Below are 144,179 nucleotides of genomic sequence, written 5' to 3' on the forward strand. Positions count from 1 at the left end.
AATCCTCTCATTTACATGTATCTTAAAACCATTTAAGATATTGAATGACCATAAGATATTATAACTCGCTATGCTAACTTAAAAATCACTATTTAGAAAAAAAAAAAATATATATATATATTCCAAAACACCGTAACCTCAATTACAACATTAAAAAATAGTTTAGAAACAGCAAGAAGCTGTTTAAATCACAAATGCAGGAGTTAATTAAAATCATTAAAAAGACAAATGTTTATTTGGAATTATAAGAAAAGCTGAAAAGCATTTTAATCATCAATCTCAAATCCTTTAAAACGGATAGTGTGTCATTTCCCCCAACAGAAAAGCTGAATTTGTGAGATGTAGTTGCCTTTAGTTAGAGCTGCCATTGTGTGCAATGTTCTCCACTGTACCATGTCACTGCTCTTATCTGAGCTCTTATTCACATGAGCAGAAAAACATGAAACAGGTCTTATATCAATTTCAGTTCAACGGCAACAATTTTTATTACTTCATTAGTTTCTTTTAAATAATCTGACTGCACAATTTATGTGCATTGAATTGTATTTATAGGAACTGCAGATCTTTCCTATTTCTGTACCTATATTTGAGAAGGGTTTCTTTGCAAAATAATCACTAAATACGCACTACAACCACATTTTTAACCACACAGTTAAGAACTTATTTGATAAAGTAAGTGTAGCCTGCTTTTTAGTAGATGATCTGGTCTTTCTGGAAGTAGCAGAAATGGTTCAGAATTTCAATGACTGAGTGTGTTGCTCCAAAATTTAGTGTAATTTATGCTATTTTTAAGTATCTAGCTGTATTCCAGAACTTTCTAATTAATGGTCTTCTGCTTTGAGTATTGTATCACATTTTGGTATAACGTGGTATTTACTCATTTCTGCTTTTTTTTTTTTTTTTTTTTTTTAACTCTTTTGCCACCCTCAATATACATTTTGCCTGTTTTCTCAGTACACTTATTGCAAAATTAATGAATTTAATACTACTTTTCTGTGCTGCTAAACATTTAATGCCTCTGTACTGCACATATACATTATGATTTATTTTAAAGAAGAACATTTCTCTAATTTTAGGATTAACTTTAGGATTAAAAAATAGCAAAAAAAAAAAAAAAAAAAAAAAAAAAGATACAAATACCAGTAGATTTCATAGTCTATAATTGTATAACTTGCAGCTTCTGACTGTATTATTATTTATCTTTAAATTTTAAATTTTCAAAATAAAATTAGCATCCTGAATATTTATTGTAGGGTTAGAATATAAAATATTAAATCACTGGAAACTCACCAGCACCTTAAAAGAAAAAAAGGTGAAATCTTTGCTTTTAAATAAAAGTCAGTGTGGCTAACAGTCTTCATACAATGGGTTTCAAACCACTGCTTCTGCAGAAATACTAGTTCCCAGGCTCTGCCTTTCTTTGCAAGTCTAATGCTTTTCATAATAAGGCTTTGTTCAAAGGGCGTGGTGGAGGCAGCAGATGCTGTTGCTGCTGCCTGTAGTTAACCATTTAATAGCAAAAGAGATTTCATTGCTGCTAGTAATTTTTGAGATTTTTTTTCCTTTATGAAACTGAAATTATCATGAGTACAGAATAGGGTCTTTTCAGATCTCACAGAAGCTTAACACTGGAGGAAATATATGAGAATTAAAAAACAACAACAACAAAACTGGGAAATAAATCTTGAGAAATGATTGGAGAATGTTAATACACAAAGCCCAGTGCAGCTGGGTTTCTTAAACCCAACTGTGATTATTTGGAGTCATGTGTTACAGCCAGTAATTCCTATATAGTTCCTTCTCTGTGTGCCTCAAACCTTATAATTATTACAAGCATATTCTAATGCATGCTTCTTGGGCTAAGATACTTCACGTCTATGCAAAACACCCTCACAAATTATGATGAGTCAGCTTCTATGGGAGATGGCAGTTTGTAGGTGAATGATAGTACTGACCAAGACTATTGATCTGAATTCAGGCTTCTTGCAAATCCCTAGGCATCTTCTGGGAATTAATGTAGGCCTTTCTCTCTCTCTTCAACACCAGCTTCATGGAATATCACAAGAGCAGATATGGATGGATGGGGTGAGTTAAATATGCTCAGGACCCATCCACACAGGAAGTCAACTTACCATTTCATGTCACCTAGACTTAACTCATTTTCAGTAATTCTTTCTGTGGGTACACCAGATGGCTCACCCCACCACCAGCTTCCTGGTTGCTGCACAGGGAAGCTGCACAAGCAGAAAGCAAATCTGACCTTTAGCCTTGGATTTAGTATTGCTTCAGTAAAAAAATCAAGATGTAATCACAGGATGACAATTGGCACGTTAGTGAAAGGGAGATGACCAAGAAAATTCATTCTGGTAAGTGGGATGATAACTAAACAGCAGATTAGTGGATGGATTTTAATGAGCTGATGGCAATGACCAGGTGGTCTCCTGATGCAGGAGCTGGGAGTAATAAAACCAAAGGTTTATTTATTACCTGGCCATTTTGAGAAAAGCTGTGTGCAAGAGAGAGAGCTTGAATGAGTCAGGCCAAAGTGCAAAATTTAAGCTAAGAGTCAGTAAGAAATTCAGAGAGATAGCAGTGGAGGTCTGTTTTACTTTTTCTATTTTTGTTTTTCTCTTGTTTACTCTCTTCAGAGTAAAGCATAATGGTATTAATGACTTCTGCAAAGTCTCCGTGTCTCTTGCTTTGAATGCTGTTTTTTTCTGAATCACATGGTTCAGCTGCTGTTTTCCCGAGTGAGCTGCACACCAGTGTCAGAAGTATGGTGTTTTGGGATGAATCTGTTAAGACACAAGTGAGTGTGGGAATAAGCACTGGTGCTGGGATTTTATGAGGCCTGTTGAAACATAGGTGCCATTTGTAGTAAAGGAAGCAGACAGGCTTTGTCTAGAAGGTGTGCCAGAGGGACTTATCAAGGAAATGCGTAGCCTGGAGGGAGTACATCATATCAATTGCAACACAAAGTTGAGCTACAGAAACCAGCTCTAAACGTGTACAATTGCTTGTGTACTAGCTGCAATAATTCATAGTTGTTAGTGTAAATAATTTATTTAATATTCACTAGGGTAGATTAACTGCACAGTTATACTGCTTCTAGGGCACAGGATGGTAGGGCTTGAGTGATGTCAGGTCTTAAGACTACTGACCTGTGTAGGGGTGCCTGGACATAAGACTGAGACATAGTGGTCTGATGAATGTCCGTTTGATGGGAGCTTGTGCAAAATGGCATTAGACTAGCACTGTTAACTCAAATTCTATTGGAAAACTATTCAAAACTAATCAGAAAACAGGTGAGATTTTCTTACTTTTTTATCTTTGACCTAGCCTACGTACTGAAAAAAGTTTGTTTCTTTTTTTTAAAGTCACAATGATGAGATAATTTTTTATTAATTGTAAGAAATTTTCAGAGATGCAAATCATCTGAAAAAAAAAGGAAACTGTGACATTTATATAACTTGTACTGCATAGCCTACATTGCTTTGTTTATTTATTTTTTTAACCAAAGAAAGGCACTATTATGTTTGCTACGATAAATGGAGGAAAACATTTCATACATTGCTTGAGAAAATTATTATTAAAATGGTGATGTTGATTCTCAATATGAGGGGGTCCCTTTACTGATCAAATGAAAAAAAGCAGAAAGGCCGCTTCTCTGCACTCTGTACTGCAGCTATTTGTTGCACAAGGTACACTGCAGGAACAAAATACACATGGAATTCATTCAGCTTGGTAGCACTCCAGTAGTTCTAAACTATTAAATGTATTTGCTCTGATGGAGTAGTAATCCAGATGCCCTGTGATTTGTCCCTTTAATTATTTTTTTCTTTCTATGGAACTGCATAACCAATTTTTTTCAGCTTTCTAAAATAGAAATGACTCTGTTGCAGTTAATGGAATTAAGCTATCAAAGCAGAAAGCAGAAGCAAGCTCTTTATTTTTAATCTAAAGCAAAGCACAGTAGCTATAGAGATACATTGCTTAAATTTAAAAATGTAATGAGAAGTCCAATGGCAATCAAACCAATGCATACACGTATATAAAATTAACAGTGATGAACAAAATGCTGTGTCCACATCATGTGGTCATTTGATTTACTCTAAATGACAAACATGGATAAGGACTAACAATATACATGTTTGAGGGGAGGTAGGAGTGGAGGAGTGAAAACTGCAACTAAACCCTCTTTTCTATTAGATATTCTTAATTTTTTTCTCAACTATTATTCTCACCTCCAGCAATATTAAACCAATTTCTCAAGTGAATTTATTGGATGCAATAGGGAAATAGCTTTGGGAGCAGGGATCAGAAGCCATGACTGCCTTCCCAAATGAAGGCTTACCATTAAGTTGCCAAGTTCATGTTTTCTTGAGGGCTTCCTTTCCATACCAGTAAATCTTGATTTCATCCTGCATAGTGATGGCACTATGAGTACTGCAAAGACAGATCAGATGGTCTGCTGCCTGTGGTAGTGTAAGTGTTTTGCTGATTGGTGGAAAATCGTGGCTCTGAATTCTGAGAGCTGATGGGGGAGTTAAATATAAATACTCATGTAATGAGATGTAAACTAAGCAATTATACAAAAGTGTGGATATCACAGACATTAACTGCATTTCCTCTCTTTGTCTTCTGCTTTCTGGCTGTTGGGCAGTCTAGACTGAGGCACTAAACTGCCTTCCTAAATCACATAGCTACCCTTAATTATTTGCAACTCTGTGGCAAATAGTGATCCACTCTGCTCATTGCTCCCCTTCTATGTTTCTTTTCCTGTGCCAGTATCTTTGCTGGGTATCAGCTTATATAATGGAAATACCTAGCTGCAAAGCACAGATGTTTGCTTGAGCAAATATATGTTATTTTATTGCTTTCAGTATTTCAGATAATTCGCTTATTTGTCAATGCATAAGTATGTGCCTTGTTCTGATACTATTCTACTTCTGATACTATACTAGAATACTATTATCAGACTGATAATATGCATGTTTCCTTTATAAATCTGTTCATTAGAATTGAATTTAATTTTATATATGAGCTACAGGGAGTCATAAAAAATTGTGCAGTCTTAAGAACCTAATCTGATTTCTGTTCTTCTGCTAAGTGTGTTGCTTTGGATAAGCTACCTAATTTCAGAGCTACCTGTAGTAGCCCTAAAATGGAGATAAACAGGCCAGATATAGGCTCGTCTTCTGTGAAGACAGGAAGAAGGTCTACTCCTCAGCTCTACTCCTCGCATATAAAGCCATAATAGTTGGCAACACGTCCCCACTTCTCCTCCCAAAAATCTACACTTTGCGGAAGGTTATTCAATTTTATTCTGTGTTCTGAAGGCATGAATCATAATGACTAGTTGATAATTCAGAAATACAGAGAAACTCTGCCAATAAACAATAAGAAGCAAAGTTCCATAGAGATTTGTGCTGTGTGAATTCACATGTAGATTCACTTATCTACCTTGATTTGTAGTAGCTGTGATTTGTTATGTTGTGCCTTGAATCAGCCGGGTGACAATACCTGTGCATATCACTGATAACCTTACTAATATACTGATAGTTGAAATGAAAGTGAAGTTACCAATGTCATCTTATTGCAATTCAAAGTATTAATGCTAGTCTTTATGATGATGCTTTTTTTTTTTTTTTTTATAGTAAAATGTATGATTTTTTTAAAAAATTGATTTGTTAGTTTATGCCAAAAGCAAAAACATAATGTATGTCACAAGGCAAGGGCAAAGTGAATGGCAAACATTAAATTCTGCTTAGTCTAGCAGAATGCTCTTGTCTGTTTTCCCTTAGCAATCAGTTTCACAGTACTGGATAGTATGAGGAAACAGCAGTGTGTACAGACATTTAAGGGTAGCTTTCTGAAATTCAAAGGAAGGTTAACCAGACAATGAAACAGTCCAGTTTCATTTGCTAATCACTTAATGTTTCATTTGATGCTATTTTTATTTTCTATTAGTGGTGATAGATTACTTGTTTCTTACATCACTAAGTGTAAAAAATCTTATTTTGGGGTGTATATAATGAAGAGTCCTGTGAGTCATTAATTCTGCAAGTAACAGTGCAAAAGAGTATGTGATGCATTTGTTGAAAGACCCAAGTACCTTTCCTTTTGCACTCATCTTTCCGCTTCATCTTGGAAATACATTCACCCATGATGAACTAGAGCTGCACCATCTCATATTGCACTGTGGAAGGGTACAAATCTAGTCTCACCATCAGTTCACCCAAACTGAGAAACTGGAGAATACAGCTGAATATAGTAGGGTGGGGGAGGCAGAGGTATTAATCCACTGGTACTTCAGATGCATGCAATGTTTTACCCCCAAAAGGTACATAAGTTATTCTCTAATTCATGCTTGCTGCATGTTCCGTTGTGCCTGACATGGCTATGTCAACTGAAAAACAAAAATACCATTCTTGTCTGTTCACCGTGTCTACACACCTGCAGCATTAACCATGGGAGAAAGTTAATATCTATGTAGTTCTAGATATGTATGTAGATAAGCATGGCACACAGCACATTGCTATACAGTAAATCTGAGAAGCTACAGCTTTTTTAAAGTTAATCATACTTCTATGCTTATTGAGTAAAATTAATGCTAACTAATACTAAAAGTTATATTGCTGAGAATTTTGGCACCTCAAAGGGTGGGAGAAGCAGGAAGAGTTTTTGTTTGTTTTTTTTAGAGGTTAGGTTTCATCTCAGCATTCTGACAGAAAAGTGATCGTGGAAGACTTTATGTAGGTGTTTCTGTAGGTGAAAGTATGAATGAAACCTGTTGTATCATAAGTGTTGTTTAAACTCGTCTGTTACGATCAAAATCCTACATTTCTATCACATAGGGTCCACTGGAACTTCAACGTCTCAACATTCATTAAATTATATGGCAAATGGATGATGAATTTAAATGTAGGAGTGTCGTCACAGAAGATCAAATATAGAAGCACACTATTATGGCTCATAAATCAATTACAGAAATAAATTAGCTTACTAAAGTTCAGGTATTTGCAGTATTGCAGTATGCCAAGATCATCCTGAGCAAATTCTCTGGAAACTTTTGTTACTGTTAGTTATTATGGCAATGAAGATCATGAAAGCAGCTAATGGCAAACAGCTAATGTTTTTCAGATTAGGAAAAAAACCTTGTCAAAACCTGCCTCTTTTTCAGAGAGTTAAGTATAGTCTAATTGACTTCCACATAGGCCAGCATGCAACTGTTTTGGCATCACTTTTAGATGAGACACCATTTCTCCATCTATCTGCTTACAAGTCCCTTCATTTTGCCTAGTAAATTTACCTAGGTGAAACTTAAAGACTAGATTTTTTTAAAGCTCTGTGGATATTTGATCTGGAGTTATTCCATAAGCATGCATAGATTTATGACTATGTAAGGTGTACAGTAAATCAGATCCATCATGGAAGTGCTGAATTAATTGCATGTATATTGCCCAGATGGTCGTTGTGTGAGTAGCTAATCCAGTGTAGCTCTAGATGCTTCAGACTTAATATGCATGGGCAGATCAACATTGTGCAATAGCACAGATGCAACCGAACAACTTCAGACTTCTGAATGTGGTTTACAGATGGTCTGTGCACAGAGTATATTGAGTGTGCTCTGGAATTAACTGTCTTAAAACAATCCATACACTGCAAAGTATATACAAATATATGTCACCGGGGAAAATTCAGAAGAAACACAATGATTCTATTCTATAAAAATTCCAAGTACCTTATTTTACAGAATTTGAAATGTTTTGCCTACCAATACATTGCACATCAGAAAGTCAATGAAACACAAATGAAGATGTAGAAGAGAAAAAAAAAATCTCTGATACATCATTCACTCCAGAGGGAGAGAAGTTGGTAAGAAATCCGTCCCTTTGTCCCTTCCTTTTTAAAATAAACTGAGAAGAGAAAAGCCTGATTGTAGGTTTTTATGTTTCTTTCTCAATAGCAACAGTGTATTTCTGAATATTAGAAACTAATGACAGAGCATGCAAACTGTATGTCTGTAATTGTTCAGTAATTAGGGGCTTGAATTTTTGATTCCCAGAAGTAAACCTAACCATAAAACGGGGAGCTGAGGAATATCTGGAGAATGGCTGGAGAATGCTATATATGTAGAGGAAGAGAAGGTTTTAAATCCTTATTGCTTCAGGTACACTTGTATCCATTTTACCCTTAATGGAGAAAGAAGAAGGAAGATGCTGATTCCTTCTAGGATTAGAAATGAGGTTCAGAGGTTTAAAGAGGTTAGGTCTTTTAGGTTTAGAGAACTGATTCTGGATACAGTCTGCATGGGTTAATACCTTGGGTTCGAGTAGATCAGCACCTTTTTAATTTTTTTACAAAGACAAATCTTATTTCTTTAGAATCTCTTCCTCTGATTGTGGCTAATGATTGTATACACCTCGGTAAAATATGGGTTGCAGATTCCATAACTATTTTGACCCCTCTTTCATAATTTATCTACTGCGTTCCACTGCTGAATACATCTGTTCTGTGTGTTTAAGATGGTTGTGCTCACCCTGGCATTAATGATCTACAGGATTTGGGGGCTTATTACTTACTACTTGACAATTTTTCTTTGTTTTCATCTCTACATTTTTTTTATACTTATAATCTTCCATTCTCCCTAATTTTTCCATTGCACATTCTTCACTCTCCTAATTCTTTCTACACTGATATGCTGTCTCCTCTTTTTTCCATTTATGTCCTATTTTCTTTTTTTTTTTCAGCTTCTTTCTCTAACTTCTGTTTTTATTTATCTTGTTTTTATCTGTGTCAATATGAACCCCTCCCAGCCACATCTTTTATTCTTACTTCTCTGTCATTCTACATCCCTTGCTTATTTTGAAGTGTACTGACCTGCATTGATCCTTCACTCTCCTGAAAGGTTGACTAATCATTTTTCAAACACCCCAGCAATGGGTAGAGAGTGAAGTCACCTCATGAAATTCAGGCATGAGAAATATACTCCATTGTGTGCCCAAATACGCATTTCATCTCTATGTCTGATGTCATCAGAAAATTTTCAGCAGCATGAAAGATGTTGGATCTGTAATTTTTAACAGGATTTTTTTTTCTCTCATCAGGTTTATTCTTTTCAGCTGCAATGTATTTCAGCTGCAATGTACACATCACCCTCTGAGTAAAGAATTTCTCCTTAATATCTAATCTAAGCCTCCCTTTTTTTAGTTTAAAACCATTCTCCCTTACAGGCCCAGCTTTCCTGTAGGGCCCCTTTAGGTGTGCTGGAAGGCCACTGTAAAGTCTTCCCAGAGTCTTCCCTTTTCCAGGCTGAACAGCCCCAACTCACTCAGCCTGTTTCCACAGGATAGATGCTCCAGCCCTCCAATCATCTTTGTGGCTTCATTGGCCACGTTCAAACACATTCTGGACTCATTCAAACTGGTTCATGTCATTCTTTTACTGGGGGGTTCATGAGAGTGAAGTAGAGAGGGAGAAACACCTCTCTCACCCTGCTGGCCGTGCTTCTTTTGGTGCAGCCCCAAATACAGTCAGCTTTCTGGGCTACAAGCACACATTGCATAAACAAAAGCATTTCAAAATAAATGTAATATCTTTCTTACTCAGTGATTGTAACATGTTTGTTTAAATTTTATTTTCTGCCTTCTTTTAGAATTTTCCTATGCAGAAGAGTGAATGCTAATTAAAATGTGCAGGATGAAAAGATGGAGCAGCCAGTGCTTGTACCACCAGGACCAGACAGCTTCCAATACTTCACTAGAGAGTCTCTTGCAGCTATTGAACAACGTATTGCTGCAGAAAAAGCTAAGAATTCCAAACAAGATCGTAAAGACAATGATGATGAAAATGGGCCAAAGCCAAACAGTGATTTGGAAGCAGGAAAAACACTTCCATTTATATATGGCGACATACCTCCAGGAATGGTGTCAGAGCCCTTGGAAGACATGGACCCATATTATATCAATAAAAAAGTGAGTCTAATATCAATCCTGTTCATATGACAATGTTTGGAATGCTTCATCATGTTTATTTCATTTACTTACAGTGGATAATACAGTTTGTTTCTTCATCTGTTAACTGACAACCATGTAGGAAAATGCCATTCTAATAATGCAGAAACAGCTGAGCATTGTTAAAAGGGCTAGATATACAATAGCAGAAAGTGTTAGATGCCAGTGGCATATACACGTTCCACCTTCCAGAAAGGTGGTAATAAATATTTAATATCTTGTTATACAAAGTTGTTTTAGCTAATGCATGCTTTAGAACAAATTTAGCCTCATGTGCCCTTCATGCATGAGTCCTCTACAGAAGGATGCATTTTAAAAAGTATGATTTTTAACGTCGAATTTATCAAATGGCACTAAATGTAACATGATGACTGACTGCATAATTTGGTTAAACAATAGGGTATAAATAAATAGAATTTAAATCTATTCTCCTGTACACTGATCTCTAAATCAGTAGCAAAGTGCCCACTGTCCCCTATGGCACAGGACACAACCCATCTCCTTAGTGGTTATTAACCATTCATTGTTTTCTTTTAGTTTACATCAAAATTTATACAGATTTATATCCTTTGATATAATTGAATTAATATGAACATCAAAACTGAAACATACTAAATAGTCTTTGGTTTTGAATAAATGTAAGGATTCTAAGTGTAATAATATAGTATGTACAAAAAAGTGCATATATTATAAATGAAATACTTTGCAAACTTAAAAAAAAAAAAAGTAAGGAGTTATTTAAACTAAGTACAGGGTTACACACTTTCTCTGAGGTTCTTTATATTTAAAAATGACAGCATGAACCAATCTATAATACAATTTGGTCCCAGGATTCTGCTTTGGTAGCAAATTCTAGGGAAATATATGGAATCAGAGAAGTGCAAGGATAAGTGGGAAATATCATAAGGAGAATGTAAAGCTGCTTTTAAAGTTTCTGTTGTAACTGGCCTTGAACAACTCTGCAGTCCTTCCAGGATGATTCTGTTACAGTCTGTGTACAGCAGAAAAGCTTTACAGCTCATAGTGATAGCTAGCTTGGGTGATAGTTTAATTATTAGATACTGTGGTTATGAAAACTCTATAAATATCAAGACAGGAGTTATTTTGATTTGCACAGTGTGCTGTATTCTAAGTGTCTTTTAGTGTGCTAAATTTTATGTGATTTATGAGTCCTGTTTTGACAAGAGAGAAAATACTATGTGAAAGAACAATATTTTTATCTTTATTATTTGATGCCTCTGAAAGTGCCTTTATCTGCCATTCACAGTGTACGAAGTTTTATCTTTAAATCACAGCTCTACTTTTACAAAGATAAAAGATCTGTTTCTGTAAAAGCAGGCCTTGTGGAGTTCCATACTAATTGTGTCTGACTGTTTATGATACAAAAATCATGCATCATTATATCCCTACCTGCCCACAGTGCATCCTGGACCTTTACAGTCAAATCAACCAGTCCTCTGTGTCTTACACAGGGGAAGACATGCTTGGTATGACCAACAGGTATGTCTCTTGAGCCCTTAGAAACTGAAGACCTGTTCAGTCCTTTCATGGATGGAGGTGAAAAGCTACTGTATTAGGCAGGTCTGACAGGGTGCAAGAAATGAAGCAAAACTATCTGAACATATTCAATCAAGTTTCTAGATCTTGCCTATGTGGAATGAAGAATCTTTTAATTTGCACACTAAATAAATTTTGTCAGCAAATAACACATACAGTAATTCCTGCTGGGATTCTCTCATTCTGGTCTGCACATCCACTTCCACTAGGCACATTCCACTATGTGCTTCAGTCTTCTATCGTATAGGAAAAGAAACAGATCTTTCATTCAAAGACATGAAAAAACTTTCTCACCCACTAGAAATTCCTCCCTTCCTCCTTCCTTCAATAGGAGGAAAATAGATTTTCCTAACAAAAATTCCAACAGCTATTTCAATTTTACATCAATAATTTGATTTTAAAATATCTACTTCCTGTATTTTCTTACATAGTTATATGTGAATTCTGGAAAGACTTTTGTCTTGCTTCACTTGTCTTTTGAGAGTCTTGGTAGCAGCTGATGCTCCTCCAAGCCTCAGAAGGAGAAATAGTTTGAGAAAAGCCTGAAGCAGTAGGGAACATCTCCATGAAGAATCAAAAGACTCTTAATGCACAGTGCATTCACCTTCATACCATTTTACAGATTTCTTTTTACCCCTCTCTGAATTCCATCTTCTAAAGCCAAGGAGTCAGTCAGCACAAAGTATGCCAATGTAACAGTCTGACAGCTGCTGCCTGATGATTAGAGATTAGAAACTGCTGCCTGGGGAAGCTATCTGAAATTATAATGGTCTAAAGAGAAACTAGAGAATGAAGGAAATAAGTATTTGCAAGAAATATTTAAGACAAGTGTATGGATTAGCAGATGCCACTGTTGCTTCACAACTCTGTTAACATATATCATATACAATATCTGATTTATCTGCAGAACCTATATAAGTTTGGCTTCCAAACTTGCAAATAGGGTATAAAAATGGTTAACTACAGCGGGGGAGGGGGGTTGGTTTCTTGTTTGCTTTTGTTTATTTGTTTCTTGGGTTTTGGGTTGTTGGTTGTTTTTTGCTTGTTTGTTTGTTGTTTTTTTCCTGTTTTCAGGATATCATGGGCCAGCAGAGCTGAGCTGTTGCCAAAAGCTCTAAGTTCTGTGGAATCACCGCTTTTTTTCCAATGTCAGTGGAATGTTTTTTTTTTTTTTTTTTCAAAAATGAGTGTCCCTCCTTACTTAATATTGAAAGCTGCCATTTGAAAATGCATTCTTCCAGATCACCTCCTTACACTGTAAGAGTAGTGAGGTTCAAATGTGTCAACAGCAATTTTCAATTTTGTAGCAAGATTGAACGAATTCACTATTATTTTTTTCATGCATTGGAATTTGAAGCATCTAGAATGTTTCACATTTCATCTTTGGGACTCTTTTCTTAAGCAATAGGTTTGTACATGTCATGATTTTATATAAGCTAATCCACAATTAGACAGGAATAAATAACTGTGTTGAGCTGGTATGAGAGCCTTAATTTTTGGATAAGGTAGTCTTTGATTAGAAATGGGAAAACCTGTTAATAGAAATAAACAGATAGGTGTGCTAGCATTCTGTTTGGGTATGTAAAACCTACAACCAAAGAGGATGTATTCATGCCCAATATTAATTTGAAGTTGAAAGGCAAAAACAAAAAATCTGTCAAAACAGACAACCTCTGTTTGACAACAGAACAGCCTATTATAGCAATGTCACACACCTGATAGTAGTATAGATTTACACTGTATTCCAGATAGCCTGAATGTCAGCAACTGTACCCTGGGAACATAATTCTTCTATTATAATATAATATCTGTTCTTATATTCTTATGATTTTACTATAATTAAGCGCTATTGACCATGGTGCTCAGTAATGCCTATTGTTAGAACTGTTAAGTTTAGCATTCTAAGTCATTGCAATACTCTTTATTTTGTCTAAAATAGAGCAAAAATGAACCTGAGTTTTACCTGCTTTTTACATTCCTCTTCTGTTTAAGAGCAAATCTGTGTGTTCCTGGTACAATGGTGACTGCCTGTCCATGCTCAAGCTGCCATCACAAAGGATCAAGGAGGTTCACACTGCTATCTATAGAGAAAAGATCAGCTGGAATCCCTGAAGATCTGACCAACAGGCATGCATCAAAATCTGGTCCACTTAGTTCCCTACTTTAAGGGCAGGCTATTTTGTCTTTAAGCTAGGCTGACACATCAAAGAGGAGGGAAATGATAGTTGGAATTAAATGGGAATTACTTCACTTTCTTCCTTCTGTAATGTAGATTTAGCATTGCTGCTGATTGCCACTGCATGCCCTGCCTCTTGCCGGAAGGATGTTGATTGATATCTGTCAGAAGAGGTGTCGCCTTTTGTCCTGGCACTTGGTGATATCAGTCACCTAATCTGATCAAACCACTAGCTCCTGGGAGTCCCAGACTTGTCTTGACTTGCAGAATCAAAGAACCTGTAAAACCACTTAACTTCATTACGTCAGAAAATGTGAAAGCACTAATGATTTTAGATATTGTAGATGGCTTTAAGTGAAATAATTTTGAATTGAAAAGTTCTAGCAAAGCAAAAAATAAAAATAAAATAAGGTCTATATAGAATAAAATTGTTTGAAAAGATAAAAACAAAACAAGAAAATGCCAATTTCAAATATGCCATGAGTCTTTTGTTCTAGATGTCCCTAGGGCTTTCCCCAGGAAACCATTTGCTGTGAATCTAAGTTACCAGCACAACAATATGTCACCACTTGCCTTTCAGAAGGTGCTATGAGTTTTTAGATGGTGTTTATCTAACCGTGGGAAGTGGAAATGCAATGCATTAGCACTCAGCCTTTCAGAAACTACTTTTGAAGTCAACCAGGGGGAAGGAAAGGAGAAATAAGGTTTAAAGAACTCTCTGTCCTGAAAGGTTCTCAGAGTCTATGTTTTTGTTCAGTGTGGATTCTTCCCTCTTAGCTGTATCTTGTCAAAATACTCTTCCTCTTTCTTTGCCCTGCAAAGAATGCAGTGTCTGGGTTCAGATCAAATATGACAGAAGTTACAGAGCTGGGGCCCAGGTTACAGACACAAAAGCTGCATATTGGACACTTCTCTTTAGGGATTTCACTGAATTAATATCCACACTGGCATACTTTGAGTGTGAGCAGGCTCTCTGCCTTTATAAAATCATTAAAGCACTTTATAAAACCTAAGCCCTAGAAAGTATACATAATCCTTAATGTACGGATCTTAATCTTATAATTTATTTAGAATTTATTTAGCTTTTCTCGGTATATGCCTGCTTTGTATTGGCAGCTTTGGGTGCAATGCTTCATGTTCATCCACAATGCCTACACACTGGCTTGCATCTGGGCTGGGACTGGGGTGCCATATCACAGACTCACTAGGGAAGCTTACACAGGGATTGGATGTTAGCTGTTACCTGCATGTTTTAGGAAAATTCTCCATCAGAGATGAGATACAATTTTAGTTCGTGTTTAAGGCTACAAATCAGAGGACCAACAGAATCATTCTCAAGGGTCCCATCACAGAGATGTTTTGGGTGAAGAATCAGAACTGAGATAAGAAATTTAAGGCTTGTTGGTTCTGCTTATGCAGGGCAGCAGAAAGTAGAACAGCTAAAATAGCAGCAGCTTCCGACTGAAACTGGAGCAGTGCCAGCATGCTGTTATTTTCCATAAGGCATGTTAGAAAAGAGATGTATGTTTAATATGCTTGTGTTCAAAGATTTTTAAAAAGATGTAGGTTGACTAAATGTAGGTGGTGTAGTTTTAGATGCAAAGTTGGTAGGGTGTGTGATTTTTAGTGCTTTTTGTCAACTACCTCATAGCTATGGAAGCTGGGAGCATGAGCTGTGAGGTCTGGGGGCCGGAGACAGACCTGAGAGGGGAAATTTGCCTCCCCTCAGAATATTGTACCAAAGAACATCATTCATCTGCTTGGTTATTTCAATATTTAAAATGAAATCTTCAGTTAAGGTCAAACCCTGTTACCCTTGAAAGGTCGTTGTTATCTGTAACTGGAAATATAATTTAGGAACATCAGCTCGAGCTTTATCCCATTGCTGTCAGTTTCATATGCAAATTCTCCATTTCTGTGCAGAAGCAGAGAAAACAAATACACCTCTTAATCTTTCCTACAGATTTTTAGCTTGTACTTGTGAAGATTAAGGACCCTTACTATTAAGGGATTTGGTCTTTATTGGAAGGTGTGCTGTGCAGACCCAGGACAGAGAATCAGCTCAGGGAAGAAGCCAGCAAGTTGGGCTAACTTTTCCTCAGGGATTATCCCTGATTTCTCTGCTTTCAGTACTTGGTACCCACCACAGACTGTTAGAAACCCCTATCTCCCTCCATCTTCTGGATGCTCCTAGAGATTGGTATCCATACTTCACGGTCCATAAATACTAAATTTCCCAAATATAAGCAGACTAAAGAATCATCCTTCTTGAACCTCCTTGGTATATTTTCTCGGTGTAATGGCCTTCCCAGAAATAGTTTTGTAATCCACTTGCCTATGGTCTTGAAGTGGAACTTGACCTCACAGATACCAAAAAAGATCAAAATATCCTTTCCCACATTTCCACTGGCATCCTAGTTTACAGCTCACTTCTTCAGCAACGTAATGATAAAAAGGAGGCTTTATCATAGCTGATCCAAGAAACGTACAACTCTGACAAAACATAAAAAGCAATTTTAGACTTTTTTTCTTTGTCAGATTCTTCAATACCTGAATTTAGGCCATAATCCTTGCATCATCCCTTCCACAGCATGCAGATCTCTTCCAACTTACTGATCCTTCCCTCTGCAGTGTTTTTCATTCTCTTTTGATTGATCATGCAACTGAAGAGCACTTGAGCATCAAAAAGAAACCTGACAGTCCACATTTCCAGTGCTGTATTGTTAATGTTGTTGCGGCCATGATGGACTGCAGTGTAAGCAAAGCAATGTCTGTAGGGTTTGCCTTCAAGTATTTCATATTTGGATCATGGATTTATTTGAGAAAAACATACAAGCTTTTAGGCCCACAAAGTCATCATCAGTTCTTTGAAGCAAGGCTTGCATGCTTTCATGTTTCTCTAAATTTGATAGGCTCTTTAGCTGTTAAAATTAAATTTAACAAGTTCTGTGTGTTCTGGGGAAGATTCACACCTTCAAACCACAATTTTGCAGAGAGGTCATCTGGGATGTGTCTCTTGTTCTCCTCTGGTAAGGTGCATTCAGATGTCCACAGTCCTCAGAGCTCTGCCTAGTCATGGCTAGATGTCTTATTGCTATTTCCCTCTTTAGCACAAAGACCAAGAAACAGAATAGAATTAAAAAAAAAAAAAAAAAAAGAGAGAGAGAGAGAGAGAGAGAGAGAAGGAATGGGCAGTCTACTAAACCAGTTTGTATAAAGAATTCTCTTATTAACACCTCATTGATATCCACAGGTAAAGTTTCCCTGTTTATGGTATTTTGAACAGGAAGAGAGAGGTTTTGATGGGAAACCAAAACCCAAAACTACAATTATAATTTTAGTTAATTGTTTCTGCATCTTTTTTACAAGAAACAGATCATGTAAATATATCATATACTGAGGATGTTAAACAAAGCAGTATTACAGAAATGTTAATGAATTAAATATTTTGTATTTAAAATTATATTTTTGTACATCAGGTAAGTACAGGAAATAAGCCTTATTTTGAAAATGACTCATTTTTGGTGTACTGGCTATTCAAAAAATTATAATTTTGGTGATTGTCACTAGGAAAGGTTTTTAAATGAGCATTTACATTGAATATAAAATGTCTTATAAAATGTCTTTTCTTCCTCTTTTTCAGACCTTTATAGTATTGAATAAAGGGAAGGCAATCTTCCGATTCAGTGCCACCTCTGCCCTGTACATTTTAACTCCCTTCAATCCTCTTAGAAAAATAGCTATTAAAATTTTGGTACATTCATATCCTTTTCAATAGTGGTTCAAAATGTTACACAAAAAGAAAAAAACATATCTCTTTCTATTTCATTGTAAATAAAAGTTTTCCATAAGCTTTTAATTTTAATTTTATTTTACAGTGTAAGTCTTATGTTAAGTTTCTATAAATACTAGGAAATTTCCATATATCATGTAGATATACTTTAGCTATCCTGTAGAATTTCAATACTTCTGCTGTTGAAATTTACAGGTGGATTTGAGATACCACTGATCTTTTAATTTTCAAATCTTTTTCATTTTTTTTAAACATTCTTGTCATAGACGATTTGAATTTACAAGAATTTTTCAGAAAAGTTTCTTCAGATTAACTTTAATATTAAATGCTTCTGACTCTTTTTTGTGCTATGAAGCTTATCCATAATATATGTATATATATGTGTATTAAAAAACTATTTGTGCTCACAAATTCCAGAAAAGCTTTTGCAGGAAAATAGGTAAATAAATAGCTTCTCAGGAATAGCTATCTCAGGTCTAAGTTTTTCCTACCTTTTAAGGGTCTTTCTAAGGCCATCTGGATAAACAGCTTTAATCTCTGTTGCAGTAGCATGCCTGGAAGCCTGGTTCTCACCAGGCTTCTCACACTTACAAACTTGCCCAGTTGCACTATATGCTTCTGCCAAATTTCATACACTGCCAGAAAGCATAGGTAGCTATCCAGCAAGCAGTTTGCAGTGCATTTGTATGTGCAGCTGGTGGACAGATTGGGGGACCATAACTGATGGGACAGTGCACAAGATTAGGTTTTAGTCTGGCATGTGAGATTGGTGCCTGATGTTTATAACAGTTGATACATGTTTCTAGAGAGTGATGTTTTGCTGAAACTTTCTTGCAAAACTCTAGGACTGGGAAAAGTAGCCACCAAATGAAAACTTCAATATGATAGTAAAACTTTTAACAGCGAGCGCTTAGTCAAAGGCAGAAGTCTTGTTCTAGAGACTGCTGGTGGAGTCTTGTAGGTATTTGGGAAAGAGTAAGAAACAAGGCTGACTGCTCATGAGACCTTTACCTCTGAGCTCTCTGGAAGTTAAAGCAGTGAGAGGAGGAGAGGAGTGAGGGAGCAGCTGGGGACAGTAAGGGACCTGACAGACCTGAGGACACAGTGGCGGTGATGGTGAGAAAATGCAGCCAAACACTATCAAATTGAAGGTATTTTTATTTTAATTAGAGAAATAGATTTTTTTTTTCTCTTAAATAGAAGGATGGATGCATAGTTTTTTTCCTTTTTATTTATTTATTTATTTATTTATTTATTTATTTATTTTAGTTCAGTGTAGTGCAAACACTGCAACTATTAATGTGTTTAACCACTTAATATGTTCTATGATAAAGTTTGAATTTCAGATGTTCATATTTTGTCAAGGTTAGTTTATAAGAAAAAGATTAGAGGGTAGCGTGGGTTACTATTTTTAATAATCTTGTGAGGTTTATCAATAATAATCCCCCTGCCCTGATGTTTTGAGGAAGAGGCTAGGCATTGTGGCCTCTGTAAAAGATCTGTGCCTTTTGCTTTCAACAAGAAAGATGTTTTGAGCATAGTGAAATGGGCACATCTTGGAGAACCTCCATCTGCATGTCCTCCAAATTCTCTGAACCTCTGTGTATGGTGCTCTGATGACATGTGCCCACACACGTGGCCAGATGTTGCTGTCCCAGCGCAGAAGCACAGTGTGTCTCTCCCCAGTGTTCAGAGACTTCTGCAATTGTTCTTCTTCACTGTTGGTATTCATTGTAACACAGGAAGTGGTAACAGCATGAATTTCTCTGCTGACTCACCTCCTGGTATGTCACCTTTTTTATTCTTCTCTTCTTGCCTGCCTGACTCAAGTCAAGGTAGAGTGTGCAACTGAGAGGGCAATGCAAGAGTGATGGAGGATGGCCAGACTTTTGCAATGAATAGGAAAGGATGAAAAGGTTAGAATGGGGGGGGGGGGGGGGGGAGGTGGTGGTTGTTGCAGACAAAGAAGGCAGGCAGCAGTGGCTGGAACTGCAGAGTGCAAGGAGTGTTAGAAAGGAACAAGGAGATGCTCAAGTGAAAAAGTGGTACCTTGCTAAGTACTCCTATGATAGCCTCTGCAACATGAAATTACTGTGTTACTCAGCATTTCATGACTGCCAGCAGCTGTCTGTGAAACCAATGGGTAATATCTTTTTTTTCCAATCTCCATCTCCCAAAAAGTCCACACAGCTGATAGGAGACTTCAGCTGCTGCAGTAACTGATTAGCGCAAGGCTGTGCAGTGGTTTTAACACTAATCCTTGCTTATATAAGACGAGTGTGAAAAATATATTTCCATGAAGAAGCCACCATAAATCAGAATTGTTTACATATGTGTATTGGTAAATTCTTACATAATTTTTACATATACAACGTAAAATATTAAATTAATGGAAGGTTGAGGTAATAAGTCAAATATTCCAAATGTAGGAGAAAAGGGAAGAGTGGCACAGACATTGAATGTACCAGTTACTTTGGAGATTCAAATGTGGGAAAGCCTGGTAAGAGTTAGGATTTCAAAGTATGTTTGTTTTGAGAGAGAATAGCACTTTGACCATGCAGCAGACACACATGGTGAGTTATGTACAGAGAGTGAGCGACATGCAAAAACCTGCCTGTGGCCTTCGTTATGAATGATAGATAGCTGTAAACATACAATACACTACACAGGGCTAGAATTGCGGCTCTCCTAAGAGGACATTCAAATGCTTTAACTGCTAAGATTATCTCCCAACCTTGTTCTTGGAATTCATAAGGATTCGGTGAATAATTTTTGAAGGTACTTCATTTGCTACATACCTGGAGGATATAGGATGAAGAAGGAAGAGATCCTACGGACAAATCTAATATGTTGCGTGTTTCTGGTTTGTTCAGAGAGCATTGTCCACCCTGTCCACTAAATGAGTTGTATAGGCCCTCTTTAGTCTAGACTTCTGAATGCCGGCCATTTGTGACTTAACATTATTTTAAATTAGTTTTTGTGGTATGTGATATATATGGTGGTAGAGTTTTTTTGTCTAGCCCTGTAAGAATCATGATATCCTTCTTTTTAGTTCAGCATCAAACATATATGTTTATCACCAAAAATATAACCTGAATGGATAGTATTTATTCCACCAATTCGTTTTGAGGTTTCTGTTATTTTTTTCACATAGTAATTACTGATACATTATTCTTAAGAACATCCCAAAAGTGAGAATACTGTTTTTTATTTACCAGAGTGTAATATATCAAATTGCATTTTATGTATTTTGTTTTATGAGACAACAGAAGCGACAGACAGGCATCTTCAAGTTTTTCCACTACCAAAATGAACTCTCTTTCTATAATGGAATTTCCCAACTATCTTAATTCAGAATCTTGAATGCTGTCTGTGGACTGTGTGGACAGGCACTTCAGGGCATTGTAATTAATTATTCTAAGCCACAGAACAGTGATTTTTACTATTCAGAGCTTGTATGGCAACATGTTCTTCAACATGAGTTAAGTCACTTAAATAAAGATATCACAGTGTTCACTGCTTGTTCAGCAATTTAGACAAAGGTCACCAGCATATCTATGTGAATCAGGAAGGTGAATCCTTCCCTGTGATTTCAATGTTGAGTCAAAATATATGTTCTATTTGGAATCTTTCAGCAGCTTTAAGCAATGATCTTAATGGTAGCACCACTTTTCTGTAAAATTTAGGCTGAGCTCTTACTTCTCCTATTCCTCTTTCACCTATAGTGAAGCTTGTGTGGTTTGTTTTTAGTTTTTGTTGTTGCTGTTTTTTGGGTTTTGTCCAAAGTATGAAAAAGTATGAAAATATACCTCAAACCACAAAATACTATCTACTTAATTTTGTAAAAGATATTTTAAAATTCTGGGCTTTTATATACAACTTATGTATCTGTAAACTGCTTTCTTTAGTTTAAACTATCTTCTGTTGCTACTGTTTTTAAAGAACACATCATTTAGAGAGATGCCTAAAAGAAAAATTAATCGTTTGGCAAAAATGAGTTGTATTACTTAGTTTTTGCTGCCCTCATGTGGCTATTTTGAGTCAGTTTTTGACCTACGCAGGCTAGCATAAATGGCAATATTTTGCTGTACTTAAAATGGATGATGGCTGATATGATATTGCACATATTACTATTGTGTTTTCCTTAACTATTACCTACATTATTCAGCATGCTTATCATGTGCACTATTTTGACCAACTGCGTATTTATGACCATGAGTAACCCTCCGGACTGGACAAAGAATGTAGAGTAAGTTGCATATATTATTTAAAGATAGCCATATCTCTGTTCCTCAGGGACACGATATACCAATAACTGCAGCCATGTGTGCTGGCTGGAAATATCATGAGGTACTGTTTCATTTCTCAGCTACGTAGTAATGTTGAATAATTATTCAAAACTCCATCTGGAGAACATTTGGGTAGAAAAAAAAAAAAAAAAAAAAAAAAAAAGAAGAAGAAAAATGATAGTTATTTACAGATACTGTTGTACTTGGATTCCACTAGTTCTCTCATGTTTTAGCATCTTCTCTTCATCTCTTCATCATGTTCTCTTCATGCTTTAGCATCTACCCCACATTTTTACACCACTGCATTAATAACAGAACCATGTCTGTCTATTTGTAGATGTCAGTTAAGGACAGCATTTAAGCAAAAGTATTCCTAAAGTAAGACTTCAGTGCATGATTGTATTCTTCCTTTTCTAGACTTACTACTAGATGGTTTAGACGTTAGTGATTCTGATAGTATCCAGTATCTTATGTTCAAAACATTCTTGGGTTACAGTAACATATCTAGCATTGTATAATTTTAAACCATGTCACAGATAAATTTTTAATATATGTCATTTATTTGGTAGTTTTATTTCTTTTGATTTATGCACAAGATCAGGACCACTGTCCTGAACATGTCAACATGTCACAAATAATCCATATAAATACAGAAATATGTACAATGAATATAATGTATTTTTGAAGAAACTGCTTATTTACTGCTTTCTTTTCCAGTTTTGAAACTAAAAAAAAAATAAAAAAAAAATTCATTTGATTTTAATATTTCTAGCAGAATGCGAATATAAAATGCTGTTACTTAAATTAAATTTTCTAATATTTTCCAGGTACACGTTCACTGGAATATATACATTTGAGTCACTCATAAAAATCATTGCAAGGGGCTTTTGCTTAGAAGATTTTACTTTTCTTCGAGATCCATGGAACTGGCTTGATTTCACTGTCATTACCTTTGCGTAAGTGTTTGTTTTTTGCTTTTTTTCTGAAAATTAAGGCCAAAAAGGGCATGAAATTAGTATCAATACATATCAATTTTGTCAAATGGAAATTCTTGTACAGATTTACTTTATCTAAAACAATTTTAACATTCTGATATGCATATTTTGATGTAAACATAAATACTGCAGAAGCCATTAGTCCAGTTAGTATTAGAGAGGCTAATTTCATGTCCTGCATTTTTTCCTGAGCAGAAAAGGATCATCCCTTTGTCTTCATTCTACAAATTTACCAATCTAGTTTAGATAAAATTTAGGCTTTCAAAGTTAAATCACTGTGATTCACTTCAGAGACATTTAACTTAACTGAAGGCTCTGAAAGCATATTAATGAAAGGCAAACTGCAGTGAAAGGTAAACCTCTGACTGTTGCTATTTAATTTTTTGCTAAAAACGCCAAAACGGTCTTGATGAAAGACCCAAGTAAGTAGCATAAACTTTGCCTAAATTCTGAATAACTGTGATTTAATCCTACAGGTATGTAACAGAATTTGTAAACCTAGGCAATGTTTCAGCTCTTCGAACTTTCAGAGTATTGAGAGCTTTGAAAACTATTTCTGTAATCCCAGGTAAGAAGTAACTGGTGTAAGGTGTTAGGCCCCTTGTACCTCCCAACTGTTCCTTTTTATCCTGTCATTGTGTTTGTGTGTGAACTCCCCTATTACAGATATGTGACAGAGTTTGTGGACCTGGGCAATGTCTCAGCGTTGAGAACATTCAGAGTTCTCCGAGCTTTGAAAACAATATCAGTCATTCCAGGTGAGAGCTAGGTTAAACACTGAGGCTGAATTTAATTCACTGAATTCATATTTTCTAAACATAAGCCTTATTTCCACAAAAAAAAAAAAAAAAAAAAAAAAAAAAAAAAAAGCAGGAATCAGAAGATATTGGAATTCACTGAGATCTCTGATTCATTGCTTTTTAACATGAGCTCTTTCCTTTTGAAATCAGCCTTTGAGTTTAACAGATTCTTGCATGAGACATTGCAGTACACAGCGTGTGTGGTTTGCATCTTACGATGTCAAGCTTTCTTCTCCACATTCAACGAATATCAGTTACCCTGAAGTTTTCTTACCCATGTGTATTTTACCTACATGATGTTATGTGGTACTTGTTGTGAATCTTTGTGTGTATAAAATAGAACTGTTTTAAATGTTGATTTAGTAATGAAGAGAAAGGAATAAGATAATAAAGAATAGCATGGGCATTGCATGGGGGATTTATTATCTTAAAATTCTGCAATTTTCCAAACCATCTCCAGTTTTATAGCATTAAATTTTTGATAGTATTTCTTGATAAACAGGATCTTTAGTACTGTATTCTAAATCTAGTATGTTATAAAACTGTTAATAGCAAAGGTTTGGGGCAAGAGGTATTGACAAAAAAAAAAAAAAAAAAAAAAGACTTCTATGTGAGATTCACATACAGCATGAATAACAAAGTCACTTGTTTTAGTATTAAAACAAGTATTTTGAAATATATGCAACTCATTCCATTCACAGTTTCAAATGAACATGAACTTCAGCTATTTATTCATCTTCACGAGTGAAAAAGCTCTTCACAAAAGTGTTATTTCACAGACATTACAGTCATTTACTTGGGCTTCTGCATGAAATCTATAACTTTACTAGGAGATGTCATTTTTATGCTTTAAAAATGTTGTGAATATCAGAATAAAAATTCCTTTACATTTACAGGTTTGAAGACTATCGTGGGAGCCCTAATTCAGTCTGTGAAGAAGCTCTCGGATGTTATGATCCTGACTGTGTTTTGTCTGAGTGTATTTGCACTAATAGGGCTGCAGCTGTTCATGGGCAACTTGAGGAATAAATGCCTGCAGTGGCCTCCAGAAAATTTTACTCTGGAAACAAATATTACTTCCCAGCTCAACAACACCATTGGTGAAAATGGGACATTGGTTAATTCAACAGTGGCTCCATTTGACTGGAAGGGATACATTGAGGATGAAAGTAAGTATTGTCAACATAATTCTTATTCAAATGTTCTGTGGCTGACTCAGTTCTTAGAAGGAGAAGGAAGGATGATACCTTTAGTTAGAAAGGATTTAGTTAGAAGTATTTTCTCTTTCTCATCAACCTGCTCCAGTGGCTGGCAGGGAAGTGGAAAGGAAGAGCACGGTCTCTCTCGTTGATACAGCTTTTTCTCAGATCTCTCTGCTAAATCTACACTTTCCCTGGGAGAGACAGAGGTCCCAATGAGTTCCTGAAAGAAGAGTCTTAAGCATTTTATATACCCCAAAACAAGTTCAGCATGTGTCATTTCTGACAGATGTCAGAGAGTACTGACATCCAGTGAGGAATCCAGAAGAGGAGTCTTCAGTATTACCACCATATATCCATTCTTGTGCTTCTCTATCCTCATTATTAAAAAAATTGTTTAAGGTCTAACATAAATCTTTCTGCTACAATCTAAGCTAATTGTTCTTATGAACTTCACCACAGGCCTGAAAAACAAATTATTCTCCATCATTAATCGATGTCTCAAAGGTATTTAGAGACTATTTGCATGTTCCCATTCCCTGTTCTCTCCTCTTTCAGTCTTTTTTCTATCACCCTTTTCTCCTAGGATTTATTTCCTAGACCTAGATCTCTCTTCTGGATCCTTCTTGTTTGTAAACATTCTTTATAAAAGTGCAGTACCCACATCCAGGCTTTTCACCTCCACATGAGGCCTGCTAAGTGGATTAGATTGCTAAAAGGAGAAGGATTGCACATAGGAATACAACTTTTGCTTTGTATATCCTAGGCTAGTGCTTGTCTTTGTTTACAATTGCAACATCATTAAATCATGTTTAGTCTGTGGCCTACCTGTCTCCTGAATCTTTTACAGGCATTAACCTCATTAGGTTCCCACTTTGTATTTGCACAGATCATTGTTCCAGCCTGACTAGCACCCTAATTTTACTCACCATCTCTCCAACTGTCCTGAATCTTTTAAATGTTGCCATCTTCCTCAAACTCACCTGCCACCCTTATGAGATCAGTATCATGCACAAGCAGACTTCCATCCTCTAGATTAGTTAAAATCTTCAGTAGTGGAAGACTCAGAGAAACCTCCTCAGTAGTCATTCTGATGCATTTTTCCATTTTGACAAATTCCCATCACACAATTTTCTAAACAGTTCTGCTGATACAGAGCCGCTTGGCAAACTGAGAATAGACAAACAAATGTACTTCAACACAGTTAAATGTGAGGTGGCAAACCTAAGTTCCCTGTCCTAAGTCAGTGCTGGACAATTCATGCCGAGACAGGTTCACATGCACCAGACTGTAGCTGGTGGCATACATCGTCTCTTAACAGTGAAAGAACTGAATGGGAGAGAGAAAAAGAAAAGGGAGAGGGAAAAGGAAAACTGAAAACAGTGAAGAGAAGTGTTGGGGTTCCCAGGTGAGTCTCTTCCCCTGGGTGTCCTTTCTAGTGCAGCAGGTGATTGCCACATAATACTTTTACCATAGTAACCATATATATATTTATATTTTTTTTTATCAGGATTTGCTCTAACTCCCTAGATATTTTTCCTGCTTATGGAGCTATTAGCACTAATTGGAACATGCTTTTGATAAGGGCAGGTGCTGCATGGCTGGTTCATTTTCATGCTCATACATGCATGTTATTAGGTCACCTAATATAAACCAAAAGCTACAAGCAAGAATAGGCTGGGGAGAAGAGGGGTGGTTCTCACACAGGGGCAATTGCTTCCCATGAGTACATGCTGTAGCAACAGTGTTAACAGGTACTAACCATAAGAATAAAAACACGTTAAAAAATAAATAAATAAATAAATAAATAAATAATAATAATAATAAAAAAAAAAACAACAGGAGAACAAAGAAAACTGTAAAACACTGTCAAAGCAGCTTGCATGAAGTGTTGCAGAGCTGCAATGAAGGCAAGATAGAAATGCAGTTGGAAGGCCTTCAGCAAAGCACCTAAGATGCTTTGGAGCAGCCAGGACTCTGAAAAATTAAAACTAAAACTCTACAGCCAAAAAGCTAAATAGTATCCTGTTTGCATAAATAAATTATTGACTAGGAGGCAGTGTTACTCCTGTATTTAGCACCACTGGAATACTATAAAAAGTTCAATTTAGATGGCATGTTAAAAAAATTGAGAATGTGCAGAAAAGAGTAGAATGATTAAAGGGTTGGAAAACATGCTTTATGCCAAGATAGACCAGGAGCTCAACCTACTTAACATATCAAAGAGAAGGTTTAAGGGGTGATTTGATTACAGTTGAAAAAAACCTCATGGGGATCAGAAATTTCATCATAGACATACCTTTGATCTAGTAGGCAAAGATATAATGGGTTCAATACCTGTAAGTCAAAGGCAGAAAAATTTCAAATAGAAGTAATTCTAACCATGATCACACACCTGATCAATGACTGTGATTGATTTCTATCTTAATTTCTGAAGTCAAGATGTAATCTTTTTGTGGAATCCACTTTACTTAAACGCTTGAATTTGGAGAGATCTCATAACACGGTGTACAACAAAGGTTAAGCAAGGTCTTCAGGGTCAAACTTCATTTTCTGTGTTTTGGTTTTGTTTGTTTGTTTGTCTGTTTTTTAACAATCTATAACTCAATCTCTGATTTCAGTTGACTTCAAGGAGACCTGTAGAACCTGAAAAATCATGCTGCATTAGTTACAGAATATACTCTAATGAATGGATGCTTCAACCTTTTGTATATTTATACACAAGTTATATACATCTATTATGAAGTTACGAGTCTTACTATGACGTTAATAAGCCTGTCCTTGCTTACAGGCATTTTCACAAAGAAAAATGATCTTCTCAGAGCTTCCTGTTCTCTTTTTCTGGGTGGGCTCCTACTTTCATTTGTGCTGGGTTTCACAGAGGTTTCATCTTTGTCCTATGTACTGGGTCTTGCTCATAACTATTCACTTAGGAAGCACTCAGTGTGAAACATCTCAGTGTCTGTTTCATGTAATAACAATTATGCTCAGTCATTACCCTAAGCTTATGCAGCCAACTGTAAATTCCCTTAAAGTGAAGTACTTGCCCATCAGGGATTTTTTCATATTTCCGAGTCGAAGAAAATGAAGCCAACCACATGTCTTGAATTTAGTAATAAACTCCTCACATTACATTGGCAAAATACCTTTCTGAATTTTGCATCTATTAGGGGCTTATGCCATTCAGATTGAGTTGTTTTAAAAAATTTCCTGTTGTGCTATTTTGAACATTTGTATCTGCCATCCTGCTAAACATGGTTGTACTAGAGTATTCAGAGAAAGCCTGTGTGGCTATTGCCTGTGGAGCTGGCAAGACCACCATGCTCCATGCCGTATCTTGGATAAACCTCAGAACTTTAACACAAGCCCTATTTCAGCAGTTCAGCTCAGCTGCAGCAGTGCTGATTGTGACTGACTGCCCCACGTATAATGCAGTCAGGTTTGCATTATTCCCAACCAGCTGTTACGTTCCAGCATGTTTTAATCATGATTAGCTGACATCATGCAGAATAAGGTTTCTTTCATATGGGTCAGCTGTGGACAGCATCAAGTCAGCTAACTTTGCTGTTTATAGCTGGGTTTCAGCACAGTGCAGTTCTGCATACCAGCCCAGCATGACAGCAGCAGCACACAGGGTTTTGCACTTTGCGCAGCACAGAAGATTGTACCCTGTATGCATGATTGGATACTGAAACTGAGTCCTTCACAGACTGTCAAACAAAATCTATGTGCAGCTGAAAAACCTAACTTGTCCAAATGGCAAATTTTGCTAACAGGATGAGAAAGATAAGAGATGCAGCTGGCCTGGGTATGGTGTACCTCTTGCAGCAAACCACCATGCTGAGCCAGTGACTTCTGACACCTCTTCACACCCAGAACTCATTAGCTTCTGTAGTGACCATGCTTCAGCAGCACAGCATGTGCAGCCACATGCAAATCAAAGCTCAGCTACACCAACAGCATTTCAGATGAGATCAGTTTAAGGGAGACTAGCAGGCCAGTTCAATGGAGCAGAAATCCAATAGGCGTTTAAAATTTCCTCACAAAGCAAAAAAGGAAACGCCCGAACTCTGAAGCAGCCATGTTTCAGAAGCACTGGAAGGAAGCTTTGAGGGTACTCAGGGGAGTAGCACTATGTCTCTGGCCTGTGATTGCAGACTTCCTCAGGCAGCACTTCTGGTCTGTGCTGGAAATGGGACACTGGGCTGTGTGGTCTGACTGTACAAATTGTGTCCTGCCTGTGGCTAAATGGGAAGCTTTGCTACAGGAGGAAGTTCCTTCTGTGATGAGTATTTTGAAATAAAGAGCTTAGCTACTGTGGAAGTCTGCTTTGAGAGGAAAAGGACAAATTCAAGGATACAGTGAAAGTACATATTAATATATACAACTTTTTTTCCTACCATCTCTTTATTCTTCTAAAAATGGACAGGTTGATGTTGTTGCCTAAACCATCCAAAAAGTCTCTTAAAAAAATACAGGATTACTATACAGTTTATGGGCTGGTTAGCTACTGGGTGATTTGGTAGAATATATCCAGTTTCTCTTTCCTAAAGTGATCAATAATCATCATATCATATACTCCTAAAACCCTTCTTGCACAAGTCAGTGACTGTTGCTATTACTCAGTTTAGATGTGTACCAGAGCCCTCATACCAGTCAGCAAGCTAATTGCAGTGTGTAAGCACCTGTAACAGTTGGAGCCATTGGCAGCCATGTGGTTTTTTACAGAACTACAGAACTCACATAACTGTCACAAGCATTTGTAAGTGGCAAACTGGAACCCTTGGCAATGTTGATCAGAAAGTTTCCCTCCTTAAAATAAATTATCAGTAACTTTTTTTTTTCAAGTACAATTTAATTATTGTAATAAATAAGTGTAAAGTATGATTTCACAAAGTGTGACTTAGTTCAGTGATCAGTCTGAAAGGAAAACAGTGCGTATCACCTTCACAAAGCAGCACTTGTCAGGATTTTTAGTACATTTTGGCATTTTAACAGAAGGCTTTGAGAGATGGCACTTACTACAATTCATAGTGGCATTTACTCTGAAGTTACAATCCTGCTGAAAAAAATAATACGAGATGTTTAAAATTGCATCTGAAATCACCTTAATGCTTTTAGATCTGGATTATTTATTTCAGGGAGCTGTAGTTAAAAATAATAATAATAATTTTTTTTTGAAATTCTTTTCTAAACAGGTCATTTTTATTTTCTGGAAGGGCAAAATGATGCTCTGCTTTGTGGAAATAGCTCTGATGCTGGGTAAGACCATATTTCACAGTATTATTTCACAGTGTTCAAGTTAAATCTGTCTTCAGATGTGCATGGTGGGATGCGGGAGCGTTATATTTTGAGTTATTACATTCTTTCACATAAGAAGTAATATATGATTTTTACACCAGACTGTGGATTTGGATCTCCAATTGCAATGGAATCAGTGGATTTCATTGACCTCGCTGGATTAGTTAATGATGTTAGTATTTGCATGGCTGAATTAGAAATCTGATATTAGTGTATCTCCTGCCAGTATGTAAAGTAACAGATACCACAGCTAGAAAACGTGCTATTTTCCAGCTCCAGTTGCACATAGGAGTACTAACAGGTTCAAGAACAGTAGAAAGTAGTGACATTAGTTACAACATTAAGAATTAATTATTTGGACTATGTTTTAGAAGCTTGAACTTTTCGCAGTAGGGTTTTGCTTTGATTTGGTTTTATGTGCTTCTCCCACTTAATTTTTCTAGTATCCTTTAAAATAATTTTCTATTAAAAGTTACAAATTCTATGATATATATAGTCTGATCCACTATACAAGAACAATTCACTTTTTAATCCTAATCTTCTTCTGGACATTCCAAATGATAATACGAAAATACCTATGTAAGGTAACACCCAGTTTGTCTTTGCAGGCAGTGCCCAGAAGGGTATACATGCGTGAAAGCTGGTAGAAACCCCAATTATGGCTACACAAGTTTTGACACCTTCAGCTGGGCTTTCTTGTCACTGTTTCGCCTGATGACCCAAGACTTCTGGGAAAATCTTTATCAACTGGTGAGAATTTTTTTATGGATAATAGACTAAATATGTTTGCAGCAGTAATGCAAGAAAATCAAGTATCTTATATTAGCTTAATTTTCACAGTATGAAGAACAGAACTGTTGTTATCTTGTTCTTGCTTATAAATGTATTCTTACTTCCAGACTCTACGTGCTGCTGGGAAAACATACATGATATTTTTTGTTCTGGTGATTTTTCTGGGCTCATTCTACCTGATTAATTTGATTCTGGCTGTGGTTGCCATGGCCTATGAAGAGCAGAATCAAGCAACCATGGAAGAAGCAGAACAGAAAGAGGCAGAATTTCAACAGATGCTGGAACAGCTGAAGAAGCAACAAGAAGCGGCTCAGGTATACCTTATGGTGCAATACAAAAGAATATCAAAGAAAATTTTCTAGAGATATTGAACCCCTGTTTTCTGAATTTGGAGACAGAAACTGCCCTGCTGGGTATTCAACATCAGAGTTAGCTCCGAGATTTTCTCTTCCGAAATAAAGGCTTTTTACTGAAAACAGGTGAGGCATAATCAAGAAGACATATTCAAAACTAGGAATACATTGTTCATTATGTTTTTATTTAGTCTGACATCATCAATACAGTGTATTAGACTTCTGCATTTTAAAGCTATTCACAAAAGGTGGAGGAAGGCTAGCACCAAAGGCTATGACCATATTTTTAGAATATTATATGAAAAGACTTAAGGGAGTTGGACTAAAAATTCCATATAAGTAAAATTTTAAAGACTGTCTTGATTTGCTTAATGACACAAATTAATTCTGCAATGTGGCAGGCAGCAGCAGTGGCAGCAGCAGCAGTAACAGCATCTGCCGAGTCCAGGGAGCCCAGTGCTGCAGAAGGAGCTGGTGGGCTCTCAGAAAGTTCCTCAGAGGCATCCAAATTGAGCTCAAAGAGTGCAAAAGAGAGAAGAAATAGAAGGAAAAAAAGAAAACAGAAAGAACAATCTGGAGGAGAAGAAAAAGAAGAAGATGAATTTCACAAGTCTGAATCGGAAGACAGCATAAGAAGGAAAGGTTTCCGATTATCTATTGAAGGCAATAGACTGACATATGAAAAGAAATACTCTTCTCCACATCAGGTACTGCATATAGATATTTTTAGTAGCAGCATATCTTTAAAGTGTCACAGGCTGTTACACAACTACTTTAGTTTTTCTGGTATAGTAATATGACCCCACTGCTTAAAGAAGGGAAACATTGAGATTTTCATTAAATTTTAGTATCGTTTTCAGTGTCTGACTGAAAGTGCAGTAGCTGCTAGGCCAACCTAAAAAAAAAAAAAGAATGAAATGTAACTTCATCACTTCATCTTCATATCCCTACTCTTGTAAAAGCATTATTCAAAAATCATATTAAAAGTATTCTCTAGTTGATTCTGTGGGGTTTTTTTTTTTTGAGTGATTATACCTCATCTATACTTATTAAACGTTAACAGTGTTTTTTTATTATGATAGCCTCACCTTTTCCTCGTGCTTTAATGATGTTCGAGTTTGGTTTAAAATGTGAAGGTTGCTGCATATAAAGAAGCATGTTCATATTTTTACTTTTTGCTTGATGGGTATTGTGCAACTACTCAGTAACTTTAATGATATTAATAACATTAAGAGGAAGGAGTGATCAAAACTGTTTTTGTCTTAACAATCCATGAGCAGAGAGGTATATAAAATATAATGAAAATTATATAATGAAATACATACAGATGTTTCACAGCAGCATTTATCTTATGGAAAACATTTTAAATAAAACAAAAAACCTATGTGATACTAATAACAATGCTAAGTTTGAAGATTTCAGCTGATAATTACAAATTTTGTTTGCCTGCAGTCTTTGCTGAGCATCCGCGGCTCCCTGTTTTCTCCAAGGCGCAACAGCAGAACAAGTCTTTTCAGTTTCAGAGGTAGAGCAAAGGATATAGGATCAGAAAATGACTTTGCTGATGATGAGCACAGCACTTTTGAAGACAACGATAGCAGAAGAGATTCTCTCTTTGTGCCGCGCAGACACGGTGAACGGCGCAACAGTAACATTAGTCAGGCCAGTAGGTCATCCAGGATGCTGGCAGTGTTTCCAGTGAATGGGAAGATGCACAGCACTGTGGATTGCAATGGGGTGGTTTCCCTGGTTGGTGGACCATCTGTTCCTACATCGCCTGTTGGACAGCTTCTGCCAGAGGTGATAATAGATAAACCAGCTACTGATGACAATGTAAGAAAGTTTTAAATAGCTTAGGCATCATGGCTTTTTCTTACTGCACCAGCCAGTGTTATCTACAGAATGGAATCCTTGGCAATGCTTCCTGGTTGGTCAAGCTGTGAATGCTCCTGCATCTTGTAAAATCTTTAATAAGTAAAACAGATAAGATAGGTTTGCAACTCAAGCTTTTTTCTTTTTTTTTTTTTTTTTTTCTTACTAAAATTCTCATAACTAACAAATGCTATTTGCAGTTTCCACACACTGAAATATTAACTTCTACATTCACAAAAGCACTATACTACATTACTGTGCTATACTTTATTTTTGCTGCTATAAAGGTCTATGGCTGTAGTCCACAAAATCAAAGTTACTATACAATTGAAAATTGTACACAAAAATGCTATCATACGTCTACAAAAAATATGACACTGCTACCACCACTTTATCAAAATTAGCATTATCAGTTAATTTTGATAACACGCTTCTGTATCAGCCCACTAAAATATAAGAAAGTAGTCAATTCTTTACTATCATTCATTCTTTTATATTTCCATCCTTTGCTGGTGGAGTTCAGTAGTTTAGACAACAAGTAGCTCATTGGAAAATCACATTTCTACACACACCACAAAAAAAAAAAAAGTGTCTGTGTGAACATATGAGCAGCACATATTGCTGTCACTGTGTATATACATGCAGGTAAGAGAAGAGGTCTCTAAAATAAGTGTCTTGCTTAGTTCAAAATTGTCTACTAACATTAATTAGAAATATAATAGCATGAGGAAGCATGAGGAAGTCATACTTTTCTTGCTACAGTTTGTCTAATGTGAAAGACTAATATGTTATAGGAAGCTGAATTCTGTCAGCAAGAGTAAGGAAAAAATACAGTTTGCAAAGATTTTATACAATCTTTTGAATTCAGTCCTTTTCCATTTGTTTAAACAATTTTTCAAAGCTCAAAGGAAAGAAATGCAAAAGTTAAGTGAATAAACTCTTGCTAACTCTTGAGCAGTAGGTAACTATTGCCTAATATATATTTTTAATTATTTTTAACATACTAAAAAGTAAGAAAAGTCTGACATTATAAAAATTGAAGTGCACGAAGCACGCATACATGCATATTAATGATAGGGTTTTATACAATATGTACTTATTTTATTACTGAAATATGGTCTGACTTATTTTTTTTTATTTGTAGGGCACCACTACAGAAACTGAAATAAGGAAAAGAATATCAAGCTCTTTCCATGTTTCTATGGACTTTCTGGAAGATCCAGCTTTAAGAGAAAGAGCAATGAGCATTGCTAGCATTCTTACAAACACAGTGGAAGGTGTGTGCTACTCATAGCTTAATACCTGTTTTTTTCAATAAACATCTGAAAATATGAGTTGAAACATTAAAAATTATTTAAAATATCTCAATGAATAGATACTGTTCCACAAACCAACAAATATTTATCAAAGCTCTACATACATTGAGTTTATTACACAAATAAGCATTTATAGTTCACTGTTTTGCCATCAAATACCTTGTGGTCATTAGGACTACAGCGTTGTGACTGATGGTCATAACTAAGAGGATGCTTACTCATATTAATTAAAGAATTGTTGGACACAAAAAGACCACTGAACATTATTCATATATATGTTACCATTGCTAAACTATATGCATATTTTAGCATTTATATTTATTCAATTACTCTTTAAAGAAGTGCTACTACAGGTGATAAAGTTTTCGGTTTTGTTTTTTTTTCTTGAACTAGGAATGAAAATTATGTTGAAAAATTTTACCTTACTACCACAGTTTTGAAAGTAAAATATTTACATAATAGAACGGCAAGTTTGATGAACAGTCTGAATCAAGAAACAATAAAATACATAATATATAAATTGCTACTGATGTGAATAGTGATTGAAATATAAAGAATTTGTGCTTATAGGGGGTTAATTGATAACATTACAGATGGTAATTAACTTGACGGATACAAGTAATATAGGCTTGAGATGTAGATTAGAGCAGTCACATACTTACTGCTGTGAACTTTGAATTTTTTTGTGAACTTTGATTTCCCACAGAACTTGAAGAATCAAGGCAGAAATGCCCACCATGTTGGTATAAATTTGCAAATATTTTCTTGATCTGGGACTGCAGTCCGCATTGGTTAAAAGTAAAGCATATCGTCAACTTAGTGGTAATGGATCCATTTGTTGACTTGGCGATTACTATTTGCATTGTTTTAAATACACTTTTTATGGCCATGGAACATTATCCGATGACTGATGAATTCAATAACGTACTTTCAGTTGGAAATCTGGTAAGTCTTTTTATGTTTATAATTTTAAAGAAAGTATGTCTGAAATAACTGAAAGGAGTTTAAGTTTGTTGTGTTATTGCTGTTGTTGTTTTTTACTTCTTTAGAAAGTGAATTTAATGTCCATCTATTGCTCTCCAGATAAAATACAACATTTTTGTAAATTTCACTGTCAACCCTGGGTCATGTAACTTAGGATTCTGTAAAATCAATATTTTCCAGCGTTCCACAAAACCAGATTAAATATTTAAAAAGGGGCCCCAATGCTACATTAAGTAAAGTCTATATTAAATAGAAGTTGATTTATCTAACTACTAAACCAGGAAATGCATTACTTCCATGAAAAGGACACCATGGAAATAAATGTAGTGTTTCATTTTCAATCAATACAATACAAAAGTGTAAATTATGAATGTGTTTTTAATTGCTTTCCTCTTGTTACTCTGTTTCCTGAGTACAGGTCTACAATCATTAGAAGAGCCATTTAAAGGCATTTCTAGAATTTTCCAGGCTAAATGACTTTTTATGTGGGTATGCGGATTGGTTTCTTTATATGTTTTATGCAAAACTATGAAAAATATCCCACAGCACTTTTTCCTCTCATAGTCTTTACATTTTTTAGAATCAGATAATTAGTAAGGTACCTTTTTGTCATGTTGTCAACTATATTTTCTCCCTTCTACTTCAAAAAGATAAATTATTAAAGAATTCAGGAGTTAATTTTCTGTAGCTCTGATGTTTTTGAACTGACAGGTTTGATCACAGCAAAGCATCTGCAGCTGTAGTCCTACTTATTCTCTTATTTTAAGAATGGATTTCTTACAATGTGATTTTTAATATTCCTTGTTTTGTAATGAAGAAAAAATAACTCAGATCATGTAAATAACTACAGGATTCAGATAGGAGAATTAACAGACAAATATAGCTGGTTTTCCTGTATTTAAAATAAGGGATATGAGCGCCCTAGTAAAATGAAAAATCTTGTGTTGAAGCAAGTTATAGTCTTTTTCCAAACAAACAAATATATATATATATATAAATTTTGGTGAATATCAGACTACAAAGAGAGTTTCCTATCAATACATGCCCTGAAAAATAGTCCCTCCCCAGCTTTCCTGTAGTGCCCTTTTAGGTGTACTTGAAGGCCACTATAAAAACCTTTCCAGTACCTTCTCTTCTTGAGGCTGAACAACCACAGCCCCCTCAGCCTGTCTCCTCAGGAGAGGTGCTACAAACCTCCGGTCATTCTTGTGCTCCTCCTATGGACTTGCTCCAACAGGTTCATGTTCTTCATAGACTGGCGGCCCCAGAGCTGAATGCAGTACTCCAGGTGGGGAGTATTCCTCAAGAACCTCACCATCCTGATGGTTAAGAACCTTATTCATATTTTCATGCAGTATTTATTCATTCCCACCTTTTACATGTTTGTTTTAATCCTCTTTCTTAAAAACTAGTAACTTTTCCCTCTTTAGTGTTTGTATCTGTGATGTGTATCTGTATTTAAAAGCAGTAGTAAAATCTATCTTGAGCATTGATGTTCCTAGGCAGAGCAAGTCAGAATCTGGTCCATCTCATGATTATCCCAGTTAGATTATATTCTATTTAACTGCTCCACTTTCTATTCAGCCTTCCTGAAAATGGATTATCAAAAACAAGAGGAGAGGAGAAAGAAGCATTTCAGACCAGGGTTCAGCCAGCCTTTAAAAGTGGCTTCAGTACTTTCCTTTTCTATAGGATTTTTTTTTTCTAATACTCAGAATCACAACAGCTCTCTCTCAAAGCTGCTCAGAGTTGCTACTTTAGCAACACCTAAATATGATTTCTGCTTCATTCAGAATATTTCATTTCACAATAAGATACAATTACCAGGAATATCATGTTTAAAATGTACTCTTAAATGTTATTTTATTTCTGACATTAAAGTGATTGAACCAACGAGCTTCACTAAACTTACTGGCAACACCTATGTAGAAGTTTCTCAGCTTTTTCAAGTTGTATCTCAGCTGATTCCCAGCTGTTATTAATAACCTTATCTGTATTGAACTGAATGGGATTCTTGCAGGCTGGAGGAGCAGTGGAGCTCTGTCAGGAGTCAGATTTGGCCTCATTCATGCTGCTGTATAATGTAATTAGTATACTAAAAATGATGTTATGCCATGTAATTTCTTGGAAAGCATTCTGGTTTATGTCGTGAAAATCAAATTAGGGATATTGTTTGTGCAGTACAAACGATATCCTTGAGAAAGTCCATATCCTGACAGAGTTGAAATTGGATTCTAAATGTTATAAAACAGAAGTTTATGTAATTTCTTCAGTGTCTAATTCAATTAATTGAAAAAAAAAAATTACTTGGTTTGTATGGCCTTGTTTAAGGTAAGGTGGTCATAATAAATCACATAGGGAACCATTTTTAAGTATCAGTTTTGGATGAGGCTAATTGCAGTTAGGTAGCTCAAACATCAGCTAAACCTGTAATATTATATTTCACAAAAAAAATAACCAACTGCATTCTGAATTCAGGTCTTCACTGGAATCTTCACAGCAGAAATGTTTCTCAAGATAATTGCAATGGATCCTTACTATTATTTCCAGGAAGGCTGGAATATTTTTGATGGTTTTATTGTAACCCTTAGCTTGGTTGAACTTGGTCTTGCAGATGTGGAAGGACTCTCAGTTCTTCGATCATTCAGATTGGTAAATATACATCAATTGCACTGATGTTTCAATGGGGTTTCATCCGTATTAGTCGTAGTATCTTACTGTCCTCAGTGGGAATTTATAGACATCAAGACAAACAGATAGCAATGGGTGTCTAAGCCTAATTCCAATTTATTTATTATATATACATATTTTAAATATCCTGCTATGCAGAAACAAATAGATTCACTAGATAGATGTGTTGTGCTCTGATTAACATCATGGGAAAAGATCTACTCTGCAAATACTTGTAGAAAAATAGCCTAGTCGATTTTAGGAGATAAGCAACAGATTTTAAATTCACTTTGGTTGGTAATTTCTTGAGCCTTGGATAAAAACTATGCTTTGAGGATATCCAGCTCTAACTTTGCAAAATTTGTGACTGACCCTTCACACATTTAGGAAAGAGGATAACCTATCAACAGTCATACTCAAGGCATATTTTGCAGTAATATCTTTCCGTAAACTATCTCTTAATATCTTTGTGTCTTTCTTACTCATCCTAACATTCTTTTTTTTTTCTTTTTCTTTTTTTTTTTTTTTCCTTCCAGTTACGAGTTTTCAAATTAGCAAAATCTTGGCCAACACTAAATATGCTAATAAAAATTATTGGTAACTCTGTGGGAGCTCTGGGAAATTTGACGCTGGTGCTGGCTATCATTGTGTTCATTTTTGCTGTGGTTGGGATGCAGCTGTTTGGGAAAAACTACAAGGAATGTGTCTGTAAAATCGCAAGTGACTGTGTACTTCCACGCTGGCACATGCAAGATTTTTTTCACTCTTTTTTGATTGTATTTCGAGTACTGTGTGGAGAATGGATAGAAACAATGTGGGACTGCATGGAGGTCGCTGGCCAAGCCATGTGCCTTACTGTCTTCATGATGGTCATGGTTATTGGAAACCTAGTGGTACGTAATCAAAACATTAACAAAAAATTATTCAGCAACAGTATGTTCAATTCTGAAGTGAACTAAGTGCTCTGGCTCTGCTTCAACAAAACACTTAAGGAGGTGGTTTCAAGTGATGCTTAAAGTTAATTTTAAGAGCTTTTCTGGATTGAGAACAAAGTATTCTGCACCTTACAACATCAAAAGTCTAAGATGTAATATTAGAGTGAGCACTTAGTCACCTCTTAATCTGTCTTTTGGCTTTTTTGTAAATATTTTCTGCTTCAAATAAATTTAGATTATGGTCTCTTTATAAACCATTTTCTGTATTTTATTATTATTATTATTATTATTTATCACATATGATTAGTCACCTAAATCTAATTACTGCTGTGTGATGGAAGTGATGGAATAAGTTAATTAAAAAAAAATACATATTATATATATATATATATATATATATGTATACATATATATATATATATATATATACATGCTGAATAGCAAATTTGTTATCTCCACTTTTGGGTTGTAAGGGTTTTCCACCAAAATGTTTTTTTACTATCTGGATTTAAAGACACATTTATAGATATTAGTCAGTTGTAGTAATATTTTTGAATAGTGAACAGAACCCAAACAAAAAAACAAACAAACAAAACACTTAGTTTTCCACAGAGAATATAAATAGTTTTGAAGGTGCTTTTATTTGGTTATGGGGAATTATTGTGACATCAGTCTTCAATGTCACTAATATGAGCCTTTTTATTTCTTTTTAATAAAGTACATGTTCTTTGTTGGGATAAACTCTAGAATGTCCTTTCTTATTTTTCTGCAGGTGCTGAACCTATTTTTGGCCTTGCTATTGAGCTCTTTTAGTGCAGACAACCTTGCTGTGACAGATGATGATAATGAAATGAATAATCTCCAAATTGCTGTTGCAAGAATGCAGAAGGGCATGGATTATGTGAAAAGAAAAGCACGTGAATTCATCCAAAAAGCTTTTGTTAAAAAGCAAAAAGCTTTAGATGAAATCAAACCACTTGAAGATTTGAACAACAAAAATAGTTGTATTTCCAACCATACAACTGTCGAACTAAGCAAGGACCATGACTATATTAAAGATGCAAATGGAACAACTAGTGGCATAGGCACAGGCAGCAGTGTGGAAAAATACATAATTGACGAAAGTGATTACATGTCGTTCATAAACAACCCAAGCCTGACTGTGACAGTGCCCATTGCTGTGGGTGAATCTGACTTTGAAAATTTAAATACAGAGGAATTTAGTAGTGAATCAGACCTGGAAGAAAGCAAAGAGGTATGTAGATACTTTGTGCATTTCTCTGTGATATTTTGCATGTTTTTATTTTTTTCAGAGAAAAAAAAAAAAAAAGTGTATTCATCATTTGTTATTTTGTCGCTTCTTTGTACAAAAGCAGAAGCAAAGGAGGGTTTAATTCTTGATGAATGAGAGGGTTAAAAAATTACAGTAGTTCCAAAAGAAGATAGGATGTCAGGGAATGAGGGACCAAAATAATCCATAAAGACTCCTTATGGCCCGTATTTTGTAATTGCAACAACTGGTGGATCAGGGTATTGCCTTAGCTACATGCTTATTCCACCAGAAACTTTTGTTTGCACCCTGTAACAAGGATCCCATTAGAAGTAACACGCACATTCTCTCTGCCACTCAAAGAAAATGCTCCTCTACGTGTTTGTGTTTTTTTGTTTGTTTGTTTGTTTGTTTTGTGAGCAGGAATAAACCAGAAAACAGAAAAATAGCTAGACTACTGTTTCCTTTAGACAATGGAATTTAGATTTTAAAATTGTCAACTCTTTAGACCAATAAAAAGATTGCAATAAAAGATTCAACCAGACGTTTCAATATACTTCAAATGATCTTGAGGTCTCTTTCAACCTAGAGATTCTGTGATTCTGTGAAATCCCCTTAGTTGTTAAGACTGAAAAATGGTATCAGCAGACTAAAACATCTTATGTTCCTAATGGAATGTCAAAGCAGGCTAGAGATATAAAATTTTGTTGAGATCTGTATTTAAAAAACAAACAAACAAACAAAAAAAACATATTACAGATGTAACCATTCTTTTACATAACTTCTTTGTGGCTATTTTAACAAAATCATTTCCATTGATATACTAACATAACTTGCAAAACAACTACACCCTCAGCAAATTCAAGTGCTGATATTTTAGTCAAAACAGAAAATTATCTTTCCAGACATTTAAGAAGAATAACTTTCTTACTTAAGGAACTTTAAACTAACTTCCTTAAGGAACCTTAAGCTAACTTTCATTCAGTTAGCAATCCTGTTTTTTTGGGGGGATACCAGACACTGTTGTATTGCTTCAACATTGTAGTACTTCAGACACTCAGTTTTAGGCTAGCTGAGTTTTATGCTGCTGTCACTTTGGTGTACCTAACCCCTCTAGTGTTCTCTACAAAAATCTATTGCTAAACTAAGAGCTATCCTTAGATCCTCTCTAAGAAAGCAGACTAGCACAAAACCACCTCTTCCCTTGGGAACCTATTTCAGAGCATTGTTCCAATTTCCCATTGAATATCTGAAGCATTAATATTTCTTTTCCTATTAAATATTTCCTAAAATGTCCTATAGGGCATAATAGACTTTGATTCAAGCTTCTGAATTGCTGCCACAATAGATGTTATAAAAATTCCTTTGAGCACACTATCCAGAACTTGCCCCAGCTGAAAGAATTTCTAAATAGAACAAAATTTAAGCAAAGACTCATTGGAGAAAAACGACTACTGGTCATCTACTCTCCCCATAACTGCCTTAATGCTGGCTTGTCCAGTCTTCCAAACCATCAGAGGGCAGATGGTCAAATGAAGGAACACAAGCTGTTTTATGACTGATCAATGGTGAATACACTCAGGTCAGGAAAGCTTTAGGTAAGTGTACTACCTAATCATCCCCTTGCAAGATAGAAAGAGAAGTAGAGGGAATGCTGCCTGTAGGACCAGCCTTATCTTTCATTCCTTTGAGAAAGCACCATGACATTTCTGATTTTTCCCACAGAAAATTATGAAAGAACAACTCTGTTACGTAGTCTTCTATGGGAAGAACATTCAGCATTGCTGTTTTGGATTTGAGTCCAACTCCTTATTTTATATTGACTGTTAGTAAAAAAGAACTGTAAAAGAGATGAACACTAGAACAGCTTTCTTTGGCAGCCTTTGAATTAGCTGAGTTTTAGATGAGAACCCACTTAGAAAAGACTATATGCACTTCCAGGGCCAGTGGGAACAATCAGAGGAGTTCCAACTGGCTTCAGAACATATTGAGCTCTTCAGCACCATTCCTGGAGTTTTAGAGTGCTGGCCAGGATCCCTTTTTCCTGACTGAATTAGCTCTAAAAGCTTGTCTCTTCCTTCCCTCCTTCCTTCCCTCCTTCCTTTTCCCTCCAGCTGTGTAACCTCTTTTTCTTTAGCAAACTAACAACTTAATTATCTTAAAAGTATAAATCACACCATTAATTTCAAAGAGCTTAGTTTTTAAACTGGAGTGAGTTTGTAAGGTAAGGACAGTAAATCTACTGTTACCCTGCTTTGCAGGATTAAGTCAATGTCTTAATTTTTACATCTTGTACTGTTTTTCATCCCCATTTTAGACCTCCTCTTTCCTTGTCCCAGTTTCAATTCAGTCAACTGATCAGGCCTCCTAAATTTGCATCAGCATATTTCATTTCCTCCAAAGATGCCACAAGTCAGCGGGGAAAAAAATTAACGTTAACCCCAATTCATCTGTGAGGAACTTTGTCATTAACTTTCCCCCATCTTAATAGTTCCCTTTTTCCAATTTTCTATTAATTTTATACGTTTTATACAAATGTGCATCACCTCAGCTTGAACTAAGAATTTCAAATGTAGCAGTTTTGCCATGTTTTATTGAAATTCACATTGATTTCTTTGCCTAGGAAAAAAAAGACTTTTAATCTGGACTTGCACTAAAATACAACTTTTTCTGTGTTTTTTTCCCTCATTCCTTTGAGCTCCAACCTTATTTAGATAGTTATATTTAAGCTCTTACCTGCTTTTCAGTAGAGACTGCAGATTGCTGCAGATATATTTAAGCTTTATTAAATCTATCCAACAGATCATTGCCACTTATGGTTAGCTGTGGTCATACATGTAAGTCCTTGAAGGCTTAGAGCCATCATTCATACTTTTTAGTTTGAAACTTAATTTTCTTTGAATATTATTTATCAGTGATACAGTTTCTATTTAACATATCCATACAAAGCAAGAGGAAAATTTTTTCAAGTACAAAGTTAACATGAGATGATCAGCAATATACTTACATTGAATACCATAACAAAAGCAGAACTATTTATTTTTTCTGAGGACTACTCATATTTGTGTTAAAAACACTTACTGTGCATTTGTGATCCTTTTTCTTTTTTCTTTACAGAAGCTAAATATGTCCAGTTCATCTGAAGGTAGCACAGTTGACATTGGACTCCCTGCAGAAGAGCAACCAGAAGCTGAACCTGAGGAAGCTATGGAGCCAGAGGCTTGCTTCACTGAAGGTGTTTGGGATGAAAAAATATAATAATAATAAAAATAATAATAATAACAAAAAAACACTAATTCATGAATAATTAATTGTTTTAACTAATTATTAATATTTGTTTTTAATTATTTACTCTTTTGTCATTGTTTAAACAATGATTAGAAGCAGTAATACTTTTAGACCAAAATTTAACATATGGATAGTGAATTTAATATCCCAAGCAATAGAAAGTACAATGTAATAACACTCGCCCATATGCTACTACATAAACTTACCTTAAACTTGAATGAATTAATATATTTTCATCTCTTACATTGCATTCTGTAATGTGGCTTCATGTTGAATGGACTTTTATCTTTATGTGCATAGTGTATTGAGCACTTAGTTCTTGATAAATGATAAATACTTTTTTCTTATCTGTTCATTGATTTGTAAATTTCAGTAATCTCAGTAATAAATTTACTTGTTTTGGAGAGGAAAGAGATCATCTAGGTGAAACTCTATTGAGTTTTTACTAAATAACACATCTTCTAGAAATATAGTGCTGTGCCACTGTGCAGTCAAAATTAATGAAATTCAACAAAATTTCTCATTTTCTCAATACATACATTGTTTTAAAGGTTGTGTACGGCGTTTCAAGTGCTGTCAAGTAAGTGTAGAAGAAGGGAGAGGAAAGCAGTGGTGGAACCTTAGAAAGACCTGCTTCAGGATTGTTGAGCACAACTGGTTTGAGACTTTCATTGTCTTTATGATTCTCCTCAGTAGTGGAGCTTTGGTGAGTAAAACATGAAGAGAGTGTCATAACTGTGTCAGAAAACATTGTTTTATTTAGTTGTCTCTTCCAGAAAAATTCCATGACTTCAAAGGATCACCAAATTTTAGTCAGGACTTGAAAAAAAAAATGCTGAAAATGGCTCTTCTCAATAATGTCCAAAAAAGAACAGACAAAATCGATTAGAGAGGGCTTAACTCCATTGCTGAAAGTGATATGTCTGAACGTGGGAGAGGGAGAACATGTGAAGAAAACACATTTAACTTCATTATTTGGGTTTGTCTCTAGTTTTACTGGTGTTTACTGATATATCTCAGGAAAAGAACTGCCCTCTCTTTGAATAAGAATGTATTGTTTATGCTTCTAGTTCAGCCTCTTACAGATTTATGTCTGGGATATCTTTAAAAAGATAAATTTTCCAATCACCATGCTGTAAGTTTAACAAGCATATGGGGACAAAATAAAGAGAAGCCAACCATCATGTAAGTCTATAACAAAAAAGAAAAAAGAAACAAAACCATTACAAAAAACAACATCAACAAAACAAAATAATATATCATTTTACAAATATAAATAATGATGAATAATATAGAAATTTGAAATTAGCTATTAAATAAAGCTGAACCTGGATTAGTTGAGCCTGAACTGAAGTTTCTTAGGCAAACTGTTTGCCCCGAGATTTCCTAGAGCATATCTGGCATCTGTGCAGGTAAATGTAATTACCATTCAGTAAATTACCTAAGTTTCTGCATCATTAAACAAAATTACTTTGCAAAAGTCTATTAGAAACTCTTTAGGCCACTCCCAAATCTTTAAAATACACTTAATGGCTAGCAGTTTACCATTATGCCTATCATGAGTCTTGGTTAAATCTGTAAGTATTCTGGTTGTCTTTGGTCTAATATCAAAACAACAATCAAATAAGCAACTTTTACACAACACAATGTGACAAGTTTCCTGTGTCACAGGAAAAAAAAACTCATAGACTCATATCTACAGTATTGATGATACTGATTGGGGAAAACCCTTAGCAACATGAATTTAAATGAAAGAAAAGTAGTGGCAGGAGACTGCTTAAAAGTCAATTTCCATCATTGTGTTTAGAGGAAGTTTTGGATGAAATGCAACTTAGCACCTCATGCTCCTGAAACTCAGGTGTATGTCATCCACAGAACATTTACCTTGGGAGAATGCCACACAGATCAGGGCATTAGCTTAATACCCTAGAGATGTGAGACAGCTCTTTGTGACAGCGAAAAGTTCCCCTCAGACCTGCCAACACTGTATTCTAATGTTTATCCCAAGGTCACACTTGAGACAAGTCTCGCTGTCATTACAGATGGAAAATCAGGCAGGCATAAGCTCCAGGATGCTTGCAAAGCCCAGCTGCAGGCACATGCAGGCAGGGAGAAGCTTAGCCTTTAGCATAGTCTGATTCATGAAATGGAATTGGTACGTGCCAACTCTTCCCAATATTGTGAGCTAAAGCTGCTAGTGTATCAAAGTACATGAGCATCCAAAACTACTGATACATAGATACCAATTGGATGATTGGTAGAGAAACACTAATCATTTGAACTGACAGAAGTGTTTCAAAATCAGACTGGGTCAAAATGAATGTTAGTATTGATAAATACCCAAATCTTTGCAAGCTTACAGATCATTCCAGCTCTTTCACTCCAATAAAACCAATAACTCGTATATGAAATAGTAGTATAATTACAATTTAAAAGTGACTAAAGGGAAAATTTCTTAGAGGACAGAAATAATTACTGAAAAGCAGACATTATATGTTTGAACATCATTTGTCAAACTTCTAAAAAAAAAAAAATAAGATACACGGAACATGTAAATAAATTTAAAAGGATCATAAGAAATTTTATGTATCTAATAAAATGTGAATAATACAGTAGAGAGGGTATTTGATTTAGATTTTTTTTTTAAGAAAAGAATAACTTGTTTTATGATTTATGGCTTAAATTTTTCAAAAACTAACAGGACTTAAAAGCATAAGATCAACTGCATTGTCATTTTACTGAAAATTTTACAGCTATGGCCTTGGATTTTGAAAATGGATCTACCTACATACAAACTAAATTATAAATTACTCAGCATAATTCGGTTCACTTCCATCACTTTGCAGAATCAAAAAAAATTTGTAAGTACTGAAAATGATCTGAGTATAATAATTGACCAGCAGCAATGAATAAATAAAGATCTCTGTCCAGTGAAGAAGTTGTTGCTGTGTAATATCTGCTTCTCTATCCTGTAAGGAAGAAAATATAGTTCCATAGGCTAAGAACAGATATATGCAGTTAGCAGAAAAGGAACCTTGAGACAAAACCGAAAATCACATGCCTGTTCTTGAAGAAAGGTTTGCCTTTTTTTTTTTTTTTTCCCTACCTTTGTTGTTTCTGTTATAACTTAAATTGTACGGCAACAAAAGGGAACAACCAGTATGTTTTTCTCATAGGCTTTTGAAGATATATATATTGAACAGCGTAAAACTATCAAGACCATGCTGGAATATGCTGATAAGGTCTTCACTTACATCTTCATTCTGGAAATGCTGCTGAAGTGGGTGGCCTATGGCTATCAAACATACTTTACTAATGCTTGGTGCTGGCTGGACTTCCTGATTGTTGATGTATGTAGTGCTTTTCCTTTTGTGCTACTTTTATATTAATTTTATCTGGTGTTTGATTTTGGGTTTTGTTTGTTTGTTTTGTTTTGTTTTTCATTTGTTTATTTTTCATTACTTGCTCTACGAACATAATATCTATGTATGCCAACTAGTTTATTTTTCATTTTAAAATGAAGGTATAGAATAGTATAGAAGATCAGAAGAATAGGTCAGAAGAACAGATCAGAAGATGAGAAGAATAGTATATGAGATCATTATACCATTATTTGTGCAATAAATAGTTAAGAAATTAGAGTAATGGAGGAGCATTCAGGGGAAATGGAAAGAAAACTGAAGGTCTTATATTGGTCAGGAGCCATAGCATGTGGAGGAAGAATATGGCATTTCTCATCGACAAAATGCAGGGATGTAGAATATATGGATATGAGACTTTATTAGTTCTGCAGAAACTGTGGAAATATTTTTGTAATGTATTTTCAGAAACAGCAAAATCCAGGATTGTCCAGGTTAATGTCAATGTAGAAAGTACATAAATTCAGTATTTAGCCAAAAGTGTTTTTCAGTGTAACCAAATATAAAAAAATTAATCCTTTCTACCAATTTCCAGACAAACAATGTTGCTCTGTGACCCATCTGTTAATTCAAAACAGGCTTCAATCATTTCCTTTCCAGTTGTGGGCAAACGAATGGGCATTATCAACAGTAATTATTGATCCCAACAGCACTGTAAAACAGAGAAAAATGGAAAACAATGCTTAAATTGGTAAAAAGGAGAGATTAATTTTTTTTTTTGCGTGTGTGTTTGTGGTTTTAAATGTCCTCAAATCATTAGTGCAATATGAAATTCCTAATTATTAATGTTTCCAGATATTAATTAACTGTTACCATATGGTACTTCTGTTTATTTATTCACCTGTCATACTCTTCTTTCTTATTACTTTTTTTTTTTTTTTTTTAAATTTAAAAGACTTCGTATTCCCGAAGAAAGTGGTCCAAAATTAGATTCTTCTAAAGGAGTTTATAGCTCACATCTATGGTATGTAAAGTAGTATTTACAATATAATAATTTCTACTTTCCTGTTTTCATATAGGTCTCTTTGGTTAGCTTAACAGCAAATGCATTGGGTTACTCTGAACTTGGTGCCATTAAGTCCCTTAGGACACTAAGAGCTTTGAGACCTCTAAGAGCTTTGTCACGATTTGAAGGCATGAGGGTAAGAAAAAATGAAAGAATCTGAAACTATGCATGCATACAAAGAATTCATGCATGCAGAATAAGGAATGATAAGTCCATGCAGAAAGGCTGCATTACCTTTTTATCTATTGCATATCTTTTACTAACAGATAAGCAAAAAGCTTCATCAATTCACCTAAATCCATATGCAGTATCACATAGAAGTTATGTTCATTAAAGTTACTTTACTTTCTAGCCAATCTCAGGAGTTTTCTGTTTAATGCTTTGAAACTGCTGACTATGAGCTCTCTCAACAGACTCTTAACAAGGAATAAAATGAAGCAGGTTTTTATTAATTTTTACTGATAAGCATATTATTATATTTATACAAGGATCAAATTTAGCTTTAGTTAATAAAACTATTTTCTGTTATCAGTTGAAATTCTTCATTTTTCTTCATATCTGATAAACCAACTTTGGTCTAACCCCACAGAATTTTACTAGATCATAACAGAGTTATATTCATATCAGCTAGTCGAGTTGTTTAAATATATTTCTGAGTTTGGCTGGCTTTTGAAATAAAAACAAATAAAACTATTTGATTTCTCTATGAAATTAGTCTTTTTGTAAGGCAAATTCAACACAATATACATAAGGTTATTTCACACTTAATCCAAGTAATTTAGAGGTCCTGCTTACTATACATCTCACTCAAGGAAGCATTTTAAATTTTTTTTTCATCCGTTTATGCTTTCTTTTCCTTAAAGCCACTGAATACAAACTAACTCTATATGCATGTCATTGAAGTATGTTTTAAGAGAATGCTTTTCACTACTTCATGGAAACATGAGAGAAATATTGTGCTAATGAATTTCACGTCAATTGTAAAATACTGAAATAGCCTAGAATATACTGTCTGAACAGCCTTTAGATACAAATCTAAGCTTAAGGAAGTCAAATCTCTGAATTCTGTTCCTTAAATTGTATTCCTCAGGCTACATATGTCTACTTCATAAAGAATCAGAAAAAAATACTGCTAACCAATGATTGCTAGATTAATAAATTTCAATTTCATGTTACAGTTTTACTATTAGCAGTTCTCTCATCATTTGAAATTTGTGAATTGATAACTCAGCAGGGTAAGAGCTGGTCAAATACTACAGAGTATGAGTTTTCACCTAGGTTTAGAAAGACTATTTCATTTAGCAATTTTCACTTTGACTTTCTTTGTACTTATTGTTCATGACCATTCAGATAAATGTGTTTTTGTGCAGACAAATGCTAGAAAATTGCTCTGAGCTTTATTTTCTTAATATTATTATTTTCAGCTGCAGGAGGACTGGGAGATTAGTTTAGAAGTTATACGGGGAAAAGAAACGTAGCTCCTTAGATGATGCTGGGGGGGGAAAGATCATTACTGGAAAGATAATGTTGAAATTAATAGCCATATGTTTTATTTCATTTTTATGTATCCTTATGATTGCCTTAGGAAATTTCCCATTTAAAACATTTAGGATGTTCATGGTCTAAGAAAAGTACCTGTTATTTGGAATCTGTTTACTGCTTTCCCTTATTTTTCACTGTAAAACTATGAAATTATGCCAGAAGCACAATCATATGGTGGAATTTCAGATACATAAGATGAATAATTCATGAGTAACTTACTGTGTAGGAATCACAGAGAAGCCTGGAAAAGCAAAAAAGGTTATAGCTTCAATATTAATGACAGTCAATAAAGTACCTTATTCCAGTCACTTAGCAAATTTGACTGGTCAAATGCATAGTCCTTATCTTCACTATTAGTTACATGCACTTCTGAAAGTGTGTTTTTTTTCCAAAGAGTTTGGCAAGTGTTCACAGTAACAGCTCATTGATAGATATAAGCATTACTTTATGAATGACTCACAAACAGTAAAAAGATTCAAATAACAAATAATTGACCAGCTCGTTATAGACTATAGCCATGTCAAATTACAGTTGTCTCAGAAATTGAGTTCATTTTGTAAAAATCCATTAAAGCTTTTTTTTTTTTTTTTTAAATCTGCCAGCAGGAAGTAAAAATAATTTAACCCTCCTTGCTTTTTTATATTGCTTATACACTGACCTACAAGCTGAGTTTTTTTTTTTTTTTAAGTATGTGTTTATAATTTTAATGTTTTCCTCCATTTTCAAAATTAGGTAAAATTTGCCTTGAAAATAAGATCAAATGTATTTCATAGGACCCTTATGTTTAAGAAGCTTTGTATAATTTTGGAAAACAAGCTACCAAAACAAGCTAAGCTACTTTAAATTGATCTTTTTTTCTTAAATAAGCTTAACATCCTGGTGAAATGGCATAATGCAGCATTTTGCAGTCATTAAATACTAATAGCTATTTTGTTGTCTCGAAATATCAAACATACTTCACTCTTTAAGTCATGTTATATTCTGTGGTTACAACTTAAATTTGTAATTATGCTGTTTCATAAGTGGGATAGATAAATTCTCTTGGCAAAGTGAACATAAGATTATGAATCTCTTGTGACAAAATAGCTTACAAGTGGCTCACAGCCTGTGCTTGCCTCAAGCACAGAAGTGAATGGTGCCATATTAAGGCATTTAAAATACCTACTAGTACACTGCAGTCTGAGAAATTTTAATACTTCCTTCAGTGAATCTCAAAACCAACTCCACCCAGATGCTGGAAGGCAAAGTAAATAATTGTTTTAATTTAATTTAAATTTCTGTCATAGGGTTCATATTCTCATCTCAATTATTATATGTACCGAGCAGAAGTATCTGCAAAATGAGATTTGAATATACCCATTGCTTTTTGTTTAGCTTTTTAGTACTTGCGATATAATGCTTTTGCGCTAGTTCTGAATTGGTATGCTACTTGTAAACGTAGAATACTGAGTACACATTGCTTTGCTAAGATAGATGATTAAGTGACAATAAAGCATGCATTTGTGTCTAATTTCACAAATAAAGCATGTCATGCCGTGCTTGATTTATATATTAGAGAAATAGTAGAAGGCAGCAAACAATCTGAAAACTACTTGCACTTTCAGTTTTGCATGCCTTATGCATATTTCTGGCTGATGGCTTTAAACATTTACTGTATTTCAAATTTCCAGTCCAATTTCATAACATGTAAAAATAAATCAGAGTATTTTATGTCTTTGATATCCTCTAAAATTCAATGGCTATTCCTTAGATTCCCTTACCAAGAAAGAGATAATGAGACATTTCCAAGAGTACTCCAAACTTCATTAGTAGAAAGAAAGAGTTTCTCATATGATTGAGTTATAAAACACAGCATCAAGTGTCTGTCATTACAGATTCACAACTAATAACAGGCTATATATTTCTATTTCATATAGGATAACCTATCTTCAGCTTGGATGGGGTGGAGCACTGGTTCCTCCCCTTATCTGTATTATGGGTACAGTATTTCCCACTTTTCTACCCTTAACAATTACAGTGTGACTGATCACTGCATTGTATATTTAAGGTTGGAAGGAAAGAGAATATCATTTGAGAATCTTAGTAGCAGCACTACCATATTATACATATTCACTCTACATCCCCTTCGTAATTGCTTTAAATATTTGGAAATAATTGTTTGAAATTTCTGATGTTATGGATATAACATGAAAACTTTTGAGAAAATCAGTATCATTATTTAGAATTATCTGAGTTCTTTTTGCAAGAGAAAGGCTCTTCAGTTATTTTTTAGATTTTGAGGTTTTTTTTTCACTGAGATTAAAAAATGGCTTTCTTTAAAAATTCCTTTACATTGTTTTGGAAAGATCTCTGCTTTACTCTGTTACTCAGTTTACAGCTACATACATTCCAAAAAAAAAAATCCCATAGAATGAGTTTTGAGCATTACTTATGATAAAATAAACATTACAGTCTGAATACTCACAAATATAAATATTTCCATAATAGCAGTTTACATTTTTGAAGAATTTTTAAACTCATATGTTACATCAGTAGATTATTCCAAGTGTATATAGATAACATGAGACATCGTATAACATATATATTCATTTCCTGGAAAACCTGAATTCAGTATTCATTGCAGTAGAAACTGGTCTCTGTTGGAAACTACTTTTTATAATTTTCATAAAATGCTAATAATTGTGTTCATAATTATTTTGTACTATCCCCTGGAGTTTAGAAATATTCTACAGGAAACATGTCAATGATGCAAAAAATTTGCATTTACTGTCAGGTCCTTAGTAAATGCTTGATCTTTGACTATTACAACCACTAATTGTTGGAGGTTATAATTTCTGCAGGTTTTTTTATAGCTTCAGTGGAAAGGGTAAATCAACACAAACTGCATTTGCCGTAGTTTTAGCATCTTATCTTACAGATAAGAATTGTATACTCAGTTACAAGAAAGTATATTCACTACCTTTTTCAAATTTCCCTTAAATATAGAGGAATTTTCAGTGAGGGATTTTTTTAAGAACTACAATCTTATTTACTGAGTTTTAAGGAGAGTCTATTCAAAGTGCAATGTCTCCCAAAACACAGTTGAAACTTTACAAAATTCAGTGTAAGAAGAGTCTGTGTTTAGAGTCATAAAACATACAGGAAATATCTTTAGTATTTTTTTTCTTAGACTATAATTCTACAGTTGGAAAAGAGTTTTTAAAGGAGTTGTTTATATCACTGAAAATGGTATGATTGTTGTTTGGATTTGTGTTTGCTCTATCTTGAAGAAAATACTGTTAGGATCTTGATTCAATTAAATATAAAGGGCAATAACAATACATTTATGTCACAACAAAAGCAAATTCTTCTTTTTATTTTTATTTTTTCTTTCACTAGATCTGGTGAATTTCAAAGATACCATTTCCACTTCAACTAATTATTCTGCTTTCATGCTTGTATATATTTACAATATTTACCTGCTCTTAAACAAGTGCAGCCATGTGATTTATTGCTTGACAGATAATTATTGTGTTTCATCACACAGTATGTTAAATCATATTTTCTCCATGTTATGTCTTCAAAAGTATTCTGCCCTATGCTTGATCTGTAGTGAGAAACAGAATCAAAGCTGCTATGGGAACCCCAGTATTTTATTAAATCCAACAGTACAGCTTGTTTCTAATAGACTGTAACAAGTATAAGAAATGCTTCTGTTGTTACTTTAACTAAGTTACATTTTGTTATGAAAGCTGTCCTAGAATTGCAGACCTGTTGAAGTTAGAAGTGACATCAGACATCTTGGTTGAACCTCCCTGCTACCAGTTCAAATATTCCAAGATGCAAACTCACCACCCAATAGCATGAAATTTCCACAGCACAGTGTTTTCCTTTCTTTGAAGATAAAAATCAATACCAGAACCATTTTTCAGTCAGCTGAAAAGGAAAGTAAGAAAAGGAAAAGCAGAAATGACAGCATTAGCTTGCTAAGAGAGTAAATTTATTTTCATCTGATATCTTTTGTCTTTTGCTTCAACTTTGTTTGTTCATTACTGTTAAGATTAAGACTTAGTTATGTCTCCTTGTCAGGTCTCTCTCTGATCCTTTCCATCTGCCTGTCTTCTCTTTGCATGCTTCAGTTGAATCCAAACTTTTCTTTACAACTGCTGCTCTAAATGGTAGATTTGTAAGTCTTCACCCTGTATCCTCAATGCAGTCTTCATTTTACCTAGAAAACTGCAGCCCTTCTCACAAATATTGTAATTTTGTACTTAATTTTTCCCATTGTTTCACAGGAGACAATTCACATGCTATTTATAACACTGACAAAACACATTCATTTCTTTCATGACCTTTTGCACATAGCAACCATTTGTTCTTCTCTGCTTGATTAAATAAATTTCTAGTCTCTCTATTGGAATTCACTTTTATGTATTTTCTATTTTCTACTTTGTAGTGATCCTGAATCAAGGATAAGAATTAATCTGCTACAAGAAGAAAATTATTTTATTTTTTCCCTTGCTTCTAATTTTTTAAGCCCTTTTCAAAATGTTACTTTTTTCTGAACTTTCATAATTATAGCTTATGTAGTTAAAAATAAGTTATATGTACATGCATGCATTAAGGCAAACTGTGTAGCTAAGGTGAATTCCTGACGATATCCTAGGCCTTTTACTACCAAATATGTTCTAAATTGTTTAGGATTAGAAGGGTTTACATAAAGCTTAATGTTAAGATGATAGATATTAGAAAAAAAAAAAAAAGTTTTCTTGTGCATGCATGTGTATATTTATGTAAAATCATTTTATTTGGAGTATAGCATCAGCAGCAATATTGCTTTTTACAGCTACAGTTCACTCTTTCTTAACTTTGAGCTCATGTCCTACTCAATGAAAAACCTCTGCCTATAAGGAAGAATGAGGCCTATTTTGTTAGAGACTGTGTTTACATTAATTAGGGATAACAGAAGATTCTCATAAAAAAATGAACATCTAGTATCAAATGGATCATATTCCAATGGAATTATTTTAAGGATTTCACAATTTTTATCTGGTTTATTTAAGTGTTTAAGTTCATCTTCACCATCGTTAGTCTTTGCAAAACTTGGATATTAGAAAATCACTGTAACATCACTGTAGTCCTGGATGATCTCATAATTGATGAAAATTGCATTTGCTGAGATGTTTGTTTGTTTGTTGATTTTGTTTGCTGATTAAGACTTTATCATCACTGATTACCCTGCAGGTCCATGTACTTCCTATTTTTACCTGATAAACCAAACAAGAACTTTGAAGAAATTGTACATGTCTCTTAAGGTACTTCTCTTCTAGAAATAAAATGCCTTGTTTTATATCACATTACGTATCTACAAGGTTGCAGATTATGTATACAAACCAAGTATTGAAAAGCCAGTAACTGCCATCTTATAAATACCAAGCAACCTATGAACACTGAAGTGTAAAAAGATAGCTAAGATATACTCTACAACAAATTCTCTATTCTTCATAGACTTGTGCATCTATGGACATGCACCAGTCTTCGGAAAATACATATTTTAATGTAAAATGTGAAAATTCATATATAGAAAAGTACATATTTTATATTTCTGACTTGTCTCATAGGAACATCAGATAGTATTCCATGATAGTTAAACTAGGAAATGCATAGTATACATATCATAGATCTAGTGACAGTGAAAAAGCAATTGGTTAAAGGTACACGAAGGGCAACTATACAATGATTTCAAACTGCTGGACAGCATATTGTAGTCCAGTAGTATACTTATGCTGCCATAATATAAATAAATCAGCTGATGCACAGGTCTACTTAAGCTGTTGGTTCACAAATGCCAGGATCAAGGAATGATACTTTTTAGGACAAAGCCTTTTTCCAATGATACCTTGCCCTGGACATTGCCTATAGGCAATGCTAATATTTTTGACTCAGGTATGAGCTTTCTTTGTGGTCTCTCTCAGACCTCTGACTTTGATCCTCTGACTGGGAAAGTTACTTTATTCCTTATGTCTTTTCCTCCCTTTCCTCCACGGTTTAAGAGAGAATACACCTGATACCTCCTGCTCAAGTCAGTGTGGTTTCAGCATCTTCTAGCCTTTGTTGTGGAAAGTCCTCAAAGTCCTGTGTTATAAGAACATTCTTAACTCAGATCATATATGTCACCTGAGCCTCCATTCCTGTCCACCCATGGCACACCTACCTGTTCATTCCATTAATCTTCCATTAATCCTCTCTGGTGGACCAAGCATCTAAACCAACAGCTGCTTGTTCACTTCATCATCTTTCATTGCTCTCTGTCAAATTTGTGTACATCTGGACTTTGGCCAGGAGAGCAGGGGAGATTCATGATCTTATGACAGGTGTTCTTACATCATATCTGTTCAAGACAAAGCAATACTCATAGTTTACTCTCAAATCCTGCCCTAAGTCATTTCAGTATTTCATTTGAGCCATGAATTAATTTTCCTTTTTTTTTTTTTTTCTGATGTGGCTTATGCTATGTATACTGCTGCTCATCTCTCTCTGCATGCTGCTGCCTTTGAACTACTGTCTCTTCAATCTTTGTACTGCTAAGAGAGAGATGAATGGCTTTTTGTATAAAGCCCTTTCTGAAGTCTATTACTGCATGACTATACAGTCACAGAAATTATTCATCTTTAGATACGTGTATTCAAGCCTATTCCTTGTTCTTCTTCCTTGGAGTTCCTGAAGGTTTCCTCAGGCTTTCCCAGCTTTCAAGGGACTGAGCATGGGAGGAACATGTCTTATACTTGTTACAGCCATTTGTCAAGCATGCATAGAAAATAAGGTTTGATTTCATCCATAAGGGTATTGGTGAAGTAAGAGTTATTTAGCTTTCTGCATTTGTATGTGTGAATCTTATGTGAGAATGTACATGCAGGAAAAAAAAAAAAAAAAGAGAGAGAGAACAATTAAATAACCACTATAGCTTTCAAACGACTCAGATATGAGATGAGGAATATCAAATCTTTGAGGAAATTTTCCTGTTTAAGTCTAAAAACACTAAGTTGATGACTCCCAAAAAAAATTCTTTGTCATTTTCAGTAGGAAGAATGTTCCAGACATAATCATATAATATTCCTCTTCATCAGGGAGTTTGGAACTTCTTAAAAAAAAGCTACAACTTTTATGGATAAAGTTGTTAAGTACTATTTAAGATTTTTCCTTGTTTGTTTACAGTTACAGGAGGCCCTGGTCTCATGTAGGAATTCCTAGAAATTCTGCGGCTGCTGAGATGCAATGATCTATTGAAGCTATTTTGCTGTGAGAACTGTAATACATTTATATCTATGAGAATCTCTATGTGTTTGAGATCCTATGCCACAACAAGGCTGTATCTAATAAAGCTTATATTCTATTCCAATAGGGATAAGCTGTTACTTTATAATCTTCATTCTGTATGTATATATGGCTCTGGTAGCAAAACTGATCTTTTCCTGCCCAGTTCCATTTTGCTGTCTTTGGTCTGTAGTCAAAAAATAAAACATAACAAAACAAAACAACCACAAACAAACAACAACAACCAGCGATAACAACAACAACAACAAAATTTACTGCTAATTTGTACTGACATACCTTCATATCAGCCAGAAGATAAGATAGATAATTAGCATTGTAGTAATTCTTTTATTTTAAGTGCATAACTGATGCTGGAGGTTAAACATTTGATGAAAATATAAACATGACAAGAATTCTGTGTATATGAAATACTGCTTTCTTCAGAGGAGTCATTATTATTTCCCATGATGATTTTTTTTTTTCTTAACTGGATGAATATCAACTAAGATGTAAGATGGTCTAGAGTCCATTTGTCCTTGTAGGTGTCAGGTGCTGCTTCCTGCTTTTACTTATTGCCATTCCACCCACCTGAGGCCTACCTATGACCAAGCAGAATCAGCCTGGGCTTTTGCAGCTTGCTTACTGGAATCAGCCTGACCCACAACATCCCTCTTGATGAAATACATAGGTAACTTAAAAAAATAACTACACTGTCGGCATCTTTTCCCAACTTGTTGACATTACATTCTGGACTATAAAGGAATAATAGAAAATAGACCCAAGAGAACAGCCTCTTTCAAAATAAAAACTACATTTAAAATCACACAGATCTGCTCTAGTTTTGAAGAAAGAACAAAAGAGCTTTAGTAGCCAACATTCTGTTAACCCACTACAGATTATATCCAACAAGAAGTAACTGACAATTTTTTATTTGTTAGATTTTTAACTGATTAAGAAATGCTTCTTGATCCCTCTTCTGCATTCAGTTCATTTTAATTGCTTCTCTTTTTTGTGTCTATTTGACGTAACTCATGTCCAGGTGTTATGTGTGTATTTTGGGTGCCAACCTGGATATATATTATGTAAAATAAGGTCCTGGTTATCCTAATATACCTCAGTTACTCCCAAAGCAAACACAAGAGAAGTAAATGGGAGGGGAAAAACAAAAACATATATATATATATATATATACACAGTTGCCTTCAACTGTATGTGTCAAAGAATTTAAAGACTTCCTTTACAGTCAGACCGGTATCTGACCAGCATGAAAAATCCCGTTATATGTTATACATAGTATAGGACAAAGACTCAACACTGTTGAAAAAAAAAATAATCAAACAACAGCAACAACAAAAAAATACAATCAGAAAACAACTTCTAAAAGTTTTAATTTTGTTTTCTTCTTTTCTTAAAAAACCTTCCAGGGGGACTGGATAGCTCAAAGGGTTGGTAATAGGATACAGAGCCTTTCATCTCTAGGTCACCAGTTCGCATCCAGGCCAGGTCAGTAGTGACCAAAAATTGTTACCATTTGATGGGTTTTCAGTGACGTATATGAAATACGTTGTTGGAACTGTTGTTGGAACAGTTGCTGGATGCTGTTGAGTTCTTATTCAAGAACGTGGCTGGTCTGTTGACAGTCACAGCAGCAAGACTGCCTTACCTGTTCATCTAAAGATGTGAGATACTTGATGGCCTTTTGGAGAAATCTTTTTACAACTATTATGAATTCATAATTGTTGCAACAATTACACAATTACTGTAGCAGTTAGTATTCTGCTGCCTGTTCTGGATCTGTGCTGTGGTCCAATGGATCTCTAGGTTGTTAAAAAGGTAACTGCTACAGGCACTTAGTTCATACAAAATCCTTCTTTCCTGTGAACCTTAATATATTTGAGTTGCTGAAATAAATTCCCTCTTCCTTTATTGACATCTCTATTTTCAGGTTTTTCACAGATTAATTCAATCAGTATAGCACATCCAGAACATTTTTATGTGGAGGAAAAAAAAAAGGAAAAAAAAAATATATATATATATGGACAGTAGCTGGCCTAGAAATTCAATCAAAAATACCTTAATACAGTGTTCTAGAACAGGTCTGAATTGGAATAAATTCCAAAATAATTTCATTCCTGATTGAAATGTTGTTCTCAATTCCATCAACTTAAGTAGTAACAGCGTTGTTCTCCCTGCAGGATAGTAAAACAACATTTCTCTTACTCCTTTGAAAATGGCTTATTGTGTTCAGATTATTACTGGGACCCTGTTAGACTTTTTAAACATATTTTTTTTAAACAGTAGTTTATGCTTACATCACCTAGATACTTCACATTTTCTGTAATAGAAATCTCAAGACTTAAGTGTACTTCTTTTAAAGTTAGCACCAAAAACAGAAGCTGCCAAGAAAAGCTACATTTTCAAAAAATCTTGGTTTTATACATGACAGTGATAATTTTGCTAAAGAAAGTTCCAATTTCTACCATCCAGTGGAGGAAGGCCTTAAAATGAGAAGAAAATATGCCCTGAAAATAACATTTCTACCTAAGATCTCTAAACAGGTCCTAATTCCTGGCCATAACTTTTGGGAGGAGGAGGGTGCTGAGTGACGAGTAACACAGCCACAACACTCTGCTTCCAAAGGCCTTCAAGAGGCTGTGCAATACAGGTAGTAAGATGGAGCAGCTCTGAGTTTGCTCAAAATTATGTCGGTAGTGGGGAAGATTCCTTTATGTTGCAGAAATTAAGGAACAAAGATAGACTTAATACATCCCAAGTTTCCACACCAATCCTTTCCTGTCTTACTGCAGGAATTGGATTACTAAGAATCAGATTCCTACTATATATTTTGTTTTACCTTTCCAGAAGGTCCTAAAAGTTTTTCAGAGAAAATAATAAAATTTAAAATAATATGCACTTTGTAAATGAGGTCTGGTATTCGATACTCAAGTAGAAGTGATTGCTCAGTTATTCAGCCAAACAAATATTGCAGAAGTTTTAGGAGCTTTGACAGACACATTTCTTAAACTTATATTATATATCAGAAAACTATAATTTTTTCTACATAAATAACTATTGATGTCTTGCCTACAAGGAGCTAAACAGGCAACTGGCCAAAAGCAAATTAAAATGCCAAATCAAAACCCCTAAATATGTCCTTGATATATGTCCTTCTTTAGATAAATGAAGGGTATGAATGACAAACTCAATACATGAAACGATAAGACTGGAGCTTGAAATAAATTTTGTTGATTCAAGTAGACACATATTGCAAAACTGTCTTGCTTTTCTATACAAAGAAATTAATCTTTGTTATATTCTTGCATGGAACAATAAGGCAATAAAGATATGTATATAATTCCTGCATAATCCTTTTAATGTAGAGCTTAGTTTCTAGATTCATGGCATTTTTTGTGTTTTCACATTAAATTTCAAAGTTATGTTAATTGAATTTACAGGTTGTCTTTTTTCTTTAGACATTTTAAGCTATAATTTGATGCATTTTTAGAATTTTCTTATGTCTGTATTTACATTCAACATGTATATCTTTTTTTTTTATATAGAACATACCAGTGTCAGGCTTCATCTTACTACCACTAGGTCTTATATTTTGTTTTTCTTTTAACTATTTTAATTTTCTCACTTATTTTCATTTCATTACATATACTCATTTTAAGTATTTAAAAAGAAATAGTGCAATGTTACAGCTATTAATGTACTACAATAACATATATAGTGTTAGTTTCTGAACAAGCATTTATTAAGAATTGGTAAAACAGTATACAAAACTGCTGTTGTAAATACTCTTACACTCTTTTCTTTTTCCCCCTGTATTTGTGTACTAGGTGGTTGTGAATGCCCTTTTAGGAGCAATTCCATCCATCATGAACGTGCTTCTCGTTTGTCTTATATTCTGGCTAATTTTCAGCATCATGGGAGTAAATCTGTTTGCTGGGAAGTTCTACTACTGTGTTAACACCACAACTGATGAAAGGTTTGAAGTCGACCAAATCAACAATTTTAGTCAGTGCGAGGAACTCATAAAAAACAATCAAAGTGCCCGATGGAAAAATGTGAAAGTAAACTTTGATAATGTAGGATTCGGGTATCTTTCTTTACTTCAAGTAGTAAGTTATCACTCTTTATATACCTCTTATTATTTATATGTAATAGTGAAAAGCAATTCTAGAAACAAAAGCAGAAAACATATTTACCTGATGATTTTTATCTGTGGCTTAGTGACATTACTGCACTTATAATTGACTACTCCTTTCATAATAAGCAGCAAATAGAGCCTACTCAGAAGAATTAAGAATTTTTATATCTGACAGAACAGTTGTTATTCTTCCTATTCATAGCTCCCTCAATTCTCCAGTCTTTCTAACTGTAAATGTTTCTAGAAGTACCTAGGGCTGGCATTCTGAATATTTTAAGGTTTACCATTGCTGAAAAACAAAAATCCACATTGGTGTAATTAAGTCATTGAAAATAATTCCAGGTGGGAAACCCCCTCTCAGTGATATGGCTGCCACCACTGCAGTCTGAGGCGATCAATTACTATGGGAGCAGTTTCCATCCAGAAGAGAAACAAAAGAAAACTACTATTAGACAGTACAATCTATGGAATATTTTCCCTGCTATTTCTGTGCATAAGCACCTAGTGGCTGTTTAGCAAAAACTGAAGGAAGAAGGGAAAGATGACTATATTTGCAAAAATATACTACATGCTTATGCTTTCACTGTCAAAAATTGTGTCCACAGAACATGAACTGTGTATTTTGTCACAGCTAACAATCTGACCCAACTTTAGTTAGAAAAATGCAGGAGTTTTTCTCCTGCATTGGCAACAGGCAACCTCTATGGCTTTTTGAGATCACTGCCTAATTCTGCAGAAAGAATTTTCATTTTTATAGTTTAAAGTAAGCATCCATCTCTTCTGTTGGCATAAGAAGTCTTGTTAATGCAAACACTTAAAATGATGCAATAGTATCGACATGGGCCTGCACAGGGTCTAAAACATTAATTTTGAGCACAGGTAAATGTGCCTCCTCGTGAACAGAGCATGTCACTGAGAGACTCTGATAACTCTGAAGATTTAAAATTCATTATGATTAATTATTTACTGTCATGCTAGGGAAGAGCAGAGAGGGACCAACAAAATTAAAGAAACTGCTGAATATAATTTGATTTTGGTAACAAAATTGGATTGCAGTAGAAAGACCTTGAATACTTATTTTCTCTGACTGTTGTCAGATGTAGATGCTTAGGGATATGGTTTAGTGGGGACTGCTAGCGTTAGGTCAGAGGTTGGACTTGATGATCTTGAGGTCTCTTCCAACCTAGAAATTCTGTGATTTTTGAAACCCATTGACCTAGAATCACCGTTATGGAGGGGAGGCTCAGTGTACCCATGTGCAGGTGAAAAAAATGTTAACAGGTACATTTTTTCCTGACATTGTGGCTACAAACACCACCCCGCCAATATTTGCTGGGTCGTATGTATTCCAGTGTCTCAGCTATGCATAGGTTATTTCATCTCCACTGAAAAGCAGAGAATTTTTTTTTCTCCAAAAAATATTTCTTAAATGAAATTTTAGATTCTTAGAGTACTGCATTGCTCTGGAAAGCAAATTGGGAGAAATATGCCAGCCACTAACACCCATGCTTCCAAAGGAAAAAATAGTCTAGGCCTACCAAGGAGGGCCATAGCTCTCACAGAAGAAGTTGCCAGTTGTTTTTAAAATATCTACAACAACTAGATTTCACACAGGTATGAAATGCTTGCCTAGTCGATGGAGTTTGTTTTGTCAGTAGATTTTTTATATTTTTATTTTTTTCTGTACTCTTAAAATTCATGAAAAAGTGTGAGAGATTTTCTGTTTCACATACCAGAAAAAACAAGACACTTCTGTCATTCCATGAAACGAACACTTGACCCTACATCTTTTAGGGTTTGGTAAGTAAGCCACCAGTAGTGATTTTGCAGTTGTAGAATGATACTTTGTATACTAAGTAGCTTAGTTTTCAACTAATGCTTTAAAATTTGCAGAGTCTATTTTTTTTTCACCTTTATGAACTCAATGAAGGCCACAATTCATAAATGTTTGAGATCCTTACATCACTTCCTCAAGAAGATATTTATAAGGTGATTTTCTATTTGATTTTTAAAGTACTTTGGATGAGATGTAGTAAAAGATTCTAAGGCCATCATGTTCTGAAGAAACACAAGTAGATAAATATGTCTTAACTCCATATTTACTTAACCTTCCTAATCAGTTTGCAGTAATAGGAAGACTAAATACTAAGAATTACTTTGAGAGATCCATAAGTATGTCAAACAAAAAAAAGATAAAGCTTGAAACTTGGGTGTTTGATCCTAAATAAGGTATCAAGCTTGAAAATCTGACTAAAAAATCATTATTGCTAGTAGAAAAGATTTCTCTGCACCCAATGTGCCAATTAAGGCACTTAATCTTTTACACCTTAGTGGTTAGTTGAAAAGTCTACTGAAGTCATTTGATTCTTCACCTTAGCAGCCACAAGCACAGACTTGTTTAGATTGTGATGGTCCTGAGAAAACAACCTCAGAGAGGTGTGTATAATTTTTTCTAATGATAAGCTCAGTGATAAGTGCCAATGGATGAATTACAGATATAAGGTCCTTTTGCAGGAGACTAGAAAGTATGGAAAACTTTTACAGTCCAGTATTTTTTCTGTTATCCATCCTACTCTCTGACTCATGCCTTCTGACCCAGTCCAAGAAGATTGTTTTTCTGGGTTATAGGTAATACAACATAATATATTGTTATAGGTAATAGTAATATAGTTTATAGGTAATACAACATAAACCTTTATTTTTTTTTTTCATCACTGATGTTTTCTGTCTCAAGTGAATATTACTAGAAGAAACATTTTAGTATATTTTAAAAAGAAATAGTGTGGTAGTCCCCCCCCCCCAAAAAAAAAAAAAAAAAAAAAAAAAAAAAAAAAAAAAACCTCCACTGAAAATCTTTAGTATTGATAACAAAGTTTTAATACTTTCTTGCCCAAAAATACAGGCTAACAATATGTGCCATTGATACTACCAAATTTTGTAGAATTTTTTGATCAGACTGAGAAAATTTTCCAAAAATTTTACATAATTTGAAGTTGGAGTGTAAATATCCTTGCCATTGATCATTATAAGCACAGATTATCTCTGTAAGAAATACTTACTTCTGTGATCCAGCACAGCTCACGTTGTCTGTGGAGATCTGCAAACTTTTTTTATTGTTTGTTTTGTGTTTTGGTCTGATCTTGTTAGAGTATTTCTCTGTCCCTGAAGAAAAACATCAAAGCAGAGACAGTCTTGCTGGAGAAACTCCCTTCACAACTTTCACACTTCAGTGAGTAAAGAGAAACAGGCTGGTGTACGCAAAGAGATATGTCATCTGCCTTGATAACTTTATGGCATTATGCCTTTTCAACTTAAACCTCGTGTTTGGGTTCTTTGGTCAGTAGATCTGGAGGCCTGTTTATATCCAACATAATATGTGGCAAAACTCTAGGTCTCTAGTATTACATTATTCTGCTCTTACCAATATAAGGAAGAAAACAGATCTTGATAAATGTAAGGTATAAAATCAAGAAGATGAAGTCAAGGGCTATAAGAGAGATTAGGATGGCTTCAAAGGTACAACAGGCTAGTATTTTAAAAAATCAGGGCCAAAGTTTATCTCCAAAAGGGCATAAGAACGTTCCTGATGATTATTTCTGGTAAGGAAATAGAGGGGTGCAACTTCAGCTGTACTTCTAACTTCAATGGAAATTAATCATCAGGAGAAAATATTTATGTACCTCGAACAACAGAAAAGCAGTTTGGGAGATTTTTGTTTTTCTAACTATGTTTGAATCTGCATTTGAATCTGTCTTTCAAATTTCTTTGGGGAAAAACATTTGGAATAGATATAATCTTTGAAATCATGACTTACTCCTGATTTAGTGTCACTAAGAATATACAACATATTTGTATATTTGAGTACAGAAAGATGAAACTAAGATTTTGGGCTCTTTGTCATATATGGATTGTTTTATATTCAGTATGCACAAATGCCCAAATACCTTATTTCTGCTGAAGAAAATCTGTTGCTGACAAATGTAAGCCTAACAAAAAGAGGCCTAAGTTTCTACTGAATGCGGCAGAAACAGTGCTATTTGATGCTTTGATACTGAACCATTGGTTCAATTATTTGCTCAGGCAACATTTAAAAATTAGAAATTCTCCTACTGAGCTGAGTCTTCTGCTATGGAAATTACAGAATCAATTTTTTTTCACAACTAAATTCTTGACTAATGTTTTTGCATAATGATGCAAAGTGACTACAGTCACTGTTTCCTAATGATTTGTAGAAGGAATTAAGAAGGAAAATAATATGATGAGGGAACGTATTACTGAAAATTAATTAATGTGGGGGATTTTTTTTCTCACTTCTTCAAGAATGGTAAAATCTTATGGTTTTGTGAATGTGAGTTGTTGAAAGCACAGATTTTATTTTAGAAAGGTTGAACTGCAAGAAAGTAATGCCATCCTCATAGTTTTCCCTCTCTACAGTCGTTTCAAGTTGCCTTCTTAATAATAAAAAGGAGTATACAACAGCTCTGATAATTCTTCAGATCTTTTTCCTAGCTCTGACTGACACATATTGTTTGAGTTCTTTACTAATGATGACGCAACTTGATATTTTAAAATTAGTCTTTTTTTTTTTTTTTTCCTTTGCACTCTAGTTATTCTAGGCCACACTGATTAATTTACAAAAAAAAAAAAAAAAAAATCAGTTTGCCTGGAGAGCCACTCTATCACTTGTGTCATCTTTCCTGTATAAAAATATGCCTATTATTTCCATTTAGGGTTTCAGGTCAAAGTGCTGATTTCAACCAAACTCATTACATTCCAAGAAATGCAAATGATATACCAAGACAGAAACAAAAGTAGTGTCTGTAAAACATATGAATTAATCATCCTGACTTCTTTAGATCTAATAAGACCTCATCTAAAATTCTGAGTCCATGTTTGGCTACCATTTCAAGAGATGAACTTAAAGACAGCCCAGAGGAAAATGAATGATCTGAGTTTTGGAAACTAAGATCTACATGAAAAGATGGAAGGAAGACTGAAGATTATTCAACCTAAAGAAGAAAGGCAGCAATAATTAGTTTGCAAAGAAGTAAAAGGTGGTGCACAAAGGATGATTAATTCTTCACATCCGTAAGGGTTATTAGAAGTTACAGCCCTAACTGGCAACAGGAGGATTTAGATATTTGGAAACAATAAAGACAAGTGGTGGAATATTTTTGATAAGGTTGTGGATCATTGAAAGTCTTTGAGAACAAGTTAAACATCTGTTAGGAATTACATAAACAAAACTGATCCTACCACTCGCAATCCCTTGCAATCTGAATATTCCACATGGACTTTACATTCTTCAGTTATATAACGCTTTTTTCAGATGTACTGGTCCACCAACACTACATTTTGATTTCACCATTGCACTGTAAATTGCCTGAATTACTTTTTTTTTTTTTTTTTTTTTTTTTGGGGGGGGGGGAGGTGTTTGTTGACCTCCAATGTGGAAGTCATTGTATAGTGAATTTGCAATTTGCACCTCAGGAAAATCATGCTCTTTTTATTATTCTACTATTTTGAAAGAGGCACCTCCTTTCCTTTAAGAAAATAATTCCTTCTCATTTTAAGTTCACTTCAGGGTAATGCTTTGTATGCTGCATAAGCAAAGCGTTTTGAAACCTCTGTTAGAAATGAAACCTGAAGATGATGGAGGTATAGCAATAAACATGAAGAGCATTCCCTTCCAGGCTTGTTTCTGCAACTAACCTCTATGGAAAGGAATATGAAGGAACCAATGATCTGCAGCCTCAGGCTGCAAACACAACTGAGAAAATAAGTTTCTATTTCAAACACTCAGATGAAGCAATCTACAACTAGTTGTCAAATATAAAAATGTACAGATTTGGGGCAAAGGAAATAGCTGTAAAAGTTCACTCAGTGCTGCCACCTATAAGGCATATGAAGCCTGTGATGCACAGAAAACACATCCTGTTTTTAATGGATCATTTTGAAACATCTAAGGGATACAGCCTCTATAAAAAAAATAAAATGTATGAAAAGTGAAAATAGGATTACTATATAAGATAATTTTTAAAGTAGATAAAAATCAAAATTCTCATTGATAGTAACATAAAATTCTTATTTTTTCTGAGCTGATCAAATCTTTGTTTCCTACCTTTCTAACTGGTTTGAGGGGGAGGAACTACACATCAGTATTCATTGGTGTCAAATGTGTTATAAAAGGCTATTTCTCAGCTGTATATAGCCTATCCCATTGATATGACTGATAAGCATTTAATCCACTAAAATGGTACTGCAGAATGATACTTCATTCTATCATTTGTAATAAATAATTAGAAGTAACCTAATTACATTTACTGCTTCAAATGGGGGTGGGAGGGGGGAATAAACAGCAGTGTATTTTATAAGCACCTCTGAAGAAAACCAGGAGACAATATTATTGAGAAATTGTATGTTATACTAGTTATATCCTGGTATTGTACTCAGTTGCCGGTAATAGTTATATGATTTTTCTTAAAGTTATATGCCTAAATAGGTGTGTACTGTTCACAGGCTACATTTAAAGGCTGGATGGATATTATGTATGCAGCTATTGACTCAAGAGATGTAAGTACTCCAAATATTTTAAAGTATCTTTTTGTTTGTTTGTTTGTTTTGTTTTGTTTTTTTCTTCTCTAAAGGTCTGCCTATTAGCAAGCGTATATGTATCTTCCAAAAGCAATTAATATCTATACAATAGAATGAAACAAATTTAAATAAACTAATATGAGATTCTGCTGTAGCAAATTGTGGTAGCAAAATGAATGCAAACTGCCAGATATTGTCAGTAATAGATGGAATGGACAAAAATACATTGGTATTAAGTGACAAGGATATAAAGGATATTTTGTCCAAGACTGATGCTTGTTCAGTTGGAATTTTCTACAGAAACTGTAAGAATTATATATATATATATATATTGTTTTTCCTCAGGTATTACAGCAACCCAAGTATGAAGACAACCTGTATATGTATTTATATTTTGTCATCTTTATCATCTTTGGGTCATTTTTCACGCTGAACCTGTTCATTGGTGTCATTATTGATAACTTCAATCAGCAAAAAAAGAAGATAAGTATTGTTTCATTTCTCTTCTAAATATAGTACAGAATATTGCCTTTCAGCAGGTGCATGATACATAGAATGTACACATAAGGTTTGTTCAAAATTTTAAAAGCTGAGGAATACTGGGGTATAAAAGATGTTGTATACATTCACTTTGTAAGATTTTACACTGTAGTGAATCAGACATACCCTTCTGTTTTCAATGCCCAGTTTAGTCTTCCTCAAGTCATCTTCTTTTTCTTGCCTAAACAAATAAAATATCGCTATGGGATCAATCCCCTGATTTAGGCCTCTACATTAAAGCATTCATAATTTCTTCCTTTATTTATTTTTTTTTTTTCCATGATTTGTAGAGATTTCATCAGCACACAAAAAGTGGCTTCTTAGTTGTGAAAAATAAAGCATAATTTCATCACACTACTGCAGGTGCTGTTTTAATGATCCCGACTATTCAATGGCTCACACAAGTTCTGTTTTGTGGCACTGAACAATCTGAAACTACACATTAGAGGAGTGATTTATAACCGCCTCAGGGCATTTTTTAACTTTTTCATAATTCAGATTTGAATAATCTCACTGCTTATCTTTAAAATCAACTTCTTGGATAAATGTCTACATCACAGACACCTACATTTGATAACTATGACATTTTTCCCAATTCTATCTTCTTGATTTTTAGAAAATGTCTGCCTATGCCAAAATTCTCCATCTTCCAGGTTACATTTGAAATTGTTCTGTAGCTCAAAACCGTGATATTTGTTATCTTTGTCTCTATTAATGTATTAACTCTGTGAAGGTTAGCTTTATCTCAGGACTGATCATAAGGCAATGGGACCTAGATGACATTTTCTGTCAGTTCCATAAATTACAGACACTTTAGATATTGAGTGAACTTTTAACATTACTCATCTGCAGTACTTCCATGTGATGTGGAAAGACTAAGCAAATACAAGAGCTACAAAATCAGGCAGGATTCAAGTTGAGTATACACCTAATATTTATCAAATAATCGATTGGCGATCGGCTCCAGGGCAGAGGCATAATGCATCGGAGCAGGTGATCGGACAGGCAGGGCTAATTTTTCCAGCACCGAGCCCACTTGAGGGAGCTGCCAGCCCTCGAGATGGCGGTGAATGAGGCAAGAAGGAGGTGTAGGCGGAGCCACCAGCGCCCCCTCTCTGGCCATTCAAAAGCCGCCCCTAGGGAGCGCGAGCGACCAGGAGCACGGCGAACAGGACTGGCAAACAGGGCGTGGCGTGTCAGTTAGGGCGTGGCATGTCAGTTAGGGCGTGGCGCGGCAGTTCATGCAGGCAGGGTGAGCAGGAAGGGCAGAGCACTCCCCCCGCCCATACAAACACCTCCTCTAATGGCTATCTACCGCTAGTTCAGCTGCAATGGTGTACACCAGGCACAGTGCGCTCTCCAGGAAGTCTGTACACACCCAGACCGACTGCCTGCTGAAAACTGCAGCAGTTCAGGTCTCCGGGTGCAGGGAGTGCCTGAGCCTGTTGCTACCACCTGTGGGGGACAAAGAGACTGTGTGTGTGAGACGCAAGCAGGTGGATGACCTGGTCCACCTCGTGGCAGAACTCAAGGAGAAGGTCGAGAGGTTGAGGGATATCAGGGAGTGTGAGCGCGAGATAGACTTGTGGAGCGACTCCCTGTGCGGCCTGAAGAACAGGCACCAGGGTGAGACATCCCAAATGGGGGTGGACCCCCTGCACTGTTGCTGTTGGGCAGAGATAGGGGACCCAGGATATGAGGAGGAATGGAGACAGGTCCATGATCAGCATCGCAGGCAATGCCACCCCCCACCAGCCCCACCGGCCCAGGTGCCCTTACGCAACAGGTTTGAGGCCCTGGAGCTTGAGAGACCGATAGCTGAGGAAGAGGTAGAAAGTCTACCCAGGAGGATGCCTAGCGCGAGGAAGTCAACTCCACACCTCAGGACTGCCTCCACCAGGACAGAAAGAAGGGTGATTGTTGTGGGCGACTCCCTTCTCAGGGGAACAGAGGGACCTATTTGACGGCCTGACCCTACCCGTAGGGAAGTCTGCTGCCTCCCTGGGGCCAGGGTCAGGGACATTGCCAGAAAGCTTCCCAACCTGGTTTGCCCCTCTGACTATTATCCTCTTTTAATAGTCCAGGCTGGCAGTGATGACATTGAAGAGAGAAGCCTGAAGACCATAAAACGGGACTTTAGGGGACTGGGACGGAGCGGGAGTGCAGGTGGTGTATCCCTACGGTATGCAGGTGGTCCATCCCTACGGTGGCAGGGAGGGGTACAGAGAGGACATGGAAAGCCCACCTGATAAACACGTGGCTCAGAGGCTGGTGCCAACACAGAAACTTTGTTTTTTTGACCATGGGGCGCTTTACTCAGCACCCGGCCTGATGGCCGCAGACGGGTCTCTATCTCTAAGGGGAAAATGGATCTAGGGCCAGGAGCTGGCAGGACTCATTGAGAGGGCTTTAAACTAGGTGAGAAGGGGGACCGGGCTGAAACAAGGCTTGTTAGAGCTGTGCCAGGGGGAACAATGGCAAGGCTGGGAGAGAAGGCAATGACCCAACTGAAGTACATCTACACTAATGGACGCAGCATGGGTAACAAACAGGAAGAGCTGGAAGCCATCATGCAGCAGGCAGGCTATGACTTGGTTGCCATCACGGAAACGTAGTGGGACCACTCTCATGACTGGAGTGCTGCAATGTCTGGCTATAGGCTCTTCAGAAGGGACAGGCAGCAAGGAAGGGGTGGCTCTCTATATCAGAGGGAGTTTTGATGTCGCAGAACTTGAGGCTGGGAATGATAAGGTTGAGTCACTATGGGTTAGGATCAGTGGGAAGGCCAACAAGGGAAGCATCCTGGTGGGGGTCTGTTATAGACTGACAAACCAGGATGAGGAGACTGATGAGGAGTTCTACAGGCAATTGACAAAAGTTGCGAAATCGTCAGTGCTTGTTCTTGTGGGGGACTTCAACTTCCCAGATATATCCTGGAAGCACAACACAGCCCAGAGAAAGCAGTCTAAGAGGTTTCTGGAGAGCGTGGAAGATAGCTTCCTGACGCAGCTGGTTAGTGAGCCTACCAGGGGAGATGCCCTGCTAGACCTTCTCTTCACAAACAGAGAAGGACTGGTGGGAGATGTGGTGGTTTGAAACTGTCTTGGGCAGAATGACCATGAAATGGTGGAGTTCTCCATTCTTGGAGAAGCCAGAAAGGGGACCAGTAAAACCGCTGTATTGGACTTCCGGAGGGCTGACTTTGAACTGTTCAGGACACTGGTTGGTAGAGTCCCTTGAGAAGTGGTTCTGAAGGGCAGAGAAGTCCAGGAAGGCTGGGCGCTCTTCAAGAAGGAAATCTTAATGGCTCAGGAGCGGTCTGTCCTCACGTGCCCAAAGATGAGCCGGCGGGGAAGAAGACCGGTCTGGCTGAACAGAGAATTGTGGCTTGAGCTTAGCAGGAAAAAGAGAGTTTACAATCTTTAGAAAAAAGGGCAGGCCACTCGGGAGGACTATAAGGATGTTGCGAGGCAGTGCAGGGACAAAATTAGAAAGGCCAAAGCTCATCTGGAGCTCAGTCTGGCTACTGCTGTCAAAGACAACAAAAAATGTCTTTACAAATACATTAATGCAAAACAGAGGACTATGGAGAATCTCCAGCCTTTACTGGATGCGGGGGGAACTTAGTTATGAAAGATGAGGAAAAGGCGGAGGTGCTTAATGCCTTCTTTGCCTCAGTCTTTAGTGGCAAAACCAGTTGCTCTCTAGATACCGAGTACCCTGAACTGGTGGAAGGGGATGGGGAGCAGAATGTGGCCCTCACTATCCATGAGGAAATGGTTGGTGACCTCCTATGGCACTTGGATGTACAGAAGTCGATGGGGACAGATGGGATCCACCCGAGGATACTAAGATAACTGGCGGAGGAGCTGGCCAAGCCGCTTACCATCATTTATCAGCAGTCCTGGCTATTGGGGGAGGTCCCAGTCAACTGGCGGCTAGCAAATGTGACGCCCATCTACAAGAAGGGCCAGAGGGCAGACCTGGGAAACTATAGGCCTGTCAGTTTGACCTCAGTGCCAGGGAAACTCATGGAGCAGATTATCTTGAGTGTCATCACGCGGCACTTACAGGGCAACCAGGTGATCAGGCCCAGTCAGCATGGGTTTATGAAAGGCAGGTCCTGCTTGATGAACCTGATCTCCTTCCATGACAAAGTGATGCACTTGGTGGATGAGGGAAAGGCTGTGGTTGTGGTCTACCTTGACTTCAACAAGGCTTTTGACACCGTTTCCCACAGTGTTCTCCTCAAGAAACTGTCTGCTCGTGGCTTGGACTGGCGTATGCTTGATTGGGTTAAAAACTGGCTGGATAACCAGACCCAAAGAGCCGTGGTGAATGGAGTCAAATCCAGCTGGAGGCCGGTCACTAGTGGCGTTCCCCAGGGCTCGGTACTGGGGCTGGTCCTCCTTAATATCTTTACCAATGATCTGGATGAGGGGATCGAGTGCACCCTCAGTGAGTTCACAGATGACACCAAGTTAGGTGTGTGTGTCGATCTGGTAGGAGGATCTGGATAGGCTGGACGGATGGGCTGAGGTCAACTGTATGAAGTTCAACAAGGCCAAGTGCCGGGTCCTGCACCTGGGGCGTAATAACCCCAATCAGAGCTACAGGCTGGGAGATGAGTGGTTGGAAAGCTGCCTGGCGGAGAAGGACCTGGGAGCATTGGTGGATAGTCGGCTGAATACGAGCCAGCAGTGTGTTCAGGTGCCCAAGAAGGCCAACGGCATCCTGGCTTGCATAAGAAGCAGTGTGGCCAGCAGGTCTAGGGAAGTGATTGTCCCCCTGTACTCGGCTCTGGTGAGGCTGCACCTCGAGTACTGTGTTCAGTTTTTGGCCCCTTGCTACAAGAAGGACATGGAGGTGCTTGAAAGCATCCAGAGAAGGGCGATGAAGCTGGTGAGAGGCCTGGAGAACAAGTCCTATGAGGAGTGGCTGAGGGAGTTGGGATTCTTCAGCCTGGAGAAGAGGAGGCTCGGGGTGACCTTATCACTCTTTATAAGTACATTAAAGGAGGCTGTAGAGAGGTGAGTGTTGGTCCTCCCATGTGCCTGGTAACAGGATGAGGGGGAACTGGCTAAAGTTGCGCCAGGGGTGTTTTAGGTTGGATATTAGGAAGAAATTCTTTACTGAGAGGGTTGTGAGGCATTGGAATGGGCTGCCCAGGGAAGTGGTGGAGTCACCATCCCTGGAGGTCTTTAAGACATTTAGATGTTGAACTTAGCAATATGGTTTAGTGGAGGACTTGTTAGTGTTACGTAAGAGGTTGGACTCGATGATCTTGAGGTCTCTTCCAACCTAGACAATTCTGTGATTCTGTGAAATGAATCAAGCCTATCCTGTTTTACTTAGAAGAATGATCCTTTGGATCATTGGATGTCAACTCTACCGCAAAGCACATAACCAAAATCATTGTAAAGATGTGTACTTTATCTTTACTCTTATTTTACAAGACAGGTTATCCCTGAGCACCAATGAACATCATCTGTCTTTTGAAATATTTGTGCCACTTGAATTTTCATAAAAGAGAAGCATGCCCAGTCTGATTCTTTAAGGGATATAAACATTACTTAACAACCTCTGAATTCTCTGAAGACATTATGATCTAGTCAGATTATCTTTAAACACTGCCTGTCTTAGTTCTGAATGTTTCAGTTTCAGAATCCATCAGAAATCTTTTCCACACTTAAAAAATCACAATATTGGAATTTTATCCAATCATGTGGAAAAGGATTGGCAGGGATTAGTGTAAGGTACCATTTTTCTCATTGAATCTTCTTGCAGGTTACCTGGAGTATTTGGGGCATTTTAACCATCAAGACAATCATGATAACTTCCATGAAAATCCACTTTTTTGTAATATAAGCACATCTATCCAAACAACTATGTCTTTAGTCACTAATACCGATTTTCTAAATGACTGACCAACATTTGCCTATTTAATAGTGAATTAGTAACCTATAAGTTACTAATACACAGTACTTTTTATAAACTCTTGAGAGAAGGATGTTCCTTCAGGTTTAACATTTAACAAGACCAACTGCCGGGTCCTACACCTGGGATGGGGCAACCCTGGCTATATGTACAGACTGGGCAACGAGACACTGAAGAGCAGCCCCGCAGAGAAGGATCTGGGGGTTTTGGTTGATAGCAAGCTGAATATGAGCCAGCAGTGTGTGCCGGCAGCCAGGAGGGCCAACCATATCCTGGGGTGCCTCAAGCACAGCACTGCTAGTTGGTTGAGGGAAGTGAGTGTCCCACTCTGGTCTGCACTGGTGCGGCCTCACCTCAAGCACTGTGTGCAGTTCTGGGCACCACAGTACAAAAAGGACGTGAAACTGTTGGAGAGTATCCAGAGAAGGGCTACAAAGATGGTGAAGGGCCTAGAGGGGAAGATGTATGAGGAGCGGCTGAGGGCACTGGGCCTGTTCAGCCTGGAGAAGAGGAGGCTGAGGGGAGACCTCATCACAGCCTACAGCTTCCTCACAAGGGGGAGTGGAGGGGCAGGCGCTGATCTCTTCTCTTTAGTGACCAGTGATAGGACCCAAGGGAATGGTGTCAAGCTGCGACAGGGGAGGTTCAGGCTGGATATCGTGAAGAGGTTCTTCACTGAGACGGTTGTCCCACACTGGAACAGGCTCCCTAGGGCCGTGGTCATGGCACCAAGCCTGTCGGAGTTTAAGAAGCATTTGGACTGTGCTCTCAGTCATATGGTCTGAATTTTTGGGTAGACCTGTGTGGCCAGGAGTTGGGCTCAATGATCCTTATGGGTCCCTTCCAACTCAGAATATTCTATAAGGTGTGATTTTTAGAAAGTCATTATTAGTTGAATTAGAGTCTGTTTTGGTACAAAAATGACTAGCCCTGGTAAAAAATGTTTGGATTTAGAGGCATTGTGCCAAGAAGCCATTTCAAAACAGTTACAAAAGGGGGTCACCTTCATCAGACATGACACTTCTTAGTCTGTGTCTGGTACTAAAAGTCTGACAAAAAAAAATACTGGGGCCTATGTATGTAATTGAGTTAGATGTCCTATTTATCATTTCTGATGGTGTATGTAGGCCTATCTCCAGATATAATGAAGCTTTAAACTAAAAATTCACTAAATTGTTAACTAAGCTTCATACTACTTCATTAGTATTAACTGAAGATAGCTACTGGTAAGAGCAATTCAAGCTTGTGCATATCATTCTCCTAGTGTCAGTTTATACTTATGCCCTTACAGTAACCCATATATAATAATTATATGTTATTAATCACCTTTCACTTTAAAAAAATTTCAGCACTGAATATAAATGTGATTATAACCAGATTTGATATCATGTTTTTACTTTGGAGGTCAAGACATATTTATGACAGAAGAGCAGAAGAAATACTACAATGCAATGAAAAAGTTGGGATCCAAAAAACCGCAAAAACCTATACCAAGACCAGGGGTAAAATTATTTCTATATATCAGGCCAATTGCTACTTAAGAACAGCAAATTTTTACTGATATACAGAGAGCCAATTTCTATGCATGTACAAATTACCATTAGCTGGTTTATCAGTCAGGAAAAATGAGTATTTCACTCAGCAAACTATAAGTAACATATCTTCTTTCAAAAATTGTCATTTTAAATTACCTAACACTCTCTTGATTTATGATCCATCAGTCATAATACATTATAAAAGCTCTGTATTTTGAAACCATTTGATGATTTTTTTAATGTATTTGCTGGATTTGCTGTAATGTTTCCTGAAATTTTCAAGCAAAAATGTTCACAGTAAAAAGCAACAGTAAATGTTCACAGTAAATGTTCACAGTAAAAAACAAAAAGTAGCCTGGACTAAGCTAAATGTTTTCCCATTCAATTATTTGAAGTAATTTTAAAAGGAATGGTAAGATAGTAAAGACAAGCAGAAGTTACAACACAAAATTAAAAGTGATCATATGATTTCCATGGATACATTTTCATGGCTATGCTTTAAGGAAGGACTATGTTTAATCACATGATCTCCTTCTCTATTTTTGTGTTAGGGCTCAGTCTTACTTGTTTCACAGAACGGAAAGTGTATGAGGCAAAACCTTGCACAAAAAAAAAAAAAAAAAAAAAAAAAAAAAAAAAAAAAAAGGTAACAGTGAAATCAGAACCCAGCAGAGAGAAACTTCATGATTCTGCCAGGTAGCATACAAAAAATGTAGACTGAACTAAACTGTTGTATTCACTTTGATTTGACTACTCTAGTTAAGTTACCTAGATATATTTTCATAGAAGCTTCACTTTACTACATATATTTTTCTATTTTCTTCTAAAAGGAAAAGAAAAACAATTACAGTTTGTATTGGATTATTTATTTTTTTCTTTTTCTCCTCAGAACAAATTCCAAGGCATGGTCTTTGATTTTGTGACACAACAAGCATTTGACATCAGCATCATGATTCTTATCTGTCTTAACATGGTTACCATGATGGTAGAAACTGATGACCAGAGTAAAGAAATGGAAAATATTTTATACTGGATAAACCTGGTATTTATTGTCCTTTTCACTGGAGAATGTGTCCTGAAATTAATTTCACTCCGACATTATTATTTCACTATAGGCTGGAACATTTTTGATTTTGTAGTTGTCATTCTCTCAATAGTAGGTAAGTTGTATTTATTAACCTAAAAATACAGTCAAATAAATATAATGTGAACTTTTACTCAATAGAGCTATACAGTTGGTTTTTGCCATTGCAAGGTTTATAACTGTCATGCAAGTTTTCATTTTATCTGTTAACGTACCTAATCCAGCTATCATAACTGTAATCATTCAACATATATTGCACAAGCAAATATTAAGTATAACTGGTAACAGAAATTATGCAAGAATACATGGAATATCTTTAACTGGTACACAAAACATCAATTTTAAAACTATTTTTTCTAAATTACCACTATAATATGGAGATTAAGTGGTAATATTGGTAATATATGTATGTATGTATTTATTTATTTATTTCCCCCCTATTTTAGGTATGTTCTTAGCTGAGATGATTGAGAAATATTTTGTGTCCCCCACTTTGTTCCGAGTCATCCGACTTGCCAGAATAGGTCGAATCCTGCGTCTCATTAAAGGCGCTAAGGGAATCCGCACTCTGCTCTTTGCTTTGATGATGTCTCTTCCTGCTTTGTTCAACATTGGCCTGCTGCTGTTCCTGGTCATGTTTATCTATGCGATATTTGGCATGTCCAACTTTGCCTATGTTAAGAGGGAAGCTGGGATTGATGACATGTTCAACTTTGAAACATTTGGCAACAGCATGATCTGCCTATTTCAAATCACCACATCTGCTGGCTGGGACGGTTTGTTAGCCCCAATTCTGAACAGTGGGAAGCCAGACTGTGACCCTGAGAAACCTCATCCAGGGAGCTCTGTTAAAGGAGACTGCGGCAACCCTTCCGTTGGGATTTTCTTCTTTGTCAGCTACATCATCATATCCTTTCTGGTAGTGGTGAACATGTACATTGCTGTGATTCTGGAGAACTTTGGTGTTGCCACTGAAGAAAGTGCTGAGCCCCTGAGTGAGGATGACTTCGAGATGTTCTATGAAGTCTGGGAGAAGTTTGATCCAGATGCAACACAATTTATGGAATTTGAGAAACTGTCTGATTTTGCAGCAGCACTTGATCCACCTCTTCACCTACCCAAACCAAACAAAGTCCAGCTTATTGCAATGGATCTGCCAATGGTAAGCGGTGACAGAATTCACTGCCTTGACATCTTGTTTGCTTTCACAAAGCGTGTCCTGGGGGAAAGTGGGGAGATGGATGCCCTCAGAATACAAATGGAAGACCGATTTATGGCATCAAACCCTTCAAAAGCTTCCTATGAACCAATTACAACAACATTAAAAAGAAAACAAGAAGAAGTATCTGCTGTCATTATTCAGCGTGCTTACAGACGTCACCTTTTAAAACGAACAGTAAAACAAGCTTCCTTTATCTATAACAAAAACAAAATGGAAGGAGGAGCTGGTCAGGGTATGAAAGATGAAACCCTTATTGACAAGTTAAATGAAAACTCATTTACAGAGAAAACTGATATAACCGCATCAACAGCAGTTTGTCCACCTTCTTATGATCGTGTAACAAGGCTAGTCAAAGAAAAGCATGAAAAGGAAGACAAAGATGTTCAGAAATAAAAATAAATAGCAAGCAAAATCATCTATGTACAAAACAGTTCATAGTCTGTAAGGGTACTGTGTTTGTGTCAACAGGACTCCTGCTGGAGGTCTATGCCAAACTGACAATTTTTACAAATATACTGTACATTAAAGGTCAGTGCCTATTAAAAGACAGTGACCCCTCGTCAGTAACTGTGACCATGACATGGGGAAACAACCTTGACAGGAGGTTACTGTTTTCACTACCAGCTGACACTGCTGAAGAGGAGAGAAAAAATGGCTACTCAGACTGTAGGGACCAGCTAAAGGGGTGCAAACCAAGTAGTTGTGTATTTAGCATAAAACAATACAATAACTATATCCACTGTTTGCATTTCAACTGCCACATATGTCATATTTTTACAAATCTGTGTTGGTGGATTCATCTTTTTTTTATTCATATGTTGTGACTATTTTTGTAAATGGGGCTTCTGTTGGGGAAGGAGGTCAAGCACTACCTTACAGGTATAAGAGCCAGGTGTTCTACTATGCGACTAATATACACACAGAAATGATTTGCATGAAGGCATGCTGCACTTATAGATCATGCATGAAAATAACATTAAGTCACAAAGAACAACTGATTTTAGCTCAGTGTTTCTGGAAAGGAATAATAAATTCTGAGGTGCTTAATTAATGTATTCATGTTGTATCACATCCAAACCAGTCTTGGTATGCTTGTAAAGTCCCCTGTAACTCACAAGAACAGTAAAGCCAGATTTTTTTTTTTTTTTTTTTTTTTCACAGACCATTAAGTTTCAGACAATGCAAACTTCTTTCTAGGTCTGGAGTCACAGATTCTGTATTTGTCAAATGTCCTTCTGCATACAAAATGAACCTGCCCTCAAATCGCCGAAATAATAAGAAAGAGCCCTTTGTAATGTTGTTCTGCTTTATCCTGCAGTATTGTTTAGCCATCTTCAGCTCTCAGTAAGGTTGATGTTGTGTATGTTAAAGAAAAGCCCTCTGCTATGTAAATAGTAATTTTTAACCTGTGGTGCATGTTTGAGCAAACAGATAATGATGACCTGAGCACATTTATTGCATCAAATATGTACCACAATAAGTGTAGCCTGCAAGCTTTCAACAGGTTAAACTACGTATTATCTACCATTATAGATAGTTTGGATGCTATCAGTGCATGTTTATATTGCCTATGCTGCTGTTCCTTTGACCGTCCAGGATTCTTAAATATGGGAAGCCATACATCAGAACTAAATGAAATAAACTATTCAATGAGACCTCATTCCTCCATACCATTAAGCAATATTTTGCAGCTGTTTAGGAGCTTATTTGGTTTACATTTTTGAATTTTCAGTGAAAAGCATATAGTGTATATCCAAACTGTACAGATGTTTAAAAATACTAAACCTGTTGAAAATAATATTAGAATTTTATAAGCAAATATAAATACTGTAAAAATCATTTTATTTTATTTTTCAGCATTATGTACATAAAACAAGAACTGAATTTTATCTTCAGGTTGATGGCACACCATTTTTTTTTTTTACTTTCTGTCGATACCACTTTTCCACAGAAGAACTCCAGAGAACAAGATGTGACTAAGAAAACAGATAGCTGTCTTATTTTTTTTTACTGTATTTGAAAACTTGTCAATACTTTCTGCAAAATAAGTTCATAGTTTGCTTTTAAAACTCTAAGTTTTTGGTGTTTTTTTGTTGTTGTTGTTGTTGTTTTTTTTTCAGTTGAAAAGAGATGTGAAGTTTTAATTGAATGTCTAAGCAGTGCCTGCATCACAAGTTTTCAGATACACTCTTCCTTTCACAGAATCTTTTTTTTTCCTCATATTTACTCACCTATGTTTTTATTATTATTATTCACACTGCACTAGAACAGTTCTAAATGTTATCTTGGGTCCACAGTATTTTTTCACAAAGAGAAAGTAGCAAAATTGTATAATCAAACACATCAGGACATTTTATGTTTCTTACACAGGAAAATTAAATATAGATTACTTTTACTAAGATTATTGACTAATACTATATTAGTGAACTGCATGCAGGAAAATGCTACTATTACCCTAACTGATGCTAAATAACATCATTAATGCGCCAAAATAATAAAGATTACATTTTTTATTGTATGTTCCTTTTGTCTTTATTATCTGACATTAATTTTAAAAAGGTATGTTTCCAAAAATTTCTAATTTTGCATGTTAGACACTGAATACGATGATTCTGCATATTTCTGTAATACTGCAGAGATTAAGTCCATGAGTGAACGGAGCCACTCCATGCACTGGAGTCATCAACAGCCAAATATTAGAGCTGTCCTGAATGCATCCTAGGAGGCTCACAGCATTTACAGGAATGTGAAAAACTGAGCATTCTTGAACTTACAAAGAGAAAACGAGGACTGAAAATAGTACTAGATACAAGGTATTCCCAACTTTGGCCCTGAGAACCAATTTATTCTTGCTAACGGCTGTTCACAGACAGGACACAGAAGATCTCATATTCAAGAACATTTCTGAAAAAGGTGAACCAGCATTGTAGTAAATGACCTTTTTTTTTTTTTTTTTTTTTTCCTCATATTTTATTAAAGAACCTTTCTGAACCATTGTTTTCCTAGAAGATGTTGTCTGTGATATTTCAGTCATCATCATTTCAATACTCATATTAACAAAAGCAAATGCAGCTGCGAAGTGGGGCTGTCACTTATTCCTTATCAATTGCTTCAGTGAATTTATGAAGACATTAATTTTATATGCTTACATTATTTTATATTGCATCCTCCTACATGTTACAATGAAAAAAGTCAGTGTTGAACGCTGAACTTAGTATAAAACCAGTCTGTGAGCTATCATAATCCACATGCCTGAGTTATTAACATGGAAATAAAATTTCATCTTTCCTGAAACTTGTTACAGGTCTTTTGAGGGAATAAAAAAAAAAAGTGTTTCTCCCATGTACATAATTCAATTTCTCCTTAAAGTTGTTCTCAAATTAATTATGAATAAAAAAGTCTAAAACTTTGGCAGAAAAGCTTATCCAAGTAAAAAAAAATAAAAAAAAAATAATATATATATATATATATTCAGATTGAGATGTAGACAAAATATGTTTTAAAAAGTTACCTTGGACAGTATGTAAATTATCCACAAACCAACAAGAACAGACCACTTCAAAAATTGGTAGTAAATTGAATAACATTATTTACTTTTGTATCCACGTTTTAAAACTTTGCTCTTCTCAAGGAGGTAGCTTTTAAGATAAATTAGCATTATGTCACTATGATTGCAGATTGCAGGTAATGGCAACACAAGAATAATCGTTTCTTGTATCTATTTTAGGTTACCACTGTTAAAGAAGCTGAAACATTATTCAGTACAGGCAAAGTATTTCTTGAAAGTTTATGTTTTGTTTTGTTTATATATACATATATATATATATTTTATTTTATTTTTTTTCATTTTTGAAGGATCATCAAGGAAAAACAATTTTTCTTATATTTCATTTTTTTAGCAATTTCCTACTTTATGGACAGTGTGTGATGGAGTAGAGCCGTATGTGATGAATTGATTTTAAAAGTTTACTCTGAAAGCTGTCTTCTCTTGAAGAATCATTGTCATCTACTAATTCAGTGCAAGACTGGTTTGCCTCCTTGTATTAAATAGCATTACTGGTGGTTTTCGCTTACATGTTAGATGGACAAGACATCCATTCTAAAGGAAAGTTATTTAGGAATGATTGTTGGTGGTGTCTGGAAATGACAGACAGTGCCTCCATGTCAGGTGGAAAACTTGAAATTTCCTCATTCACCATGAGAAAAGAAAGGAGAATAGCTTTCTGTATTTGATTTTATTCTATTGCTATTTCATTTCTAGAGAGAAGCTTTACATAGCTTGAAGTGCTCAATATTGTGGTATTGGAGTGTGGGCGAGTTAGTTTTATGCCCAGCCAAAAGAAGAAGAAAAAAAAAAAAAAAAAAGCAAGAAGGTAAAAAATATCACAAAGCTGAGACAGTAACTGATGTAAATACTCAAGGGAGCAAGTAAATGGCATTTATGGTGAAATTCCTTCTTAGCCCACTGCTTCCTTCATTTACCTGAGCTTTGGCCTCAGGCCCAGGCCTAGGCCCAGCGGCTGAGGCATTGCTCTGCAGCACCAGCAAGGGCGCTTCTAGGGGTCAGGATTGAGGTGGCTCCTCACCAGCCATGCCTGGAGAGCCAGGACAGCGCAGCTACAGAGTGTATGGAAGACAGCTTCCTGATCGAGCTGGCTAGTGAGCCTACAAGGTGGGGTGCCCTGCTAGACCTGCTGTTCATGAACAGAGAAGGACTTGTGGGAGATGTGGTGGTTGGAGCTGTGACAAGAATGACCACAAAATGGCAGAGTTCTCTGTTCTTGGAGAAGTCAGAAGCGATGTCAGTAAAACTGCTATCTTGGACTTCAGAGGGCAGACTGAACTCTTCAGGACACTGGTAGGGAGGGTCCCCTGGCAGTCAGTCCTGAAGGGCAGAGGGGCTCAGGAAGGCTGGACACTTCTCAAGAAGGAAGTCTTCAAGGCACAGGAGCAAGCTGTCCCTGTGTGCTGTAAGATGAGCTGGAGGGGAAGAAGAGGGGCATGGCTGAACAGGGAACTTTTGTTGAGTCTCCAGAAGAAAAAGAGTTTATGTCCAGTGGAAAAAGGGACAAACAGCTCGGGGAGAGCACAAGGAACTCACTAGCATATGTAGGGAAAAAACAGAAAGGCTAAATGACCTCAACCTGGCCACTATGGTAAAAGATAACAGAAAACATTTTTATAAATATATTAACAGTAAGAGAAGAGCCAAGGAGAATCTCTATCCTCTACTGTATGTGATGGGGAACATGACTACTGAGGATAAGGAAAAGGCTGAGAATCTCTATGCCTTCTTTACATCTGTCTTTAATAGTCAGACCAGTTATCCTCAGCGTATTTGGCCTCCCAACCTCGAAGTCTGGGACAGGGAGCAGAAGAAACCCCCATGATTCAGGTGGAAACAGTTAGAGACCTGCTGCTCCACCTGGATTGTCACAAGTCCATGGGGCCAGATGGGATCCACCTGAGGATGCTGAGGGAGCTGGCAGATGTCATTGCCGAGACACTTTCCATCATCTATCAGCAGTCACGGTCAACTGGAGAGGTCTCAGATGTTGGGAAACTTGCTAATGTTATGCCAATCTACAAAAACGAATGTAAGAAGGAACCAGGGAACTATAGGCCTGTCAGCCTGACCTCGTTGCCAGGAGAGGTGATGGAACAGGTCATCTTGAATGCAATCATGCAGCATATATGGAACAATCAGGGGATTGGGCCCAGTCAGCATGGGTTCATGAAAGGCAAGTCCTGCCTGACCTCCTATGACTGGGTGACCCGCCTGATGGATGAGGGAAAGGCTGCTGATGTAGTCTATCTAGACTTCAGCAAGACTTTTGATATGGTCTCCCATAGTATTCTCCTGGAGAAGGTGGCAGCCCATGGCTTGAACAGGCTCACTCTTTGCTGGGTTAAAAACTGGCTGGATGGCCAGGCCCAGAGAGTAGCAATGTACAGAGTGAAATCCAGATGGCCATCAGTCACCAGTGGTGTTCCCCAGAGGTCGGTGTTAGGGCCAATCCTCTTTAATATCTTTATTGATAATTTGGATGAGGGAACTGAGTGTAGCCTCAGTAAGTTTGTAGGTGACACCAAGTTGGGGGGAAGTGTTGATCTGCCAGAGGGTAGGAAGGCCCTTCAGAGAGACCTGGACAGGATCGGTTGATGGGCAGAGGCCAATGGGATGAGGTTCAACATGGCTAAGTGCTGGGTCCTGCACTTTGGCCACAACAGTCCCACACAACACTACAGGGTTGGGATAGAGTGGCTGGAAAGCTGTGCAGAGGAAAGGGCTCTGGGGGTACTGATTGATGCTCCCATGAACATGAGCTGGCAGTGGGCCCAGGCAGCCAAGGTCGACGGCATCCTGGCTTGTATCGGGAATAGTGTAGCCAGCAGGACCAGGGAGGTGATCCACCTGTACTCTGTGCTGGTGAGGCTGCAACTTGAGTACTGTGTTCTGTTTTGGACCTCTCAAAAGTGTTGTTCAACGCTTGCCTGAACATAAGCCAGCAGTGTGCCCATGCGGCCAAGAAGGCCAATGGCATCCTGGCTTGTATCAGAAATAGTGTAGCCATCAGGACGAGAGAGGTGATCGTCCCCTTGTATTCTGCTGTGGTGAGGCCACCCCTCAAGTACAGTGTTCAGTTTTGGGCCACAAGTCCTGTGAGGAACAGCTGAGAGAACTGGAGTGGTTTAGTCTGGAGAAGGCTCAGGGGAGACCTTATTGCTCGCTACAACTACCTCAAAAGAAGTTGTGGGGAGCTGGTATAGGCCTCTTCTTGCAGATAACTAGTGACAGGACTAGAGGGAATGGTCTCCAGTTGCACCAGAGGTGGTTTAGGTTGGAAATTAGGAGACATTTCTTCTTAGGAAGAGCAGTCAGGCATTGGAACGGGTTGCCCAGGGAAGTGGTGGAATCATCATCCCTGTGAGTGTACAAGGAAAGGTTGGATGTGGTACCGAGGGACGTGGTTTAGTGGGTGACATTGGTGGAAGGGGCACGGTTGGACCACATGATCTTGGAGGTCTCTTCCAACCTTAATAATCTATCATTCTGTGATTCTGTGGCTAAGTGCTGAATCCCACAATTTGGCCACAAAATTTCCTCCTGTGCAGAGGAAAAGGATCTTGAGGTGTTGGTCAACACTTGCCTTAACATGAGCCAGCGGTGTGCCCAGGCAGCCAAGAAGGCCAACAGCATCCTGGATAGCAACAGGAATAGTGCAGCCAGCAGGAGCAGAGAAGTGATCATCCCCCTGTACTATGCTCTGATGAGGCTGCACCTCGAGCACTGTGTTCAGCTTTGGGCCCCTCACTACAAGAAGGACATCGAGGCCCTGGAACGTGTCCAGAGAAGGGCTACGAAGCTGTACTGGGTCTGGCTGGAATGTTAACTTTCCCGGCAGCAGCCCATACAGTGCCGTACTCTGTACTTGTAGCTGGAACAGCAGTGTTATCACACCAGTGTTGTGTCTACTGCTGAGCAGCAGTGGAACAGCATTGGGCCTTTCTCTAACCCTCCTAGGGGGTGGGCAAAAAAGTGAGGAGAGAAACATCACTAGGGCAGCTGACCTAAACCAATCAAAGGGATATTCCATACCATGTGGTGTCACACTCAACAATAAAAGGTGGAAACAGGAAGAAGAGGGGAGGGGTGGGCTCTCGTTGGGAAAACGTCGGTCCTCCTCTCGAACACCGGCTGCGTGCGTTGAGGCCTTGCTTCAAGGACGTGGTCAATCATCGCTCATTTGTGGGAAGTAGAGAGTAATTTCTTTCCTCTGCACTTCCATATAGCTTTCATTTATTTTGTTTGTTTGTTTTCCTCCCTTTTTCCCCTTTCCCTTTTATTTCCCCTTAGTTAAATTGTTTAGTTCATGGTAGTCTTTATTTAATTATTATAATTATTTCCCTTTAATTAAATTATCCTTATCTCAACCCATGAGTTGTTCTTTGCTTTACTTCTCCCCCTCCTTATCTAAAGGAGGGGGAGTGAGAGAGCGGTTGTGGGGTTTAGCTGCCCAGCACGGTAAAACCACCACAGAAGCTGGTGAAGGGCCGGGAACACAAGTCCTGTGAGGAACAGCTGAGGGAACTGGGGTGGTTTAGCCTCGAGGAGGCTAATGGGAAACCTCCTTGCTCTCTACAACTACCTGAAAGGTAGTTATCAACTTTTCCAACCTTAATGATTCTATGATTTCACTGATAACCTGAACTCTGACTGAAATGATTTTATGGTTTTATGATTCTATAATTCTGATTCTACGATTCTGCCTGCCTGCCAACTTGAGCGGCCAGGCGACCCCGCCATCCTCCACAGATCGGAACCCACCAAGCGCAGCCACTCCCGCCCCACCCCCGAGGCGTGCTCAGCGCCGGCCGCCCGCCCGGTAACACCCAATGGCAGCAGCCTCTCCAAGTGTCCGCCTCTGCTGCGCCCCGATCCCCCTGAGCGCCCAATGGGAGCAGCGGGCGCAGTATTTCCGCCTGTGTCTCTCCTGCCTCCCTTCTCCTCTAGCTAACGGTAGGGCGCAATGCTGCGAGCCAGCCAATGGCCGCGTGCCGCTGCGCCTTTCCCCGCCCGTTCCGGCCGCGCTGGGTAGCAACGGCAGTGGCGATGGACGCCGAGGGGCTGCGGGTGCGTGCTGCGGGGGGCCGGGGGCAGCAGTGCGGGGGGCAGCAGGGCGGTCTCGTCGGGCAGTTGAGGGCGGGGCCGCCCCAGGGTGAGGCGTGTGTCCGGGTGACTCGCGGCCGTGTGTCCCGCAGGCGCTGCTGAGCTACTACTGCCGGGAGGGCTATTTCCATCACCTGCGGGCTGCCGCGGAGGAGGCGCTCGGACGGCTGGGCGGCCACCCCGTGTTCCACTTCTACCGGGCCTACGGCGACCTGCGGACAGGTAACGCGGGGCGGGAGGGGGAAGCTGGCCTGTGCTTCCTCCGGCCTGCCTCGCACGGCAAGGTTCGCTTTTTAGGCTATTGCATGGAAACGATATAACGTCAACGAGGTCTGAATGCTCTCCGTGATGAGGAGATCACCCGCACTTAGTAGCTCACATACAAGCACTACATAGTTGCAATTCCCCCCACGCCATGTATACTCACTTGGCATGATACAGGTTTAGCACACATAGTGCCAAGGTGAGGAATGGTGATACTCTGTCTCATCTAGCGGCTCTGTGGATGTTGGTCAGGTCATTTTCTTGGAGGGAACCTGGTACCCAACCATATGCCTGTTGCGTTGTATCACAAAGATAAATTTGCTGGTTCCACCTCATATCTCTTCACTTCAACACAACTGTGCCTAACCTTGCTGTATCTGTCTGCATATAGAGAACTGACAGTTAATGCTTGTTGGGAGGATCTTCATAGATATTCAGCTGCTTTGAGATGTTTATCTAGATAAATTGGGTTTTTCAGGCATGTTACATAATACTAGCAAGTACTCTGAAGTGGAGGAGGGCTGTGGAAAGCGATTAGGAGAGAGTCAGGAGACTTTGAGATACTGCGTTGCTTCCCCTGCTCCCTGATACTTCTTGGTTTACAGTCATACGTTCCTATTTTTGAATACCTTTTCTTTTCTAGATGTTTATAACACTTAAATAAGGCAAGTGAAAAATCCTGGCTATATAAGCAAACAGCCCAATGCTCCATAACAAGTAATAATGATGGATTTAATTTTCATGGTAGCTGACAGAACTAGCTCACAACTCCTCAAGTTCTCTGCATTGAAATACTTTCTTTTTGTTTCCTATTTTTCTTTGAAAGACTTGCATAAACAAGTGAAAATGAATGAGTGATGAAAAAAGTTTAGTAAAAGGAATCAGGAGTCCTTGAGGCTGATCTTGAAAGATGTTACAATCTGTTCTGCTCTTGTTTTCATTAGGTGACATCCAAGAGGGTATTCGACAACTAGAGACCATTAAAAACAAACAGGAAGTGTCACTGTGTGTGTTGATGGCTCTGATTTACGCTCACAAAATGAGCCCTAATCCTGGTATGCTAATTAAGTTGGTAATGGTTTATATTTTTTAACAGAGGTGTGTTAGGAATTGAGATCTGTAGACTAATTCTGCTGAACTACAAGAAGTATACCCCAGCATTGCATTTGGCTTGGTATCTAGTACTTTGAGTAAAATTTAGCAAATAACAAATGTTGTTAACAAAATTTAACAAAACCACCAAAATGCAAAGCTGTGAAAAGTAGTGTTGTCTTAAAATAAAACACTTTAAAAAATGACTGACTTACTGTGATGAAAAGGAGGAAATAGAGGGGAAAAAAATAGTTACAAGCTTCTGATTCTTGTTTGCTGTTGCCTCATATCAGCTGTTTTGAGCAGAGCTGCATGTTTAGAAGGAAATTAAATCCAAGGTACTACTGTCTTTCAAGTTACACTGACCTCATGAATAAAGAAAAAAAAATCAGATGAACAATGGTGCTTTCTGGGGGATTTGATAAATATTGCTAATTCTGTGTTAACCCAGTCTGAAGACTGGGTTATTTTGCTAGGAATTATACGTTCAAAAGCGTATTTAGTCTGTCAGGTAAGCTGAATTGTCATGAATTTATTGCAGTTATGTCTTCCTGACTGTGGATTTATAACTTGTGTTAACAACTTAATCAGTGTGATGTGAAACAGCTCTGACTAATGACTTCGCTATTATTTCAGTCTCTGGGGACTAATATTGTAGGGTAGTAAATTTATAATTCGTTTCAAGACCCTCTGAGAAAAATCATAGCAGTAAGAGTTGGATGTTTGATTTTAATGGTTCCTAAAAAGAGGACCAGAAAAGAATGCGGGCAAAAGAAAATATTTGGCATCAAGTCCCAAATGCCAAATCAAACATTTTTATATGGGATTAACCTGATGAGGGCAACAGATGATAAAATTTGGAATATAAGAAAATGAGCTTTAGTGTTAAGAAACATATTACAGATTTTCTATGGGTTCTGGACCTAAATCCTCTTGTGTTCAGCATTTTAAGACTGAGTTGCAGTTGTTGTTTACTTGGTGGATGCTGATATATATGTGATAAGTTTATGTTCACCTGACATAATTTGCAGCCACAAATCTGAAGCTTGACAAATAACTGGTTTCTTACTCAAATCACAGAATGATAATGTTAATGGAAACCCTCTTCTGTGTCCAAGTAATATTTTTAACTGGGGGGGAATACCTGTGCACTTATCAATGTGGGATACAGAAAACAATGTTTGCTTTGGAAGTCGTTAGCTTATGTGTTACTTTCCCGTAATATTTTGAGACACTATCAATAATGGATCTAAACAAAACCTTTTCAGATCGTGATGCTATTCTAGAGTTGGATACAAAAATGAAGGAGCAACGTAAAACAGCAGGACAGCAGGCTCTGTACTTTGCTGGCTTATTTTTGTGGCATCTTGGTCGTGAGGACAAAGCCCGTGAATATGTTGATAGAATGATAAAAGTTTCTAATGGTGATAAGGAGGTAACTTTTTCTTTCTATGTAAAATAATAGGATTTATGTATATTGTGAAGCTAGATTTACTACATCAGTGCTATTTGGAGGTTTCCTTCAATGAGCTGTGTTGTAACACTTTTTTAAATACCCTAATTGCATTTGACAGGGACAAAGTAGAATTCAGAATGCCTTTTTTTGTCTGTGTTCATTGTCAGTTAAAAGGCCTGCATTAGCTAATGAAAATAGTATGTAGTTATGCCAGATTTGCTACTTGCTAGAAATTGTCATGGTGCACAGTAGATTTAAAAAGACTTTCACTAGGGGGAGACATCTGTCTTGAATCTACACATTCAAAAATAACTAGAGGATTGAGGCTTTTTAGTTTCAGCAGTTGTTAAAGGCAAAATTTCCATACGGTTTTACTGAGTAATTTATTTTAAAAACCTGTGTAAGTCTTGTATGTAGCAATATGTTCTCCATTTATGTAGACATTGACATTTGATATTTTTAAGAATCTTTAATCTTCAGAAGAGTTTGTAAAAGTTTAGTGTGTTAATGATTTTTAAAGGTATCAGCCTGAATTCAATAAGAAAAGGGAAAATAATTACTTGATGACTTCAAGGCGTAGCTATTAATATTAAATTCATAATTGTTCTCTTTGCAGCATTGCTCTCTTGTAAATTACACTAGTATTTAGCGTGGTTCTTTTGTGGTGCAGTAGATTACTCGGTTTTACAGTTCCTGATATATTACATGAGTTAAATCTTCAACTATACTTAACATTCATTTCTGGAAATACATCACAGATTTAAGAAACAGCTTATCTTTTGAAGTGTCGTAGCTTATTAATAAAATTAGTAGTTACTAGTAAAAATCAGCCATTAAGAATTTCTTCATTTTTAATTAAAAACATCTTGAAACAATACATTAATTTCTAAAAGGAATAAGAAAATAGCAATATTTATGACTTCACTCACTGAAGTTTTATGTTTTGTTTTCTTGTTTTCACTTTTAAGAAATACTATTTTTGAAACATTGCATAGTGAGAAATTTCTGGCTGAAATGCAGCATGTCTCAATTGTGGTTTTTGGGGGGTGTCTTTTAGAGAGAGACATGCACACTTCTTAAAAAGTGCATTAAGATTTAAATGTAAATTAAAAACAAATGATATTACTCTTTCCTGTAAGTTAGCTAGATCCCCATTTCTAATTTGAGAATATGGAGTTGTGTGCTTTAGATTTTGCTGGGGGAGGCAGTTAGGGGTTTATCCTTAAACTTAGTGATGTATGCTTCACTTAATACATACTGTTTGTTTTGATAAGTTATTTCATTGGGTTCCTCATTTCAAAAAAAGTAAACCTCCTCTCATTCTTTTACATGCTTGAGGATATGATTTTCAGGCTATTTTTGTGTGAAAAATCATAACAGTGAATGTTAGCAATTCCAAAATATGGGTCTTCTACTAACCTTTGAGTCTTAAATAAGAGATGCTTATTTGATTTTATATTAAAGACCTCATGTTTAGTGAACTTTTTGGTTTTCATCGCAAATAAAATTTTAGATAATCCATATTTTCATCATATATTTGACCTATTTAACTAAAGCTGTAATTGTCTGGAATATACAGAAGGAATATAATCTTTAGAAGGTGAAATGTCTTTTTATTGAAGAAATTATTACTTTCAGTTAATAAATTGGATGCCTATTTTTGTTATGGTACTGTAGGGACTATGAAGAAAGGTTAGATCTTTGCCCTTCACAGACAAGCTTTTTATAATCATGTAGTTGAAGAAAACAAAGTTTCTCCTTTTTCATTACACCATAAGTTTATCAATGTCTGATACAAATGCTTAAAAAAAAAATTCTGCCTAAATATTTGCAGAAAATATCCTTACCATTTGTGATCATTTCCATGAGATTTTATTCTGCCTGTTTAGCTTGTTAGACAAGTTCATTTTCATTGTCATTTTTAATCCTTTAAGTAAATAAACTATTTGATCAATGTAATGTTGGAATGAATTATTATTTAGGTTGTGTGGTAGACTGGTTATAATTTCAAATAAATATTTTAAATAGTTAATTAAAATACGTTACTTTATCTACTTTTTTACACTTACTATTCTATACAGTAATTTTCTTAGCTGGTTAGTTAAGAAATCTAATTTATTTTTTTACAGGGGTTGATTCTGAAAGCATGGCTTGATCTCACCTGTGGGAAAGAAACTCATATTAAAAAAGCTGTTAAGTACTTTGATGAAGCCCTTCAGGAAGGGAACGATGTTTTTGCTCTTCTTGGCAAAGTAAGTTTACTTAACTTGAACACTTTCAAAATGTGTTACATACATCAAAATGAAATCACATGCTAGTTACCGTAGTATGTGATATCATTATTGATTAGAGAGATTCTGTGAAGAGTTGTCCATAAGAATAGTTTATACAAGAAGTAAAATATAGCTGTCATATTTTTTGTTCAGTTGACTAGAATTTTTTGTCTACAACCTTGAGTAGGTTTTAGCAGAAATGAAGTTTCAATCACTTATTTAAGGAATATAAAACAGTTATCCCACAAACTGATTACTACAACAGTAAAAATATGCTGATGCTTTTATCTCCTGTGGTAAACAATGTTAATTGCAATGAGTAGCCAGGTTTCACAAGAAGTCACGCTTTCTATGTTGATGAAGACTAACAAAAGGACATCTGGGTTACAGTAATGTTACACTGAGGCCTACTTGCTGTATTGCTTCACCTTTTCTCCACTATTAAATAGTACTGTGGTACGATATTGCTTCTCTAAGTACAGTTTCTGCCTCTTCAGATGAACTGAAGCCAATAACTTTCCTTCTGTGCATCTGTATTTCTCTTAAGTATGTTAATATGTTGTGTTTTTTTCTTTGAATAAAATTAAATACCAGATGATGCTTTAAGGTCCATTAGATGTTGATGCTTTTTTAAAAAAGGTTATTATAGACAAAATCGAATCCATCTGAATATGTATTTGTACATGTATTTTGCATGTAGTAAAATCGTAACTTAGTAAACTTTTTATTCATCTGTTTGTATGCAAGAAATGAGGTTTCATACCACAAAAAAGTATAGAAGTTGGTGATGCTTGTCCACATTATGGAATTGCTGTGTTTAAATGTTAAGATGTTTAATCTGTGGGTAACGTTTAATATCTTAAAATGTTGAGGTGGTTTAAAAAAAACTAATCAAAAGCTAATAGTGTTAATAACACTAAAAAAAAAAAGCTAATAAGATAGTGTTATTCTTCAGCTACATCTATTTTTTTTTTTTGGTTGTAACTATCCTTAGTTGTAAATACTGTCCTGCAGTTATGGTTGGTATAGAGCTGCTTACCATGTAGAAGGTTTTACACATCTTTTGATTTTTTTCTTTTTTTGCAATAATTCTGGTTGATGCTGAAGCAAAACTGTTACTGAAAGATAGTTTCTTTATGAAAGAAATTCTGAATTTCTTACTTCTGTTCTGAATGTGTAGGCTTTGATGGGACTTCTTTTCTTTCCACTAGGCACAATATTTTGAGGTCCGACAGAATTATTCAGGAGCTCTGGAAATCGTGAACCAGATAATTGCAAGCTTTCCAAACTTCATTCCTGCTTTCATAAAGAAAATGAAGCTACAACTAGCCTTGCAGGACTGGGAACAGACAGTTGAAACTGCACATAGGTTGAATATGAAATAACAATTATGTTCTTGCTATGTTTAGACTGTAAGAATACTCTGAAGAAAGTTACCATTTAAAAAAAAAAAATTAGAGCTCAGCCTTGCAATTCTGTGAGGGTACAACATCTGTACATCAATCCATCTTGGAGGAAGGTGTTTTGTTTTGTTTTGTTTTTTAAGATAAGCACAGCTTTGCCACCTCATGCCTTCAGTTGAGTGCTATGATTTAAAGTGAATGTATGATAGAAGTTATGAAAGTTGTCCCTGTCAATGTTTTGTAAGGCTGTCTCCCTTGTACCTTGAGTTTTTTTAATCATTGTCTCTTGTGTTTTTTCAGAGGTATTTTAGGAAAAAAAAAAGTTAAGGTGATTTTATTTAGTAAGATTAGTTTTTTGGTTTTGTTCTTTTTTTTCTGAAAGCACTTATACCTGAGAAGCTTTCTCAATGCTTTATGTACGTATGTTAATGTTATACTCAGACCAGCTCAACTTAAGAACCTGAACATGAATTTGAATTAAATTTATCAAATATTGAGAAGATTAAAACCAAAAGTAGAGGACTCTTCAATCCATATTCAAGTTTTATCCTACAAGGGGAATAAAATGAAGTGTGATGGTATTATTTTTAACTTATTATTTTTAAAAATATGGTAGGCTACCAAAGCTCTTAAAAATAAAAAGGAAGGAAATAGGGCTTACTTTCACTGAAACAGATCATGAATCAAAAATTTTGATTTAAATTTACTTCTTGATTTGTTTTAGACTACTGCAGAAAGATGCCCTCAATTTAGAAGCCATAAGAATGGAGGCCCTGCACTTCCTATGCAGGGAAGGAAATATACCCCAGGTGAGCCTTTTAAATGGTGGGTTATTGAGCATAACATGGCCTTTCTAGGGACTAGATCATGATCTTGCATCTGCCCACTCATATTCAGTGTTTAGGCCTGTACCACTTAAGTGCAGGAAGATATGTATTTTCCTATTCTGACTCAAGTGGCTGCTCTGTTATTGTTGGGATGTTTTCTGGATGTGAAAGGAAGGAAACATACCTCTTTACCTATTTTCAAAGAAAAGGAATCAAACCAAAGAAGTCTCCTCTACACAGTTAGTCATGCCAATTCAAATCAGTTGTTTCTTATTGTTTAAATGCTCTTCTAAATTCATAAGTTGCTGTAAACCTCCTATTCATTGTGTTACTTTAAGAGAAATAAGCAAAGTAATGAGGTCTTCTAGTAATGCATTTTTGGAAGGGGGCCATAATCTCTTAATGACAGTCTGCAAGGTTAGATTCTTTAATGCTTGTGTGGTTTTTGTTTTTTTTCTCTATAAGAATTCTCTTAATCTTCAGAGCAGAAGGAAAAAAGTTACTTTCCACACAGGGATATACGTGTGTAGTTTGCATATATGGTGCTTGTACCATTTCTCAGGAAACTCACAAAACTTGTCTAGATTGACATATACCTTATGGTTGTAACCTCAGAAATGGCTAAAGTACTTCAGGTGGTTTGAGGAAGTGTGAAATTCAATGTCTGAGCATCTGCAAGTACTTCAGTGTTGCAGGACCTGAAAAGCATGTGTGTCTGTATTGCACAGAAGTCATAATATGATTTACAGGTCAGGGATTACAGACTATCTTGCTTGATGGGACTATTCCATTAGATCTGATACAGCTCATGTCATGGTCTTTTTTGTAGAGTACATAGAGGACATACAGATGTTTTATTGTTCCCTATTTCTCTAGAAATTCAAAAGCAATCCATCTCCTAGCCATGAGAATTTGAGTCTAAACTTCATGATACTATTACATAAATATGTAAAATGTTGCTAGTGAAAACTGTTCTGTTCTAATCTGTTTATTCTTTCCACTAGTAATTACATTATTTGTCTTTCTTCAAGGCTTCAGTAAGACTGGGTGACCTAGTTAAAGCACTGGACAAGTTAGAACCACGTAATTCACAGCTCTTCTGTAAAATGGCTTTAGCTTTCAGTAGAACAGTGAGTATGTTTTTTTACACAACGTGTAAATATCCATGGATCCTGGTTTTGTTTTTATTTTCTGATACAGATGTTATGTCTCCTAAGAAGTTTCGGAGAATATTGAAATAGGTTAACATCTGTAGCCTTTTACTAAATTTTTAGTCTTGCATTCATTGTGACTTAAAATACTTAAGCCATCTCATTCCTAAGATGTTTTTATTGCTTGCTATTAAGTGAGAAATGCATTTCTCATGAAAATATACTCAAATGTCTTAAAGAATATAGGAAGGGACAACTGTTCAGCTTAATCACAGTGCCTTGAAACTGAAGTCTGCTTTAATCTCTATTAGAACCCTTTTAAGAAGGCATTCAAAGCAACTATCAGTTTTGTGGAACTTTATTGTATGGTATTATATTTTTACTTTTTAACTGAGCACACTTTACTGTTAAAATTTTTATGCCATTACATCAGATTTGTCTTACATGAGATGTTTTTCAGGTGCTGCTGTGATATTCATTGTGTAGACTATAAAATAAACCTTGAAGAGAGTTAAAATACTTCTATCTTTAAGTGAATTTAAAAAAATAGAAACTTAAGGTTTAAAGATTACTCTTACCTTTAGTGTGGCAGGAACCAACTTATCCTTCAACATACACAAACCTTAGTTGAAAGAGCATTTGACTTGACATCTGACAATGCAGAATTTGCTACTGAACTTGGCTACCAAATGATTCTACAAGGGAAAGTGAAAGAAGCTTTAAAATGGTACAAGACTGCTATGACCCTTGATGAAACAAGTGTTTCTGCACTAACTGGTAAGGTCTTACACTTGAGTTTATTTTTCTTTTTTGCTGGTCTTAAGACACAGATGTTTTTCTCAATTTCCTGCTACTGTGAATAAGTACAACTATTAGAACAGGACCACTGGACAGTACTTTCTGTATTTGTGTTTTGCTGTCTTCCTTGTGAGTTTCCCATCTCTGGATACATCTTTTGATGCTCTTATTGAAGAGAGAAACTTCTTTTTTTAAATTAGAAATTTTAAAGTAAGAGTAAGCGGAAGGACAGATGTAAATGTGTGCATCTTTTGGTTTTGTGGATAGTTTTTAACATGAAAAAATACTTCAATTTATGGGAATATTTTGAAAGTTGCCACATGGCAAGTTGATAATATTTCTTACGTAGCTTTGGCTTAGTGTATTCTAAGTAAACTACACTAAAGGTCTGCTTTCACTAATTTTGAACCATTATATCCCGGACTTCCTTCTGGAAAAAATGCTTTTACCTATTGTTGGGTTTCGTTGCCTTTTTGTTTTTTTATCTCTTCCAGGTAACATTTCTAGTTCTTTATCTGTCCTAGTTAGGATCTGACTAGTTGGGGTGATAGGTTAGTCACAAAAAAAAAAAAAAACAAAACTGTGTAATGGCCTTGAAAGAGGCTTTTAAAAAATCATTGGTGTTGAAGACTTTTTAATAGGGGTGTTTCTCCTTTTCTCCAGTTATTGGCTCTTTTGTATAGGGGCATTATTATTTTGCACAGTACTTCTTGGCTTTTTGTCCATATAGCATTTAATATGCAGACATGAGGTAACTATTTCTTATTGCTTGGATAGTGTAATTCATATGATATACTCATTCCTCTTATTTTAATCATGTTGCAAATCTGGATACCAGTCTAACTTCATGGAAGCAAATAACTGTAGAATACATAGTACTGAAGTGCCTTTGGTAGTGTCTTACCATAGCGCAGAAATAAGCAACACTGAGCATTCATACTTCTACTCCCTTGTCTTAGTTGCCTGTCTTGTTCACATATACTGCCTGATCCATGAGGAAAAAACACTGAAATTAGCCATCTAGTCATCCAGTGCTTGTCTCCTGTGGGTATGGTTCGCTGTGTATGTGTTAGCGAAATAAACACAAATGAAGAGAGGGAGCAAATGCATGATTATTGCTCAAAACTTGTTAAATGCATCAGCCTGAGGTTTAACTGTTATAAATACTGGTGCAGTTATTTCATTATCCTTGAATATTGACAAGTTTTCATACTGGAGTGTGGTAACTCATAGGTTTACCCTGTCGCACACCAGTGCTGCTGATTAAACTAGAACCCAGGTTTTCAGTTTGATGTATTCTGGGTGTTTGAGCATACCTTGACATGCCTAATGCAAAACAGTGTTTGTTTTACTTCAGGATCTCCTCAGGACAACTTTTTCCTTTGTCCGCTGTGGACAATACAACAATTCTTCCTGTGACTCACTTGTAAATGAAGCATTACGTTTGCTTCAGACCTCTCTACCTGGACTATGTCCAGAACTCACTCATTTTTTCTGTTGACATACATCACCAGCTGAAATTGTATTTCAGTTGCAGTGTTCTGTCATCTGAATATCTGGTTTTTATTTTCTACTCTAGGGAGTAGACATTATCATTTCAGTATGTTAGTGAAGTGCCTGCCTACATTTGTTAAAGCTAGAGAGCTTTTGGGCACTGCAGGAATAAATTCAAGGGCAGTTGACGGAACAAGTAGTCTCTTATGCCCATGGCAGAGACAGAAGTACACACTTCTGTACATGTCTAAATTAGGTTGAAACCATAATCAAGGCAAAACATCTGATGCTTACTGCAAGTCAAACATTTGAATTTTTTTGGGGGTAGGATCTTTTGATCAACTTCATTTTGCTTCTTGAATTTGGAAGCGAAGTTTATGGTACACATTGACTTCTGTTAGTCTAGAACAAGTTGAAGACTTACTGTGTTCAACTTTGTAATATTAGGGATAAGATGTTAATGTTAAGTGCCTTATGACATTGCTTATATTAATGTATTAATTAATGCATTCTCTATCCCAGGTATTTCAAAGTACATAAAATATGCATTAGTATAAGTATCCGTCTGTTCTTTTTCTTCTCTTATCACCATTTTATTAAGAGCCTGAAGAAACTTATGGAAAACGAAGTGTGTATTTGACTAGGAAGATGAACCTGAAAAAGTCTTTTAATATGTTACAGGAATTATCCGTTGTCAGCTAATACAAGGGCAACTAGAAGATGCGGAGCAGCAGTTGGAGTTTCTTAATGAAATTCAGCAGTCCATTGGGAAATCCGGGGTAGGAGACAACTTTGTTCATTAAAATACTTTGTTCACAGTCTGAATTGTGGTCCACTACCTACTTCATCCTCCATGTTTCTGTCACTTGAGTAGAGCATTCTTAGCGGAGTACCATTAAATCTAAACTTCAGATTTCACTCCCTAAATTGATATGTTGCCTAACTTTGCAACACAAGACTAGTTGATTACTAAGCTTTATATCTGAAGATAAGTTCAAAATGTCAGGAAGGGGGATATTAATTTGCAGAATTCTGTACTCAGAAGAACTTAAAGCTTCTTACACAGTTTAAAAGAACACAGTGATCAGTAGTATCATTTGCAGTGAACATCCTAAATGTCTTACAGTATCCCTACAAGTGAAAAAAGTGTCTGACACTCATGATTATGTAGTATTTTATGAATAACAGACAAATGTATCTGAAATATGGAGAATATTGTTTCTTTTTTCCCTGTAGGAGTTATCTTTCTTGCGTGCAGTCCTAGCTATGAAAAAGCATAAGAGACAAGAAGAAGTTATTGCTTTACTGAATGATGTTCTGGATACTCACTTTTCATCATTGCGTGGTTTTCCCCTTGGTGTGGAGTACTTTGAAAAACTAAATCCTGACTTCTTGCTAGAAATCATTAGGGAATATCTTAATTTTTGTCCAGCTCAGGTAAGCAGCTGTGTATCATATCTGCCTAAAAAAAATAAAGAATAATTTTTGCAATATCAGGTAATCATATTGCAGAAGTTTAGGAAAATTTCCCCCTTAATATGTGAATTATATGAGGTAAAACTATTTTAAGATACTTTACTGTCATTAAACAAAACTAAAAATATTCCATGAGGTGAGTAAATTTTAATAATACGTGAAGAAGCTTGGGATATTAGCTTGGCCTGTGTCTGTGTTTGTAGTTTCGTAGTATCTCCTTTAATCAAGAAACTAGCAATACAATGAATAGAACTGTCTTGATATGAAACTTGGCTTTTGAACTGCAATTACTCTGTTACTGAAATATTTTTGTCAGCTCAGGATATCTTTTCAATTTCTTCATTTTATTTTCCTTTGAGTGTTGATAAGTCAGTGTTATACTAATTTTTTTGGAAACCTAAATAAATCTTGTTTACTTAGGTGGCTGATTTTCTGTGATTGAATTTGCTTGTGCTGGGCTTGAAGCAAAGACATGTAGAATTTAAATTGAATGGTGATCTAACATGTCTAAAGTGGAAGAAGCACACTTAAAGTACCTCTAGAAAGTGTCTTCCTTAAATAGATCATTCCTCTGTAGATGGCTGGTGGTGACTTTATCCTCTGGCTAGATTTCTAGTCAAATTGTTGAACCTTTCTGTGAACATACCTTCATGCAAAGGTTTAGCATCTAACCAGCAAACAGTAAGTTTTCCATTATGATATGTCCCACTGTCTATAATGAGATGTTATCATTTGAGAGTCAAAAACATCAGTAGCAGTAACAATTCCATGTAATTTTGTCTACAGATGGAGATAAAATAAGTGCAGTTCTGTGAAGTAGTGCTTTATCTGAAGGTTTTCCTAGGGTATTTTCTAGAATTACCTTGATAGTACCTCTTGTCCATAACAAAAGAAAGGTGGCTCCTGAAGTTTGATTATCCCTTTATTACAACAAAGTAGTGTTTGATAGGAGGGAGGCTTCTGTGTTGGTGAAAGAGCATGGCTTTTTCCTAAGACTGTGTGTCCCAAGAGGATGTTAGTTGTGAACAGAAGGATCTTTAGCTCGCCTTTTGCTTGTTGTACAACATTTGCTTCAGGCATCTAGCTGAAGCAACAGAGGGGAGCAGTCTTTCTAATAGAGCAACTAAAATGTGGTAGATCACTCAGATTTTATCTGAAATTATCTGAAAGTAGCTATTTCTTGGCTGCTGTGTTCAATTTGATAGCTACAAGATTATGTTCAGTGGTACGGAGGAGGTGTAAGAGATGACACCAGAACCTTTTCCTATTTTTCTCATCTTTCTGGTCATGCATTCCAGCTTCAGCAATCTTGAAATGTAATTTATATTACCATTGTTGGATCAGTTGGCGTGGTAATTCAGAGTATGCTGCCAAATGTTTATGGCATGACTCCTTAGTTATGTCATCTCCACATTATTTTGTTTTCATTGGAGTCTGAGGCTCTTGTGTGTTCTTAATAGCAAGAAGTTGCATCTTAACTGTAAAACATCTTTTTATTTCTTCACTACAACACCTTTCAGTTGTCCAGCTTTACTGTCATCATTAGAGCTCAAAGTGAAATTCAGACTTAACAAGTTCTGGATTTGAATGTAATTTTAAATGATACATTGCTTGTGGTTGCATTGGTTTGTTTTTTTTTTTTTTTGTCAGTGTTTTTCCTTTATTTTTACTTTGTTTTCTTTTACTCCTAGCCTGCATGTCATGGGCAGTCTCCTTCATCACTTCTCAAACACTGTGCTTCTGTTCTGGAAACTGTGGTGAAGACTGTGCCAGGTCTCCAACAAGCTATTTTTTTAATTGCAAAGGTGAAATACTTAACAGGTAACACTCATATGAATGGCTAGCTATTCATCTCTTTAGTTCTTTTTCTAACACTAATTCCATGCTGAACAGAGTATTCACTCTTATCCACTGTAGAACAGATCATTACAGCTAAGTGAAGAACACACTTTTACTGCTTTTTTGTGATTTATGTGAATGTGTTTTATTTCTACACATGAGAATGTTTTACGTTTTAATCTACTGCTTCCAAAAAGAGGTCACTTAAGTGACTTGTAGATGGAACAATGGGGAAAGTCTTAAGTTTGACCTGGTTTCATTTCAGTTCAGAGCCACAATCAAAAAAAAAATAGCAGTACTTCATGCATACATGTATTCATTCAATGATTACAAGTACTAAAAAAAAAAAAAAAAAAACACAACAAAGCTAGTAAATAGTGAATAAATGTTGTGTATTTAATACCTGTATTTCATAGCACTTACGTTTTCACTTACCCTTTTTTTTTTTTGACTTCCTAGGGGATATTGAAGCAGCCTATAACAATCTACATTACTGTCTTGAAAGGAATCCTTCTTATGCAGATGCACACTTACTCATGGCCCAGGTATATTTGGCTCAAAACAATACTAAACTGTGTTCTCAATCCCTGGAACTCTGTCTGAGCTACAATTTTGAGGTAAGTTGGACAAAAGGAAATAACTTTATTTGATCATCTAAAGTTTCTTGTATGTTTTTGAGTATAATATTTTAAAATGAGACTTCTGTGATTACATGTTCAGTATCTAAATGTTTATGTGAACACAATCCAAATATTTATCAAAGAAATGACAAAAATAACAAAAGGACAAAACTAATCCCTTATTAGAACATACTGGAATTGACTTACAATACAACAAAAAGATAATTTTCTCTCAAATTCTTATAAGTTTCCTTTGAGATCTCCTTTTCATGTGAAGTCTGTTTTAAAAGGTAGATTTGGCAGACACAACTTATGCCAAATAATAATTCTGTACTTTAATTGCCAGCCTAATGAAGCATATGTATTCTAGTGTGGGAGGTGCTTAAAATCTATTAAAATTCAGTCTAGTTTCAAGTAATGCTGTAAATTTTTTTCTGTCCCAAAGTCTCATGTTATGAAATAAGCTTGTAATTACAAAAAACTGGAACTATCTCATTACTGTTTTGCATATTCTTAAACTGAAATGTTTTAAGTACATTACTGAAGCATATATCTGGAAGAAAGAAGTAACAGAGGCTAATATTTATAACAGAATTTGAATACCACTCATAAAGTGAAATCTGGAAACTCCTTTTGAATTATTTTTTCAGGTGAGAGAACATCCTGTTTATTACTTAATTAAGGCCCAAACCCAAAAGAAGATGGGTGAATTATCAGAAGCTATTAAGACCTTACAGATGGCAAGGAATTTGCCTGGAATGAGAAAACATACAGCTTCCTCAAAGACCAAAGCAAAAAGAATTGAAATCGATGCACATGATCGTGTGTCTGTCTTCCTAGAATTAGTAGAAGCACATTGTTTGAATGGAGAACTGGTAAGATAACAAATATATCCCAGAATGAGTTTCATTTTCCCATTACCAGATATCTTATGCTAAGGTAATTAGCATAGAAAACCATCACTCCTGCCAGTAGGTTTTGCTCTGTAAAACTTCAAAGATGTGATATCTGCCTTGACATCTTTAACACGTGAAATTATACAGGGAAAAAAATATTTGTACATGCTCAATTCTTGCTCTGCAGGACCTGTTTAATTTTGAGGAGTGGATACTACTGATACTCACTTGCAGGCGTGTAGATTCTTGTTCTGTTGTCAAAATGCTATTACAAATATTTTTGGATCATGTCCTTCTGTGTAGCAGTGTACTTACTATTAGCTGCATCTGAATGTACAATAGGATCCTACATATGTCTGAGAATTTAACATAAGGCATAGAATAATGTAGTTGAAAGGCACCTCCAGAGGTAATCCTGCTCCAAACAGGACCAGTTACAGCAAGGTTCTCAAGGTGATTTTTGATGTTGCATATATACATGGGTATGATCAATGTTGCATAAAAAATTGGTAGGGCAAGTAATACGTATGACAAATTTTATTTACATAGTAAGGGGAAAAATAACATTAAAAATCTTTTAGCAAAAGAAATGGAAACTATATGGTTTGGGTTGCTTTTTTTTTTTTTTTTTTAAATATAACGGCCTCAGACATTCATTTGCTTATGGTGACTTTTTTTGGATGTTCAACAAGAAATACACTAATTCTATTTGGTTTATTTTCAGCATGAAGCTGCTATAGTACTGCAAGATGCCATTAATGAATTTTCTGGAACTCCTGAGGAAGTGAGAGTTTTGATTTCAAATGCAGATTTGGCAGTTGCTCAAGGAGATGTTGAACAAGCCTTGACTGTGCTCCGAAATATCACACCTGAACAACCCTACTTTGTACAAGCTAAGATAAAAATGGCAGACACTTATCTTCAGTACAGGAGAGATAAGAAGTTATATGCTGGCTGCTATAGGTAAAGTTTTGTGTTGTATGTATATATTTTCCTATGTGTATATGTATATAATGGTAGCATTGTGAGCTACCTTTTTCCCTTTTCACTAAATAAGTCAGAAAGGTGTGGTGACATAATGAATTACTGTTGTAATGTATCATGTAATTAAAACAGTAATTGGAATTCTTACTTTGGAAAGATCTCTTTATTTTAATATTAATTTTTAATATATAATATTGTCATGCCCTATTTGTTTGAATACCAATATTGACTTGTTAAATACTGAGCAAAGTTCTGTCTTCTCTTTCCAGAGACCTAGTAGAAAAACTTCCAAGTGCTCATACTCTACTTCTTCTTGGTGATGCATACATGAATATTCAAGAGGTATGAGCTAGCTAGAAATGAATAAGTGATTGAGTCATCTGTTGACTTTTGCAGGTTGAGGCAATGCTGATTCTTACTCGTTTGTAGTTAGAAAACAAAGTGCTTAGGGATGTAAAAAATGAAATTACTCACTACAAATGTAACTGTTCTAAATTCAAATTAAAAGCTATTGAAAAGGCATTCCTCCTAGTAATCTTTAGGTGGAAATTCAAGGAGAGAATTTTTTCTTGATTAGTCACCCATCAGGTAAACAGAAATCTGAAGTGAGAGCTAAATCTTATTTGGAGAAGTTGGAGATACTTAGAGTAGTTCTGAAGCTTAGAATACTTCTGAAAAAGTTCTTGCATAGAAAGCTTATATTTAAAAATCTTAAATTATTGAATTCTGATATACTTTTGAAATCCTTTGCTTACTTGATGAACTGTAAATCTTTTTTTACTCCTTGTAAAAGAAGCAGTTTAGACATAAACATTTGAAGGATACAATTTAAAAACTTGATGTTTTGAGAGAATGGATTGGGGTAGGATGCAACTAATTGAATGACTAGTTTAGGGAACTGTAGGTGATTAACAATTCTTAATAAAGATTTGCAAAGCGAAATATAATTTGTGTGCTATACAAGGTGGAGGAGAAATGAATTATCTTCTTTGATACTAAATTCACTTGTGCTTTATATTAACTTCAATATGTGCAGCAGTAGAGAAATCTCAGAGGAGAAAGTCTGAAATTAATTCAAACTCGTGTCAGATCCTTTCCATATTCAGCTTTAACATGGACATGCATATTTAAATAAGTTTTATACTTTGAGCAATCACATACTGAGTATTTTTCTCTCAGAATTATTGCAGTTTATGAACCTGTAGTATGGGCACTTGTTCTTAAAAGTACTATCAGATTTTTTTCTTAACACACTTCTCATGTGAGTCCTTGACTTCCGTGTTTATCTTTCACTGAAGCCTGATGAAGCCATAGAAGTCTATGAGCAGGCCTTGAAGAAAAATCCAAAAGATCCAGCTTTAGCAAGCAAAATTGGAAAAGCCCTAACCAAAACTCATAACTATTCAAAGGTAATCTGTAAATATTCTATCAAACAAATTAAGCATTGAGTTTGTTATTGTTAACATGTGGGCTTTGCCAGCTTTTGTTTTTCAAGTTGAGAAGAAGAAGAAATCTTTAATTTTATAGCAGTGAACAGACTTGTTACCCTGGAAGTAAGTTTGCAATGTAATATGTATCTGGCCAAAGTAACAGATGATGGTGGAAATAAACCTGATGAATTGTAGTTCTGGTGATGTGCAGTTTGTATGGACTTGGGCCTGCACTCAAAACCATAGTTAAATACTTACACATTGGCCTAACTTTGGCTCACTGTTGGAAGACTGGAATCCATTTGGGGGAAAACTTGTTATGTTTTATGTTTGTAGTGTTAAGGTACTTGCATTTGTTCAGGTCACTATTATCAGTTCAGTATAGTTCAACTCCTGTCTTGTGCTATGATACTCCAGATCTGTGTGGAATAATCTAATGTACCGTGATTTAAAGATTGAACTAGATGATCTTAAAAGTTTTTTCCAACCTAAATGATTTTATAATTCTATGATTTTATAATTTATAAATGATTTTATTCTATTCCTAGAGTTGTTTTAGGGGAAAAGAAACCTGTATTGTGATGGGTGTTTTATAGACTTCAATTTCTTTGTTTTGCTTTAAAGCTTGGACTACATTATCTTTAGGATGTTTAACCTTATATACATGTCTATAACATGTCCTGTGCATTTTTAAATATCTTTTATTTCAAAACAATAAAAGATAATAAAACACTTCAATTTTGTTCTGGAAGTGTAACTTTTCAACACAATTTCAGCCTGGATTTTTTTGTCTAACTAAAGCGAAATCCTAACTCAAGACTACGTGGGTTGTACTGTGAAGTACTATTTTTAAACACACTGAATAATAATTTGATCAAGAAGATAACTCCTTTTCTAGAATAAGTATTTCTTTTCATTGACATTTGTTTATTTTTACTGTCTTTGTTTTTAAACATAGAATACTCCTCTTTCTAAAGTTATTAGTTGGTAGTTTTAAATTTCCTGTGACTTCTTACCTTCCTGTTTTTCAGGTAGACTTGGAGAAAATTTTTATCCTTTGTATACAGTAAAACTCAATAACTCTTAACTCCAGTCTAACTGGGATTATAACTTTAGCAGTTAATGAAAATGTAATTTAATTGGCAGGGAACCAGCTGAAGATAGTATGTGCTAACGTTGTAATGCATATTTAGCAAAATGTGGGCTCTGGTTATTTTACTTAATTTTTGAAAGTCCAAACCTACAACCAAACGACATCACTTTAATGCAGTCCTTATTAGCAAATGACTTGGTTTGTCAAGGAGTAAAGAAAGTAGAGAAAGCTCTAAGCTTTAGTATGTGATTAAAAAATCTTAGTAAGGTTTTTGTTTTAAGAGTTGTCTTTAAATAATTCTCAGACTTCTGTTTGTTCCTTTCAGGCAATCAGTTACTATGAGGCTGCCTTGAGAAATGGTCAACAGAACTACCTTTGCTATGATTTGGCTGAGCTTTTAATGAAGCTGAAGCAGTATGAAAAGGCAGAAATGGTACTTCAGCAAGCTTTAGATCATGAGCCTGGTATGAATATCCTTGATTTACAGCAAAACATAAGATTCCTGCTATTATTTGTGGTTCGTGTTTGTCTGCAGGGAATAAACAAGTTCTAGATCAGCATTCCTTGGAACTGTAAAGCACAGGGTATTTTACATGATGGATACTTTACATGTATCATTTAAATGATACATGAAAAATACACCCTAAAATAAGCTTCACATTTATTTAAAGATATTCTTGCTAAGTTTCTTTTAAACTTTGAATGTCTGTGATGGATAAAGAGGTCCAGTAATTACAACAGCAGAGTTCTATACAGGCGAGATTGTTACTTTTCTTTGCTAACAGAAGTTCTGATATGAATTGATCAAGTATAGATGAGTCATTCCTGTTCTTAGGGGATGGTTGTTTAAGTGGAAAATGGTATCCTTCAGGGCAGAGAGACAAAACTGCTTGCAGATGTCTCTTAGTATCCCCTTTTGTGTCAGGAACGTGTACTCACTCCCAAAGTTAACTCACGTCTCTTCTTTTGCTCAAAGGCTATGAAGACATTTAGTGTGAACTGTTGAGTACTTCTTGATGGAATCTCTCTTGCGGTGGCTTAATTATAATAGCTAACTTTTTTTGGCTACCTGGATAGAAAAACAGAATTAGTATTATCCATCCATAAGTTTTTCTTATGCCAGTAACTTTTCATTTTACTAATCTTTCAGAATGTGCAGGATGTTCTTTACTAAAAAAAAAAAAAGTTTAATGTTTTATTCCTAACTTAAGCATTTGAGGACCTAATTAACTTAATCATGCTCAAAACAGTTTAATTGTTTAGTGTGAAAAGATTGAGTATTAAACAGTTTGCTCCATTTACCTTAATCTTCTCTTCCATCTTACAACAAAGCAAAAAGTACATAAGCTGACATAGTTTTTGTATGTCTTTTGATATACTGCTTTTTCCTCTGGAGAATGTGTATATCGTTGGGTGATAAGTTAATGCAACTTACTGAATAGTTTAATATCTTTGATTAGAAATGCTAAAATATTTTTCTTTTACAAATGAAATCTAAAATATAGGAAGTGTTAGGGAGGGAATGATCCTACATAGTTGGCTACGTTCTAGTCCCTGACTTAGTCCTGTAATTGTGACAGACTTAGACAGTTTGCTAATAGAGCAATACACTTTTTTTTTACATAAAAGGCAATAACAATAAATCCACATGGGTTTTGTTGGCTTTTATGTTTTAACATGGAACTGTGCCCAAGGTGCTGCTTTATCAATAGGTTAAAATAAATTCAAACTGGGGAGAGCTAGTCTTATTCTAATGCTACCTTATGTGTGTGTATTTTTAATCATTATGTGAAAGCTTTCTCTTTGAGTAGATATCAAAATATTTAGTTAAAATAACTGGTTGTGTTCATGTCTATCTCTCTTAGCCTAGCAAAAGAAAGGTAGTTTGAGGGTGGACTAGAAATTTCATGAAACAATCCTATGCTTTTTTGTACAGTGTTACAGAATCAGTTTAGATATTTTTTACTGCCTTTGAGAATGTTTTATATAAGAAACACAAAGAATGGTTGTATTTGTTGTCCACTTAAAAGCTACTCTTCTATTTCTGAAAATGCAAATAGACTAAACTGCCATGTATCTTGTATTCTTTTTACATCTTTAAATATCTTGGCCTTACAATCTACAAACAGAATGGGCTTTGTTTATTCCTTCTATTGCCTCCTAACTCAACACACAGAGTCAAATCACAATCATAAATACCTAAAAGTCAAGCTGTGAAGCTTTGACTTAAGCTCTTGCCTGGAATATGTAGAGAACTGACTTTCATAGAATCAGTTCTTGAAAGAATGCTTGTTTAATACAATTCTTACAGTTAATGAATTGTCTTCTATGATGGAAGATGGACGTTACCAGCTTCTTCTGGCAAAAATTTACAGCAAAATGGAGAAGACTGATGAAACAATAGCTTCATTACAACAGGTAAAGGGAGAAAACCCTATGAAGGCTTGCAATATCTTAATTTTTATCCCTTGTTTCACTTTTACCCTGGTTTCTAAACATATTTTTGTGAATGAGAAAAATGGATACATGGTAGTGATAAACCACCAGTGACTGGTATGAAACAGCAAAACTTGTTAGTGTATGGTTTTTGTGAGCAGTGTCGTCTGAATTTTGGATCAGGCTTCTTGGTACAACTGGATGCCTGCATTCATACTATGTATTCATTTGTGTGTGGAACATAGATGGTTTGTTTTCACACACTCTGCTAAAGCTGGGGGTGCAGATAAGTTACCTACCTGTAGCTCAGCACTGAACAACCTTCATGGTTGTTCATGGAACAACCTAGGATAACTTCCAATGGCTACATATCACTTTCTTGTAAAGAAAGAAACAGGAAGCCTTAGTAGTGTCTTTTGAAAAGCAAGAAAAGTGAATTATCTAGACTTATTAGATAATTTTACATAAGCAGTAAAATCATACTGGTATTGCTATTTAATCTGTTCTTAAACCCTTACTTTCTTCCTTACAGTGCACTCTTGCTTTCTCAAACCTGTCTTTTCCCATTCTTCAGTAAACATCTAACTCTTGCTCTTTTGCTTACTTATTTGGGGGTTCTTTACTGTATGGCACTTCTAGCTGCTGTTTTTGTCATTGCCCTCAAAAATATTCTTTGTACACATTTTACCCCTTCCTGCCACATTTATTTAGACAAAAACACTTAGTTCTGCTGAAACCATCAGAATACAACTGCTCAGTCTTGTTATTGCCTGTTCTTAAACGGCTTTCTTCCCTTGCATTTTGAGAGTGAAGTTAGGAATTCCTTGTGATTTCTACTATGTTTAGATCCCCTTCCTGGTTGGGAAAAATGGTAGGGGGAAGAAGCAGTGCAGTACAGCTAACTTCTCTCCAGTTTATCAATTTCTAAATGAGCAAAAGCGGCTCTTCTGAGACTTAAAATCAAGATTTTAAATATTAAGATAGTTATAAAACTTGAGCAGAAAGAGGGAGTCTCTTGTGTGGTAGCTGGAGCGACCTAAGGTTGAAATCAACAAAAATTGATCAGGTATAATCACCATTCGGCAAAGCTATTTCCTTCTCTGTCCTCTTGTTCTGTGACATCTGCTATTGACAAAGCTGCTTCCTTGTTTCTGCTACAGTTTTCTTAATCATTCTAAATGATTAAGAATTAAATGCTCAGAAAATAAAATATGAAGTTTGCGTTTTTGTTTAGTTTTCTGTACTTAATAAATTAGTTAATTACATAGTCTAAGTTTGGGCTTTTGAAGTTTTGTATGCCTTATGAGAAGCTTGATTTTAGAAAAAGACATGTAACACATGGATTGAATTCTTCCCATGTTGCAAGGCAGTTTGGAGACAAAAGATAACGGGATAACATGGAGATAGATAAGTTGTTCTAAGCAAAGCTACAATGCTTGTGTGCAAAAATATTGCTTTTATGCTTAATGCATTTTTGTTCAATGGTGGCCTACATCATTTTTGTGGTTACAGCTTCATTAGCAATTATAAATTGGAACATAATTTAAATTGGGAAGAAGTTAATTATAAATAATGCAATGCACAGCCATGGCAAAAGCTTAGACCAATAAAAATGTTTCATCTTAAATCATATCAGTGTATTTAATATAAATATTCCTCAGATGTAGTATTCAATTAACTTAAAATTACTGCCTTAGTGTTTAACATTTCCAACAAGATGGAATCCCAACATATTTCTTCTAAAATACTCAACTGTACACCAATCTAAACCACTTAATCTTACCACTAGGTTGCTTTGCAGCATGTTTTTATATGAATTTTGGGGAGGCAAGACAGACATTTGAGGGAGTTGTGTGCATGTTTTTAAATGTAACTACATTATTTTAAAATAGCTTATACTATAGATTCCTTTGAAAAACGTTGCGTGGTCACTTCTTATTCGTTTCCCCACACCAGGCAAGGGAATTGCAAGCCAGAATACTTAAAAGGGCTCAGATAGAACAGCCAGATGTGGTTCCTGCACAGAAACAGTTAGCAGCTGAAATTTGTACTGAGATTGCAAAGCATTGTACAGCCCAGCGGAACTATGAAAAAGCAATTAAATTCTACAAAGAAGCACTTGTTCACTGTGAAACTGATAAAAAGGTCAGTTCTCCCTCTGACAGTTTTGCATTGTTTTCATATCTAGCTATGCATTTTCATATTAACCACAGTGCAGAAATATATTTGCACTTGTTTTTGCTTTATAATGAAACCCTCAAAGCTCTGTCTACATATTTGTGTTCTCTGCTTTGAACTTTCTCCCGTCTTAATCACATAGGATAAGACAGTTGTATATATTGCCAATGTCTGTCTATTTACATAAAACCCTGAATCAGGTAGTGGCTTATATTAGTCTATATGGTGAGTCTGTCATGCACAAGAAGGTGTATGTGAGAATCTGTAACACTTTACAGAGTAATAATGTAAATGCAATTAAGAAAACTGTTTCTGCTAGAATTCGTTTATATTCCAGAACTAATCAGTGAATGTTAATGAGATTTGCTTCTGTCAATGGTATTATAGCTACTTGTATACACACTTTTAAGAGAATTATTCTTACTGAAATATTTTAGTCTCTGGAGTAATACTATCTGAAAAACTGTCTTCAATATACCTCTGGAATATGCGTCTGAAGAAAAGTTTTCTGTTCTGTAAGTGAGGGAAACGAAGTTAATTTAATTATTTGACCAAGAGTCAACAGGAAACAACAGAGAAAGGCTCTGCCTTTGGAAGTGAATAGTACCTCAGGCTCTGAAATCTCTCTGAGGTTTAATACTCAGCTTTCTTTAATCTTCGAATTACATGTGGTTATATGTTTTTAATATACAGGCAATGTTGGAACTTGCACGTTTGTATCTTGCACAAGATGATGCTGATGCCTGTCAACATCAGTGTTCCTTGTTGCTGAAGAATGACCAAGATAATGAAGCAGCAACGATGGTAATGTACCATTATACTAATTACGTATCGAAGCTTTTTGAGGTCTGTGTGTTTACAATACGATGGATTCATAAAATGCTTACAGCATCAAATTTCAGAAACATCAAAAAATCTATTACAACAAAATGTTTTTCTGTCTGTGCTGAATACTGATTCAAAATTAAGTTTCTATCAATCTTACCACTTTATCTCAATGCAAAACGCATGCTTAATAGTACCAGTGGAGAAGTGGTAATTATAAGATTGATTATAAGATGTGGCTTAATTCATGATCTATTAAATTATAGAAGGGAGGAAGTTGAATTTCCAGCACATTAATATTAAAGCAAGCATCTAAAAAAAACTGCCAGAAGGTAAGAACTGTGAACTTAAGGTGTTCTTATGTCCTTTTTTTTTGAATCCTGGTTAATAGTGTTCCTATCTAACAGTTCATTAATCACTGCAACGGATTCTGTATACATGGTCTGTATATTTTTGGTTTATAAGACAGCTTAATAGACTGAGCAGCTTTCACTTTAACACGTAAGGAGCAAAATGATTTTTAAATGGAATAACTTATTCTCTCACATCAGGTAACATCTGGAATTCTAGTATGGTGGAAGAATGTGGATAATAGCACTCTGAATATGTTTTGTTCAATGTACTCTTTATTAGCTACTGCTCAGCAGAAAAACTGAAATGAACCTCTGCTGAAACGTGCTATGAGCTTTCTTTTCCCCTAACTTGTAAGTTATTGGCTTTTGTATGTGCTTAATACGAATTTCTGGGAAATAAAAATAAGAATGGAAGTATGTGAGTGAAAACAAAACATTTTTGAGAGGTATGTTGAAATGGTTTTTGTATGTTGAAATGCTTTTTTTGTGCTTTCTACAAGTGAAACGTTGAGACATGAGTCCATACCTGCTCATTGTCTTGTCTGTGCAAGGTGTTTATTCTCCAGAGATTGATGGATGGGAATGGGAACTGGCGCTGTACTTGTGAAATTCCTGCAGCACTTCATAGTTTCAGGTCCCATTATAAAGCACAATCTGTTTTGTTTTCTCTAAAATTGTCAATACCGTAGATGATGGCTGACCTCATGTTCAGGAAGCAAGACTATGAGCAAGCTGTCTTTCATTTCCAGCAGCTCCTAGAACGCAAGCCAGGTGAATATTCAGTAGTGATATTTTTAATTATTTGACATATAGTTCAAATGAGATAGAGGCACAAATCTGAAAAAAAATACTTGTATGTTTAAAAAGAAATATGCTATTTAAAATATAATGGATATTAAAAACAAAAACTACCACTGTGTTCAGCAATTTACATTGCTGCAGTGCAATCGTTTACCTCCAGCTAAATACAACTAGTTATTTATCTGGAACTGTAAAGTACTTCGTGCAATTGATATTTTAAAAATTAAAGCCTAGGATTTTATTTCTAGGTTAGTAGAAATTTTCTCATTTCCAGTAATTTGCAAATTATGACCAGAGATAGAGCTATTAAAATGTATTAATATAATGAATATAAAGCTCTGTAGTGGACTTTGAAAGAAGTTATGGATACAGCAAATGTTTGTGCTCTTGAAAGTACAATTACACTCTTTATGCAGTTTTTCTAGAAGTGTTGCAAGTATCACTTGATACCTTTTTCTTGTATCCATGGTTATGTAATATGCCTTATATATTGCACTATCACTTTTTTGTGTGGAGAATAAGGCAGGCTCTTCACTTGTAAATCTATTCATACAACAAATAGTTAAAATGATGTCCCGACTCATTTTTATATTTAGATAACTATGCAACCCTCTCACGATTAATTGATCTGTTAAGAAGAGCTGGGAAGCTAGAAGAAGTCCCAAGATTTCTTTTAATGGCTGAAAAGCATTCTTCCAGAACAAAGCTTGAACCAGGTTTTCACTACTGCAAGGGACTGTATCTTTGGTACTTATGTTTATAATTAAAATAAGGACAATTTGGTGTATTGCTACATAGTTAACTTTCTTGTCATCTGTTATCATTCAGAGGTGCTTGTTACCTGTCAGAGGTGCTAATTATATTGTGATATATACCATAGCAGTACTTCACTTAATTTCTTTAGTTAGTGGGATTATAGGAAAGGCTTCCTTGTCTCTTCTGAAATACTTTCCAATTAACTTCTCTTGAAAGCAATGCTATTTTATCTTGCATACATCTTTCATATTTCCTGCTCATTTAAAGGGATGTTCTTGCTGGATCAATGATATAATACTGCTACTTTTCAAGTTTTAGAATTCCTCATACAAAACAGTAGTTTTCAAAAACAAGCTTCTCTCAATAATATGCTTGCTTTTTGAAACTTGTATTATCAATGCATGTACGTGATCTGTCTTCTAAATTCTTGGGTTTTGGGTGGGACTTGGGGCAGCAAATTTTACTTGCCTAGATTACAGTATTGTAATTCTTTGTCTAGGTACACAGGTGAACCAAATGATGCACTCCGGCATTTTAATAAAGCTCGAAAGGACAATGACTGGGGACAGAATGCTGTCTATAACATGATTGAAATTTGTTTGAACCCAGACAATGAAACTATAGGTGGTGAAGTCTTTGAAAATCTAGATGGCGACATAAGGTAAGTGAATGAAGTATACGTTGCTTGGATTCTTCTGTCAACCCATCCTCCCTGCCTCTTAATTATGTGTCTTAATCATCTAAATTGCTAGAATTTCTGAGCCCATCTAGTGTTTTGAATACCTATTAGATTGTATGAGACTACTCAGAACTGTGAAATAAATCACTTTCAGACAGAATATAGAGGATTTTATTTGGAACCTTAGCTGCTTGTAGAATTAAAAGACAAGTTGTAGACAGGTTGAAACAGCCATTGTTACAGAAGAGAATCAGTGTAGAATGCTTCTGTAACAAAGGCATTACTTTAGCGTGGAATCTGTAGTAACTCAATGTATTTGGTGTACAAAATGTAGTTTTAGATATGAAGGTAAAGGTTTATTTTTACAAATGCTTTTTCTGATAATAGCAATTCAACAGAGAAGCAGGAGTCTGTGCAGTTGGCTGTAAGAACAGCAGAAAATCTTCTGAAGGAACTGAAGCCTCAGACCAGTCAGGGTCACATTCAGCTGCGAATCATGGAAAATTACTGTCTCATGGCAACCAAACAAAAATCAAATGTTGAACGAGCACGGAACACTTTTACTGAAATAGTAGTGGCTGAGGTTAGTAACCTCTCTTGTTTCCTCATTTATCTCCCTTACACTTACAGTTAGTCACATAGTTCACATTCAGAAAGTGATGTCTTAGTGCTACTATTTTAAGATTTCTTTCCCATGAAAGAATATTTTAAAGGAAAACAATATGCTGAAATAACATCTAAGAATTTCTGCACTGGATTGCAAACTTACAGCTCAATTATATGCTAATAACGCTAGTTGCTAATGTGAATAGGCTTCTTGGTTTGAGTTCTTGTTTTATTTTTTTAATTTCCAGTTGGTGTAGTTTAAGCATGGCAGGCAGCTTAGCACCACACAGCCACTTCCTCATTCCCCCCACAGTGGGATGGGAGAGTGAATTAGGAAGGTAGAAGTGTGGGAACTCATGGGTCAAAATAAAGACGGTTTACTAGGTAAAGCAAAAGCTGTGCATGCAAAGAAAAAGAAAATTTGTTTGCTACTTTGTCAGCAGGCAGATGTTCATCTATTTCCAGGAAAGCAGGAGCCATCATGTATAACTGCTTTTTGCAGCAACTGCTCTGCAACAGTTAAAGCATCTGTTAGTCATCACTATTCATCAAAAATCCAAATCATCTACAAGCATCTATAAAGAAAATTAACTCTGTCATAGCCAAAAGCATGATACCAGTCTTAGCCAGCAGCTTGTCTGATGATATAAGTATATATGGTACCTTCATTCTTTAAGCAAAAACAATTCAATAAAGTGTCTTCAAGCACTTCGTGGCAACTTAGCAGAATTTAGATTCTAGGGCAAGATAATGCATGTGCATAAAATGCACTCTTATAATATGATTCTTCATTATTTTATAGCTACTTGTATTCCTTAACTTTAGGATTAATAAAGAATACTGTCACCTTTCAATGTTTTTTTATTCAAACATGTACAGACACATTTAGTCTATCAAAATGCCAAGAAATATCTAAGTTGCTACTAGTCATTTACTGTATACTACTACAGTGTTCCGCCCACTGGCTGAGCTGAGTATGATGGTCCTTTCCTGTGTAAGGCAGTTTGGAGAATGTGTCATTCTGCCTCTGTTACTGGCTTCCCATTTCTGCTCAGAGTTGATCTCATGTTCAGTGAATATGCAGTGTTTCTCACATAGTGGCACAGTTCAGGCATGAAGAATGCTCCAGTCGATTGTCTTCTCCCCAGATTTACATAAAATAGGTTTTAATCCATTCAGAGTAAGAGAACTGAGCCAGTTCCATCTTGAGAAACTTCTAGGGAAGTGCTCTTGCCTTGGCTATTACAGGGAAAAAAGTGATTACCGGATTCCATTTTGAGAGACTGTAACATGCTAGAAGGTTAAGCACTAGTGGTTATTGATCCATTCTAGGTGTGACTGTTGTGGTGTGTAGGGATGAGCTGATGATTATATGGAGGAGGATTGGGGGGGAGGGTGTGCATTTTTATTTTTTTTTTTTTTAGCTCACTGTGGCAAGCCTATTTACAGCACAACCCCACAAAGACATGTAGAGGCAGAATACCAAGGGCACCCAGTAGCGAGCCAAGAATGCAAAGAGGGGGAGAGAAACTTGTAAGCTAGCTGCTAATGGAATCTTGTGTTCAGGATATGAAACCCATTCTAGGAAGGGCAAGATTTTAAGAATCATGATTCTTTTTTTTTTTTTTTTTTTTTTTTGCTTGAGAGGCTCTTGCACAGAATGGTGGCTTTTAAGAACCCTGTTTATTGAGTAGCTTTCTGATACAGGTAGTTTAGACTTGCAAGTCTAGGAGCTGTACATCTAGAAATAAGAATCTGTGTCCCTGTTACTGACATTCACAGATCTCTAGAAGTAGAAAACACTTGTATTGCAACTTCAAGTGAATTCAGTTTCATCAGACGTATTTATTTTGTATATCAAAAGTTAGTTGTATCAGGATGTTTCTTGTTAAGATGAAGTATATGTGAATGCTTTCAATACTTCCTGAGCCTGGAGAAGGTTGTCATGACCGCAGCCAGACTTACATTCAGCCTCTTAAATATTTAACCTAGTACTTATTATTGTGATCAGTATTATAAGAATAACCATTGCACTAAATGGAAAACATATTTGTAAGATTGGATGTTCTATCTTTAGTTCCTGCAATTTATCATTTATTTTAACTTTCTGGTACTGTATCAGAAAGGTATAAACACTTAGGTTTTTCTTTTCTTGAAAGCAAAATCAAAAAATCGTTTAAATGGTCACTATGCCTTTTTCTGCAGAAAGATCATATACCAGCACTTCTGGGAATGGCCACAGCCTACATGATCTTGAAACAGACTCCACGAGCCAGAAATCAGTTGAAACGGATTGCAAAAATGAACTGGAATCCCATTGATGCAGAGGAGTTTGAAAAGAGTTGGCTTCTGCTTGCAGATATATATATTCAGTCTTCAAAATATGATATGGCAGGTGAATTATTAAAACGATGTCTTCGTCATAACAGGGTAAGTGACTGCACATTAGTAATATTTTAATTCACATAACTGGTTAGTTTCCATTTGAAACTTGGAACAGGCATGGCACAGGAATAGATCTTACCTCTTGTGGTGTTTTCCTCATTTTTGCCTTTTTCCTCATCAAGCTGTTCCATCTGTTTCATTTTCCTTCCCCTGTGGCCCATCCAGTAGTCTAGTTTCTTGTAGATATTATACTAAAAGCTTGGGATACTGTCTATACTGTGCAGATTTTCTTTAGAAAAAAGAGCTCCAGGCATGGCTATGCTGTTTGTTCCAGAATGCTCTGATGTGAAATCTTGTCATTGCTTTGGAAGCCTAACTAAAAAAGAGTGAAGTTAAACAAAGAATACACCCTATATATCAATATTTCTTTGGTCTGCTTTAGTAAATGAGGTATCTATCTTCATAAAAGCCTTATTTTTTCTCTTGAAATATTTGAGCTGTGGGCAACATGACAATATAAGCTCTTAACAATACAGTCCTGTAGTAGTTGTTTAATTTCATAACTTTTTTCTGCTTGATACATTAAACACAATATTCCTGTATGAACTAGTTGAAATTTCATATTAAAAAAAAAGGAATTAAATTGATGTATGTGTAACAATAGCTTTGCTTATGTTTTCTTGTGCTTAGTACTTTTACTTAGTAACTGAAATGTAGCTACAGAGTTCCTGGAGGCACTAAATATTTTCGAAGGAGTAGTTGCATTGTCCTCTGATATCTATGCTTGTCTCAGATTAATTTAGGATGTCATTCTGCAAAATTCCATGTAACTGATCTGTATTGCAGATATTTTAAATCAGGACTGTCTTGTCATCCAAGGTAGTGCAAGTATTACTTAATCTTTCAAGTTGTACTGATTTGAAGTATTTAAGCAATTAAGATGTAATTGCTTAAAGGTGTAACCTAAATAAAATCTTGAATGAATATTTATATTTTGCAGTCCTGTTGCAAGGCTTATGAATACATGGGATACATAATGGAAAAGGAGCAAGCATATAAAGATGCAGCAATGAATTATGAGATGGCCTGGAGATATGGAAACCAAACAAATCCAACAATAGGCATGTTTACGTAATGTATATGTATCATTTCAGGCAATACAGTAAGAATGAAAACACTACTGTTACCTGGAAGACTGTATTTTTCTGTCTGTAGAAATAATTACTGGTTTCCCTCACATAAAAACTCCAGCTATTACTGCAGCTATTTAATGGTCTACTTAAGTATTTAGGAGAGCCCCTATGGCAAGAGATGGAAGTTCTATGATAACTAAGAAATCTCATCTTACTGATTTCCATATGAGGTTTGGTCATGAACTCTTAGGAAACTTATAGCTGGCAATTATATGCTGTCTGTATGTACAGTATTCATTTTGAATATTTTTATAGTAATGCAGTATGTACTAGCTGTAGTAGACAACCTTTATACCTGTCCTATTATCTGAGGGTGGTAAATCATTGACTTGTTTACTACTATTTTTTTTACAGGTTATATACATATATATATATATATATATATATATATATATATATATATATATATGAATTAAGATTTCAAAAACTATTTAAATGGCTTTAAACACTTAAAATTCATCATAAGCTGAAAACTTGAGATTGTACTCAAATTCTAGTTGGGGTGGTTAATTGAAGTTAAGCTAGACTGTTACACTTGTAGACTACTTAATATAGGAAGCCCTTCGTAAAACTTACACATTTAAAAATCTCATTTTGTTTTTCTATCTTTGGGAAAATACCTTTTACCTGGAAAATATCAGCCTGATGTGTTGCTATGGGACTTAACTATTTCTTGTGACTGAATTTTATCTGTTGTCCGCTGACAGTGGAACAGAATAGCATTTTAATTTCCTAGTTTGTTTTTGGTATTGTGACTTTTTGCCCTTTAATAATGGAATTCTTTATTTTCTTAACAAAGAACATGGCAGGTCACACTGGGAAACCCTGTGGGGTACCACATTAGTTGAAGGAAGACAGCCATTATTTATACTCTGTAGAAAAAACATGATCTCCAAAATGTCTCCTCTTGATTCCAACTGAGCCATTCATTTATCAGTGTGTAAAGGAAATTCCTCTACTATTTAAAGTGACTTCCAGTAGAAATCTTGATATTTACGGTCTTAGATGAGAGAATATTTGAAAACAAATACACTAACTATAGAAACGTATGGTGATCTAAAAAAAGCTTTAATGTGATATTTTACTAATTTAATATGGAAATTGAAATTGTCACCTTTCTCTGTACACTTACAGGCTACAAGCTGGCTTTCAATTACCTGAAAGGGAAGAGATATGTTGATGCAATCACTATTTGTCATAAGGTAGAATTTGTGTTTAATACTCTCTCTGCTGTAGTAAATTTGTTTTACATAATGGTCCTTTTTTAAGATTTCTAAAATAGTGTAATATCATCAGAAAGACACACTTAAAGCAGATTGGTTATGTAAAGGATACTTAATCCAGAGCTCCCTGGCCATAAGGTAAATAAGAGATGTGGTTGGCTATCATATGTGAAGGCATATTTAAGTGGCAGTGGCTTCTTTTGGTTCTGTGGTTGACACTTGTAAGTTCATACAGAATTGTAGCTGAAGGTAATAATAAAATATTAATATTGGAAGACATTGTTAGAAAGTAAATTCCTTTGTATGGTTCAAACACATACACTAGATGCAAAATAATAAAGGGCTGTAATTTTAGAGCCAGAGTGAACATTGATATAATTACTAGTATTAATAACGAAATTATATTTTCTGTTTGGAGGAGAAATGAGAACTAGAAATCATAAACTAAATGGAAGGATAAGGGAGAGGAGGGAATTGGAGGGCAAGAAAAAGTGGATAGGGTGTAATAAGAAAGAGCCTGAGGGAGTGAAAATAAAATCGGTTTATCTCTGTGGAGAAAATTCTTGCAACCTTGGAAATGTCTCTGGGGGCTGCTGTTCTTAATGCATGCATTCCAAACCACCTAGAGGCTTTAGCCCTTGACACTTGCATTTTTCCCACTAAGGTCACGGGATACTGTGAAAGGGAAGCAATGTGTCTTCAGTAAAGTTGTTCTTGACCTCTGCATGTGGTAGTCTCTAGCTACAAATATTTATACGTTCTTACATGAAACTTCTCACATTATTGACAGTTTTAGAATGTGTAAGCTCAGTGATGAGGGGGATAGCCATCCAAGTATTCTTTCCTTTCAGACAACTTATGTTTTTTGGTCTTCTGACAGGTGCTCGAAGCACATCCAAACTATCCGAAGATCAGAAAGGAAATACTTGACAAGGCCCGTGCATCGTTAAGAACATGACTTTAAAAAAATAAATAAATTTTGAAGCTCATCAACTTGTTTGATCTCACTTTGGAAACTATTGCAATGACAGTGACCATATCAGCACAAATGTACTGTGAATATGGAATTCAATTTCTGTGAATATGGAATACAGTTATATTGCATTAGAAATCTGGTTTATTTCCAAGAAAAATCTGCAGCCCTGAAAAGAACTGTAGTTACTCAGCAGAGAATACTGCTTATGTGTGTGGTATATAAAGCATCATCTGAAAATAAAAAAAAAAATAACAAAGGTAAGGGCCACAAGGCCCTTTATATATAAATAACAAAGGTAAGGGCCATCTCTATAAAATACTGCTGAAGTGTATTTTGGATAACAACTCCACAACTTGTATCTCCAGGAAGGAAGTCACTAGTGTCCATTTCCCATCTATTTCTCAAAAGCGAATATGCACTCCACACTGTAATCTGTACTGCAAGTAATCTATACTGCTGTGTGTTTCAAAGTAAAGTAGTAAATATAAGATAAAACTTCTGTGAATATAAGGGTTTCAGAGAAATGGTATGTAGGAGATAGTGCACTCCTATTCTTTTGAGTTCCAGCATTTACAGTTTTAAAGACTAACTCTGTATTCTTTTGTCCATTTGAAATAGCACTCAAAACAACAGCCTGTCCTAACCTAGTGCAGGTTTTTTGTTGTTTTTTTTGTCTTTGCTTATTGTTGAGATGCTGGATCTTGGTTTAAGTAAACTGCTCATTCCAAATTTCTAAAGTATGCTTTTATTTTTATGTATACTGTAAATACACTTCAGTTTTTCAAGGTTAAAGTAATTGTATACATTGTTCTCAAACTTTAATTTTTAATGAAATTGTAGTATTTAAAAATAAGATTTTATATTAAAAAATATTCAGTAAAGGCTTTTAAAGACTATGCAAGTCTTCTACACAGTATTAATTCTCTACTCATGCTGTCTGTTATCAACCTGTCTGTCAGACTTCCGTGGAGAAAAATATCTCATTTCTAATTTGGAGGGTTTAGTCTTTCAATATCATATGTGTAGGCAGTACAGTCATATGTGTAGAAGTTAGTGCTTGTTTCACCTTTTTCCAAAAAGCAGGTGTGTGGCTTTGTTTTGATTACATGGGATTGTGGTCTCTTGTGTATGTAACACCTGTGGCTCTTTAAGGGATCAGCAACAAGTTGTGAATGACATTTTGTCAGTAATGCAGAATTTCTTCGAAAACATGCCAAACAAAAAATGCTAGTGCACTGGGGTATGTATTTTTTCAAACATACCTTGGTTATATGTATTTGACTAGAAAAATACTTTGGCATGAAGAAAAAAAATCTTAAAACTAGTACTAAAATTTCTTAACTTTGTTTCCTGATTAAGTTTTAGCTTTCCATGTTGGCATCACGTAAAGTCACTTTTTCTGGCAGTGAGGTGGTGGTCTGTTTTTGACAATTCCTTGTTAGGCTGCACAAGGAACTGTTTAAAATCATATCTAATCTTGCCTATCAGTAACTGGGTGCTCTATCTTGGACAATTTACAGGCTTGTTTCCTAAGTGATACATGTCAATCTGTTTAAGTGGTGATGCTACCTACTGGAGGTTTCTAGGTTCTGCATTCAAGTAATTTCTGAGTTGTTGATCAGCTAAACTAAAATTAATGAAAACTTTCAGGTGCAGGTGTGTAACATTTCTGCAAGTTTTGGGTGAAAGATGGAGTTAAGTGGCCTTTCCTTCACCAGGTAACCTTGAAACTTTATGCTATTGACTTACCCCTTCTGTAACAGCCACAACAAAGGAGGGGAAAAATAGGAGATTGAGGCAGGGATAAGACTGGTTTGGAAATGGAATGGGGAACATAGAAGGAACTGGAAAATGCTGAGGCGGGAGGGTGTATTGTATGGAAGCTGGGCTGTGGGGATCAGACTGTGAATCCTTAATCTGCTGGATTTTTTTTTTCCACTGCTAAAATACAAAGGCCTATTTCAAGGCAGTTTCTGATAAAACAGCATTTCTTTATCCACAGCCTTCTCTGTACTGGATCAGTGTTTCTGCTTGCTCTGTAGCATTGGAATAACACTTAGCTCAAGCTTAGAATAAAGTAGGTGCTTTTATGTCAAAACATGCAAGATGTGTTCAAAATTGGTGAAACTAAAATGCATCTACACCTCCTTTCTTTTACTGTGCAACTTATGCTCACATTGCTTTTTCATAAGATAGTTAACAGTAGGTCATGATGATGATGATGCATCCTCATTTTGGCTAGGATGGTGTTAATATTCTTCCTAGTAGCTGGTATGGTGCTGTGTTTTGGATTTAAGGATGAAAATATCATTGGTAACATGCTGTTTTAGTAGTTGCAGAGCAGTGCTTACACAGAGCCAGGCGCACTCAGCATCTCTTGCTGCCCTGCCAGCAAGGGCTTAGGGGTGCACCAAGAGCTGAGAGGGGACACAGCAAGGAGAGGTGACCCAAAATGTCAGAAGGGACTTCCCACATCATTGGTGTTGTGCTGAACAACAAAACTGGGGGGGAGTTGGTCAGGGAGAGGCTGGTATTGTTCATGGGTGGTGAGCAATTGCATTGTGCATCACTTGCTTTGTATATTCTATTATAATATTTTCCCTTCCTTTTCTGTCCTGTTAAATTGCCTTAATCTCAACCCAGAAGTTTTACCCTCTCTTAATTATCTCCCTAGTCCCACAGGAGTGAGGGGTGAGTGAATGGTTGAGTGGTGTTTAGCTGCCTGCTGGGTTAAACCACAACATGATACAGAAATTAGCTGACAAATTAATCTGAGACTTTAAGATTTTTCCTTGCTACCTTATGGTGGAGAGTTTTATTGATACAGCATGGAAGTAAAAAAAATCTGTGGAGTATGTTAGGCATCTTGAACACATCTACCCACTAGTGTTTTAATATGGATGAAGTCTTTAAAATAAGAGTGCAATTGAGGCATATCTTTAGATTTCAATTAAAAAAAGCAGTGGCTGCAAGTTAATCCTTCAGAGAAAATCTGGCTTTAATATAATATTCCCTGGAGAAATGGCCTTTCCATTACCCTTTTGGTTTGTATAAGCCATTTAAGATTTTCTGACCTTACTAAATCTTTTTTACTTCCAATGCAGAAGGAATGCCTTTGTTTCATTTCTTTGCTCCACCTAATTAAGTGTTAATTTCAGTGCCTGCTTTTACACGTCCTTATTTTAGGATGCGTGTCCTGGTAGATTTTTTTTTTAGTCCCTTTCTTAATAAACAGCTTTGAATGGAAGAGGCTCCTGGAGGATGAGAGGGAGGATGGAGTAATGCTGATTTCAAAGAGCTGCAGTCTTTAGTATGTCGTTGCTTAGTAACCCATCTTCCACTTCTGCCTTTGTTGAATAAAAGAGGAGAGCAAAGCTGTGATTTCTATTGATTCATTCATTGGAACTGGGAACCTAAGCGTCTTGTAGCTATAGCAACATAAGCCATAGGTGTTGCTTCCTCTCCTCTCTTGACCCCTTTTCCCTGCAGGTACAGAATGCCTGGAGTATCTTTCAGAGGATTTGTGAACACTTGTGATACTTCTATCTTAATTTCCTAGCATTTTCAGATTTGTACCAATACGAGGAAGATAATCTAAATTAAGAAAAATAATTTCATTAGTTACAATAACAAAATTAGATTCTTATGGGGGGAACAACAAGTAATATACTGGTTCTTTTCTGTTTTTTTTCAGACAAGGTTCACCTGTCTTGAGTCATGTCTGAAACGTGACTACAGCAATTTCTAGAAAGGCTCACAAATCAGGAAACTCTGCTTTAGCAACCTCAACCTTTATATTATCAATCATTAGATGAGTGAATAGCTTTACAAACATCCTAGTTTAAACAGCTTATATTATTGGAGAACTTGTTGAAATTGTTCTGAAACAATTGTCTTTGAAAGTGATGGAGACAGCATTTCAGTGTAGTCTGCTGGCAGTGTAGAGTACTGTCTCTTAGGAAGCTGGTCATAAAGAACTCATGAGCTGCTGAGTTCTGTGTGTGAAGATGAGCAGGAAAAAAAATCACTCTGAAGTTTATCACTTTTTGAACTAAGATCACTTACCTTGTCCCTTTACATTCTTGCAACCATGAAACCTCTGTAGTTTTACCTCCTGCTTAATTTTCAATGGAACTGACTTCTTGAAATAACAATCTGCTTTAAAATGCTTAAATAGGGCTAAATAGGGTTCTTACTTGAAATATGTAATTTCTCTTTTTTTTCCTCTGCTGGAATGTCTAGTTTGGTGTTTAGCAAGTACCATCTCATGTAAAAGGAGCAGAGTGAATGATCTAGACCTTTAAACGACTAAGTATTCCTATCCCTGCATCCCTTATGTTAGAAAACAAAAGATTTTGAAATCTTTCTAGTACTAGTAATGTGCCTTACTTGAGTTTGAGGCCTGCCTGCCTGAGGTGCCCCTTGACATTTAAACTTGCAAAGGTAGAAGGAGGGAGGGTTGTGTGCTGGCACTACCCGAACGTGTTAACTGTGCAGGAAACCTGTGGTGGATAAAATGTTCCTGGAAAGAAGAATTAGTCATAAAATACCGGCATCGCCCTGGGTGGCGGTGCTGCCACTCCACCGCCTGCCAGCTCACCGCATGTTTGCAGAGCAAACGCAGCTACCTGCCTGCCCCTCGGCAAGCTGCACGGAGCCAGCCCTGCAATGCTGGCCCGAGCCTGCGAGTGTGCTGCTCCGTGATCGGCAACTGCGGGTACGGTAAGGGAAGTAGGGAATAACAAACTGCTCGCTGTGAAAGAGGTATTTAGAGTGAAGCCTGGCGCTGTGCAGGCAGCGCCGTGGGGGACATGCCTGTCCTGCCCGCCGCGCCGGGCTGTTTCCCAGCAACATCAGCGTCTGGGCGAGCGAGCCGAGGGCGCGTGGAGGCAGCGGCGCGGGGCGCACCCTGCACCCTGCAGCTGGCAGCGCGCTTGCAAGCGCCCCTGCCCGCGCGCACCGCGGGGCCGTTCCCGCCCCGCTCCGCTTCCCGCCCGGCCGCGGCCTCGCACACCTGGCCGCCAGGTGAGGGCGGGCGCCGCGCAGGCGCAGGGCTGGCGGCACGCGCGCACCTGGCGGCCGCCGAGCGGAAGCCGTTGCCGCCGCCGTTGCCGCCGCCCGCCCGGTTTCAGCCCCCCTCAGGCCGCGGGCGGCCGCCGCGCGCCGCGCTCCCCTCCGCCGTGCCGCCGCCGGAGCCAGGTGAGCGGGGGCAGCGCCCGCTGCCGCTTCTCCTCGGCCGCCGCGCGAGTTTGAGGGGACGGGGGAACGGGGGAGGGGACTCCCACCGCCCCCTCCGGTCCCGGGATATGTGGGGGGGGAGGGTCCGGCCCCGCGTGTCCCCGCCGTGGGGAAGCGCGGAGGGGGCGAGCGGAGGGGCCGGGCGCCGCCGCGGTGCGCACGGGGCTGGGGCCGCCCGGCGCTGCCCGCGGGAGGTGCCCGCGGCCACGTCCCGCGCCCACCCGGCGGGGGGCTGCGGGGCTGCCCCGTCCCGTCCCGCCGCTGCCAGCCCGGCCCCGCTCCCGGCGGGAGGCGGCGGCGGTTGTGTTGCTTTTGGAGAGCTGACGGGGGAAGCGGCTGGTAACGCCAATAACCCAACTCTCGGCCGTCCTTAACTTCGTGAGAGCGTGCTCGCGTATCGAGGAGTCCTCGTTAAACGTTTGGACGGGTCAAATAAAAAAGCGTCTTGCTGGGAATATTAATCCTTTGTATTCATCGCAGGAATGTTTTACGTGCTAGTGTTCTGCCACAAAAATGCACCTTCTGTCTGATAAACGATAACCAGTCCCGATCTGTTCAGCCTCGAGGAAAGCCGGTGCCCCACTGCTGAGCTGAGAGGCAAAGGGAAAGCCGCAGCCCGTGGGCACAGCCAGTGTACGGCTCCTTTTTCAGTCAGTTCGCCCACTGGCTTGGTCAGCTTGGCATTTGCTACTGTCATCTCGAGGCCTCTCAGTAACAAAGCAAAGTAGAAATTAAGTTAGTTACAGAGAGACAGACTTACTATTTCTGCTGCGCTGCAGGGAGGAGCAGAGCAGCTTTCCTCCTCCTCGGAACTGCTGTTGCTATTTAACCTTGCCCTGGTTTTGGGTGGGGCAATACTGGCCGCAGCCTGGATATCTTGACTGCTGTCAAAATAGAAACAGGATATAATTGCCCTTTTTGTGACACTGCCCCAGAGTCTGTGGTCCTTGGTGTCCAACTGTATTGCTTTGAGACATTCCTTTGCATGAACGTGTTGCCTGGCCTATCTGTTCAGTGAGCTGATGCCTAGAGCAGGGCTCTCCCTTGAATTGGGGCCAAGGTAGAGAAGCATGTTTGTCATGGGATTTGCTGATCAGGTGCTGCCCAGCACGCATGAGTTTCACCTCCTCATCTGCTCATTTCTGTGCTTATGTTCTAGAAGATTGGAAAGGGCTTCAAGTTTCCAGACTGTGAAGTGCTAGATTTCGTGTAAAATGCAACTTTATTTGCTTGCCCAACTATTTTCTGTCCGATGTTCTGAACGTTTGCTGCTATCATGTGCTGTAGGTTATAGTTCTGCTTATAAACAGAAAAATCATGTCACAAAACTACTTACAGTTACTAATGAAGTTCCATAGTCAAATCACTGTTTGTTTTGGTTTTGTTATGTAAATTTATTCAACAGTGACACACAGAGCCAGTCACATGGGGACAGGAGGAAAGAGAAGACAAGACACCTTTGGAAGGTTCTGACAAAGATCAGTTTAGCAGCTATTGACCCTGTAAACCTCATTACATTTAAAGAAAAGAAAAAAAAAAGAGAGAGAGACCAAAAAGAAACAAGAAAACTTGCTTTGCCTTACGCTTATGGTTTAAACAACTTTAAAGGCCAATTTAAAGGCTAATTAGAGAGTAAAACAGACTTCAGGCCATGCGCTTAATGCTCAGATGCTCTCTTCCATAATAATCACTGCGGTGGATTGCCTCCAGTCTTTACTAGAAAAATCTATGCCCTTAGACTTTCTAAGACCAGAGAACTGAGTACGGTCAGTATTCCTCTTAGAGCTTCCTCTTCTCAGGAGCAGAACAAGATTTCCGCAGTCTGAGCTTCAAAGAAGGCATGTGTGAAGAAACACTATCTGGAGTTTGCCAATCTCTAGTCTTTTAGGAGCGTGTGCCCTGTCTAGGAGATTAACCAGCAGGAATATCTTTGTGGCATGTATCTTTGTGGCAGGCAAGTATCTTCTGCAAGTGCAGAGGCAGAAACTGACCAAACGATTCTGTTTCTCTGTTTCAGGTGAAGCCTTAATCCTTAAATTCTGTATGTTTCATTTTGTAAGTTATCTGTTTATTTAAGACAGATACTAACTTTATCATGAGCAGTAGTATAGTTTGGTAAACTTTAGCAACCTTTTCCATTTTCCCCAAGTTCTTAAGTGCTTTTGTTCTTGATTGTATGGAAAGCCTCAGTATTCCATATTCAGCTAAGCCTGTATGAAAAATTCACTTCAAATTTGACATTTCTTAGTGTTGAGATACTAATGTGAGTGGATGTTCTTCTGAGATGTACTTCTGGGAAGTGGGTGCAGTTTTGTTTAGTGATTTTTATTTATTTATTTGGTAGAAAATCTCGATTTATGTGGTAGTGGAAGAAGAAATTATCACTTTCCAAAATTCTTATTTCAGTAGCTACTAATTTAGTAGCGCCTGTGTTGGTATTCATGCACGAAAAGACAAAAAGCCTCATCTAGAATTTTAGATTCAGCTGTACTGGTGGTGACAACAGGACTTCTTACCAGTCCAGCAAACGTAGCTGGGTATCTTTAACAGACTTTTGCTAATCTGGTGAGAATGGTTGATCATCAGGGACAGGTCTTTTTTTCTTCAAGAATTTGATCCACATTTCCTCTTCCGACACCTGCTTTCTGATTGGGGAACATTAAGGTCTTGGTGAAGGGACTGCATACTTGGGTACAAGAAAATAGAGATTAAGTTTTTAATGAGAATGTGATGTTGGAGTTAGGAATTAGCTTAAAGTTGATCCTAAATTGTATAAAAAATGTGATTGAAATAATTCGTAAGGATTAAATCATTTATTTTTTTTTAAGTATTTTTTAAGTTCCTTAAACAACATCCTCAGGAAACAGAACCCTGTTTAACATAAAAGAAAAGTACATTTTCAAACAATTTTGTAAAAAAAAAAATCTAAGGTCAAATAATATTGTTCAGTTTTATTCAGACTAAGATAACAAACAGTCAGATTTGTCTACATGTTGGCTACTGGAGTGAGGTTTTCTCATAGAGGGTGTTTGCAGACAGTCTGACATCAGAGTTAGTGGGTGGCATAATGTAACATAGACTGTGTATTGAATTCATGCGCTACCCGTGTGATGTGGTTTGAAGTAGCATGGCAGCTGCTTTTCAGCGCTTTCTAGAAGACTTATAGTGCATATAAGTTTTCTGGTTATTTTCTTTAAAAACAAAAGCAAACAAACAAAAACCCTTCCCTGAAATCAAACTTCTGGTGTTTAGGGCTAATTATTTCAAAGTGCTGCAAAAATGCAGGCTACTATTACTGGAAGTAACTCTAATGAATAGCATATTAAATACTTTGCTGAACAGTCAACTCAGGGAATTTAATTGTGCCACATATTTCTTCAGCATGTCCTGGAGGATGGAACAGTAGCTTAGTTTGTGCTTACCGATGTTGCTATGCCATAAAAATGTGTGAGGTGTTTGTGGGGAATAAAGATTGCATTTCTGACTACAAAATTTATCCTGTTTAAAAACCGTAGAAAAGTCACTGTTTTCATGACAAAAGTTGTTTGGATAACGTAGTCTGTGTTCTGGAAACTGATACTGTCTTGTATGATAAAGAGCTTTTCTCTTATTGTCAAGCACTATCCCTTTAATATATTTTGTCAATAAAATTACACTCAGAATTTGCCCATATCCAAGACTATAGGCATTTGTACCAAAGGAGCTCTTGTTTGTCCATTTCACTGCTGCACACACTATCCCAAGGCTATTACTTGACCCTTTCTTCCCAAAACAGCTTCTGAAGCACCACTTGCACTATTTCAGTGCACGGCATGCTGCCACATAAGCTACTGCAATGTATGAACTCACATTAAAAGGATAAGTTGTGTTGCTTTACTCGCACAGCCCACTTACATGAATTGTGATTACATTTCTAGGGGCAGACACGTTTCACCTGTGTGTTTTGGCAGTTGTTATGCGTAAGCAGGCGGTACAGTTGTCTCCAATGCAAGGAAATATATTGTCAAAGATAAAAATTAATATGGTTACACAGAAAACTAAATGATGAGTAAATTGCTATATATATGTATTCTTGTTTACTCATTAGCTCTACTTATTATAGTCTTTAATTGGCACATATAAAGACAGATGTATGCAAAACAGATAGCGTAAGAAATATTCCTGATGAATTATAGATATTTTTTATTTTGCTTTATGAATATATGTTGGCTATTTTGTTGTGTCGATCATGAGTGTCCTAAGGATTTGTATATGGTCAAGTTTTAAAGGAATTAATTCCAAATAAAATTAACATCAATTTGGTTTGAGTTTTTGGTAAAATGTACCTGTTAACTTCAAATGTTTTGTGAAGGCTATGTTACTGTGCCACCATCAAAACCAGCAGCAGATTTTATTACTCTGAAGTATGTGCTAAAATCTGTGTAAGAAATCTTTGGTATCATCCAGTCCCTTTTTTTTTTCTTTCATGTTGCAGGAAACAAAGCTAAAATTCATATGGTATACAAAGAACTGGGGGAAAAAAAAAAAAAAAAAAAGAGCAAGCTTAGCTTAGCAGAGGTAAAAATTGTTATATTAATTTAAATGCTGAAAACAGACTGGTAATCTGATAACTGCAACTTTAACTCTCTTGCGTAATTGTTAAATTAGTTTAAAGATTTTTTTGATGCAAAGGCAGATAACAGATGTGTGGCTACATCGTGTAGTTTTTCCACCCTTTCTTGAGTAGTCTCAGGCCACCTCATTAAATAAAAAAGGGATTCTTAAATATTTGACTCAAATATTAATTCAGTTCTCAAATTAAAGCGTAATTTCAGTGTTAAACAGTCAACGTTGCTATGAAGAATTAACTTTTAGCTCATCTTTTCATGTTGTATCTCAAAACAGAATGTATATTGAAGCTTCCCCTTGTTATGGACAAACTTTCTTTATCATGATGAAGAGGCCCAGAGGAGGAGGCTGGAGGACGTTGTTGCTTGTTTAGTGATACAAAAATAAAAATAAAAATTTGAGGGCAATGGTGTTTGGAAACAAACAAGAACAACCTTATGCTCCCCTCTCTAGATGTTTGTGTGATAGACTATGACTAAATGGCTGCATGTGAAATTAGGAAGATGCCAGGTGTCTTATACATATATTTGAGGTATTTTATATTACACATATGTATGCATATATATGTTTTCTTTTTCTATTCAAAGAAAATGTATGTATATTGATTGTTGGAATCCTAAGCTTTAAGACTTACTGATATTGCATGTGTTTATGCATGGTGCACTGAGAAACAATAATGTGTTTTGTTTTTTTTTTATATAGCATTATGAAAACATTCGTGGTTAACAGGATGCAGGAGCTGCAGACTCACGCTGAGGCTGTGGTTATTTAGCAATAGTGGTTTTACAAGTTACAGTCTCTTTGGCAGGTGCTGAGCTGTACATATGCTTCGTGATTTGCATTATGTAGTGGGCTTATGTAGCAAGGTTTTGGTAGCTGCAGGGGTGGCCTCTGTGCGAAGAGATGAGGGGCTGCCCTGTGCTGGACACAGCCGGCTCCAGCCGGCTCCAAAATGGGCCCACTGCTGGCCGAAGCTGAGCCAATCAGCACAGCAGGTGGTGCCTCTGTGATGGCATATTTAGGAAAGGGTAAAAAAATAAATAAATAAAAAATGAAAAAGCTGTGCAGCAGCTGTGAGAGAGAGGAGTGAGAAAAATGTGAGAAAAACAGCTCTGCTGACCAAGGTCAGTGAAGAGGGAGGGGAGGAGGTGCTCCAGGCACCAGAACAGAGGCTCTCCTGCAGCCTGTGGAGAAGACCATGGCTTGAAAGACTACGCAGACATTGGTCGTGGCCACCCACCATGGGGTTGTGAGGGGAAAGTCCTGTGTAATCAACTTCATCTTCTCATATGACAAGGTTGCCCACCTAGTTAACCAAGGAAAACTAGTTGATGTAATCTTTTTGTATTTGAGCAAAGCTTTCAATGTTGCTTCTTACAGTATCTTTCTGGATGAAATGTCCAGCAAACAGCCAGATAAATACGGAACATGATGGGTGGACAGCTCGCTGATGGGTCGGTCTCCAGGGGCCGTGGTAAATGTGGTTACATCAAGCTGGTGGCCAGTCACTAGTAGGTTTCCACAGGGTTACATTTTAGGGTCAATTCTCTTTAATGTTTTCATAAATGACCTGGATGCAGGACTCAAACGTATACTAAGTAACTTTGCAGGTAACACTAACTTAGGAGGGTTGTTAACTCCCTGGAGGGCAGAGAGGCTTTACAGAGAGCTCTTGACAAATTAGAGGGCTGGGCAATCTGCAACCACATGAATTTCAAAAATAGCGAGTGCCAGATTGTGCACCTGGGACAGGGTAACCCTGGCTGTACATACAGACTGGGGGACAAAAGGCCTAAGAGCAACTCTGTGGAAAGGGAGCTGGCGGTTCTGGTCAGTGGCAAGCTGAACGGTCAGCAGCATGCCCTGGCAGCCAGAAGGGCCAGCTGTACCCTGGTGTGCATCAGGCACAGCACTGCTAGCCAGTCAAGGCAAGGGAACTATTAAATAGTGTCCAAAGGAGGGCAACAAAGATGGTGAAGGATCTATAGGGGAAGACATATGAGAACTGGCTTAAAGTCACTCGGTTTGTTCAGCCCAGAGCAGAACAGGCTGAGGGGAGGCCTGATGGCGGCCTGCAGCTCCCTCACGAGGGGAGCGGAGGGGCAGGCGCTGAGCTCTGCTCTGGGGACAGTGACAGGACATGAGGGAACGGCATGGAGCTGGGACAGGGGAGGATCAGGCTGGGGGTTAAGGTTCTGCACCCAGAGGGTGCTCGGGCACTGGGACAGGCTGTCCGGGGCAGTGGTCACACTTAGGAACTGACTGTGATCCCTATTATCCCTTAGCTGCTTGTGTGGAGAGGAGATAAAGGGATCAGGAAAGAAGAAGTGAAGCTGAGCTTGGGAAGAAGCAGGTTGGGGGGCAGGGAAGGTGTTTTTAGCTTTGTCTTTGTTTCTCACTGTCCTAGTCCATTTTTAATTGGCAATAAATCTTCCCTGAGTCTGTTTTGCCTGATGGTAATTGTCAAGTGATCTTTCTGTCCTTATCTTAACCCACAAACTTTTCCATCTTATTTTCACCCGCCTGTCCTGCTGAGGAGGGGGAGTGATGCTGGATGGGCATCCGGCACGTTGGCAAGTTGGTTACAATCCTTCCCCAAGAAAGAAATAAAAGGTTTTTATTCTTACGTTTACTGTATACGGGCATCAGTATAGCACAAGGTTATTGGTACTTAAGAAAATTGGGAAAATAATGTTTGAGACTGAAGTGCACTGGATTTAATTTTTGGGGGCGTGAGGGAGAAATTTGTGAGCCTTGTGAAGGTTTTTTTTTGGTACCTTTTAGTATCTACATAGAGATGCTATAACAGGATTAGAAATCGTTCCACCCCTCTGTGTTTTTAGAACAATAGTTCTATGGTAAAACTACTGTGTTTTGAAAGTATGGGTTTATTTCAAAAGCTGACATAAGCTTTGAAATAAATTATAATATGAACAACTTTGGCTGCCTAACCCTGCAAATTCTTGAGGGAAACTGAGTGATGTCTTTTTCTCTTTTCTACAAGTTATATCTCTTCCTGAGAATATATTCTAATTAAAAATGCTGAATATATTTCTGTTTTAAATGATGAAATAGAAAAGTTATTTTTTATTTTATGTCATTTTATTTATTTATGCAGTTCTGTGGTCAGTAGTTAACAAGCAGGAATTAACTGTGGCTTTTACCTGGTTGCTGCTTAGTTCTTTTCTCAGTTCACATACGTGCAACTTATGCAAAAATAAATCCGTGCTTTGAATTCAGGCTGGTTGCTATTTTTAACCTTTCTTTTAAACTGCCAATTTTGCAGAGTGAATTCGAATCACTTGGATGCTGGTAGCCCTGAAATGTTTTTCATAGTTCTTCATCTTTGAAAGCCACTGAGTAATTGCCTGTCTGTAAAAAAGAATTTAGTTCCTGAAAAAGGAGAACTCTGACATATTCTCTTGATGAGTTGCACCAGAATATGCCAGAAAGTACAGAACAAATGAATGAAAAAATATATAGATTGACTGCATGGCACTCAGCCTAAATTAACCTACTACCAATTACCTGTATTAAGACTGCATTTAACATGTATACTGATAACAAAATGAATCTTAATATATATATTTTTTTTTCACTTGGCAGTCTTGTTACTTAAGTCTGATCTTGAAATAGAAATGTTTTTCAAAATATTGGAAATTTCAAAACTGTAGAAATAAATGGTTTGAGAAGTCAAAGGGCCGGAGGGCAGACCCGGGAAACTACAGGCCTGTCAGTTTGACCTCAGTGCCAGGAAAGCTCATGGAGCAGATCCTCCTGAGAGTCATCATGCAGCACTTGCAGGGGAAGCAGGCGATCAGGCCCAGTCAGCATGGCTTTATGAAAGGCAGGTCATGCCTGACGAACCTGATCTCCTTCTATGACAGAGTGACGCGCTGGGTGGATGAGGGAAAGGCTGTGGATGTGGTCTACCTTGACTTCAACAAGGCTTTTGACACCGTCTCCCACAGCATTCTCCTCGAGAAACTGGCTGCTCTTGGCTTGGACTGGCGCACGCTTCGTTGGGTTAGAAACTGGCTGGATAGCCGGGCCCAAAGAGTCGTGGTGAATGGAGCCAAGTCCAGTTGGAGGCCAGTCACTAGTGGAGTCCCCCAGGGCTCGGTGCTGGGACCGGTCCTCTTTAATATCTTCATCGATGATCTGGACGAGGGCATCGAGTGCACCCTCAGTAAGTTCGCAGATGACACCAAGTTAGGTGCGTGTGTCGATCTGCTTGAGGGTAGGAAAGCTCTGCAGGAGGATCTGGATAGGCTGCACTGATGGGCTGAGGTCAACTGCATGAAGTTCAACAAGGCCAAGTGCCGGGTCCTGCACCTGGGGCGCAATAACCCCAAGCAGAGCTACAGGCTGGGAGAGGAATGGTTGGAGAGCTGCCAGGCAGAGAAGGACCTGGGAGTGATGGTGGATAGTCGGCTGAATATGAGCCAGCAGTGTGCTCAGGTAGCCAAGAAGGCCAACGGCATCCTGGCTTGTATCAGGAACAGTGTGACCAGCAGGACTAGGGAGGTGATCGTCCCCCTGTACTCAGCTCTGGTGAGGCCGCACCTCGAGTACTGTGTTCAGTTTTGGGCCCCTCGCTACAAGAAGGACATGGAGGTGCTTGAGCGGGTGCAGAGAAGGGCAACGAAGCTGGTGAGGGGCCTGGAGAACAAGTCCTACGAGGAGCGGCTGAGGGAGCTGGGCTTGTTCAGCCTGGAGAAGAGGAGGCTCAGGGGTGACCTTATCGCTCTTTTTAGGTACCTCAAAGGAGGCTGTAGCGAGGTGGGGGTTGGCCTGTTCTCCCACGTGCCTGGTGACAGGACGAGGGGGAATGGGCTTAAGTTGAGCCAGGGGAGTTTTAGGTTAGATGTTAGGAAGAACTTCTTCACTGAAAGGGTTGTGAGGCACTGGAACAGGCTGCCCAGGGAAGTGGTGGAGTCACCATCCTTGGAAGTCTTCAAAAGACGTTTAGATGTAGAGCTTAGGGATATGGTTTAGTGGGGACTGTTAGCGTTAGGTTGGAGGTTGGACTCGATGACCTTGAGGTCTCTTCCAACCTAGAAAACTCTGTGATTCTGTGAAGTCCTTTCTGTCTTTATTGTTCACTTTTCATATGGATCTTTCTGCATAGAACTTGAACTCACCATATTGATTGCATGTGAAGTAGTGACTTTGTCTAGAAATAGTGATTTATTCCTACTGGAATGTCTGCTTTCTAGTTCTTCTATTTGAAGTATGTTTTAAAAAAATGGGGAAAGCGCATCTTGGGTATTTTACAGATAGGTAAAGCCTATCTTTAAGTGATGGATATATGATGTTTGACAGTTGGGAGTTGTGAATTAATTCCTGCCCATTGCTTTGTTGTAGTTTTACATTGTTGTAAACTGGATGTCTAACTTGATACTTTTTATTTTAATTTACAGGTATTATATTTTCAAGAAATGGTGTGACCTATTCCATATTAAAGAACATCATTCACTGGAAAACACTTGTTTTGTGACAGACTTTTAAAACTTGAATGGCTTTGAAAAAAATGCCTAAACTATTCAAAAAATTATTTTTTCACTGGAAACTTTGGAAATTTAGCATTATTGTGTTTTTCTTTCTGGTATTTTTATTTTTATTACAAAGAGAAGTGGGTGTTCAAGATTTTAAAAATGAAGGAGGGATTGAGCCAATTGTCAGAAAGAAAAGTCATGTATTAGGTCTTGTGCTAAATGCTATGAACAATATCAATGGTGCAAAGCCAAAAATGCAGATAAAAGCACCTGTTCGGCAAACTAAAGTTCCTGGAGAGAGGCACTGTTTGCCAGGACACTATACTGCAACGGAACTAAAACCCTTTCTAGATCGACCTCTTCAAGATCCTAATGCTCCTGGAGCTTCTGGTAAAGCATTTAAAACCATCAACTTAAATTCAGAAGAGCAGAAAGAAAAAGACCGTGGAGAAGAAAAACATTGTTTTAATGCATTTGCGAGCGATAGGATTTCGTTACACAGAGATCTTGGACCAGACACTCGACCTCCTGAGTATGTGGAAATGTGTATGTCCCAATAGTTGAAAAACTTGTCAGAAATAGAAATGTGAAGACCATAAAGTGATTTGATTTCAGCATTAGATTATCGTTTAGGAGAGGAAAAGTCTCTTGGTGATACATGATGATTTACTGTACATAACGTTCCACAGTGCAAAAGCCAAGAAAGTTCAGAAAGGCTCACTTATTTCATGGTTTTGAATTCATAGTAACCATATTTAAATAAGGTTTTCTACTGCTGCCTTTAAGCTACATTTTCTCAGTGACTTTCTGGACACCTAAGTTTTACTTAGAAGAAAACTAAAATTGTTGCTTAAACTTTTTTTCTGTTTTAAACACCATTCCCCACCCCCACCCTTTTTTATTAGTAAAACCACCAGTATAATTCAATAAAAAGTAGGAATAGTAAACTGGCAAACTAGGCAATGGAACATCTCTGCAATCTGTAAGAAGGAGAAACTGTATTAAATGAAGATTTTAGGACTTGGTGGGTAGAGTGGGTTTTAGCTTTGAGCCATCTCTGTGCATGTTCTCAGCTGTTTGTGTCAGAAGTGACTAACCTTACTGAGCTGCTGCTGGCAGTATGCCTAGCACTTTACACGTGGTACAGCTCACAGTAACCTTTACTGGAGTGTAACTGGTGAGATTTGGCCTGTATGTTTTGTGAGGGCTTTGGCAATGGCTGTGATAATTGCCTTGAGAAGTACTCCAGTCTCTAGAGTTGACAAGCAATAAACAGTGAGTGTGCAACCAATTTGGAAATACAGGAGTGTTGTCATGTCTTCTTGTCTTACAGTTGGATTTGGAGTTCTATTCAGAATACATGCATTTTGAAAAAATTGTATGTTTAAAATTGTTTCCCTTGAATGGGATATACTGTTCTAAGCATTATATGATATTTCTAAAAATTATTGAAGATTTGAATTAGATTTGTTCTATTTTTCCTTTCAAGTTCTTAATTTCTTCTTGTAAATACTTCTCTTCATGTTTTTGGATTTCAACAGTAATGGTGACTTAGTCTGACTTTGCAACTCAGTGCTGGTCTCAGGAGGAAAACATATTTTTGTCTGAAGAAGATCCAGGTGCTATATGAAGTGTACTCAAATGTTTATGAGGCAGAAATCGAAATGAGCCAATTGTTCAAGTGGAATTCTTATTTATCAGATTTTTACAAAATACTTTGTGCAGCTTTCCTAGCTGGAGCACCCAATTTTGTGCTCCAAAACTTGGACAGAAATTGGAGAAGCTGAAAGATTTAATGTCCATACTTAAAAAGCTTTGTAATAGAAGGGGAAGGGTTTCTTTTAAGAATTCAAATAAAAACTTTTTGTCCATTTTGTAACATTTGATGCTTTCCAATCTGTAGATGTATCGAACAAAAGTTTAAGCGTTGCCCACCATTGCCAACCACAAGTGTTATAATAGTTTTTCATAATGAAGCGTGGTCCACTCTGCTCAGAACTGTTCACAGCGTGATGTATACATCTCCGGCCATATTGCTAAAGGAAATTATATTGGTGGATGATGCCAGTGTGGATGGTAAGAAGTCTTTCTATTTTCCCTTGAACACCATTTATTTATTGATTTTAAGGCATGGTAGGAATGTATATAGAATGGGTTAAAAGAGGATATATCCTTACCACCATAACAAATACCATATGGTTTTCAAAGTGCTTTTATTTCTTTTATTTCCTATAAAATAAAAAATAGTTCTCCCAGATTTTTTTCTTTCTAAGCATTGTCAAATAAGAAATCCTTGTTTGCTCAGAGGTTTTTAAACCCCAATTCCGATTATTCAAATTTTAGGGCTGCTTAAACAGTAAAAATGGTTGTGTGGCAAGTAGCTCTGTAGTATGTGCTTAAAACTAATTACAGGTTATAGAACAAAGTACCTAAGGATAAATTGGCCAATGCTTGTAGGTCTTTTATCATAGTGATTGCCTTTATGCAAATGAATTTCATTACTATGAAGTGAAACTTCTTTCCTAAAAAATAAAATTATTTGATGGAAAAATAATTTTAATACTTCAGCTGATTGACAAAAAGAACTATGCATACTGAATATGATCATAAATGCATGTTCAAAAACTTCATATGTTTAACTTTAGATGAACACGTCTGTACATACATACTTTCATCAGTTTGTTTAGACTTATTTGCAGGCCTGTATCTAGTATATTGAATTACTTGGATGTGAAGTACGTTCAGTAGTGCAGTTTAATATGAAGGGTAGGCAGAGGGAGGAAAAATTGTGGGATGTTTTATGAGGGATGTCGGGTTGTTTATCAAATTTTGCACCTTTAAAAGTTATTTCAATATAGCTTTTGTTGAAAGTAAATATTGTAGACTCTGAAAACCATTTGTAAAATGAGCTGTCATTAATGAAAAAAGATTGCAGGTTCTGCAGATAGTTTGAGGAAGTAGATATGTGATGAATTTGCCATGAGAATGGATTTTGAGTTGATATTCAAACAGTTGATACTGCGGAACAAACAGATACTGGCAAATGTCCTTTTTTAGAATTAGAGTGAATCCTTTATTCTGTTAGTTTATACATGCCATTGCCTAAAATTTCATATTACAAAAGTGAATAATATCTTAAAACTGGTTTCTCTTTCTAGAATACTTGCATGATAAACTAGATGAATATGTGAAACAATTTCAGATCGTTAAAGTAGTCCGTCAAAAGGAGAGAAAAGGTCTAATCACTGCACGGTTGTTGGGAGCTTCGGTAGCAACAGGAGAGACCCTTACCTTTCTGGATGCTCACTGTAAGTGTAACTACACCAGGTCTGGTTTAAAATAAATCTTTGATTTAATGTTTCAGTTTTATGAGTTATGTATGTCAACATTGCATAAACTCTTGCATTGCTATTTTATGTTATTGAAAGTATAACTGGCAGTGCCATTTAAAAACAGCATGTGTTGGTTTACTGTGGATATGTTAAATTATTCTCTGTGTACTACTATATAGTCAAGTGAAAATTCAGTGCTTGTTCCCATTTTCTCCGTAGGTGAATGCTTTTATGGCTGGTTGGAGCCACTATTGGCAAGAATAGCTGAGAACTCTGTTGCTGTTGTAAGCCCTGATATTGCTTCTATAGATCTCAACACTTTTGAATTCAGTAAACCATCTCCTTATGGGCATAACCACAACAGAGGGAATTTTGATTGGAGTTTGTCATTTGGATGGGAGTCTCTTCCTAAACATGAAAATAAAAGAAGAAAAGATGAAACTTACCCAATTAGGTAAATGCAATTTGAGTAATATCCTTCAGTTTTCATGATTTTTATTATAAAAATCTATTTGTAGATCTAGTTCTTCACATGAGTACGATCAAAAGTCTTAGCATTACAGATTTTTTATTTTTTTTTTTGTGATATTTGCTTTAGGAACCAGGTTGTGAATTTTACAACTTTCATACAAATGCAGCTTCCTTAAGACAATAATTGTTCTGCATTACCATTTTCTCACAAACACTAGGAAGATCATAAGCAATTTCAGTAATTATTGTTTTTTTTCAGAAGGGAGAGGGACGGGGAAACTATAAACTGTTCTTTTCAGAGACAGTACCACAGATTCTGTCTCTCCATCCATCATCCCTGAAAGAATGACACCAAAGGTTCAGAGCACCTTATACTAGACTGTTTCAGTGGTTTATTCAATGGTAGTTGTTACGGGCTTTGGCTTCAGACAGGTTACTGGTCTAAAGGCATAGTAATTTTTCTTGATGTTCTCCATACAGGGAAAATATAATTTTTCCTGATAGTTTGTTATTCCAGCAGTCATTTGCCTAATTTAGTTGTTAATTAATGACAATAAAATGTTAAAATGAGACTCAGTGTGGGCAGATTTAATTGCTTATTACCAGGAAAATCTGTCAGTGTAGTGTAACACTGACAAATGCATGAAAACAACCTAGAACATTAATACTAAGTTTTTACATCTGTATTTAAGAAAACCTACCTTAAATATAGTTTGAATCCTGTTTTCCTTGGTAAATTTCTCTTTTTGCAGAACACCTACTTTTGCTGGAGGTCTCTTTTCAATATCAAAAGACTACTTTGAACACATTGGAAGCTATGATGAAGAAATGGAAATATGGGGAGGTGAAAATATAGAAATGTCTTTCAGAGTAAGTTTAGCTACTTGATTAGTACTGGTCTCTACACTGATAGTTGAATGATTTTTGAGGACAATTTGGCATCAGATCTTGACTTCTCTGCTGATTCAGCCATCTAGGACATGGAAAATAAATTACTTATGACCTATGAAATAAACTACAAACGTGCTCACTAAACTGTTATTATTTTTTTTAATGTGTTTAAGTTTGATAGCTGAAGTGTATGCTCCCAAGGTTAACCTGATTAGGAAATTCACTTATGGTATTCCTGATACATACCCTCTTGCTGGTGTTTTTGATTTTATTTTATTTTTTTTTAGGTGTACAGTAATTTAATATTTTTTTCACCCCCTTAATTGTAATTGTGTTACACTTATACAAAAAATGTTATTATTAGGTATGGCAATGTGGTGGACAGTTGGAGATCATGCCTTGCTCTGTTGTTGGCCATGTCTTTCGCAGCAAGAGTCCCCATACTTTTCCAAAAGGTACTCAAGTGATTACACGTAATCAAGTCCGCCTTGCAGAAGTCTGGATGGATGAATATAAAGAAATTTTTTACCGAAGAAACACAGAGGCAGCAAAAATTGTGAAACAAGTAGGTGGTGGTGGTGGTATTAGAAATCACACTTGCTGCGTTGAAAGTTTTGGTGAGCAAAAGTTATTTATTGACAAAGTATGTAAGAATTCTAGACATTTTAATGAAAATACAGGCATAGTTCAGTACTTAATCCTGTAGCCCCCCAAAAAACATTTAGAAAATACTAAGTGTTTGAGTGGTGACAGTGTTGATTTCATTTGCTTGTATATTTAAGTATCTCTAATTAGAAAGTTTTTTTTTTTTTTTTTTTCATATATTTTCTAAAATCTTGGGTTGTTTGCATGGAATAAGTTTTGGAACTTCCAGAAGAGCACAGATGGTGTTTGTATTATCTATGCTCACTACTAACTTGTTTTTTATAAGAAGAAATATAATGTCTCAAGTTACTTAAGTGTTTTTATTTAAAAAGCAGTTTTTGTTTTCTTCAGCTGCAGAATAAAGCATATCCAATGGTAGATATTGATTCTATTTCTATCTGTTCAGAAACGTAAGTTAAATTCAGAGTTTGGTGGAAGAGGTATTTATTTTTGTTAAGTGTTACAGAACTTTAGTGTTTCACCAGCTGGAGTTTATGCTTTTCTTTTAGAAGCTATTTTTTTGCTCTTAATATGATAAAGTTTAGTGAATATTGTATCCATAATACCATTAGAATTCTAGAGTATGTTTAGCAGATAAAGACAACTGAATTCAGTGTGGGAGACAGTGCTGTACTGACTATAGTGCTTATTAATTAATCCAATTCAGCACTCTCTTTAATAACATACGTTATATTCAGCAGTTAGTTTTAAAGCTGTGGTCAATATGGTCTTTACTTGTTTTTGCTTTCCCACCTTATGATACTGTTAACATGCCCCTTTCTCTAAGGATACTTCTACTGCTTCCATGTCGCAATGTTGTATTTTTTTCGCTATGTTTTGAAATGCAGCAGGCAGGATGTTAGTGGTGTTATACAGGTATGGCAAAACAAATGGCAGTAAGTGCAGTAGTGCAGTACTTTTTAAAAAAGATTGACAAATGAAGCTTAAAACTTGTTTGATGCTACAGTACAGAGTATCATAGATTTATATGTATAAGGTTGATATTAATAGTTTTAATATATTCCTTTGCCATCTTTCCTTCCTTCCATCACTGCAATAGAAAACATTTGGAGACATCTCAAAAAGACTTGTCTTAAGGCAGCGTCTGCAGTGTAAAAATTTTACCTGGTATCTCAATAATGTTTATCCGGAAGCATATGTTCCAGACCTGAATCCTTTGTTTTCTGGATATGTAAGTTTAATTATTTTCACTAGCATTCTAGAATCCAGGAAGTTTGTTAATCTTTTATGCTACCTTAACCATGGTGTTTATATTTTAGCTATCATAAATGTCTCTAGAGTTTTCTGTCAATACTGTGGGCAAAGAATATCTCCTGCATATCATGTGGTTTAAATATTTTGTAGCTCTGGTAACAGGAGCTTTGCTTAAAGGGATCTCTCAACCTGATAAGCAACATTCTGCCCATCACTACTAGTGAGAGTGACACACAAGTACTAAGCCAGTGGTGAGAAATTTCCCGAATTGTTAAAATAAATTTAGCTTTATATAGTAAGAAGTCTGAGAGAATTTTTATTTCATGTTAATGAGGAAAACTGTACTATGAGAGCTATATACTCCTCAAAATTAGGTTTATGGTAAGAAAAACATGCGTTCATAGTTTAGAGTAATTTATTTTAAAGACCATTTTATCTCCTCTGTCAACTTCTTAAACTTTGTAATGCTAAAACCAAAAAAAAATGAACAACTAATAATTCTTACTCTCGAGTCAATGTGAATGTTTAGCATGTATTGACAAATAAAGCTTTCCCTTCCTCCAATTTTTAATGTTTTATGTCAATCTTTTAAAATTGTAATCTGAGTAATGTAATAACCATGTATACTGGTAGCTGAATAATTCACGGTTCGTGGCTGTAGACAACTGTAATTTAGTTAGTAGGCTTTTGGGTAGAAAAAATAACTGAGAACAAGATTTTTAGGTTTGAGCATAGTAGAAATAAAAAAATAAATTAAAAGCTGTAGTTGTAGTTAAGCCACAGGTTAGATTTATAAGCAAGTGAGACAGTTAAATTTTTCTCATACCCTCTGAGATTTTTTATTTCTTTTTTGCTGATAACACCTTTTCTTTAGCTAAAAAACATAGGTAACCACATGTGTCTGGATGTTGGTGAAAATAACCATGGCGGCAAACCGTTGATTATGTATTCTTGCCATGGACTTGGAGGAAATCAGGTAAAATATTTGATCCCTGATTTTTATGATCTATTCAGCTGTAACTTTACCGTATGAAAGCTTTTCATTTGTTGTAGAGAAATTGGCTCACTTTTAGCATGCAATTTTTAAACGTTTAATATTTTTTGTAAGAATTAATTCCTCTTTGCTCAAGGCAGGTTTCATACTGTTTATTTTGTTGTGCCTCACATCTAACCTTTTCTGTTCAGTATACAGATTCAAGTTTTTTTACACCATTGCACTACCTCACATTATCTTTCCTTTCTGTGCAAAACCTTTTCAACCTACCCTTACTACTTTCTTGTGTTTTCTTCTTAATTCCTCTTTTCCTTATACCTCCTACTGTTGCTTCTTTCTCTGCCACCAGGACTCACTGTCAAGGAAGATGTTAATGGGAATCCAGCCAATGGGAGACCAAGTGGCCAGGCCTGAGCCATCTTTCTCTATCATGCTTGTAGCCTCATAGTGTGAGGTCAGAGTGGTCTACCCTGTAATGGCTAATGCAAGCGAATAATATGACTGAATTTGTCAGAGAAGAGCTCTTTTTGTTGCATAGATCTTGGAGACAGCAATGATCTTCTGTTTCTTCTACAGTATGAGTTGCAATAGATGTCAGATACTGAATTCTTCAGGCACTACTGTAATACTAACAAAAGTAACGTCTCCCTGCCCTGGAAACGCACAATTCTCTGTTGCTTTAAAGAGCTATTTGGAGAACAAAGTTGATTGACTGTATATCCGTAATAATTCAAGTTCAACAAAGATTTAAATGTTTTGATTAGAAAATTGCTGTTTGTTTGTTTGTTTTTAATAAAATCTTCAACTATAAAAAACATCTAATTATAGCACACTGAAAACTCAGACACTCGATCCTAATTGATCTTTGTGGAAAACAGAATACTGTCTGGATTAACAGCTACCCTGTTATGTTAGCTTCTTACAGTACTGAAGGTTTTATTCTTATTATTGTTATTATTATTATTATTCTGTTTTAATACTATATTAGCCTTTTCAAATTGTCACACTCATTAAAGGAGGAATAGTGTGCCAAGACATTGTATTAAGAGATACATGTAGATCTGCTGTATGCTTGTCGTCTCTTTTATCTTGGATTGTACTAGAACTGGTGTTTTTAGTTTCTCCTGCCATACTTTAATAGCTTGAGTCATTTTAACATAGATTGTGCTTGTAATACA

The 144,179-nt window shown here is 36.6% G+C and overlaps 3 protein-coding genes across 3 annotated transcripts in view; all 3 read left to right on the top strand.

Annotated features, from left to right (window-relative positions):
* Positions 1-9,710: 9,710 nt before the first annotated feature.
* LOC311210830 (sodium channel protein type 1 subunit alpha) lies at positions 9,711-78,324 on the top strand (the record flags this gene model as incomplete). The annotated part of the gene is made up of 26 exons (XM_084289037.1): positions 9,711-9,977; positions 17,393-17,526; positions 21,711-21,791; positions 22,659-22,787; positions 23,493-23,584; positions 24,523-24,795; positions 30,024-30,087; positions 30,735-30,876; positions 31,026-31,232; positions 31,673-31,978; positions 32,724-33,104; positions 34,288-34,420; positions 35,166-35,404; positions 37,922-38,095; positions 38,650-39,006; positions 39,821-40,303; positions 43,436-43,553; positions 44,158-44,312; positions 46,783-46,956; positions 48,045-48,167; positions 60,709-60,990; positions 67,539-67,592; positions 67,959-68,100; positions 75,468-75,592; positions 76,515-76,785; positions 77,156-78,324. The coding sequence occupies 26 exons, from the start codon at positions 9,711-9,713 to the stop codon at positions 78,322-78,324; spliced, it is 6,075 nt and encodes a 2,024-aa protein (XP_084145163.1).
* Positions 78,325-86,451: 8,127 nt separating this feature from the next.
* On the top strand, positions 86,452-120,114 carry TTC21B (tetratricopeptide repeat domain 21B). The gene is made up of 29 exons (XM_084289169.1): positions 86,452-86,566; positions 86,695-86,824; positions 87,811-87,921; positions 89,227-89,393; positions 91,544-91,666; positions 92,899-93,056; positions 93,815-93,899; positions 94,949-95,047; positions 95,653-95,845; positions 98,042-98,139; positions 98,597-98,797; positions 100,528-100,657; positions 101,135-101,292; positions 101,946-102,170; positions 102,916-103,154; positions 103,445-103,517; positions 104,474-104,584; positions 106,024-106,162; positions 108,010-108,116; positions 110,091-110,279; positions 111,006-111,116; positions 112,180-112,261; positions 112,888-113,038; positions 113,547-113,708; positions 114,114-114,309; positions 116,538-116,762; positions 117,718-117,838; positions 119,045-119,112; positions 120,014-120,114. Exons 1-29 carry the CDS (start codon positions 86,480-86,482, stop codon positions 120,089-120,091), a joined length of 4,017 nt encoding a protein of 1,338 aa, XP_084145295.1. The 5' UTR covers positions 86,452-86,479; the 3' UTR covers positions 120,092-120,114.
* Positions 120,115-135,473: 15,359 nt separating this feature from the next.
* The window catches only part of GALNT3 (polypeptide N-acetylgalactosaminyltransferase 3), a gene marked incomplete at both ends in the record, with an annotated part of 10,847 nt that continues 2,141 nt past the window's right edge, over positions 135,474-144,179 (top strand). Inside the window, 8 exons of the mRNA XM_084289483.1 lie at positions 135,474-135,985; positions 137,357-137,529; positions 138,612-138,761; positions 139,005-139,239; positions 140,009-140,126; positions 140,512-140,712; positions 141,853-141,984; positions 142,882-142,983. Of these exons, the coding sequence (XP_084145609.1) occupies positions 135,474-135,985; positions 137,357-137,529; positions 138,612-138,761; positions 139,005-139,239; positions 140,009-140,126; positions 140,512-140,712; positions 141,853-141,984; positions 142,882-142,983 (1,623 nt within the window). The remainder of the gene's footprint in view (positions 135,986-137,356; positions 137,530-138,611; positions 138,762-139,004; positions 139,240-140,008; positions 140,127-140,511; positions 140,713-141,852; positions 141,985-142,881; positions 142,984-144,179) is intronic.

The sequence above is a fragment of the Netta rufina genome, assembly GCF_964035555.1.
Source record: "Netta rufina genome assembly, chromosome: 6".
Classification (NCBI taxonomy): domain Eukaryota; kingdom Metazoa; phylum Chordata; class Aves; order Anseriformes; family Anatidae; genus Netta; species Netta rufina.

What these genes read in the sequence shown, in the direction of transcription:
- TTC21B (XM_084289169.1), top strand. Translation starts at nt 86,480, where the DNA reads ATGGCCGCGTGCCGCTGCGCCTTTCCCCGCCCGTTCCGGCCGCGCTGG. An exon ending in CAAAATGAGCCCTAATCCTG is followed by an intron (nt 87,922 to 89,226) that starts GTATGCTAATTA and finishes AAACCTTTTCAG; the next exon opens with ATCGTGATGCTATTCTAGAG. An exon ending in TTATATGCTGGCTGCTATAG is followed by an intron (nt 103,155 to 103,444) that starts GTAAAGTTTTGT and finishes TTCTCTTTCCAG; the next exon opens with AGACCTAGTAGAAAAACTTC.